Raw genomic sequence first — 144179 nt, 5'->3', positions numbered from 1 at the left:
CTATGCATAGCATAGAGGGACTCCGTGCAACGGTTGAGTTTTCAAAATTCTAACGGTCGATCCGAACCGTTCAACATGATATCCATATGAATATGTACTTGCAAATCAAATTTTACATTTTTTAGAATTTTTTTACTATTTTTTTTAGATAGGTAGAAAATCACTTGATTTGAATGGTACATAATTTTCAGATCAAGTGATTTTCCACCTATCTAAAAAAATAGTAAAAAAATTCTAAAAAATGTAAAATTTGGTTTGCAAGTACATATTCATATGGAGATCATGTTGAACGGTTCGGATCGACCGTTAGGATTTTCAAAACTCAAATATTGAGCCGTTGCATGGAGGCCCTCTATGCTACACGTAGCATATTAGCATTTTCCCAAGTTAGATTGTTAAAATGGTGTTATAAATTGTTCTACTGCGATAAGCAGAAGGTGCTGGGAGCTGGTTTGAACAAGACACGACGCAACAGCAACTGGGAACAGCGCCCTTTATCTCTCCAACAGGTCTCTCTCTCTCTCTCTCTAAAACATAGACACCAGCTGTATATACCATATCATTGCTAAAATTTTCAATATACACAAATATACATTAGTAAAATAATGTGTGGGACCGGAAAATATTAGTCTGATTTCAACAAGGTTTCCTGGGCCATCTTAGAAATAATTGTGTGCATACATACCCATCATAATTTCAGAATGTATTTTTTTCACTGTAGAAAGAATATGCAGCGCTTGATGCAGCTGTGTTAGTGCATATATTTCATCATGTCAGAGGCCAACCTCATTTCGTCTCCACTGAAGGATGCAAGGTTGAATGGAAATCTCACATTGTAAGTATTTTCAATTTTTAGTTTGGTCCAGACGTAAATAATGCGACCTTGAAATATTATTATTACTACTATTATGTAGGTATCTCGTATGAGTAACACGAAGAATGCAGAATGACATGTCGAATTTAAAGTTGGAACTCAGAATAGAAACAAAAACTCTTTGCTTTATTCTTTTTTTATAGCAATCAAGCTTTGTTTTGCATTGGCAAAGAAAAGACTGTGTATATATTTTCAATGTACATGTTTATAGTATTTACTATTTAGAGTTTAACCTTTGCTTAGGGTTTTCTCTCTCAAAAAAAAAAGATTTTGAGAGTGCTATCAGATTTGTTTAAATTGAAAAAAAAGAATTAAAATAGGAATTTTCAACTTGACAATTTTGCTTTGTTTCTCTGTGTATTTTGCATGTGTGTTTGTGGCTATGCTTCTTTTCTTGTTTTTACTTTTTGGAATTTTTAAATAGCATTTGAGATAAAAAATTCAATTGGATGTCAGGACTCAGGAGGCACATGACAGTATCAGTATTATTACCATAATTTGATGTTTTCTATTGCTGTTGAAATGGGTCTATTAAATGCTACTTTGACTGGTCAAAATGAAAGTCAACTATATCTTGACAATATTGTTTATTTGTTACAGTGACTGGTCATACTGGCATATGCTCAAATCTCCGAAATTTTTATTAATATCCAAAAAAAAAAAATAACAAAATTCCAATTCTACACACGATTTGGACAAAATTCCAAATCTTGCGAATCCGGTAAATAATTTACCGGAAACATGTCCTAGTAAATTATTTACCAGAAATAGGATATTCTAATATTTTTTATTTTAGTTAAGAGTTAATTTCTCATGTACCCTTAAAGAATTTTTCAATTTCTTATTTACTCCTTTACTATTTATTATATTAAATATGTCCTTTTAACTTTTTCTTCTCTTTCTTATTTGTCCATTACACAATAATTTTGAACTTAACCACAGTTAAAAGACAAAAATAACCTTTCAGAACTTGTTATTTAAAAATTTGATGATCTCCTTGTTTTATGTTATGAGCACAGCTCAATTTGAGAAAAGAAAGGAAAAGAGAAGAAGATATATAGGGGTGAGTGAGACCAGAAAATGAGGAGACTTGGGCAGTTCACGATAAGACGCTACCAGCAAATTAATGTGGATCTGCTCAAGAAATCACTGTTGTAGAAGCTCTGATCAAGGTCATAAGAGTAGGAAATGGAGCTCAAGAAGTTTGCTGCATATAACCTTAGTTTTTACTGTTATTCACCAAATTCAATGCATATATGACAAACTATTGATCAGTGTTGTAAAAATGTTCGTTTAGGCTGATTAGTCGTTGGCGGTGACCGTACCGTCATGAATTTTACTGATTAATCGGCTGATTATTTCCGATTATGATCGACTATTTCTGATTAATCTATTAATCGCTTGGCGGGACTCTGTCCGTCTGACGACCGCATACCATTATTTACATCGCTGGTATGGATGTTATATTTGATTTTTCAAATTCTGTGCCTAAACCCCCAGAGTAAACGTACCAGTAATCTCTGTATGCAGCGCTGCTCTTCATAATATATGTTCTGCATGCCTATATTGATTAAACTAAGATTCTTGAATTATCTTAAAAAAATACAAAAAAATAATACATAGCAGGCTAAAATCAGTTTGTGTGCAAAATTTGTGAGAGATCATATCAGCTCCTTCAAGTTAGCAAATTTCAAAATTTTGCAGTGATCTTGATAAAAATGGAGCAGTCAAGCTAAAAAAATAGTAAATTATAAATTTAAAAAAAAAAAAAAAAAGACGTTGATTAAGCTTGACAGCTTGAGTTTAACAAGATGTGCAAAGTTTAACAACATCATATATGATACCAAACAAGAATAAATTAACTGTACATTTTTAATTCTACAATTCAATCCAAATCAAAATGAACATTGAGAAGCTAGTACATCATGTATTGGCCAGAGAATGAGAAAAATGTGTGTAGACAGGGATAATTGGTACGACTTGAGTTTCTATTTTTGTGCTTGCTGCACAGTTGCTTACACACAAGTGGCGAGAACCAGCCTTTGGTTTAGTAATAAAGACAACACCCTTTAATAGATATTAAATAATAATATCTATTTGGGTGGCTTGACCTCCAACCTTTGTTCAAAAAAATTATTCTGAGCATTGTTTCCAATATAAAACCAACATCTCCTCTAAACATTGAATATTTCAAGACTCTGCATCAAACTCAACTAGCGGATGTGACGAAGCGGGTATGAATTTCCAACAAACTCGTGTTTTGGGAGATTCAACAAATTAAAGAGCCAATTCTGGATTTTCTTCATTAGTCTTTTCAGTGCCACTAGACCATTAATTTGAAGACATGAGGTGAGCTATCTTATGACCCAGGTTGCTCATTGGGTACTTTTTACAGTGAAAAATATCCATGGCAACTCTAACAGATTTGTGATGATTTGCAATATCCGTTTCAACAATTGGTGGACAATTTTGGTATTAAACATGTAATTTCATTAGCAAGTACAATCGATCAAGGAGAAAAGAAGATAATTAAATTATAAATAAATGATGGTGATGAATTGATAATGATGATTACATGTATAAAAAAAGAAATAAGTATAGTCCGGGAAACAAATTAATAAAATGGCTTACCAAAACCGAACTATAAAATTAGACATGATTGAGATTGTTGTCAGCTGATGAAACAATTAATCCAATATACTACCTACCAAATCACAAAATTCTTAATCATATAATGTTGTACTATTGTAAAAATCTTATCAGCTGGGAAAGAAATATATATATGTTATTCAACTTTACCCACCACCGAAACATACAAACAACACTGAAAATGAAATATAAAAACAATATACATAGAAATAAAAAAAAGGAAAGAATTAATAATGTTACCGTTAAGAGAGGGCGTCTTGCCACCAATGGACTGGAAGTGCGCTTGAGTATGTCTTTATTTTGAGAATGATTAATCCTTAATTGAGATTATAAAATTTGAGAAAAAGAATTTGATTGTGCTCTAGTTCTTGTTACTAAATATTTAGGGAAATATTTCTTACACAAATTCGTATGTAATTGATATATATTCATTTATGTATAAAGATGATCATTTTATTGTAGTTTGATATATATTCAGTGTTAAAGGAGAAGGACGGTGAGCGAAGGTAAGGGGACTGAGTCTCTTAGCGGATTCTTGATTGTTTGATGGGACATTTTTAAGGGCCCAAAAGAAATCACAAGCCCAATACTAAAGGCCCTACCCAATTCGGGTGCATTACCCTATCAGTAACACAGTAGTATATAAAGCTATGTCGTATTTTACATTTAAATTCAAGGCCCACTACTAATCTCACACCACAACCCACCCTTTTCATACGCACTGCTAATTGGACAGATTTAAATGTAAAATTTGCTCTGCATGAAATATGTTATATTTAATTTGTGAGATATATAGGGAAAGAGTTTTGTTACCGGGATAATTTCATTAATCATAGTGAAATATGTGTCAACTATATATAAAATTAAAAGTGAATTATGTATGAATTACGAGTGAGTCAATGCTATGTATACATTCGAGTTCATATAAATTTCGTACTTATTATGTGAAAATATGGTGCAATTATTTTGTTAAAGATAGGGGTGTTTATCGGTCCGGTTCGGTTGAAACCGAACCAAATTAGGCAAACCGAAGTTATAATTTGGTTTCAAAAAAGAACCAAATCGAACTAAAGTTTTATTTTGGTTTGTTCGGTTCAAACTGAAATATTTTTTTTTATTTAAAGCAATTGATTTATAATAAACCGGAGTATTAATAAATAAACCGAAGTATTTAAAGTAATTGATTAAAAAAATAAACCGGGAAATCGGGGCTGTCCGGACCAAATTCATAATATATAGAAGTTCAGTTGGTTCAGTTATTTCGATTTTGAAATTTCTAGATTAAACCAAACCAAAGTTATAATTTGGTTTTAAAAGGAAAACCAAACTGAATTTGTCACACCCCCGTTCCGGAGGCGCGACGATTATTACCGCGCCTATTTACCATTCAATATACGTAACATAAGGCATGGATATTTTTATGCATTGCCAATAGCATCCATTATTTTTGAAACATCCCAATTGATTTACAACAATTATCTGAGATATTTTATAGTGGATGATGCTAGAGATATATTCTCTGCACCCTGTCAGATACAATAAACCCAAATCCCATACCTTTAGGTGGCCCCGCTGTCAATTATAACCCAGAAGCGCTCTTTATCTTTGTATAATAAACCTGTAACCCACAAGGGGAAACGAGTGAGAAATAATAAATTATTTCTCAGTGCTGATTGCCACTCAGATTATTGGATTCGAAGGAAATCCATATTCAGAATGAAATCACCACACAAGAAACAACAAGTTTATTTCATAATGACGAATGCAAATGCTCAATAACAGTATCCAATTAAATAACAAATATTTCATAATTAAATCAGAACTCTAAGAATCTTATCAGAATAAATAGTTTGGGTCAAAATCTTTTAAACCATAAAGTCAGGTAATGTTTGGAACATAATCTTTAGAACCGTTAAGTCTGATAACGTATGGTTTCTTAACTTTACAATATCTAGTCTGGTAGCACTGAAAGATATCATACATGTATCTGTCGTGTCAGGACTTATACCATTCTAACTATCCCGACACCTGATTAACGAAAACAATACAGAATCAATATCACAATACTGTCATTATCGGAAAGAAAATCAATGATAAGACAGTTACCACAGTTCATTAGTCTTACAATCACAATTCACATTTATTCAATATCCCCTATCCAACTGGTACTGGATTCAGTTGGGGCCGTTCACCATATGCGCATAAGGGTCCTGGAGTAAAGTCTAGTAGCTAGCTAGACTTTACGATATATTAATCCTTTTTCTCCACTATATGGAGGTTCAAGGATTACAGTATTTCATATTCATTCAATTCAGTCACTGTAGTTTCAATCAATCATTTACAATAAGAATCAAGCAATCGATAAACAATATCAACATGACAGTCAACGGACTTACCTGTAATTCAGTTTCAGTTGTATTGGGCTATGCATATGATGCAACAGTTCAATCAATGCAGTCAATCAAATATTCAAAATGCACAGCGAGTTACGATTTAATTCCTAGTTATGAATCTCAGACTAATCCAATAACCTCGCACCTGATATCGTAGGGCAATAGGTGAGATCGCTAGCACTTTGTTCTTCCTGAACACTCTGTACCATCAGTCTCTTTCTCAATTATGCCTATATTATAATATATATATATATATAGATAGGCTAATGTGCATTCGAATGTATATGGTCCGAAGTGCTTACGGTCCAAATTTGAAATTTAAAAATCCAAACGGTCGATCCGAACCGTTCATCTTGTTCTCCATATTAATATGTGCTTGGAGACCAAATTTTACATTTTTCTGAATTTTTTTACTATTTATTAAGTATTTTACAAAATCGTTGATCCAACGGTGGCTGCACAAAACAGTAAAACCGTTGGATCAGCGATTTTCAAACTGGCTTAATAAATAGTAAAAAAATTCAGAAAAATGTAAAATTTGGTCTCCAAGCACATATTAATATGGAGAACAAGATGAACGGTTCGGATCGACCGTTTGGATTTTGAAATTTCAAATTTGGACCGTAAGCACTTCGGACCATATATATTCGAATACACATTAGCCTATCTCTCTCTCTATATATATATATATATATATATATATATATATTCTAATCAATACATATATCAATGAAATATTTCATTCATTTTCATTTCATTTCATTTTTTTTTATACGATGCTATATTAGTTATTCAATTAAACTGCAATCTATAATCATATATATCCAATAATTCAAGATCCAAATCATTTAAATCCTAAGCAATCCAAGTCCAAAATCAAGTTCAATTCGAATTAATTATCAGTTCTGAGATCAAAGCTCTGATTCTATTCTTCTATTTTAATAATTTCTTAAACAACTCAAAAATATGTTTACAAATTTCCTTTATAAAGTTTTCGGTTAGCAATTTATTATATATGTAACTTTGCACTAAGGCTCCACTAAAAGATATTAATTACCAATTCAACCTTATGCTTTACATTTCCTTTATAAATAAGCACATGCTAGGTCAAAATAAAGTGTCCCAGTAATCAGAGTTAACTGATACCGATTGGTATAGTTAGGGGTTTGATTTCTAAAGCCAAAGTCAATATTGAGCTTATATAATAATCTCTCAACATATCAAAACCATATTCAAACACGTACACATCGTGTAAGCAGAGAAGTGCCATATCAAACATAAATCAACATGTCAAAACCATTGATCAGCTAAGAAAGAAATTAAGTGAGAGAGAGAAATACTCAATACTTGCGCTAGATGCACTGAGAGGAAAAGAGCATATCCATCCAATATCTAATTCTTGTGATTAGACGAAAACTCCACTGTTTTTCTTTTCTTTTTCTTCTTCTTTACGGGAGAGAGAGGGACCACTATTTAGGGAATTAAGGTGAGTGCTTCAACTAGCATTGGCCACGTGTAATGGTGCCACCTCAACCTTGTTCTTTCATTTATGTTAACATATTTACATTGTTTACCTCTAACTTCTTCAAAATTGTAAATAAGTCCTAAATTAATATTAATTCTTGATTTTCAAGATCAGAAGTTTATTTAATTATATTGGTCACAACTTAATTAGTTTAATCCTTTTGCTAATTTAAAAAAAATATTTCCCTTATTCTTGGAATATTTCGTATATTTCTGAAAAGAATATACTCAAATTATTTTGTATATTATTTCCAATTACTAATTTCATATTACTGTTGCATAATGTTACAGAATTAAACCAAAAAAATTGAACTATTTGATTCAAACTAATTCAGTTCGGTTCGAAACCGACTAAACTGGACACAATGAACACCCCTAGTTAAAGGTACACGAAAAATTTCATACCTATAAGTGAATGCTATTAGCATCGTTTTTTGTCTTATACCTATAAGTGAATCTATAGCAGAGACACCTATAATTAATCATTATTTCATTAAGAGAGAAGTCAATGATAATTATAATATAATATCGATCAACCAATAAGGAGACTAAGTTTAGGTCTTTTCTTCTATGATGATTGTCAAATCTTCCCAAAAATGTGTAATACCTTTTCACTTATAGCCTTTGAAAAGCAACTTTTTTTTTTTTACCATTTTTGTTGTAGCAAGTAGGAAAATTAAAAATAAATTAGTTTCTTATCATGACTCCTATAATGAATAAGAACTATATATTATTCAAATTTATAGACAAATACGAAAGAGATATATCATATTTAACAATAAAATTTTAGCAATTATAAATAGTTATAATGAAACATATTTATAATTTTAATTTAAGTAAATTCTTAATAACTACGAGGGCTAATGACATATTATTTTTTTATAAAATGAAAGGAAATATATGTGAAACTTGCAATTATAAATATTTATAATTTGAATTAAGTAAATTCTTAATTAGTACGTACGAGAGCTAATGACATAAAATGAAAATGAAAGGAAATATATGTGAAAATTATAATCTTCGTTGCCAACCGCCTTAAAAACCGCCCCTCTTCGCACTGTTATATCTTATTCTATAGAAGAAATAGTTGCAAATTAAAATATTTTCATGGGTTTTTGTAGAAAAAGGTACCTAAAAGGCAGGCGAGAGACGACGGCTGTCGAAAGGCAAAATGAATATCCGTGAATCCTTTTGTTAGAATATTATATTCCTACAATTAAAAGAAAATAACGGACAAATGAAAATTCAACGAGCATAAAATACATTAAATTGCACAAAAACCCGTCAGTCAACAGCGAAGCCCTGATTTGAAAAGTCGTTCTTAGAATATTAAATCTTTGCGTAGGAGCGAATCCAAACGTAAATGAGATTAATTACTTTTCAATATTTCGAAAAAGAGAAGCGGGTCAGCCATGCAATACAAATACAAAATAGGGTAAATTAATAGACAATACAAAGTGAGAAGATATAGAGATACCATCATAAATCAAAAGAAAGAGAGAAAGAGAAAGAAGAAATAGTGCATTTGTTACACCCACGGACTTTTATTTTATACGAGTAGCTTAATATATATGTTTTAATGCTTCTTAATTTTAATAAAAGAAATCTATGTAATAGCTACTTTGTAAATCATTGAATCAATACAATTGCCAATGGGCTTTCAACCAAAAAAAATAAAAATGTTGCATGGACACAGATACGGGTATTATATTGGATACGCTACACATACAGTGATACGTCAATTTTTAAAAATCTTAGATACGATACATATATTATATATATTTTATTTTAATTATTTTTTTTATTATAACACTTGTATTATAAACTGAATATCAAAAATCAACGCTAAGTATAAGTTAAATGCAAAAGCTAGTAGTTTAAGACAACAAATTTGAGATAGGCAGTGGGTAAGTGATATATTGGTTATCCAATAGGTCCCTGGTATGATTCTTGGGTGTCACTAATTATTATTATTATTTTTTTTTTTTGTATTGTATTGTATTGTATTGTATTGTATTGTGCGGTTCACAGGATCCAATTCATGTGAGGTGCACTATGCTGTATTAGCTCGTTTCACCTGTATAGGAGCCCGTTTTAGTCCGTATCGGATAGTTAGAAATACGCACCCAATAGCCCGTATCGGATAGTAGCTGGCGTATACTATATATATCAGGTCTGTATTTTATCCGTATCTGTATCTGATATGCATCCGATACGGATACGGGATAGTATCCGAGTAATAAAGTATATATTTTCATGATTCATGAATTATTATGTAATGTTCGAAGTTTCTATCATGAGCATAATAAACAAATGTGGAGGCTGTATTTTTCTAGAATTAGCAATTTAGCACGTCAGAACTTTTCACCAACTGATATTCTTATTTCTATGAAAAATTGGTTATTTGCCCCTCCAAAATCTTTAAATTGTAAAAATGTCATTCTGAAATTTGAAATTGTAAAAATATTTTTATTTTTATTTTCAAAGTCAAAATTGTTGATCTGAACCGCTCAACATGATATATACACTAAAATATGGTTAGGGATGAAATTTTATAATATTTAACATTTTTTACTATTTTTTAAGATGGATAGAAAATCATTTTTTTAACGGTTAAAAAATAGTGATTTTGTACCTATCTTAAAAAATAGTAAAAAAATTTAAAAAAATATAAAATTTCATCTCCATGCATATTTTAGTATAAATATTATATTGAACGGTTCGGATCAACAAATTAGAATTTGAAAACGAATATATAAAGTATGAGGTATGACGAGGTATGAAAAATATGAGGCATTGGAACCCTCCTCAAAAAGAAGATACAAATTTAATATCAGTATATAATATGCTCCGAATTTATTCTGTTTTCATCCCTAATGAAATGGTGTATATAGTGTTTTCTCGTCTCCGAATTCGCTTCAAATCTGATTAAATAGTGTACATTGTTTTTTCGTCTCGTTCATGTGGGTGTGTTTGGATTGTGCAATGATTTGTGCAAAAATAGTGATTTGTAAGTTAATATATGGTTGAAAATAGTGTTTATCCGAGACTCAAGAGGTATATGAATATTGCAAATCCATTATTATTTAGGTTAATAAAAAAAATTATTTGAAATGTATATTTGAAATAATAATGAAGAAAATGAATAATGTAATGGTTTAAATTAATATAATATTTAAACTAATATTATATTATATTTAATACTAATATATTAGTTAAATTAATATTCTATTACATTTAATATTTAAACTAATATAATATTATATTTAATCAAATATTTTATTGAAAAAAATAAATATTTGAACTAATATTATATTACATTTAACACTAATATAATATTTAAATTAATACTATATTACTTTTAATATTTAAACTAATAAGTATAATAAAATATATCCTTCATATATAATTTAATATTTTATTTAAAACTAATTTAATATTTAAATTAACTCTAATATCGCAGTTGAGATAAATGAATAAAAGAGAGAGATTCTTGAGTTATTAATTTAATCTTATCTATTAATTTGCATTTAAATCGTCACTTTTTGAAAATAATGGAGCTAAAATCATTTACGTCACTGCACCGACTCTTCTGAGTTAAAATCGTACGGCTTCCAATAATATTATATTTTTTTTTATTTGAAAGTTTGATCGAAATCTTAATACAAGTTATCTCAAATATTAGTCGGCTTTTAGAAAAAAAATAGAAACAGATATTTGACGAAAAGTCTTAAAAGTCAAGATGTCGTCATGATGATGCTTGGTTATCAACTGTATAATAATATATTATTATATTATTATACAGACAATGGAAACCAAGAAACCAATTAGAAACAGACGAATAATTTCTTATTAAATTCATAAAAGTTAGACACGCCGCCTTTTAAATTCCTAATCGCTTTGTTCCACGTCGATCCCTTACATGTTTTTTTAATTATGTAATAACGGTAATTATCTAATAAATTGATAATAAATATAATTTAAATAAAGATATTGCATATACATATTATATATAAATGGAGTTTGGTTAATATGTTTTTAGTAGCATTTCAACCTATACGTCTTCAATCCAAAATCTTTCTGATTGTCAATTTATTCGATAGTTACTGTTAAATCCAAACCGTTGTCAAATATTATATATACATGATCTCCATATTAAATAATGCTGGAAGACCAAATTTTATATTTTTAGAATATTTTTATTATTTTTTAAGAATTTTTGAAACTCTCTATTTTTGACGGTTTAGATTTTCTGAAAAACAATCTAAAATTCTTAAATAACAGTAATAATTTTTTAAATTTTTTTAAATTTGGTCGCCAATCATATTTTATTATGGAGATCATGTTGAACGGTCCGAATCGAACTTTTAGAGTTCACAAACAATGATATGATTAGGCTATGCTTGGGTTTAAGCTTGATTTTTGCTTTGATTTGATTTGAATTTGGTTTTATTTGATTTTGGGTTGGTCTTGGATTTGACTTGGGCTTTGGTTTATTTCGGTTTGCTTTGAGTTTATTCAGCTTATTTGGTTTATTTGGTTAATTTGGATGTGTTTGGTTTATTTGGTACCGTTTTGTGTTTATGTAGATTTTTTGGGTATGGTTTGAGCCTTGTATTTTATATGGATTTGGTTTGAGTTGGAGTAGTCTTTGTGCTCAGATCTTCAATATGGATTTGCTTCGGGTTTATTGTAGGTACGGTTTCGGTTGGATGAATGCACTAGGTTGCGGTTCGTCATGTAGAGCCTGAATATATTGGAGGGTTTGAATTGTGATATAAGTATTCGTCAGAAGACCATGATCCCCTTTTCAAGTGGATTTGTACCTTGATATCTTTTGTCCATGTGTCGGAATACATCTCCTTTATATATACACCACCATAATATAATAGTGATGAGGACACTTTTATTTTGTATCATATGCTGCTGCTGTATAATGTTGTTTCATATATATCTTTTTTCATTTTGATAACTTATTCAATTTATATTTTTTTTTCTTGATCCCTTGTTTTAATTTGCACATGCTTTCCTAGTGACATTTTTTTGTCTCAACTCCACAGTCAACTTAGTAGTGCATTTCTTTAATTTCGTTTCTTTTTTATTTCATTTATTTTCCATGTTACAATGTAAGCTGCACTCCTTTGTACCTCTTTTGAAATTTCAGCAGCATCTCGGTCTTAATATAATATATTTGAATATATTATTTTATGTCTAATTAATCATTAGCATAATTATGGCATCCTACACGCACCGAGTGCTTCGGATCCTTTTTTTTGTTGGCGCCCTACACGCACTGAGTGCTTCGAGCCCATTGAACCGCCCCACCGGCACCCTACGCGCACAAAGTGCTTCGAGTCCGATGGTAGCGAGTGTTTGTGTAATGGTGTTGCTCAACCGGCACCCTACACGCACCGAGTGCTTCGAGTCCGGAAGTAGCGAGTGTTATTTAGAATATTGCCATTCTGTGATTATGTTTTGAGGTTCGTATGTGAAGTGGTGTCTGTGGTTGTAGTATTTGGGGTATAAGATTTTCGGTATTTTGTGGTGGAAGGTTTTAACGTTGGTTTTTTGATTGTTTGTGGAGTTTGCGGTTTCTGAAGGAATGTGCAACAATCACTGTTTTTTGCTATATTTTGCTGATGGTAATTTGGATTTGGGGGATTTTGGTTTCTATGGATTCATGATTCAGAGAACTATAACTTTCGTGTAGAACGTATTTTCAGATTTTGGATGTACGGTTTGCAGTCTTATGTGGAAATGGTGTGACCGGTTCAGTTCGGTTACAGTTTTGAGTACGGGCAGCAGTCACAGTTTTTGTCAGATCTCAGCGCTCGAAACTCCGATTTGGGTGATTTCGGTGGCTGTGGTTTCAAGACTCATAGAACTACAATTTTCATATAGAAAATTTCTCCAGATTCTGGACGTGAATTTCTGTATAAGGGTTTTAGTGAGAGGCACGAGTAATTGGAGCAGAATTTTGGTATAGTTTTTGAGGGGGGTTGTTGTCTTCTTCTTTTCATGCTCTAGGGATATTTTATAGATGAAGAAGGTGCCTTGGCTGCCAAGGGGTGCCTTGATGTAGCCTATCTGTCCAAGAGTAAGAGTAATGGCGTCGATGGATCTTAGCCATGAATCACGCCATATTAATTTCAGCCCTTAAAAGCAGCACATTAATTGAGAATCAGTCATTCATCAAATCTTTTGGACGATATAAATTCGTTTTCTGCAATTTTGTACAACATAAAGGTTGTAGATCTTGGTCCCACCTTTCCAACGCATATTCATATGCTCAAATCGGAGTTGATATGACTCAGCTGTGACCAATTTACTCCAGGCGGTCCAGATTTCCAGAGCAAGCTGTAACGGCAATATTTGTACCTCACTTTGTACGAACCTTATGATCATGATCCGTCCATATTTATGGTTTCATTCCTTCATAAATGTTGTAGGTATCGTCGTCTAGGTTTCATATAAATTTAGATCATCTAAATTGGAGTTAGGATGACCGATATATGGTTGAAACACTAACAGCTGTCGGTGGCTGTCCAAATCATAGAGATGCATATTTTGGGTTATGTTGGATTGCCATGGGCCCTTGATGCTAAGTTAGGTCCATCTTGGATATTTTATGGTATCTCAAGTAAATTTTAGCGCGCCATACTGCATGTTATATTTTATGTGTCACAATTTTAGGGTAAAACAGTAACGAGTACAAAATAATTCTTAGCCATACATTTTTGTAATAAATTAACGATTTTTTTTTCATACCGGCTTATATCAAATACGGTACGTATCAGTATCAGGTAAATTATTATAAGAATTTCATTTTCACTCTTAGATTCAACTCACTCTCTGATAGAGAGAAATGTATAAAAGAAGCTATTAATTATTAGGTGAAAAAAAAACTTATCTAGTACCCAATATGACAGAATAGCTATGAGGTCCTACAAAGCTCGATCTTTCTATTCGGCTGCAGTTAAAAATTAATTTTCCTGATGCTGTGTTTTGAATATTTTGCTGATGTTGGTTCTGCCTTTATTTTGACTTTTAAGTTTCAAATTTTTAGTTATTAAAGTTTTTTAAAATGGAGGTATAATGGAGGCATTTGAACCCTCCTCTTATTTGATATCATAGAAACATGCTTTGATACATTATTGTTCATTCATCACTAAATTAAATGCATAGTGTTGTGAAAACTGAAAAGGATATCTCCAGTATGAAGTAATGGAGAAAAGGAGCTTGTCTACCAAATGGCGACCGAGTGGACTTTTTGGAGTTAATTAATTAAGCCACGTTTGCAAGCATGGAGCCACCTAAACGCGGGCGATCTAGTGGATGTGTGGGCCTTCACGGACGAAGAAAAGAGATTATATATATGTCGCTATGCGCAAGCTCTAGCTAGCTGATTCTTCAAATTAAGCTAGCTCAGCCGCACCAGTCTATTAATTAATTAATTAATTATTGCTCTCTATGTCTAACTGATTCTTTTTTCTTTTTTCTTTTTTGATGGTTAGTGGCCAGCTGGGAAACCCACTAATTAACAGATATATTGATAGCTAGTAATAAAATTATGGAAGCGTCTAATTGTCCACAGCCTTTTGTCCACCATTTGTCCACAGCTTTGACTTGCACGAATACTGTAAAATTACTTCTACATGCTGTATAATTATACAATATATCACATAAAATATATCAGTTAATCACAAAACATCCAGCAACTATTTGAAGTGGTCCCATGATAGTTAGAAAAAGATTGCAACTTGCACAACAGGACAAAATAAATGTACTTTCAAACTGTACTTTCGGAAATTACAGTTATAGGAAGTTATTGGCAGTTAGAGTTAGTTATTAACGGTTATTAGCGGTTATTGGCAGTTAGAGTTAATTATTAGCGTCCGCACTGGGTTGAATCTTGTATACTGTAAAATTGAATCTTGTATAGAGTAAAATTTTCAATTGAATCTTGTATACTGTAAAATTGAATCTTCTACACAGTAAAATTTACAATTGAATCTTGTATACTGTAAAATTGAATCAGCAGAACTGTAAAATTGAATCTTGTATACAGTAGAATTTTCAATTGAATCTTGTATATTGTAAAAATTAAATCTTGTATACAGTAGAATTTTCAATTGAATCTTGCATACTGTAAAATTGAATCTTGTATACTGTAAAATTTTCACATAATACTGTAAATTTTCAATTGAATCTTATATACTGGAAAATTTCTCAAACTAAACCATAAAATAATATCATCTATACTGTAAGATAAAATGTACCAAATGCTACATTTCAGTTTAAACTACAACCTACAAAAAAATCATGTATACTATAAAATTGCAAAATATAAACCATAAAATAATACCATGTATACTCTAAAATTGCTAAATCTATGCATACATCCATCATCACACAAAAAATCTGTTCACCACAAAACAACATATGTTCACCACAAACAACATTTGTTCAACACAAGATAAAAATATTCACTGCAACATTCAGAATAGCATAATAGCAACAAAAAAAACTATGGACAAATAACTTTTACATTAAAAACCTCTTGTGTTCATTGTTCGGATGAGTAAGAAGCCTCTCTATCATATCTTTCCTCCATATTTTCACAAGATGAATACTGTAAAATTACAAGATGAATACTGTAAAATTAAAAATCTCATGTCGTCGTCACGGCCCTCGTTGCCATCGTCAGCCCTTGCTGCCGTCTCTTCAACCAGATCCACAAAGCGGGGATAAGGCATCATTTTGCGATCGTCGCGGCCGTCACTGCCGTTGCTACTATCGCGTTAATGCACAAGATTCGAATTCACAAACCTATTCAGATTTTGAAATCCTCTTCATAAAATTTTATAATCAAATCAACAAAGCGTGATTATCCTAAAAAGCGATCTATCTGTCAATCAATTAACAACAACTTTAAAAATCATCACAAAATAATTCAACTAATATGAAATTCTTCAATGATTTAGGGAGTATATCACAATCGCACTCAAAAAACAAAATACTTTTTAAATCGTTTGATAGGAAATTTTTTGGAGAAACAGTGAATAAGCCCAATCGAATCGCTGAATGGACTTTTTGGAGCATATCACCAGTTGTTGTTCGGTGAAGAATCGATCTTCAAAATACTTCAGCGAATAATGAGTAATTGGTTTCCGGGAAGGGAGATCTGAATATTCATGTTTTTGTAAAGAGAGATTGGAAATTATTTTCAAAACGGAGAGACACGTCGGAGAGACAGATTAAGAAAGTTTATAAAATGAAAGTTGTTACGGACCGTACGGTAGAGTTTGTTATAAAAGCGTTAGAAGACGTAATGGATAAGGTTGTGGACAGATGGTGGACAAAACTCAGTGGACAGAAACCTTTTCTCTAAAATTATTTAGTGTCATTGCTCAGCTAGTGAGGCATATCGATCGGTTGTGTGTAATTATTTTTTCAAATATTTAAATAAATCAATACTCCTAGCTCTGGAAATAAGAATCTCAGTCTTTCACGTTTATTTGATATATTAATAAACAAATACAAACAAAGAAAATCTAATATTAATGGTCAAATTAATTGTCAATAGTTCAAACAGTTGTTATATATGTACATAATTAGAATGGGGTGAAGGTGAACTGTAATTAAATAAATTAATTTAAGTAAAAATTAACAATTAAAGTAAATGATTGGATTAGTCATATTATTCTCCGGTCCGGGGCTCATGATATATTAATGAATAAAAATATATAGTATCTCAATTGTCATGTCGTGTGTAGAGGTGCTACTTTTACCCGATTACCCGGATCCGACCCGGAACCGACCCGGATCCGATTAATTTGGATAGGGTATGGTTTAAAAAATATAACCGATTAAATTATGGGTATGAGTACAAAATTAATAATTTAATATCCGACCCGGATCCGAACCGGAACCGATACTATAATGGGTAGGATATGGGTATCATTTAATTATCCGACCCATAACCGGACCGGACCCGATACCCGTATAAATACCCGATAAAATATATATTAATAACTCTGCATCAAGTTTTTGTGTTAGATAATATATTTCAGCTGAGCTATAATTTGATAAAACTTAACCAAATTTATGTTACTGTTTTACACTACCATTTAATTACATCCTTAACTAGCCCTTTAATTACGCCCTTTAATTTTTGTTCTATATTATACACATGTGACACATGACACATGATTGTCAAATTTATTCTTCCATAACCAGCTTATTTTATACCTTTTTTCTTCTATTACATTCAATTCATAGATTTTTTTGAATTATAGAAAAGGAAATCATCATCTTTAATATTTTACTTTCTAAAAATTATATCTCCTCTATCCTCCTGAATTCAAAAGCTATTAACAAAAAACTGAATTCAATATTTTTTATTACACCATGAGTACTCCAAACAACCAACAACCAACTAATAATTTAGAGTTATTATTTTTATTTTGCTATGTAGCATGATATATTTTATTATTTATAAACATGATTAATAGTATAATTTTTATTTTGCAGTAGTTTTTAATTTATATTGTAATGATTTATTATATGAGATGTTTAAGAAATTATAATTATATTTAAATGTAAATAATTTCTCGAATACTTTGGAGTTGTGACCTATATCCGCTCTGGATCCGGAATCGCCCCGTATCCGAACCGGACCCGATAATCCACAAACAAGTTACGGGTATCTATCTACCCGGAACCGAAAGATTGGACCCGAAATATCTACGGGTAGATAGGTATTCGGATCCGGACCCGACCCGATTTGAAACAAATAATAAGTATATGGATCGAAATTTGGACCCGAACACTTTTAGGGTCCGGATCCAAATATAATAGTACCCGGACCCGACCCGACCCGATAGCGTGTGTCATGTGTGGTCCTTCAAAGTCAATTAAAGGTCATTTTCCCTGATACTTTGTGGCACCGGCTGCAGTGGTCTTTGAAAGGTCAGTTTCAGTTTCAGTTTCCGTAGTTGTTTTGCCTTTGCCAATCCAACGTGGCAAATTTTATTCAAATTATTGCTTTCTTTGATGCGCTGGTCAAAAAAAAAAAAAAAAATACCCGTTTCTTTTCCTTGTCTTTCTTTCCCAAATTTTATTCAAACTGTTGCTTTTCTTTTCCTTGTCAAAATAAAATCTGTAGCTGTTATTTGATTTTAATTTAGGATTTCTAGAAGACCTTTGGACGGGTGAAGATTTTAACAAGCTACAGTTTAATTTCCACAGATCTGCGTTGAGAAAAAATATTTTGGACCAAACTGTCCTTCCATTCAAAAAGACAATTAAACAAACTTTCAATTCGGATACTTTAACATTGAGTGGTTTAGTTCGATATTGATTGCGTAATTCTATTATCTAATAAATCTTTTTTTTTTATTTCTTATTGTCTATCTTGTTTCTGACTGAAAAAAAATAACTTTTTTTTTTCTAAAAACGCATTCAGATACACCAAAAAATTGAATATTGAATATATTTGATTTTCTTATTTTCTTGTTTTTGACTGAAAGAATTTTAAAAAACTATACGTCAGTTTTTATTTTTATTTTTTTTATTTTAAGAATATACATCGCACATACACTAACAAATTGTATATTGAATATATTTGATTTTCTCTTATTCTCAACCACAATTAATTAAGCATCATAGTCAACGCAACTATTAAGCGTGCTTTTGAAAGTAAAATATATATTCACGTTGAAAAGATTCGCAAATAAAAGCCCACAAAACTGAACTAACTAATAATTCAAAATAAATTAAAAGTCTGAAAATTCAGATAAAATGATTTTTCATGAAATTCCAGACTGTTAAAAATTCAATTTTTTTGATATGTAGTGAAACATACTTTTTAATTGACATGATTTGTTGATAATATGGATCACCCTTATAATGTTAATTTGTAAGTTTAAACCGGATATTTAAAAAAATGTAAGGATGTTCAACATAAAAAATTGTCAAGTGATCCCTTCTCTTATAAAGTCAAAGCAAAAATTAAAATAATTTAAAAGTAAAAAAAATATGTTTTTGTCACAGTCAAAATTTTGCTATGAAAAATATTTAATATGGAGCATGTACTTAAGGTTTGATACCAAAATTAAGGTTTTTCTTTTTAAAATTTGAGTTCGAAATTTGATTCACTATTTGCGTTCTCTTAATGATTTTACAATGTTCCAAAATCACTTGTTACAGCTTGAACCCAAAAAACAAAACTTTTAAATTTGAATATGGTAAATGTAAAATAAATATAAATATATTTCTAGATAAGGAATAAACGTTTATATATACTTGAAGACATTTTCAATTTTTCATTTACCTTTCAACATTTAAATTTATCTGATTTATTTTTGAACTCTTGCTACCGTTTTCTATTCACCCATCACTTAATTAATTCTAAATTATTTATTTCTAGTTAAATTTAAAAAAAAAAACTTGTCCCAACTCTTGCTACCGTTTTACCGCCTCTTCTGATCTATCGTGTGTTTCTAATACTCTGATAATCCCAACTTGAAAAGCTCATTCAATTTTAATTTGTAAAAATCATTTATAAAAATCTCTTAAAATTAATCGGTGACAGACAATTTGGATGATGGTAATAATAATTACAATTACAATAGTGAATAGTCCCGTTCAATTTCAATTGACACAACTTGGACCTATTATATTCCCAAAACTTTCTTCTCCAACAAGCTAGCTAGGTGGAAGAATGAACAAAACTTTCTTCTCCAACAATAGTGAATAGTCGGTTCAATTACAAACATTAATCGCCATCGCCATCGCCATCGCCATCGCCATCAACAACAAATTCAATGAGTCACATCTAAATCTTTCATGAATTCAACAAATTGCTACTAAAAACTTAGTAAGTAAAAGACACAAACCCATGTTATTGTTTTCACCAGGAGGAGATCAAATGCCTCTGCCTTTTGTATTTCTATCATGCCTTTATTTTTCAAATATTAATAAATTAAATTTAAAAACTCATATTTTGCATAATTAGAAGGATAGTAAACCTTTTAACCTAATATCTTAATTGCAATTATCACCACCACCTCAAATTTTAAAAATCTGATAACATTGACTAGTAAAAATTGTTTAAAATCTAATATATTATCCCTATAGATCGGCACTCCAACATACTACACGGTAGGATCATACGTTTGTGATCTGAACGCAAGTAGAAATTAGATTTTATAGATATTTAAAAGTAATAGTACATTTTGGTCCATTACACGGGCACAATATTAGTATATATGTATATATATATATAGAGTATGACTAATGCGCTTCCTCCAGTATATCAACAATATGCTTCCGGTCTCTAAAATCTATTGAATTGACTTCAAATGACAAATCTAAACCGTTCAAACCAATGTCCTTAACGAGAGCTTCGTTTCCATATAAAAAAAATTTAAGTTTCGAATTTATTTACTATCAAGTCAAGTGGTCAAAAAAATGACCAAAATAGTGCATTAAAATGCGCATAAAATCCTTCATCTTTTGACCACTTGACTTGATAGTAAATAAATTCGAAACTTAAATTTTTTTTGTATGGAAACAAAGCTCTTGTTAAGGACATTGGTTTGAACGGTTTAGATTTATCATTTGAAGCCGATTCGATAGATTTTAGAGACCGGAAGCATATTGTTGATATACTAGAGGATGCGCGTTAGTCGTACTCTCTCTCTCTCTCTCTCTATATATATATATATATATATAGAGAGAGAGATAGGCTAATGTGCTCAATAGCATATGGGCCGAAATACACACGGTCCAAATTTTAAATTTCAAAATTCAAAAAGTCGATTTGAACCGTTCATCTTGTTCTCCATATTAATATGTGCTTGGATACCAAATTTTATATTTTTCTGATTTTTTTTACTATTTATTAAGTCACTTTGAAAATCGCTGATCCAACGGTTTTACTATTTTGTTAAGCCACCGTTGGATCAGCAATTTTCAAAGTGACTTAATAAATAGTAAAAAAATTCAGAAGAATATAAAATTTGGTATCCAAGCACATATTAATATGGAGAACAAAATGAACGGTTCAGATCGACTTTTTGGATTTTGAAATTTCAAATTTGGACCGTGTGTATTTCAGCCCATATGCTACCAAAAGCACATTAGCCTATATATATATAGAGAGAGAGAGAGAGAGAATGGCTAATATCAAAACGTTTGCACCACGCCTCCCGTGCAACCGATTCATTTTCTAATTTTTAAAGTCCAAATGATAAATCTAAACCGTTAGATGTGTTCTCCATATTAAAATGTGCTTGGAGACCAAATTTTACATTTTTTGGAATTTTTTTACTATTTATTAAGCCACTTTGAAAATCGCTGATCCAACGGTGGCTTCTGATTTTACTGTTCCAAACAGCCACCGTTGGATCAGCGATTTTCAAAGTGGCTTAATAAATAGTAAAAAAATTCCAAAAAATGTAAAATTTGGTCTCCAAGCACATTTTAATATGGAGAACACATCTAACGATTTAGATTTATCATTTGGACTTTAAAAATAAAAAAAATGAATCAGTTGCACGGGAGGCGTGGTGCAAACATTTTGATATTAGCCTATCTCTCTCTCTCTCTCTATATATATAGAGAGAGAGAGATGGGCTACGGTGAGTTGCGAAGTAAAACACATTTCTACTTCACGCCGTGTTTTTATTTTGAAAGTCCAAACGACCGATCCAAACCATTTAATCCATATTGAAATGTGCTTGGAGACCAAATTTTACATTTTTTGAAATTTTTTTACCATTTATTAAGCATTTTTGAAAATTGCTGTTTTGCTATGAACAGTAAAAAACAGTAAAATTTTCTGGACCATCAGATTAGCGACTTTTAAAATTGCTTAATAAATAGTAAAAAAATTCCAAAAAATGTAAAATTTGGTCTCCAAGCACATTTCAATATGGAGAACAAGATGAACGGTTTGGATCGATGTTTTGAACTTTAAAATCACAAAATATGAGCGTGAAGTAAAATGCGTTTCTACTTCACGCCGTATTTTCATTTTGAAAGTCCAAATAACCGATCCGAACCATTAGATGTTTAATCCATATTGAAATGTGCTTAGAGACCAAATTTTACATTTTTTGGAATTTTTTTACTATTTATTAAGCATTTTTAAAAATTGCTGTTTTTCTGTAAACAGTAAAAAACAGTAAAATTTTCTGGATCATCAGATCAGCGACTTTCAAAATTGCTTACTAAATAGTAAAAAAAATCCAAAAAATATAAAATTTGATCTCCAAGCACATTTCAATATGGAGAACAAGATGAATGGTTCGGATTGACGTTTTGAGCTTTAAAATTGCAAAATATGAGCGTGAAGTAAAATAGTCGCTTTACTTCGCAACTCACCGTAGCTCATCTCATATAAATATATATATTTTATTGTTTTTTACTGTTCACAGAAAAACAGCAATTTTCAAAAATGCTTAATAAATAGTAAAAAAATTCCAAAAAATATAAAATTTGGTCTCTAAGCACATTTCAATATGGATTAAACATCTAATGGTTCGGATCGGTCATTTGGACTTTCAAAATGAAAATACGGCGTGAAGTAGAAACGCATTTTACTTCGCAACTCACCGTAGTCCATCTCATATATATATATATATATATATATATATAGAGCTGGGCTACGGTGAGTTGCGAAGTAAAGCGACTATTTTACTTCACGCTCATATTTTGTGATTTTAAAGTTCAAAACGTAGATCCGAACCGTTCATCTTGTTCTCCATATTGAAATGTGGTTGGAGACCAAATTTTACATTTTTTGGAATTTTTTTACTATTTATTAAGCAATTTTGAATGCCGCTGATCTGAGGGTTCACAAAATTTTACTTTTTTTTACTGTTCATAGCAAAACAACAGTTTTCAAAAATGCTTAATAAATAGTAAAAAAATTCCAAAAAATATAAAATTTGGTCTCCAAGCACATTTCAATATGGATTAAACATCTAACGGTTCGGATCGGTCGTTTGGGCTTTCAAAATAAAAATACGGCGTGAAGTAGAAACGCGTTTTACTTCGCAACTCACCGTAGCCTATCTCTCTCTCTATATATATATATATATATATATATATAGAGAGAGAGAGAGAGAGAGAGAGAGAGAGAGATGGGCTATGGTGCATTGCAATGCATAGGCACCCTTGTGCATTGGACCATAAATTACCGATTCAAAGTCCAAATGACCGATCCAAACCGTTCATCTTGTTCTCCATATATATATAAATGTATTCAGTTCATTTGTTTTATTCATTATCATATTCAAGGTTTGAGATTTGAAGATATTGGCTTTAGTTTAAAGACTTCATGATCTATTGAGCTAGTTTAGAGACTTTGTGGTCTATATCTAGTTTAGGGACATTGCGATTCTCAAGGATTTGGAAGTTTGGAAACATTGGTTTAGTTTAAAGATTTTGCGGTCTTTTCTAGCTTAACGACATTGCGGTCCTATAGAATATAATTCAAGATGACTTGAAATTTATTAAAATTAAGCTTAATTTCATGAGAGTGCAATTTGGTCATTTCTAGATTTGGTTCAAATTTAAATAAGTTCTAAAATTAATCTAGAATATTATAGAATTTAATTTGGATTCATTTGAGTCAATTCAGGTTAAAAATGGAGAAGTTCTAGCAAAAAGGTGCTGGAAAGGACTTATTTATAAATATTTTATATTTTGAGAGACTTATTTGTAAATTCCTGAGGACCGGGACCTGCAATTTGGACATTTGACAGAGTTTAATAGGCAAAAAGAGAAGCCAAGAGTGAAGAGTCTATTTGTAAATTGCTGAAAGACTGCGCCTGTGATTCGAGAAGAAGAAAAGTTGTTTCATAACATATGGGGAAATTGGTTGTGGGCCACAAAATCACATGAGGAGCATTTGGTAAATATTCAGGGCTGACGGCCTCTATTTGTTAATCACTTAAGATTTTATGTCTAAATTGGCCTTTTAATCTAACTTGGCCCATTCAAGATTAGTGCCAGATCATCATATTTCAGCTAAATGCTTCAATTATCTTGCGGGTTCTTTAATCTTCGTACAGATCATGATATTCGGTATTGGTGCTTTAAAATTAGCGCAAATTTGATGAACTGAGAACCCGAAAATTCTCAATATGCATTAAAATTTGCACTAATTGATAAACTGAAAATTAGTTGCATGCTCAATATTCATTAAAATCTTAAACTTTATGTACCATAAGTATTGTAAATTATGCAGATAGTAAAAAAAACATACCTTTGTGGATTTATGTGCTTTTATTTGAATTGAAATCAAATTATCCAAAGCAGGTCAACTGTGAGTTGACTTTTCATATTTATTTTTCAGATGCAAGCTATTTTGTATTTTTCCATTAACTTGTGAGTCCAAAAATCATGTAACAATCATGATTAAATGCATCTTATTGCCCATTAACTACTGTACAAATTATGTAACAATCATGATTAAATGCATCTTTTTGTCATTTTTCAATCCATAGCACAAAGGGACTTTGTGCTTTAAGTTTGCTATAAGTTTGCTATTTCAATATTTAGACCCCAATTTATGTCTTTTGTATAAGAGATTATGTTTAAATCATAGGACATTGTTTATAACTTTTCTTTTACAGTGCGTTTGGATGAAGCGAGAATAGCACTATTCTTTTAAGCTATTCGACGTTTGAATGGAGTAAGAATAGCACTAACCCACTATTCTTTGTTTGTCTTATATGGGTTAGCTCACTATTCTACTAATCCAATAAAAAGTTAGGTTAGCTACTATTATGGAATTTAGGATTAGCCTTATTCTTACTCTATTCCTTATTTCATCCAAACGTAAAGACTTTTACACAATTTATTTCGTTGATTTGGCTTACAGATTCTAATTTTCAGCAATTTCAGAATCTGTACAAGGTACCACTTTTTGATTTGAATTTCTCTTTATTGGCTTATCATTTCAATCTAAAATTTGTCCAGTTCATTCCTTGCTGTCTGTTCTTTAGATCATAGAAATTTGAGGACTTAAGGAATAACATACAGAACTCCATCAATGTTTCAAAACAGCAAAATAATTCAGTTTTCTGGCAAATGGAGCAAACAACAGTTTTTTGCTTTTTTTTTTCTGAATTACTGAACTTTGAAGATCAATTCCCTCTAATTGGCTCCACCAAATTTTTTGTTCTTTGTATGAAAATATTCAGCAAGTCATGATCTATATGCTTGTGCAGCAGTTTTATTAAATTAAACTCAGAACTATCATTTTTCTTTCATTTAAGAGCTGTTTTGCGCTGAACAACACTAGTTTTGTTCATTTATGTTTTACTTGTGTTAAATCACTAGGACAGATGCTAGGCTATGCTCATAGGTCTGTTTAGAAGTTATGTACCATGTTTTGAGGTTTGAACTGAACCAGGTCTGGTTTCTAAAATTCCTAGGCCCCGGGTTTTCTCATGAAGAAAAGAAAGAAAAACAAAAGATGAAATTCAAATATCCATAACAAATAGCAGAAAAATCCAATTAATGTAAAATTTGGGTCTAAACTGTTTGGCAAGGAATTCTTTTTTAGTCTATGTACTTGGATTTGACAGAATCATGATCTATGTCTGATGTCTCCTGATTTATCAGTTCTTGACAAAAGGGCATTCTGGACTTTTTTGGAGTCACATAGGCATCAACTAGACTTATATCAATTCCTGGTGCTTACCTATGATTTTTTGATGTTCATACACTGTCTGAACAGTGCTTTAATCATGAGCAATCACCAGGACTGATTTTTCCTTACCAGTAAAGCTTGGTGCATACAACCTTAGTTTTTACTGTTATGCATCAAATTCAATGCATATATGACAAAGTATGGATGTTATATTTGATTTTTCAAATTCTGTGCCTAGACCCCAGAGTTAACCAGTAATCTCTTTATGCATGCCTATATTGATTAAACTAAGATTCTTGAATTATCTTTAAAAAGTACAAAAAGGTAATATATAGCAGGCTAAAACCAGTTTGTGTGCAAACATTGTGAGAGATCATATCAGCTCCTTCAAGTTAGCAAATTTCAAAATTTTGCAGTAATCTTGATAAAAATGGAGCAGTCAAGCTAAAAAATAGTAAATTATATATTTTGTTTTTTATTTTATTTAAAAAAAACGATGATTAAGCTTGACAGCTTGAGTTGCTTAAAATTAAAACATAATTACAAACGTACACAGACATTTTGTAAAATACATAAACAAAAACGTACACAGACATTTTGAACATATCCTATGGGAAGTCAACGACACTGACCTAAAACATAATTTCGTTCAGGCATTTTCTCAAACACTAAAACGTAATACCATTGGCGCCCCTCACATTCCTTTCAGCTTCCATAGCTCATGCACTAGCTCATCTAGATCCTTAGAAGAGCTTCCTCCTTCCCTCACTGCCTCAGCTGCTGTCATTTGCATCTCCCTCGACCGCTCCCTAATGGCATTCCCTCTCTCCCCCATTATTGCTTCTGCCATGACCGTTGCCAATGCATCCTCTTGTGGCGGTGCAAAACCTTCCCATGCATTCATTGCCACACCCGCCTCCTCTACCAGCAGTTTTGCATTCACGTACTGGTCGGCAGTCATCGGCCACGTCAGCATTGATACCCCGGCTGCTACAGATTCCAATATAGAGTTCCACCCGCAGTGCGTCAGGAACCATCCCACTGCCCCATGCATCAGGATCGCCACCTGAGGGGCCCACCCCCTTATGATCATACCTTTGTGATTGTAAGCCGTCCTCTCCGCAAAGCCCTCGGGTATAACCGTGCTTTCTAGCACGACCCATATGAATTGAACCCCACTTTTCTCCAGCGCAGCAGCAAGTGAGGTCGCTAGCTGTGGTGTGACCATTGCCTGGCTGCCAAAACAAATGTACAGTACCGATCCCTCTTGACATTTGTCAAGCCACGTGGTCACATCTGAAGAAGAGACTGTGTTGGCCCCCCCACGATCCTGTACTCCATCACTTTGTGCCAGGGGCCCCACTGCCCAGACCCGCTGATGCCCCAAATCCTCCAATGGATTTTCCATGTAGGCCCCCTCAAGCGCCTTAAAGGTGTTCGATATAATACCCCAGCTCTTTAAGTTCAACAAGAAATTTCGTTTCACCGATTCACTAACCTCATCTCCCTCTACATAGGTCCTGTACAACATGGAGAGCTTGTTCCATGCATACGATGGGGCTTTGGGTATGTCCGGAAACGAAACAGCATACTTATCATCAGTCGGGTCGGGTCGTTGTGGCATTCGACGGAAGAGAGAGTGCAGAACTGCTGTCCCGAGAACACCAGATGGAGCAAAAATGATTCGAGGGATGCCAAGTTTCTCGGCTAAGGTTTGCGTCCACCCATGAAAGAAATCTGAAATAATTGCTGTGACAGGATGATGTGATTGGGACTGAATCCATGCAAGAAGGGGGTCATAGAGGCCGGTAACAGTGTGCATTAAAGTAAAGGTGCTAGCAGGAGGCAGTCCCTTGGTGTTCTCGATGCTGGGAGAAATGGTAGGGTTGGAAGGAAAGGGAAGGGAGAGGGTTTGAATGGAAGGGGACTTAGAGAGAAGAGGGGCGAGAAGAGGGAGATTTGAAGGCGTTACAGCGATTGTGAGAGAGAGTTTTCGGAGGGAGAGGAGGTGCGCTAAGTCGAGAAGTGGAAGGATGTGGCCTTGTGCTGGGTAAGGGACTAGGAGGATATGTGCTTCCATTGCTGGGTTTGGTTTGGTTTGGTTTGTGTGTCTCGTTGCAAAATCAGTAACAGAGTTTGACAGGTCAAAAGAGTAAAATGAGGAATGAGACAGTGGGAAAATGTGATACGCTATTAGATATAAGGAGAAGAGACTTGGGAGCTGATCAACAAGGTAGGTAGCTTAATTTTTTTCTTATTCGACAAATGAATTATTCAACCAGTCACAATATTCACAAGTCACCAAAACAGAAAGATTGGAGAAGTAGGTACTGCATTATTTATGGCAAGATTCCAGGCATGAAGAGTTCACACTTCACATTATTTCATTGGTGCGCAACAGTCAACAGTCACGAATTGCTGAAGAGCAAAAATATAATAATAATAAGGCAAAGGCTTCTATGACAAAAGGACCTATTTGTAAAATGAACATATTTTTATTTTCAAAATTCAAAAAGTCGATCCGAACCGTTCAACTTGTTCTCCATATTAATATGTGCTTGGAGACCAAATTTTACATTTTTCTGAATTTTTTTACTATTTATTAAGATGGGTACAAAATTCAATGGTCTGAATTTGATATTTTTTGTACCCATCTTAATAAATAGTAAAAAAATTCAGAAAAATGTAAAATTTGGTCTCCAAGCACATATTAATATGGAGAACAAGATGAACGGTTCGGATCGACTGTTTGAACTTTGAAAATAAAAATATGTTCATTTTACAAATAGGTCCTTATGTCCATAGAAGCATCACTCTAATAATAATAAGAGATGAGTTCTGTTACTCCTCTAACACTAGGGTGAGAATCTGCTGCGATCCTACATGATCGCAGGGTCCTGCGATTCCAATTTCAACTCTTCATTTATTATAGTGTGAGAATCTTCAAAAGAAATAGTTTTGTGCATGAATCTCAAAAAATATAAACGGCTGAGATTAGAATCGCAGGAACCCTGCGATCCTGTAGGATCGCAACAGATTTATTTCCCTAACACTAAGGGGTGAAAACAGAGCGGATTCGGAGCGGATAATGCTAATATTATATCAATATCCGTCTTTTAATAAACGATACAAATATGAATATTAAAATTTTAAATTAAATCTGGCTTAAACGGATACAGACATGAAGCAAATAATTTACAAATACATATACAAAATGAATATTTATCGGATAATTGAGTTATACACTTTAAAATACAAATGGAAATATGATAAATAAAGTTTATAATAAACTAATAAAAATAATATAAAAGACAAAAGAGTGCCTTATTGTTGTTTTCTTGAAACAAGAACTAAAACCAATTTAATAGAGGCTAAAAGCATACTACAATCACGAGCTAAAATCTTAAATGGAGAATAATGAAGAGTGAAGAATGGAGAAAAAGGAAATAAAATAGCACTATTGTAGTGCCATCACTAACGAAAAATATATTATATTAAAAACCGGATTGTATTATTGTTCATCCCACAACCAAGAATGACATTAATATGGAATAATTATATAACTTCTTTCCAGAGCAGCAAAATCGAAGCCAGTTGGGAGCAATTTCGAATCTGGATACATTCGGATATCCGTTCCGTTTACACCTTCATAAAATTATCCGTATCCGTCTCTGCCATTATTTCACCATATGCAAAATATATCCGTATCCATATCCGCAATTATACGTATATGTTTAATAAGAATACGGAGCAGATTATCCATATCCACTTACACTCCCTAGTTCTGTTAGTTGAGGATCTATATATGGGCTGGAAGAAATGAAAATGAAATATAGGTCCACAACAGGCCCGGTCCAAGTAAAACAGGCCCACTCCTAGTTTCACCATTTTTGAAATTAAAGTTGAGACAAATTATCCTCCTTTTAAATTTTTTTTTGTCAAAAATGTCTATTTAGGTCCACAAACACAACTAATATGTTTGCTCCCTTACTTTCCTTCTTTTAATTACTTTTTGTACAAGTTAAAGGTGAAACTATCTTATAATTAGATGCAATCGTAATATTATGAAAAATATGAAAAATTCATAGTTTGACCATTTCATTTTGTACCTTTTAAATTCAGAAATTAGTATTAGCTTTAAGAGTTAATTTGTATAAAATTAATTGAAAAGAGAAGTAAAATTATGAAACATGAAAGCTGAATAACAAAAACATGAAAGCTAAAAGTACCATTCATTTACCACTCCAAATTTATTGTACATTTATAGGACATTAATTCAATTACAGACGAATTAGGCAATGCAGACAGAAGATAAACAAAACAAGAACACCACAGAAAAAAAATTAAAAATATATGAACTATTGATGAAAATAAATTAACCACCCATTAGATATATACTCGAGCTCTGAGTCATGTCACATTCTCTCGTTTCTCTCGTTTGTGCTTCGAGGTTGAGGTCAGGACCCACATGCAGTACATCTTGCACCCAAGGAGCGTGCGCGTCGTTGGATTATTAAACATACATCATTCAGAAAACGAGCGGAATAAATCACAATTATCAGCAAAATCCCCAACGCAAGCAGAATTACATAGATAGAAGTATTGAGACTCCTCGCACAACCCGCTGCATAGGCAATCATCAGGCTGACCAAGTCGAGCACCATGGCGATATTCAACAGTATGACCTTAGAATGATCAGTAGAGAACTTCTCATGCATGAGAAGTACTATTATAACCAACGATGCCATGAATGCGGTTGCATTGGCATAGAAAAAGGTTGTGTATCGATATGGAAGTTTGTCACGAAGAATTGCAGAACCGGCTTTGTGATTGCCATTGTCTTCTTGCCAAAATCCTCCAGGTGGGCTTAGACCAGATGTATATGTCACCGATGCGACTAGAACAGCGACAACCATTATCCATCCACGCATGTCTTCAAACCACTTTTTTCTCATGGCGTCTGGATCTACATGAGGTTGCACCAATTGTGCAGTGCTCGGATGCACTTGTGTTGTAGCAGATGGAGATGTCGGTTGTGGTGGAGACCGCGGTTGCGGCTCAAGGGATCCATTATTGTTGTTTGGTAGAACGGTGCTGATCTCATCTGACATGGTAGATTGAGCGCTGACTTGAGAATGGTGCTTAGCTCCTTCTTTCATAGATATGTTATACGTGGATAACATGGTGAATTTATTTTAAAATCATCAATGCCCGGTTGGAATAACAAATAACACAGACAGGAAATACCAACTAGATAGAATATATATATAAGCTCAAGACTGGCATTTCGTGCAAACCATGACATAATATCTAATGTTTGTGAGTTGTGATGAATGTGATTAGGATAATTGAAAGGACAAACCGACTATATTACATAATCCTTAATTTGTCAAATATTACTTGGTCTAATATATTGAGTAGGGTTAAAAAATGCACCACTAATTTTGTGCTCCAAACATATTCTACATCTCTATCTCTGTTTTCAAAATTTAAACAGTCGATCCGAGTCACTTAACATGATATCCATATTAAAATGTGCTTAGAGATCAACTTTTATATTTTTGAAAAAAAAAGTTACTATTTTTTAGATAGGTACAAAATCACTGTTTTTGGATAGTCCAGAAGCAGTGATTTTGTACATATTTAAAAAAGTAGTAAAAATATTTCAAAAAATATAAAATTTGGTCTCTAAGCACATTTTAATATGGAGATCATGTTGAGCCGTTCGGATTAACTATTTGAACTTTGAGAATAGAAATAAAGATGTGGGATATAGTTAGAGCACAAAACCAATGATGTATTTTAATCCTACTCATAATATATCATTATTTAATTTCATGATGATAATCATTGAAGACAAAAGGGAAGCACAGATGTGCAATTAGTTTGCTAGCTATAATCTTGGCATGTTATATATATGGCTGTCGTGCATATTGTCTGTGAAAGTCAAATTTTCTTCACTAATTTGAGCTGTGCGTGCATATCCGACTAATTAATTTGCTTTTCAGACAATATGCGCTGTTACAAATTAACAGCTCATATCTGATTTAAAAAGAATATGACTAATTTAAATCAGTCATATCTCTTTTCAGACTAATTTAACAGCTGATATCTGATTTAAATCAGTCAAAGCGTGTTCTAATAAATTGTCTAATAAAACATAATACCTAAGAAAATTAAGAAAATGTTGAATATGTATATATGTTGAATAGTATTGAGCCTAACAGATAAGAGAAGAAGAAGAAATTGATTTGAAAAGATTCTTTCTTATTATTCAGATGCTTACAATGCTGTGTATATATAGCCTTCTATACATGTAACTATAATTGGCTAACTATGGTAAAAGGCAATCTAACTACAGTAAAGATATTGTTATCACAACAGAAAAGGATGCTTCTAGTTCTTAGAATCATCAGCAGTTGTGCTTGCACTGGATGCCTCCAGTACTTCGCTAATACCCCCCCCACAAGCAGAAGGGGACTCTGTCACCTGAAGCTTGGTGCGCAAAAATTGAAAACGAGCAGTGGGCAGAGGCTTGGTCATAGAATCAGCTAGCTGATCTTGTGAGCATAGAAAACGAACGATCAGTTCTTTAGCAACAACCTTCTCACGCACAAAGTGGAAGTCAATTTCGACATGTTTTGTGCGCGAGTGAAACATTGGGTTAGAAGCAAGAAAGGTTGCGCCAATATTATCGCACCACAGTGTTGGAGGGCCAGCTAAAGGAACACGCAATTCAGTTAGGAGATATTGAAGCCAAAGTAATTCTGCACAAGTGAGCGCAAGGCTCCGATATTCTGCCTCAGTGCTGGAACGCGACACTGTAGGCTGCTTCTTAGCACTCCAGGAGACCAAGTTGTTGCCAAGAAAAATACAGTAACCCGAGGTGGAACGACGGTCATCAACTGAACCAGCCCAATCGGCGTCACTGTAGGCATCAATGGTCAGAGATCGAGATGACTGAAATGACAATCCATGAGAAAGAGTACCTCGAAGATAGCGAAGGATGCGCTTGGTGGCTGCCCAATGAGCAATAGTTGGTTGGTGCATGAACTGAGATACTTTATTGACAGCAAAAGAGATGTCGGGTCTCGTAATAGTAGCATACTGTAAAGCACCGACTATGCTGCGATACAAATGAGGGTCAGTGAAGAAAGGGCTGTCCAATTTAGAAAGAGGAGGAGAAGTAGCCATGGGAGAGTTACACGGCTTGCAAGACTGCATGTTAGAGCGAGTAAGAAGATCAGAAATGTACTTCGTCTGAGAGAGATGCAGACCAGTAGAGGTTGGAGACACTTGGACCCCCAAAAAATAATGCAAAGGTCCCAAATTTTTGATGGCAAAGCGCTGTTGAAGAAAGCTAAGACAGGAGTTTAGAAAACCAGAATTGCTGCCAGTAAGAAGAATATCATCAACATACACTAAGAGAATTGAGGTTTGGCCTTGAGAGTGATGCACAAACAGCGAAGGATCATAGCTTGAAGCGAGAAAACCGAACTCAATCAAAGCTAATGTCAATTTTTGAAACCAAGCCCTCGGGGACTGTTTCAGTCCATACAGTGACTTGGAGAGTAAGCACACGTGATTAGGTCGAGAAGAATCGACAAATCCAGGGGGTTGGCTCATATACACTGTCTCAGCAAGATCACCGTGCAAGAAAGCGTTTTGCACGTCCAATTGGTGAATCGGCCACTGAAAAGAGACAGCAATTGAGAGAATTACCCGGATAGAAGTCGGTCGAACCACAGGACTGAAATTATCGAGAAAGTCCACGCCTTCAATTTGATGGAACCCCTTTGCAACGAGGCGAGCTTTATGTCTCTCGATGGAACCATCTGAGCGGCGCTTTAACTTGAACACCCATTTGCACCCGACAATGTGCTGATCAGTGGGAGGTTCAACAAGTGTCCAGGTGTTGTTTCTGGCTAATGCATCAATTTCCACCGCCATGGCTTGTCGCCATTCAGGGACCTTGTCAGCGGCAGAAAAAGAAGTGGGCTCGGAATCCAAGGAGGCCAGGTAAGCTACATGATCAGGAAATTGCCGAGGTCGTCTGGTATGATCTTTAGTGCGAGTGACCATTGGATGGGTTGAGGTGGTCAGCTGAGGAGGTGAAGAAGTAGAGACAGGATTAGTAGGAGTAAGTGGAGAAGAGAGGGGAAGTGGATCGGGTCTGGAAGAACAGTGGTTAGGTGATGAATTAGGATGTAGATCGGGTCTGGTAGGAGAAAGAGAATTAGGTTGGGCTGGGGAGAGGAGTAAAGTAGATGGGCCATGAGAGGAAGAAGTGGGCTGAGGAGAGGGATTAATATCAGTAGAAGAGGAAACTTGGTTGTTGGGCCGAATAAGAGGTGGAGTAGAAGGAGGAGAGAGCCCAACGCAAATAGAAGAGGGTCCAGCAGGAGGTTGACAAGAGGTAGAGAGCGACTCACTGGTGGATGCAGATGTTTGTTGAAACGGGAAAGCAGCCTCATCAAAAATTACATTCCTGGAAATAAAAATTTTGTTAGATGGTAGATGTAAACAACGATAACCCTTTTGAGAAGTTGCATACCCAATGAAGACACATGGTAAAGCACGGGGTTGGAGTTTATGTTCACTATAGGGACGAGTGAGAGGAAAACATAAACATCCAAGTACCCGAAGAAAGGTGTAGTCGGGTGAGGCTCGAAAAAGAGAGGTGTATGGCACAGTAGCATCGTGGGAAGGGAGACGATTGATTGTAAAAACAATACTCGAGAAAATATCGTCCCAATAAATGGAAGGGATAGAAGCATAGGTCATTGAAGCAATAGCAAGTTCGACAATGTGGCGATGCTTGCGTTCGGATACCCCATTTTGTTGTGGGGTATAAGGACACGTGGTTTGGTGAACAAGATGAGGAAAGCGAGTGAGAATGGGTTTGTATTCGGTACCACCATCGGTACGCAATGTTTTAATGGTGGTAGATAAGAGGTTCTCAACTTGTGCTTTAAAACGAGTAAAAATAGATAGAACTTCGCCTTTGGTAGCCATGAAATAAATCCAAGTATATTTGCTAAAATCATCAACAAATACAATATAATAGCGATAGCCATTCCATGAAGTAACCGGGGAAGGACCCCAAACATCCGAATAAACTAACTCCAAAGGTGATGTGCTAGTAGTAGAAGAGTTAAGAAAGGGTAATTGATGTGCCTTAGCCATACAACATGAGTGACAAAAAGGCAATTTATTAGACAAACAAGGCAACTGTTTTGAGTTTAAAAGATGTAAAGTAGTAGCATGATTTGTATGGCAGAACCGAGCATGCCACACACTAGCAGGAACTCGGATGCTAACCAAAGCAAGAGCTGGAGATGTAGACGGCAAAGGAAGATGGAAAAGTCCTTTATTGCATGGAACCCGTAGGAGGGTAGCCGAAGTGCGGAGGTCCTTTATAATGCACAAAGAAGATGAAAACTCAATTAGTAAGTGAGGATTATCCAAGAGAAGTCTAGACAGACTTAATAAATTCTTTGTAAATTTTGGAACATGAAGAATATCTTTCAATAGAACAAAGGTAGAAGAGAGAGAGATAGAGGATGAACCAATATTATGTATCTCTAAACCGGCACCATTACCGATCTGTAGAACATCAGTCCCATCATAGTTGTAAAAGGATGACAAATTATTTATGTCATTTGTAACATGATTAGTAGCACCCGAGTCAAGAATCCACTCGGATGTAGACCCGACAACAGGAGAGGGCTGAGCAATGTAAGCTTGAGGTGTAGGGGCAGAGGCGGAAGGGATGGGATGAGGATAGGCCGGATCTGGGTCATACCGGTACCAGCAAAACCGGGCTACATGACCAATTTTGGTGCACACCTGACAAGTCGGTTTAGTACCAGTAGCTTGTTGAGGTCGAGGCCCTCTAGGTTGGTTCGGTCTAGACCCTCTGGGCTGAAACTGACCAGGTGCAGTAGAATAGGTTGGCCTAGGACCTGGAGTCGGTAAGATAGCCCTGGTTTGATCATAGTAAGGCCGAGAAGGCCGATACTGATTCTGTTTGGTGTTACCGGGTTGTGGATACCGGGCATAAAGAGCTGAGGGATTAGATAGCTGAGAAGAAGATATCTGAGGGAGCAGATTCTGATTGAGAAGAAGATTCTCGTGATTGAACAGCATACCTTGAAATTCAGCAAAAGAGATCGGATCATTTCGAGTAGTGATTACCACTGTGAAAGAGTTGAAGTCGGGTCCAAGCCCATTCAAGGTTGCCATCACTAGTTCTTCGTCAGAAATAGGGGAGCCGATAAACGACAGCTCATCGGCGATCTTCCTCAACCGATTGAGATACTCTTTGCAGGAGGATGCTCCTTTTGTGATTGTTTGCAGCTGATGCTTCAGATCTGAGAGTCGAGCTCGAGATGATGCTGAAAACATCTGTTGAACAGCTGACCATAGTTCACAAGCTGAGCCACACGACACCATCTGACCTTGTAAGGTATCGGTCAGTGAGGATCGAAGCCATCCCAATAGGAATTGGTCTTGGCGATTCCAATGTTCTCGATCAGCAGCTGTAGCATCTGTTGGAGGTGATGGAGATGAAATATACTTGGTGAGGTTGTACCCATTGATGAGAGGTAGAACCTGCGCCTTCCATGTGAGATAATTGATTTCAGTTAGCTTGGGAGAAATCGAATTGTTTAGATACACTATTGGATCTACTGTAGCTGGATTAGGAGGAGGAAGAGGTGGAATTTCTGTACCAGCCATTGAGGCTCTGATACCATAACAGATAAGAGAAGAAGAAGAAATTGATTTGAAAAGATTCTTTCTTATTATTCAGATGCTTACAATGCTGTGTATATATAGCCTTCTATACATGTAACTATAATTGGCTAACTATGGTAAAAGGCAATCTAACTACAGTAAAGATATTGTTATCACAACAGAAAAGGATGCTTCTAGTTCTTAGAATCATCAGCAGTTGTGCTTGCACTGGATGCCTCCAGTACTTCGCTAATAGAGCCACAAAATTCTTCCTATATATTACCATTCTAGATATGATCAAGATAAGAAAGTAGCATTGCAGCAAATCATCTGATGCCACGTCGCAAGAGTTGATTCTAAGCAATGACTATCGCTGTCTAATTTGTTGAACCAAAATTTTTTTCCTATTATTATTCTACAAATATATGAAGCAAAAAAAAAAAAAAACCATTCTACAAATATATGGTAAAGATAAGACTATAGCATTGCAGCAAGTCATCACATGCCACGTCTCAAGAGTTGAATCTTAGTAAAAATATTTAAACATAATGCAGAAAAAAAAGCATCATTAAGGATCTTTTTACAAGTTATTTTATAAATTCATTTTTCACTATTTTTTTAACCGCTTGATTTTGTACTAAATGAATTTTAAATTTTAAATTTTTTGCATGTATACGCATCACTAACAAAGTAGATTGGATTCAATGGTTTGAAGCTAATCTGTTAGATTTTAAATTTTTTGCATGTATACGCATCATGTGACGTGCCATGTGTTTACCAAATCCTCTTGATGAGCAGAAGACATGCTAACTTTGCTCTTTACTTGTATATATACTACTAAAGAAAGAAAACCTGGGATTAAAGGTTGCTAAAGATACTATTCAACATATATACATATTCAACATTTTTTTTTTTGAAGGGGGGGGAATTCCTTTTCTCACTACAGCAAAACGGAGCTTCAGCGACCGGTATCAGCGACCAGTAGTGACGCCGGTCGCTGATGTTCAATTTTTCATCAAATATAAAAATTTTCACTCAAATTTCGGCGACAATTGTATCAGCGACCGGCGCCAGTACCGGTCTCTGAAAGTTTTTTTTTTTTTTCGCTGAAATTTTGGGAGTAAATCGCGTGGGCGCCAGAACCTTCTCCTCCGCCCGCCAGAACCCAATCGAAACCCTTCAAATTTTGATCGAAACCCCAAACCCTTTTCCAAAATTGATCGCCTCTCTCTCGCCTCAGACCAATGGCCCTCAGCATCTCTCTCTCGCTTTCTCGCCTCTCTCGACGCACCATCTTTCTCTTGCTCTCTCGCCGGACCAGCCAAGACCGAGCCGTTTTCGCATGCGGCGGGTTCACTTCCGACTTGACCAGGTAACTCTTCTCTTCTTCTCTTCCCTCTGATCTAGAACTTGGCAAATCTCATCAATTGTAGTCATGGAAGAAGGAGACAGTCAAGATTCTCAATGCATTGATACAGGTAACTCTCCCTTATTCTCTCTCTGGATGGAAATGATGGAGGAGCTTGGATTGGATGCACACCAAAATCAGCCTCAATTGAACCAGAAGCGAATAATAGAAGTCGATGTGTGAGTTCTAGCTCCTCTCTCTGATTCTACCAATTTATTATTATCAGTACTAACATTATTAATATTGCAATGCTTATTAGTTCAAGGAAAAAATAAAAGAAACAAAACAAAAGGTCATGAGTTTTCTTTTTAATGTATCACAGTGTGGTATCAGCCGTGCTCAAGGAGATGACAAATGGCACCTTCTCATCTGAGGTAGCAATCATGCTTAACAAGGTGAGCTTCCTTTATTATTAAATTGTAAAATAAATAGGACAGATAGATAGAGAACATAAACTCTGATTCTGGTAAAATAAATAGGACAGATAGATAAAGGATTTAATTTCATGCAGTTTAGGCTTTAATTTTGATCAATTTGGATTTTTTTGCTATTTTTAATGAATTTTTGAAGTTCAGGCTTTTGAAATGGGAAAAAACAGCAAAAATGACAGCACTGTTCCCAGTTTACCCCTGTGTTTAGGCTACTGTTTGGTATAGTTAGGGAGCCCCAAAATTTATGAAAAATTACCAGCATATAGAACACCATGTCTTGAGAATTTTCATATAAAGAACATTAAATTTGGCTTAGTAAAACTCTTGGAATGAATTTCTAAAGTTGGCTACGATCTTTTCTTGACCTCCTGTGACAGATCAGCCAGTGCAGGCTGATCAAAAGTCTAAATCCAAAATCCACTTACACAGTTAGATAGAGGACAGAAAAACAAGTGGTTTAGAGCCAAAGTTTTCTCCATTTGGATTTTTCTGCTATTTTCTAACCATTTTCAAAGTTAAGACTTTTCAAAAATATGAAAACAGCATATTATACAGAATTTAGCATGATGTAACAGATATAATTGCATCTTTTTTCAGACAGACCACCTACAGCTTGTCAACAAGAACCTTCATGACCAGGTTATCAATTAATTCTAGGTCACAAGAAGATTTTAGTGTTTGTGGATTAGCTCATGTAATTAGTATTGTCAAAATGTGATATTATGTTTGATCGATTTTGTTTGATTTAGCATGATGTAATATACTCTTGCTTTGATCGATTTTGTTTGATTTGAATGTTGTTTATATTTTGTATGTTTAGATGTTGTTATTTATGTTTGATCGATGTGAATATTTGGTATGTGTGGTACCAATTAAATGGGGGAAAGTAAATAACTAAAAAAAAACCCAAAAAAATTGACAGAAGGTTATCAGCGACCGGTTTTTGACTATCAGCGACCGTTTATTTCGTCGCACATATGTTTTTCTGACGTCAGCAAAAATTAACAGCGACATAAAACAATTGGTCGCAGAAAAAGTATCAGCGACCGGCTGATGTCATTCAGCGACCGGTGACGTCAGCAGAAGAGTATCTGCGACAAGGCTTTCAGCGACCGGGGTATCAGCGACCGGTATTGACTTTCTGAGACCGGAATTACTATCAGCGACCGGCGACGTGACTATCAGAGACCGGAAAACCGGTCTCTGAAAGTCTTTGTTGCTGTAGTGTCTTCACTTTAAATTTTATAACAAAAATGTTTTCTGTTGTATTTGTAAATATTTCTTGAATTATATATGAATATTTATCTGAGTGGATATCTTGATTTATGTTATTTGAACAATTCAATATAGCTTTTATGTTCATTGTATACAGTTAGAAAACATATTGATAGAATCTTCAAAGAAATTCTTCCTATTTTTATAAAAAATTGTTCATCACGTACGGCATATCATAAATCCAGATATCTTCATGGCATATCATAAAACTTTGTGTTTAATTGACGTTTATCATTAATTGCACAATTACATAACATTTATGGAAATGTCAATTTATGAATGAGCTGTCAATCCATCAGTTGATGAGGTGTTTGCAGCGCTTCTCGACTTCTCGTGGCACATGCTAGATATGCAGCCGGCTCCAATTGGCTTGGTATATTTGCACACACCTCCTCACTGTTTAAGTATGACCGCTCTTGCAAGATCCAAGACGTAACGAAGCAACAGAGAACGCAAATTGAACATCAACAGTGAAGAAATCAAATCAATTTAATGAAATTCAAAGAATGGGATACAACGGCCTTAGGCCAGACCTTTGGTCAACCTCGACCCGGGTCGTGACAGTATATACCGATGATCTTATCGGATACGGGTATTCAGACAAAATTAACCCAAGAGAGCTTGGTGGAAGCTTCTATATATACATTTGAGACATGGGCTAATCAACTCAACAACTTTTGTTCTGACATGCTAAGACAAATACCTGTGATATTTTATTATTAGTTTCTTGAGAAATACCTTCCCTTTTGGAAGAAGCTCCTCAGAGAGAATTCCATCAGAGTAGCAAATGAACTTGAGAAACACAATAGCAGCACTTGGATCCAAACCTGGCTGTAGGATTGTCTGAACCAGCTCCTCTATCTGATACGATCGATGTGTCATATATGATAGCACTGGAACAACCAACAAAGAACAAACTGATTATGTAAAGAAACAGCATGGCACGTCACAACAAAATATATTCATGGATTTTTTGATGTACCTGACAAAGAATGCTTTAACATACTACATTGAAAAAAAGCTTCCCAAGAGTTCTGTTCTTGAGTTACATACAAAGGTTAAAATAGGTATTTTAAAAATTTTAAATGAGTTTTAATAGAAAAGACAATAAAATAGACAAATTTGTGAATTTTTGAAGTTTAGAAGGGCAAATGTTATATTATGAAGTTTAGAGGGAGAAATACGTAATTTTGATATTTTTGAGGGGTATACAAGAAATTCCCCTATTATTTTTTTGCTCTTCAGCAATTGGCGACTGTTGCGCACCAATAAAATAATGTGAAGTGTGAACACTTCATGCCTGGAATCTTGAGTTCACATCCTCTCCAATATCTGATAAGGGAATCTTTTACAATTGCTAGATCTGCACCGTTATTTTTTACTTGGCACGAATCTCAAGGCACAAAAATAATGGCCCCTACGGTGATCCAAATCTTAAACCAGATGAAATTTAATCTGAAATCGTAAAGTGAGGATGATCCTCTGCAATTAATACCTGAGAGGGAACGGATTCTGGAATCTTGCCATAAATAATGCAGTGCCTAGTTTTCCACGAATCTTCTGTTTTCGTGATTTGTGAGTCTTGTGACTGGTTGAATAATTCATTTGTGGAATAAGAAACAAAATAAAGCTACCTTCTTGATCACCTCCCGAGTCTCTTCTCCTTATTTCTAACATGCGTATCACATTTTACCACTCTCTCATTATATTCCTCATTTTACTCTTTTGACCTGTCAAACTCTATTACTGATTTTGCAACGAGAGACACAAACCAAACAAACCCAGCAATGGAAGCACATATCCTCCTAGTCCCCTTCCCGGCACAAGGCCACATCCCTCCATTTCTCGACTTAGCGCACCTCCTATCCCTTCGAAAACTCTCTCTCACTGACGTCGGGATAGTTTAAGAAGATAATAAGAGGAAGAAGAGAAACACTAGGAAGGAGAAAAGAAACACTCAAACACAATTTTAATTTCCAAAGTCTGCCTTTCTTACAACAAGAGGGAAGTATAAATAGTAAAACCTGGTTACATTTTCTAGGCTGCTATTAAAGCAAAACTAATTAAAGCATTTAAAATAAAGAGAAAACCAAAGCATCACAGTCAAAGATGGTTGAATTCACACCCTTTGACCATCTGATTTCACAAGAAACGAAACACCCATTTTAATTACCAAATCAATAAACGAAGCATCCAACTTAATTACATAATTCATTGAATTTTGTTCCGAATTCTGTACCGTTGTCATGCTCCCCTGGTTCGTTGAAGCTTGTCCCCAAGCTTGAATCATCACCATGATATTTATGAAGGTGATGCACATTAAAAATATTAGAGATATACATGTTGTCGGGAAGTTTGATGCGGTACGCGTTGTCTCCAAATTTTTCCAAGACTTTGTATGGACCAAATTTTTGCCGAGTAAGCTTGTTGTATTGCCCTTGGGGATACCGTTCTTTAGAGAGGTAAACCCAAACAAGTTCTCCAACCTCGAATGAAACAAAACGCCTCTTTGCATCTACGCTTTTCTTGTACTTGTCATAAGAGATTTTGATATTGGCGCGAACTTGTTGGTGAAGATCTTGAAGGTCTTTGACTCGCTCCTCGGCTGTTTTGGACTTTGCATTGGGACTTGCAATGGGAATTAAGTCCAGCAGACCTTTTGGTGTAGCGCCATACACGATGTAGAACGGTGAGAAACCGGTCGAACGGTTCACCGAACAGTTGTATTCAAACTCAATTTTCGGAAGTAAGACGTCCCATGTGCCAAAGGATGTCACTTGTGCACGAAGCATGTTAGCTAAGCTACGGTTGACCGCTTCGGTTTGTCCGTCAGTCTGCGGGTGGCAAGTAGTGCTAAACTTGAGCTCGGTACCAAGGCGATTCCACAACTCTTTCCAAAATATGCTCATGAATTTAACATCTCGGTCAGAAACTATGGAACTCGGTAGTCCCTGATGGCGCACCACTTCGATGAAAAACAATTCTGCCACTTTGCTAGCATCCAAGGTTGTTTTGCATGGTATAAAAGTTGCCATTTTACTGAAACGGTCGACAACTACATAGACACTATCATGCTTTTTGCGGGTCAGTGGTAGACCCACAACGAAGTCCATTGAAATGTCTTGCCATGGTTCGGTTGGAATGGGCAATGGCACATACAATCCTTGGTTGGTGTCGGTGCCTTTGGCGGCTTGACAGATTTGGCAACGCTTCACGAAATTCTTGATGTCCTTGTACATGCCCGGCCAATAAAAACGCTCCTTAACGAGTTGGAGGGTCTTGTCGAACCCGAAGTGACCCTGTGTGTGCAACTCACGGATAATTAGAAGTCGCAGTGATGTTTGCGAGATGCAAAGAGCCTTGTCTCGGAAAAGAAAACCATCACAAAGGATGTAATCATCTCGCTTCTGTTGTTCGACTTCATTAATGATGGTCCCGAAATCTGAATCTTGTCGAAGAGTTTGGGGTAGCTCCTCGAAACCAAGAGTTAATGCTTTCATTGAGGCGAGTAGAGAGTGACGGCGACTCAAGGCATCGGCTACTTTGTTGTTTGTGCCTGACTTGTGTACAATGGAGAAAGTGTACTCCTGTAAAGCCGAGACCCACTTGGCATGCCGGTCACTGAGTTTGCTTTGTTCATGCAAGAATTTAAGAGCTTGATGGTCGGTGTATAGTACAAACTCACGGTGAAGTAGGTAATGTCTCCAATGCTCGAGTGCTTTGACTACTGCATATAGCTCAAGGTCATACACCGGGTATTTGACTCGCGAACCTCCAAGTTTTTCGCTGAAGTAGGCCACAGGCTTCTTCTCTTGGGAAAGGACAGCTCCGATGCCCACTCGGGATACATCGCAATCAAGCTCAAACATCTTGTCAAAGTTGGGAAGAGCGAGCACGGGCGCTTGAGTAAGCAACACTTTTAACTTCTCAAAAGCTTGGTTGGCCTCTAGGTTCCATTCAAAAGAATTTTTCTTCAAGAGTTCAGTGATGGGAGCGGTGATGTTACTAAAATTCTTGATGAAACGTCGGTAAAAACCTGCGAGACCAAGGAAGGATCGGACTTCGGTCACGATTGTCGGTGTTGGCCATTCTTGGATTGCTTTTATTTTGTCGGTGTCGGGGCGGATACCGTTAGCAGCTATAACGAAGCCCAAAAAAACTAGCTTGTCTGTCATCCAAATGCACTTCTTGGGGTTGACGTAGAGGCTATTCTGGCGAAGTGTTTGAAGGACCTGTTGCACGTGATCCACATGTTCCTCTTTATTGCGACTATAGATGAGTATGTCGTCGAAATAGACAACCACAAACTTGTTAAGAAACGGCCGCAATACTTGGTTCATGATGCGCATGAAAGTGCTTGGCGCATTAGATAGTCCGAACGGCATGACAAGCCATTCAAACAGTCCTTCTTTTGTTTTGAATGCCGTCTTCCATTCATCACCCGGCTTGACTCGGATTTGATGATAACCGCTCTTCAAATCAACTTTTGAGAAAACAGTGGCACCGCTCAAGCTGTCAAGCATGTCTTCTAAGCGAGGGATCGGGAACCGATATTTGACGGTAATTCGGTTGACGGCCCGACTATCAACACACATCCGGAAAGACCCATCTTTCTTCGGGACGAGAAGGGCAGGTACGGCGCAAGGGCTTATACTTTCTCGCACAAAGCCTTTGTTCAGGAGTTCCTCGACTTGTCGCCTCAATTCTTCGTGATGCTGCGGTGTCATGCGATAATGAGCCTTGTTGGGGAGGCTAGCACCTGGCACCAAGTCGATTTGATGCTGGATATCTCGGAGAGGTGGCAGTCCTTCGGGAAGATCATCAGGTATTACGTCTTGGAACTCCGTGAGAACTGTTGTGATCGAACTGATTGGTTTTTCGGCTGTCTCAGTATGTGCAAAAGTCGTGGAGATCAAGGCATAGCACATGCCGAATTCCTTCATGTCAAACTCGAACTCATCTTGTGGCACACAAAGTTTCGTTGTGGCCTCTTTTGTCGCATTCTTTTGTATAGGTGTTAAAAGAACCTTCTTGTGGCCTTGTCGGATTGTGTAGGTGTGCTCTCTTCCGTCATATACGGCATGGTTGTTGAATTGCCAAGGTCGACCTAGAATGATATGTGATGCATCCATAGGCACGACGTCCGCTCGAATAGTTGTTGAGTAGTTAGGCCTGATAGAGAAAGCAAGTTGACACCTCTTGTCGACTCGGATTTCGACTTCTCGGCTGACCCATCCGAGTTTGTAGGGGTGCGGATGGGGCGTCGTGGTCAAGTTGAGTTTTTCGATCGTTTCTTCGGACACCATATTTTCCCAGCTTCCCGAGTCTATTATGATGTTGCACTTTTTATTGCCAACAGTGCAATTCGTCTTGAAAATAGCGTGTCGCTTCCAGTTTTCTTGTGTTGGTGGAGAGTAGCACAGACGCCTTGTTACAAAACTCTCGCCTTCAACATCTTCAGGGTCGGCTTGACAAAATGTCTCGTTGAAAGCCGCAATAAACTCATCATTTACTTCCTCATTCTCATCTTCTTCTTCTTTGCTAATCAAACTGGGTTTAGGTTTTGGACATTCACGAGCATAGTGACCCATGGCCCGACAATTATGGCATCGGATGTTTGCTTTGTTGAAATTGGAAATGGTGTTTGGTGGTGTCGGTAGAAGAGCAGGTTGTCGGGTAGGTTGCGAAGAAGAGGAGGAGGCGTGGTTGTTGGGTTTCGGGACTGTTTTTGGAATTTGCGAAGTAGTTTGGGATTGTAAGTTACCTCGGGGTGGTTGATAACTTCGAAAGCGTGATTGTTGTTGTTCCACAGCTTTGGCTTTGGCTTGTGCTTCTGACACATTATAGAATGTGTGAGCCACGAGAGCGTCTTGGATGGACAACTTGAGACCTGAAATATAGCGAGCAATCCTTTGATCCTCGGTCTCGTTGAGGTGGTTGCGTGCTCGAGCTTGTAAAAATCGTAGGTGTATTCATCCACACTACGGTTTCCTTGATTAAGTGCTTGTAACTGCTGATACATAGTTTGCCTATAGTTTAGCGGCAGAAACTCACGCGTCATCTCGCGCTTCAAATCATCCCACCGATTGATAGGCGGAATGTAGTCGTAGCAGCGTCGCATTTTAAAATTTTGCCACCATGCGGCAGCTCTCTCCTTGAAACGAATAGTTACCAAAGGTACTTGTTTGTCGGGAGGAACTTCCTTCAACTCGAAAATTTCTTCAACGGTGTTGCACCAATCCAAAAATTCATCGGGATTAAGGCTACCCGAAAATTCTGGGATGTCGACTCGCAAGCCTCCTTCCCATCGGTTTTCGCGAACGGAATTTGGGTTGGGTGGTGGAGGTTGATTGTTATGAGGTGGAGTGAATGGAGGGGGTGGCGGCGGCGGCTGAGGGTTTGGAGTGAGACGGTTGATGAGTTGGGTGAGTAGCTCCATGGTTTGCGTATGTTGCTGCTGTTGTTGCTCGAACATTTCGCGAAGGGTCGGTTCATCAGCCATTTGATTCGGAGTAGGGAGCTTCCGCAGACCTGGCTCTGATACCAATTGACGTCGGGATAGTTTAAGAAGATAATAAGAGGAAGAAGAGAAACACTAGGAAGGAGAAAAGAAACACTCAAACACAATTTTAATTTCCAAAGTCTGCCTTTCTTACAACAAGAGGGAAGTATAAATAGTAAAACCTGGTTACATTTTCTAGGCTGCTATTAAAGCAAAACTAATTAAAGCATTTAAAATAAAGAGAAAACCAAAGCATCACAGTCAAAGATGGTTGAATTCACACCCTTTGACCATCTGATTTCACAAGAAACGAAACACCCATTTTAATTACCAAATCAATAAACGAAGCATCCAACTTAATTACATAATTCATTGAATTCTGTTCCGAATTCTGTACCGTTGTCACTCACAATCGTTGTAACGCCTTCAAATCTCCCTCTTCTCGCCCCTCTCCTCTCTAAGTCCCCTTCCATTCAAACCCTCTCCCTTCCCTTTCCTTCCAACCCTACCATTTCTCTCGGCATCGAGAACATCAAGGGACTGCCTCCTGCCACCGTCCTTACATTTATGCACACTATTACCGGCCTCTATGAACCCCTTCTTGCATGGATTCAGTCCCAATCACATCATCCTGTCACAGCAATTATTTCAGATTTCTTCCATGGGTGGACGCAAAACTTAGCCGAGAAACTTGGCATCCCTCGCATCATTTTTACTCCATCTGGTGTTCTCGGTACATCAGTTCTGCACTCTCTCTTCCGTCGAATGCCACAACGACCCGACCCAACTGATGATAAGTATGTTGTTTCGTTTCCAGACATACCCAAAGCCCCATCGTATGAATGGAACAAGCTCTCCATGTTGTACAGGGCCTATGTAGAGGGAGATGAGGTTAGTGAATCGGTGAAGCGAAATTTCTTGTTGAACTTAAAGAGCTGGGGTATTATATCGAACACCTTTAAGGCCCTTGAGGGGGCCTACATGGAAAATCCATTGGAGGATTTAGGGTATCAGCGGGTCTGGGCAGTGGGGCCCCTGGCACCAAGTGATGGAGTACAGGACCGTGGGGGGACCAACACAGTCTCTTCTTCTAATGTGACCACGTGGCTTGACAAATGTCAAGAGGGATCGGTACTGTACATTTGTTTTGGCAGCCAGGCAATGATCACACCACAGCTAGCGACCTCACTTGCTGCTGCGCTGGAGAAAAGTGGGGTTCAATTTATATGGGTCTTGCTAGAAAGCACGGTTATACCCGAGGGCTTTGCGGAGAGGATGGCCCACAATCACAAAGGTATGATCATAAGGGGGTGGGCCCCCCAGGTGGCGATCTTGAGGCATGGGGCAGTGGGATGGTTCCTGACGCACTGCGGGTGGAACTCTATATCGGAATCTGTAGCAGCCGGGGTATCAATGCTGACGTGGCCGATGACTTCCGACCAGTACGTGAATGCAAAACTGCTGGTGGAGGAGGCGGGGGTGGCAATGAATGCATGGGAAGGTTTTGCGCCGCCACAAGAGGATGCATTGGCGACGGTCATGGCAGAAGCAATAATGGGGGAGAGAGGGAATGCCATCAGGGAGCGGTCGAGGGAGATGCAAATGACGGCAGCTGAGGCAGTGAGGGAAGGAGGAAGCTCTTCTAAGGATCTAGATGAGCTGGTGCATGAGCTATGGAAGCTGAAAGGAATGTGAGGGGCGCCAATTGTATTACGTTTTAGTGTATGTATTTTACAAAATCTGTGTGTACGTTTATAATTCTGTTTTAATTGAGAAGCAACTCAAGCTGTCAAGCTTAATCATCGTTTTTTTTTTAAATAAAAAATAAAATTTATAATTTACTATTTTTTAGCTTAATCATCGTTTTAATTAGCCTGCTATGTATTACTTTTTTTGTACTTTTTAAAGATAATTCAAGAATCTTAGTTTAATCAATATAGGCATGCAGAACATATATTATGAAGAGCAGCGCTGCATACTGAGATTGTTGGATTTAGAGACGTCTAATTACAATAATTAAGTTGGACATACGTGCATTATGATTATGATATCAAATACTGTCGCAAGATTATATTTATGTAATGATTAAAATATGCCAAACAATGTGATTAATTAAGTCATGGCATTATACGTATTTAAATAAGGTTTTGGATACAAATACATATAGAATAATGTTATTCAATTATAATTGTTAATGGACCGATTATAGTTGATTAAAATAATAGCAGTGATAAATTTAGGCTAAATAAGGAAATTGGAAACATTTATTTGGTTCTCGATTTAGCCCGAAATTTTCAGGAAAAGGTGTAAACTGACTTGCACACGTTTTCACATCTTTTGGCAAACTTGTTTCACAAGTTTTAGCTAGGCAAACTTGTTTCACAAGTTTTGCACTGCTATAAAAAGACTGGGTCTCCATGACCTTAAACTCATCATGATCATTCTCCACCGTCTTGCTCCATAAAAGACCAGATATTCTGCCTTCAATTTGTGAGATAGAAACAAGTAAGAGAGAGTTCAAGAGTTTTGGAAGGACTCGCTAGCCAAGTAATTTGTCGGTTGAGCGTGCGAGCAAGCCAATGAAGCCATCTTCACCGATTCCTTTGATATTGCTTGAGAGGCAATAGATGGAAGGCCATAAAGATAGAAAGTGAGTAGTTTCCGCTGTGCTTATTTAATTCTTACATTGATCTAGATTAAGGTTTTAAGTAAATTAGAAAAACCTGACCACGGGTTAACAGAGATTACTGGTTAACTCTGGGGGTTTAGCCACTGAATTTGAAAAATTAAATATAACATCCATACTTTGTCATATATTCATTGAATTTGATGCATAACAGTAAAAACTAAGGTTGTATGCAGCAAACTTCTTCAGCTCCATTTCCTACTCTTCATGAACTGCCCAAGTCTCCTTCTAATTTTCTCTTCTCACTCACCTCTATCTTCTTCTTTTTTCCTTTCTTTTCTCAAATTGAGCTGTGCTCATAACATAAAACAAGGAGATCATCAAATTTTTAAATGACAAGTTCCGAAAGGTTGTTTTTGTCTTTTAATTGTGGTTAAGTTCAAAATTATTGTGCAATGGACAAATAAGAAAGAGAAGAAAAAGTTAAATGACATATTTAATATAATAAATAGTAAAGGAGTAAATAAGAAATTGGAAAACTCTTTAAGGATACATGAGAAATTAATCCTTAATTAAAATAAAAAATAAAATATTATATTTCTGATAAATAATTTACTAGGACTTGTCTCCAGTAAATTATTTACCAGATTGGCAAGATTTAAAATTTTGTTCAAATTGTGTGTAGAATTGGAATTTTGTTATTTTTTTATATTAATAAAAAAATTCGGTGATTTGAGCATATGCCAGTATGACCAGTCACTGTAACAAATAAACAATATTGTCAAGATATAGTTGACTTTCATTTTGACAAGTCAAAGTAGCATTTAATAGACCCATTTCCACAGCAATAGAAAACATCAAATTATATGGTAATAATACTGATATTAGCATTTAATAACCCACCTTCTAAAATGTATCTATTGAACCGGGACCACATTTAAATTCAATAAGTGTATGCCTAAATTTTGTAAAAAAAAATAAAAAATAAAATTTTATTTTATTTTTATTATAGAAGATATCTATTGAACCGGAATCACATTTAAATTCTGTGAATATATGCCTAAATTCTGTAAACAAAAAAAAAATATTTTTATTTTTATTTGTAGAATTATGTAGGATGACCAGCAGTGTTGTAAACAACGGTATGCGGTCGTCGGACGGATAGAGTACCGCCAAGCGATTAATCATCCATAATCAGGAATAATCAGTCAATTAGTTAAAAAAATCCATAACGGTTTCGTCACTGCCAATAATTAATCGGCTGATTAATCGGCCTAAACGAACGTTTTTAGTTGACAAGTCGATTATTGGGAAAGCTTCTTCTTTTACTTTGCAATTAGTACAAGTTTGTAGCTGCTGTCTTCATTGACTAAAATAATTTTAATGTTTGGAAATATTACTCATTCGCTTTGTCCTTTTCAGTCGTGTTAAAATTATACTAAAATCAGCGGTCATGCTTTCATTTTTCCAGTAATAGAACAGATTTTTACTACCATTCAAAAAACCTCAGTAAAAAGAAAAAAAAAAAAACCTGAATTTGTCGTTAGTTTCATATTTTCTGATGTATTCTCCTTTTTTTACTAGCTGGGAGATGCTTCTGATTTGTATTTTTTTTTCTTCCCCTTCCTTTTTTTTTAATTAATAATCCCCTCAAATCAGCAGTCATGTATTTATGTTTGGACTAATGGAGTAATTAACTAATTTTAGGACAATATTAGTTTAGTTCGATATTGATTGCATAATTCTATCATCTAATAATATATTATTATTGTCTTTTCTTGTTTCTGACTAAAAAAAAAAAACTTTATTTCTAAAACCACATTCAGATACACCAACAAATTGAATATTGAATATTTTGATTTTCTCTTATTCCCAACCACAATTAATTAAGCATCATAGTCAACGCAAATATCAAGCGTGCTTTTGTCTAACAACCAGTTGCAAGTTGACAACTTAAGTTTAGTCTTGTTTAAAAGTAAAATATATATTCACGTTGAAAAGATCCGCAAATAAAAGCACACAAAATTGAACTAACTAATAATAAAAAAAAATAAAAGTCTGAAATTTCAAATAAAGTGATCTTTCATGAAAATTTCAGACTGTTAAAACTTCAAGTTATTAGATATACAGTGAAACATACTTTTTAATTGACATGATTTGTTAATAGAGAAATGTTCTGGTACCCAGAGCCATCAAATCCGAGCTCGTCCCCGAACTGGTTTAACTGGGTTTAACTGTCTGCTAATAACGAAAATTTGTTAATTTGCCATTAATTAACGCATCGATGTTTTAACGCATTGCTATTTTACATTGATTGCTTTAAATGTTAGCTTTGCACGGTTTTGTCTTGCGCTTTAATTTCGTGGACAGTCTGTTAGGAGGAGTTGTAATCACTAATCCCCGAGCTAGTCCCCCATCTTATTAACAGTCATGTAATCATTAATTAACTACTTACTTGAACGTACTTTAAAGTACAATTTAAACCCAGTTAGCTCGGGGACGCGATGGGGGATTGGTTCTAATTTTAATTATGCAAATTAACAGCTTTTGATATTTAATAACTAAAAATACAGTCTCCATTTTGAACAAGTAATCCATTAAATGAATATTTTTCAATGTTTGTAAACACAGGTTTATATACTTTAAAATGTGTTTGTAAACACAGGTTTATATGTTTGAAACACAGATTTTTTAATTTTTGTAAACACGGGTTTATATACTTTAAAATGTGTTTGTAAACACAAGTTTATATACTTTAAAATGTGTTTGTCAACACAGGTTTATATGTTTGTAACAAAATTTTCAATGTTTGTAAACACAGGTTTATATGTTTTAAAATGTGTTTGTAAACACAGGTTTATATGCACAAATTTTCATTGTTTTGTTTATGTTGTTTTCTTGCTAGTATATATTGGTTTACTTGTTTTATACATAGATTTATATGCTTTAAAATGTGTTTGTAAACACATGTTTATATGTTTGTAAACACAGATTTTTCAATGTTTGTAAACACATGTTTATATGCTTTAAAATGTATTTGTAAACACAAGTTTATATGCACAAATTTTCAATGCTTTGTTTATGTTGTTTGTTTACCAGTACATATTGGTTTACATGCTTTACTTGTTCACATGTACTGTTCCTGGCACATTCTGCACAAATGAAGAAAATTTGTGCTGGGGGACGCCCTCGGGGATTAGTACAAATTTAGATGTATAAATTTCGTGCTCAGGGACGCGCTTGGGGATTGGTTCTAGTTTAGATCTGTAAATTTTTGCTCGGGGACGAATTTGGGGATTCGTTTTTTTTTTTAAAATGAAAATTTAACTCATTTACAATGAAAGTTAAACACTTGAATGCAGTAGATTAAACGCTTTCCTTTATATGTTTAAATTATACGATTGTTTCGCCGCATTTGGCGGTGTTTTTATTAAATTTGTTTAACAGAGCGTTTTTCTCTTCATGCAGCGAAATTCTATATAATAAAGAAAGATTGGGACTGTTATTGCGTTGTATGAAGTAAAACCTGATCTTTTTGTCGTCGATATTCTAGAAGGTTGGGGGACGCGCACGGGTACTTTATTTGGGATACAATTGATTCCTTCTCTTATAAAATCAAAGTAAAAAATTAAAATAATTTAAAAGTTAAAATAATTAACTTTTGTCACAGTCAAAATTTGCTATGATCGAAAATATTTAGTATGGAGCATGTAAAACTGCTCTTAAGGTTTGATACAAAAAACATATGGTTTTTCTTTCTAAAATTTGTGTTCTAAATTTGATTCACTATTTGCGTTCTCTTAATGATCTTAAATTTGATTCCTTATCTCCACTGAGGCTCCAGTAAATGGAGAAACAATCAACAGCAATTTAGCAAAAATTTTGAAGTCTGATCAGATTGATCTGCATGGTTTTTAAAACAGATTCAAGGGAGTAGAATGGGAAGTAAAATGAGCCCTTTAATTTGCAAAGCAATTTAGCCCATATATATATATTTTACGTGCAGCTTTGAATGTGGTGCTTGATAAAAATGTTTTTATGTGGTGAATCATGCATTCATATATGGCACTTGAATGTAATAAAACATATTCATTTGTATTCGTATAAAATAAAGGCATATATCTCTTGTTTCGAATAATTAAAGAAATATGTACCATGTCTTTAAGGACTCCGTTTTTAATTAAGTTTATATATATAAATTGGACATCAATCGATCCAATTAAAGAAGTTATCATGTATATATAAGACCAATTAAACTCTAGTCAAATTTTAGGGCCCCTGAGTACATGGCAACCAGATCACCTGCCCCCTAGTGTAGGAAATTCTTGCTCCTAGAGCCACTGCCGAGTGGGACCAGAGTCACTTTTAGGAGCAGGAATTTCCTAATCCCAGGGATGCAGTAGATTCGGTCTCGAGTACATGACCCTTATTTCTTTTTATTTTAAAACAGCCGGAAATTCCTACTATAAGCATACATGCATGAGCAGTGGCGGAACCAGGAATGAAAACTAGGGAGGGCCTAACTAGTTTCTAATTAATAAATGTCTTCAGCTTGATCCCAGCCTCCCACCGGCTCAATCAAATGAAGAAGCGAAATAGGCAAATAGCAAATGAGGGTTTTTTTTTGTTTTGCTCTCTGACCCCAGCAGAAACAACCAAATGAAATGAAGCCTTTTTTGTTTTTGTTTTTGTTTTACTCCTTTGTCCCAGCGGCTCAACAAAAGGAAAGTATTTTTTAATTAGCTAAGATGGCAAGATGCGAACTGCAGTCGAAGATGCGGCAGCAAAATTTTTTCTCTCGAACGCAACGGGCTGAGGGTGCCAAGGGCCCATAAGTAAAAAAAAATTATGTATATTTTCTGGCCAAGGGGGGACCAGGGTCCAGGCTGGCCCAGGCCCTGGTTTTTCCCCTGTGCATGAGAGCAAGCTTCTTCAGCCCAAGACCACAACAACCTTAATTTTATAATCAATTAATTGTACATTGAACGACCAAAATTAAAGATCTTCATTCTTCAATACGTACATATGTTAAAAACAAAAGACACACAAGATAGAAGACTTAAATGAAAGACAAACAAGGAAGAAAGAAAAAAAATAAAAAGATATCTAACATGACACCTTGATAACATACATTGTAAAACCACTTATCTCTTGTTCAATTTAATTGGATGCTCCGAATAGTACGGATTGGGAAAGTTAAAGCATCATGAACTCGAGGGAACGTAGTAGGCATAAACTGCAAAGAAGGATTGTACACATGTAAGAACTAGAAGTACCAGAGCAGCAACGAAAGAAATTGCTGCCCATGGACTGCTAAAATAATCATGAATCAATGTTGCTCGCTGCCTGTTCCAGCTTGATTCACAGTATCTGTTCACTTCCGTATACAAATTAGCCAAAAAGTTTTCTTCATCCAATAAGGCCGAGGTGCCTTTGCTGACGTGGTTGAAGAAATTAGTTAACTCCTCTTCGCTGCTCAAAGAGTTCTGAAGGATACCGCACCGTTGTAGTATCCTCACATCCTTTTTGGTGTTGACAAGCAAATCCAAGAACACTGCAAACCATGTCAAATGTGCATGCAATTGACCACGATTGCTTTGTTCAAATGCAATGAGGTTGGCCAAATGTTTCTTAGTTGTACCTGATATTACTTGTCTAGGGATTTCTAAGACACCATTATCAAATGATATGTCGAGCATATGTCGCGGGTCACTCTTTTGTCTGAATTTTATGCCTGCATCTTGGAGATCAGAGGCACAAGGGATCGTGCACAAGCGATCGTGCAAGATATGATTCAGTAATGCCGGTGATGAACTTTGAGATGTAAAACGAGGAAATCTTCTTGGGAACACCCATAAAAGAAACCCAAGAAGCAAATATTTGATTCTACTGGGACTCAACATTCTGGTTAGATAAAAATAAAATGGTTTGGAACTCGATACAACTGGCTCGGGCACTAAATAGGGCACTGAATAGTGGTGAAAGAGATGGAGCAAATGATGAATTTCAGTCGGAGGGTTCGGAATATTTGTGTTGTAGTGTTTTGTTGGTTCAACGGTTATAATATCATGAAGGTCATTAACAAAATTTATTCTACCTTCTTGTTTTACACCAATCTCATACAACTTCTCAACAACAAAGAATGGAATTTGGTTCTCTAGAAGCAACAAATCAGAATTTATGAATGCATAATGCCAGCCAACCTCAAAAATAGAATTCAACCTTTCTTCTTTCGGTTTTAAGAAGTACTCGAGCACAAAGCATCCGTCAAGTAGCATCATCTCGACGAAGCCATCGCTATCAAGATCCACCGTGACATTATAACACCTCCGTGTTCTCTCTTCTAGAAGCTTCATCTCTGATATATAGAGATCCAAACTTATGTGGTTCCTACGGGACAGGAAATCCCGTAAGAACCACCATTTTTTCTCCTCCATGGCTCGGAGGCTCTTTCGACCATGGTGGAATGGACCGATGGAGATGACAGAGGGCTCGAAGAGATTCTCCTTGGTTTCGTAAACGTGAGGTGGTGTGTAAAAGATGGTGAAGTTAGTTGTCTCGTTTGGTTCGCCCCATAATGTGTTGAGTTTACGCTGCATTGATTTTGACAGGGGAGAAGCTTCAACATCTACAACTATCTCGGCTTCTTTCATTAATGTTTCTTTGTGAGTTTATGTAATAATGTTTCTTCGTGAATTAATGGAAGAGTTTTAATTGGTTCAACGTACTTCAACCAAACAACGATATTTATATATTGATCGTTAGTGTATGTGGCCCCATCACTTCACCATTCCCACAATACATGTTTTCTTTTGAATTCATATCACGTTCCAATATTCGGAGTTTCCGACATCAAGAAAAGTATTATAGTCCATTTGTTGATAAAGTAAATTCCTCTACTAATTCTATGTACCAACTTGTTAAAATTTATAAATGATGATTAAATTCTCTTCTTTATAATTGATAATATTTTCCTCAAAAAAGACAACTTACAATTTGATGTATATTTATAGCTAGATTTACAAATTAGAAGGCTAAAGATCCCGTTGATCATTTTTCTAACAATTCCTAATTACTAGCCGGTATTAATTTTCTATTTTTGTTAAGTATTAGAAAAGAGAAAAAAAAATGATGAAGGTATAATCTGAAAAATGGATGATTATTTTGTAAGAGAGGACCCCAGATATTGTATCTGCGCACGACATTTTCTTTCTAAGTTGATATCATATATATAAGTCGATAAAATCCAACTTGTACATAATAGTTATTTCAAAAGTAATTTTTTTCTCCAAAGCTTTTATATATGAAATATTTGTTGCTTACGTAAGGTATTTTTTTTTTTTTTAGTAAATGTTGGAGATCAAGTCATCAAACTATTTAATACCTTTGTAATATAAAAAAAGATTTCTTCCATCTGGATTTCGAATCAATAACCTCTTACGTAAGGTATTTTGATTTTGGATTTCCTTTGATTGAACTTTTTCTTTTACAAAGTGATGGTCCATCTATATATATGTCCTGAATCTGATCAGAAATACCCGCGTGCATTCTCTTTAAATATGTTGGAGTAAATTACATATAAATATTTATGCTACTTAATTTAATACTAGCTAGTATCTTGTCCGTAACATAAGTACAGGTTTAAAATTCAAACAAAAAAATACAACAAAAACAAATAGAAGCAAACCATGTCAAATATTTTTATCTTTAACAATATATATATTTTTTTTATAATTTCTCTTTCTTTTGAAATGAAATGAACTATTTTGTCTTTAATAACCTCTCCGTTAAATAAGAAGGTAATCAATATTTTAGTAAGTAAACATGCATGTTAATTATTATTTTTATTTTGTTATCATCAATATATAACATAAAAGAAAGAAAAAAAATATTATATCAATTAATTACTTTTATGACAACATTCATATGAAGAAATCGTAAGGAGGAAACTATTGTAGCGAGTGTTCAGAGAACTAAATTAATTCAGACTTCAACATAATAAATAGCAATATATTGCAACATAAAATCACAATTGCATAATTTTTTTTTATCTTAATCATTTAATATTCAGCGAATTAAAATACAGCCGTTTGCGGATCAGGGAACTGACGTACTTAACATATGAGAAGAGATAACTTATTACGGAGTTTTTTATTTGACATCGTTTTATTATTTTTTGTTGACCACGTATGTAGGATTACGAGTTAATTAATTAAGAAAAGGTGACAATATTGATTTATTAAAAAAAAATTGGGTGTGGTAAGAACTCTTATCGTTCGAAGTCTCTAAAGATGTTTTTTTTTTATAAAATTAAATTTGATATTCTATTAACTAAATATGATTCGTTCGGATATAAAAATTTGGAACATAATAATGATTTTGGTGTTCCAAAGTTATGACCGGTTCAGAAAATTCACGAACATATATATATATATGAGAAGATCAGACGGTTGTCTGAAGAGAGCTAGGTCAAGGCGATTGAGAAAGTGATAGAAAAAGCGATTCTCGTAAATTCTAGAAAAGATTCGGAAAAAGAAAAAAAGAAGGAAAAACCAGAAAAAAGAGAAATGAAGTCGAATAATCGCTCGTGGGCTATCTCTCGCAATCTAGCTCGTCTTCGTCAAGCCTTTCGCCAAATCGAGTTTGGGCTTTCTAGCCCAGATGCACACGCAGTCTCAACCATGGCGCCTGAGCGGCCTTCGTTCAAACAAGTGGTCCTCAAACCACCTGAACCGCCTCCGGATCCTGTGAAATCGTTAGATTCGATGCCATCTGCTAATGAGTCGCGCGCTACGCTGATTCAGCGTAGATTGGAAGAGATGAAGCGTAGATCAACTACAAAAAATCCCGTCTGTTTCAAATGCGGTTCTCGAGGGCATATTGCTGTTCAGTGTCGGAATTCTCGCCTGTGCCTAGTGTGTCAAAAGCATGGTCATTACTCCTTTAGCTGTAAGGAGAGAGGAGACGTTTTATCGTCTAGTACCAGTACAAAGCCGAGTGCAGCCTCTTCGTCTTCATCTCTTCCTTCCTCACTCCCAGATCCTCCGAAAATGGCGGGAATCCGCACTCCAATCCTTCTTTTTAACCCTACGCCTGAATTGGAGCAGCTACTGCAAAAATTTCAGAAAAGCTTTATCCTCTCCGACATAGCTGACTGGGGGATTGATCGGGTGGAAAACACGATCATGCGTCTTTTTGATAATCTCCAATGGCGGGTCACCATCTTTGATGACAAAAAATACCTAGTCGAGGCGCCGACCCTGGAGTGGCAACAGTCGATGACACGGCGCGGCGTTCTCCGACTTGACGGTGTAAAATTTGCAGTTGTTGCCTGGGAGCCACGCTTTAGTGAAGGTACCAAATTAACTTCTCTCTGGGTCAAAATCTATGGATATCTACATGTTCTTTGGCAATGGCACGAAGTAGATCGCATGCTCAATCCCTTGGGAGCAATCCTCTTGGATATGGACCCGGGAGCAGGGCAAAGATGTAATTGGCAGTTTGTTAGAGTACGTATGGGGATCTGTGACAGGGCATTACTGCCACAGCAACACTGGATGATGGCTAGGGATGCTACTGGATATGTGTCTGGTTACAACTTGCACTTTGACATTGAAACTGAACCAACTATTGCTGGTAAGCCTAAGAAGGTAGGCGGTAAGGGCAGAGAGAACAAAGGTGGACCTAAGCTTGCTCCTCCTCCCCCTCCCCCTCCCCCCCACAATACCTCTGACATGCAAGAAGATGGCCCTCCCATGGGGCCTACTGTACCAGATGCTAAGGGGAAAAAAGTGGACACTGGAACTGGATGTAATAGTACCAATGTCGATGATGGGTTTAGCTTCTTGGATTCTGATACCTCAGATGAAGATAACGGTCTACTGGCACACTTGAACAAATACTATGGGGGGGTTCAGCAGCCTACATCTGCCACTCAACCAATTCAGCAAGACAACCCCATGCCTCCTGCTCCAGCCCCGCTGAACAATCCTCCAAATGATAGTGAGGAAGAGCCACTGTTACAAAAGGCGCTCCGCCTGAACTGGCAAACTGCACCATATAACAGCCCTCGAACCCCAAGAAGTTTTCCCAGATACAAGGTGACTGCCCGTAAACGGTTTGGTCTCGGCAGCAAAAGTGTCGGTCACTCGCCTACACGAGGCAGAGGTCTGTTTAGACCTTCTAGTAATACCAAGATCGTTCGACGGACTACGGGAGGTAAAAGAGGTATAAGGAGTCTCAGTGCACCCAAGGGACATGAAATTGGGTCTGGTGAATACACGAGTGGTGCTCGTGATAGGGCTACAGCCGAGGATGGCTCTACTGTCAGACGACACTTTGGTCCCACTGGCAGTAGATGGGGGCTACGGAGCACCCGACCAGTCTGGCCTACCCCCACCCATCTCCCCAGTCCGACCGGGGCCACACCAGACAAACCTATTCTGATCTCTGAATCATCCCATGATCTTCCCTTGGTCAGCCATACCCCAGCCATTTCTCAAGAGCAGCAAAGCCGGCGCCGATTTCCCATTCCCAGACAAAGTCTAAGACTCCAAGCCAAAGGTGATCCAACATCTGTGATGACCAAGGCCAAAAAGAGAGCTCGTGAGAAAGGGGCCGGATGCTCTTCAGGTACTAGTAACTCTCTCTTGAAAGGCTTTCCATTCCGAAGGCTTACTATTTCTCAGGTGGTAGATCTCTTTAAAGTTTACCATATTCAATTAGGGCTCAATGAGATAGATAGAATTCAAATGATATCTGGTATTCAGGTTATGGATAGAAGTAAATTTGAGAAGGTTCTTCAAGACATTCTCAATAGAACCAAATCCATACCTCAGGACCAATTGTTATTAGTTGATAATCTAGATAGCCTGCCTCTAGACCCAGGTGTCAGTGTGCATTCCCGTTCTTTATGAATCTCAACCTATTGAACTGGAATATTAGGGGGCTGAATTCTAGTAAGAAAAAACAGATTTTACATGACTTGATAGACTTAGAACATATAGATTTGATTATGATACAGGAAACTAAGATGTCTGATTTTTCTACCAGACAACTTAGAAAAATTTCCCATAAATTAGATATCTGGCATTGGACCCCAGCTATAGGACGATCTGGAGGGATATTGTTTGGTGGTGATAGTAATAAGATTAAAGTGCTATATTGGGAGGCACATAGGTTCTGTTTAGACATTCATTTAGAAAATAAATTGGATTCTAGCATTTGGCAGGTAACTATTGTATATGGGCCTGTTGACAGGTCTCTTAAAACACTTCTCTGGGATGAATTAGATCTAGTTAGGAACCACACTTACCCTATGTGGGTTGTGTGTGGCGATTTCAATGTCATTCGAAATAGAACTGAAAGATCAGAGACTACTTTTGATGTGACCATTAGTAAGAAGTTCAATAGTTTTATCAGTAGACATAATTTACTTGAGATGAAATTAGACAATCGCAAATATACTTGGTCTAATGGTAGGACCTTTGCTTTATTGGATAGGATCTTTACTACATTACCATGGGATCATCAATATCCATCTAGTTTGGTTAAGGATGGTAGCAGCTTTGGATCAGATCACTGTCCACTCATTCTTAAAACATCCTCTGCTATTGTCACATGCCCTCATACCTTTAGAATAGATCCAGCTTGGTTTGAGCAGGAACAATTCCTTGCGCTAGTACAAAAATGGTGGGCTGAATTTCCGTTAGATCTCACAAATTTAGCATTTAGCTGGCAGGAAAAACTAAAATTTATGCGTAGGAAAATTACGGGGTGGGCTAGAAATCACTATGGACAAAAGAAGAGAGATAAAGTGCTTCTTTTAACTAGATTACATGAACTCGAACTCATTCAAGATGAACGAGTTTTTACGGATAGTGAATATCAAGATTGGTTCTCCTGTAAAACTCAATTAGATTACCTTTATAAGGAAGAGGAACAATATTGGGCTACTAGGGCAAAGCAGAAATGGCTAGAGGAAGGAGATGGTAATACCAAATTATTCCATACCATCGCCACCCATAGGAAGAAAACCAATAGGATCAATTCTTTAGTTATCAATGGACAAAATACATCTAATCCTAAAGATATCCGGCATCATATTAGGCAATATTACAAAGAAATTTTAGGAGAGTCAGGTCATAAATTTGGGTATATGGATAGCCAGTTCTGGGCATCTTTGGACAAAGTCACTGGCATTGAGAACTCCTTGCTGATCTCCCCTTTTTCGGCAGAGGAGATTAAAAAAGCCGTCTTTGAATCTGAACCCTCTGGGGCTCCTGGCCCAGATGGGTTCACTTTTCTATTCTATCAAAAATTCTGGCCTCTGGTGCATACCGATATTGAACAATTATGTCAGGGTTTTCATCAACAAACCTTAGATTTGCATAAGATCAACAAATCCATAATCTGTCTCATCCCTAAGGAACAGGACGCCCAGCTCATTAACAAGTTTCGACCTATTAGTCTAGTTAATTGTAGTTTTAAGATCATCTCCAAAGTCCTGACTAGCAGATTAGAGCATATTATGTCTCGACTCATTAACTCTAGTCAATCTACCTTCATAAAGGGTAGATATATATTAGATAATGTGTTAATTAGTCAAGAGATAATCCATCATAGCCATGTCCAAAAACAGCCTGGAGTTATCATTAAGGTTGATTTTGAGAAGGCATATGACAAAATTCATTGGGCATACATTTTAGACGTGCTACAACAGCGAGGTTTTAGTTCTCTTTGGATCCAATGGATACACAGTTGGTTAGTTAGCTCACAGTCATGCATCAATGTGAATTGAGAATTAACTCCATACTTTTACTGTAAACGAGGAGTGAGGCAGGGAGATCCCCTCTCACCTTTCCTTTTCATTCTGGCTACAGATACCCTTAGCCATATATTTGCTAAGGGGAGGGAAAACCATATCCTTACAGGTTTAGGGCCCCCTTGTCTTAATGGTTTAGCGATTACCAACTGTCATTATGCCGATGACACTATTTTATTCTTAGAACCTACTCCCCACAATGTCGAGGCAGCTTGGTGGGCCATGCTAGCCTTTGAGGCAGTTTCTGGCATCAAAATGAACCTTAAAAAAACTGAACTGTTTTCTGTCCAAACCGATTTAGGACCAGCTCTCTCTGAAGTGTTTAGATGTAAATTTGCTCAATTCCCTCTGCACTACTTAGGATTACCCCTACATAAATCTAAATTGACCAAACAAGATTGGGATTTTCTGATTTCTAAATTTGAGTCTAGATTACAAAACTGGAAAGGGCAAATGCTCTCTATAGGTGGTAGACTTACCCTTCTCAATTCAGTGTTGTCCTCTATGCCATTATACACCTTATCTATCTTCAAGGTACCCTTGTCTGTCATCAAACAGGTTGATAGTATTAGATGTAGATTCCTTTGGCAAGGTACAAATCGAAGTAGGAAAAAATATGCTCTAGTAAGTTGGCAGGTTGCTTGTTTTGCTAAAGATGTGGGAGGTTTAGGCATCTTAGATATCCAACAAATGAATACTGCTCTTCTTATGAAATGGTGGTGGAAATTCCATACTCAGGCCTATTCTAGTTTATGGAAAACTTTACTAATAGCTAAATATTACACAGGACATGCTGTTCCTTACTCCCATTTTTGGAAAACCATTGTGGGCTTAGATAATTTAGGTAGGGTCAGTGTTATTAACCATCCTGGCTCAAACTCTACTCTAAAATTCTGGACTGACACATGGCATAATCAGCTAGCGTTGCATGTTCAATACCCTTCCTTGTATGAGATTTGTTCTACTAAAAACATTACTCTTAGTGCAGTTGTACATTCACAAGGCAGGGCAATTAGTTTTAAAAGGCATTTTGATCAAGTAACCGTAGAGGAATGGTTATCTGTTTTACATCTTATTAGTACAATCTCCTTCACACATGCTCATGACAGCATGTCTTGGAAATGGGAACACACTGGATTATTTACTGTTAAATCTCTTTATAGAATCTTAAATTTTCGAGGGATCAGGTTTGCCAATGCTGAGATTTGGTGGAAACTGCCTATTCCCTACAAGATCCAAACTTTCATGTGGCTTGTGTTTCGAAACAGGATTCTTACCAAGGAAAACCTCAGCAACAGGGGATGGACTGGAACCACTACATGTCAATTCTGCCCAGCCGAGGAAACTACCAACCACCTGTTTCTTTTATGCCCTCTAGCTCAACAATTATGGTTTTGGATGGGATTAAGTCAACACTATTTTTCTAACTGGTCCTCTATTACGGATATCTTGCATTTTGCAAACTCTCTTTTAGGCATTTCCAAAACAGCATTTTTGATCATGTTTAGTGCCTTCTGTTGGACTATATGGAAATTGAGAAATGAATATTGTTTTAATCCAACTTCTAGTAAAACTTTTCGAACAATAGTATTGCTAATTGTTTCTCTTGTCACCTATTGGGCAGGTAAGTTCAAAAAACAGCTTAGAGACATTGTGCAAGCTAACTGGATGCCGGAAGACATTGAGATCATTCCCCTACAGATGTGGGCTCCACCTGGTGTGCAAGATGGGACCTCAGCACTCCAATTGGTCATCTACCAATCTCCTTCTTCTGGAGGAGTCGGGTCCACTGCAGGCTATGATAATTAGCTTCTCCAAGTTTATTTAGTCCCCTCGGGACGTTTGTAAATATATGCTCCTAATACTACTATGTTTTGGTTGTTCTCTCTAGTAGAGCTGATGTGCTTTGGTATCAAGGTCCAAATAGTATCATAGCATAGTCAGTAATTTTTGGTTTTGTAACAAACTATGCATGGTTTCTCTAATGAAACGGGCTCCAACGCCTTTTATCAAAAAAAAAAAATATAAAACCGGTAAGCAACCAACAATTTGGAGACATCAATAATAAAAAAAAAAGATGAAGCCTATTTTATACATCAAAAAAAGGAAAAAAAGAGAGAGAGAGAGAGACATGCATTATATCAAGAGCTGAATATCAATCAAATAGAAAATGGGCTAGATTGGAATCAGGCCCAACAGGCCTGGCTACAAACGTGACTGCACATATATTGTTGGAAGTAAATCTGTAGAATTAAGGACATGTAAATAAAAGCGAAAATCAGATAGATTGAAAGAGTTTGCGGTATATATCATTTGTATTGTCAATAAATGGCTGTTTTCGGTCCAGAAAATAATCTTGAATGAAAATTGTAAGGAAAAACAATGAAAAAGAAATCCAACGATATCGTGGAGAGTTTTTTTTTTTTTTTTTTATGGTCAGTGAAAAGTTGTCACTAACAAATATATTAATAAAAAAAGTTAAAGAGTATTTATAAAGTCCTAATTTGATTACTCCAATTGACACTAACAAATATATAGTGCAGAGTGTTGTAAAATAAAGATAAAGAAATCAAACAAAATATTAACAATGTATGAGATAATAGATATCTCTTATTCTTATTCTTTTCTTGTCTGTATATTGAATACAATCTTACATCCTCTACTTATAGGTAGATAATGTAAATAAAGTCATCTAATTTAATTTCATTGATAAATGTGAGGAGATGAAACATGCTTCATTCATAAGAGGTTTTGATATAATTACTGAAGACTTTCAAATAAACATCCATAACTTTATTTATTTATAACACAGGTTTTTTTTTTCTGGGAATCATTTTTAACATTTTTTACTTTTGCTTCTCTGTGTATTTTTCTTGTGTGTGTGTTTGTGTATGCTTCTTTTCTTTTCTTTTCTTTTCCTTTTTGGAAATTTTAAATATCATTTGTGGATTACTGTCGCCTGAGACAAAATTAAATTTTAGCCTTTAAACAAATTGGATGGTCAGGAGTGAGGAGGCACATGGCAGTATCAGTATTATTACCATAATTTGATGTTTCCTATACTGTTCTAATTAATGTGCCTATTAAATTCTACTTTGACTGGTCAATATAAAAGTCAATCTCCATATATTTGACCAGACCAGATCTTGACAATATTGTTTATTTCTTACAGTGACTGCTAATGGCATTTGCTCAAATCATCTACTGGGAATAGAGTGTGTGTGTGTGTGTGTACTTCTTTTAAAGTGTATTAATTTGATTTTTTTTTTTATTTGTGTGATCTTGAGAAACACAGATATCATATATGGTCCCATTGAAAATTTGAAAATATACAGCAAAATTGATAAACAGCAAATTAAAAAGATCACCAAACTCTGTTATAAAATTGGTAATTTTTCTCCTCTTTAATCATCTCAAATCACAACTTACCTTGTAGTGATGATAATTATCAGTGTTGTAAATCCTAGTATGCGTTAGTTGGACAAACAGAGTACTATCAAGCGATTAATTGAAAATAATTGACTATAATAGATAATAATTAATCGATTAATCAGAAAAATTTATGACGGTTTCATCACCGCTAGAGGCCAACCAATATCTAATTGGCCGATTAATCGGCCTAAACGGCCGTTTTTTACAACACTGATAATTATAGAGATTTTAGGGGGGTTTTGTCATTTTGCCTGGACAGCTGTCGATCAGCTGTGTTTTGTTTGGAGCTTATCAACTACCTTTTTAGTTGTGAATTTGTGTGGATAAATGTATCAGCTATACAGATAACACAGCACAATATTTACCCAAATATATAGGGATTTCAATTTTGTGATTTTATTACTTATTTAAAATTGAGTAGCATTCTTGTTTTTTTTTTCATACTCTTTTATTAAAAAAATATTTAAAATTGTGCATTTTCATCTTCAAAATACCGATGGGTGTACAACTTGTGCTGCTATAGCAGCACCGTTGTGATCAAAAATATTTTTTGAGCAATATTAAATTTAGTCGGCCTTTTAAAATAAAAAATCCCATAACAATATTAAATTTTGTCGTCTTTGCCGGAAACGCAAAAAATCCAATGATTGGGGAATCAGCTTTTTAAATTTTTAAATTTTTAGAGACGTGGATTCCACATTCAAATATTTGAATTGCATCATTCTGTGAACCTTTTGTTTATATAAAAAAAAATGATATTTGTAAAAATTGATCAAGTATAAAATGTTAAATTATATACAAGTTGAAGAGATTATAAATAGAATTTTAAATAGTTGAATACTGTTTTAATATTTCAACCACAGGTTTTTGATAACTGTACCAAACTGTCACGAGATTTTTTTTTATTTTTTATTTTCATTTTTTATTTATTTTTTTTTTTTTTGGATTCTTACACGACCCGTAGGTCTACACAATTTCATCAATGCTGAAAACATTCCAACTAGAACCTGATCTTTCCCACCCATAAATCCTACCTTGATTAGCTAACTTATGAGCAAAACTAAGCATTTCATCCTCTCTATTACAATGACACACTCTGCACATGCCTTTGGACTCAACTCTAAGCCTCCATGCTTGCCAAATTTCCGAGAAGGCCCTCCAATCTGTGATATTTAATGACGGTGCCTGTATAGCTGTGACAATATCAAGAGAGTCAGATAGAATTGTCCCTTCTCCATTTGCCAACTCATTCAGCAGCTTAATGCCTTCTAACACTGCCAACGCCTCTGCCTGTGCACTGTTTAATGCCCGTACCGCTTTTGAAAACCAGCGTACCAGTGACCCATTCTTAGTGAGATAAACTCCAATGCCCGCACTCCCATTCTGATCCCATGACCCGTCAACATAGATGTTGTAATTACTAACCTTCATTTGAGGGCCCAAGGCTGTGTCAGCGGCACAGGGATGGTTAGGTGAGGTTGTCAGAATGGCATTCCGGCATGATAGCTGCGCTGAGTTGAGGAAAGCCTTGCAATTCTGTATTGTTTGCTTCTTATGGTTGAACAGTGCTTCATTTCTTGATCTCCAGACGGCCCACATTAGACAAACCAGGTAACAGCTCTGATCACCAGAGAGGGATTCCCAAACTGATTCAAAGAAGACCGGAAATGAATCCGGAAGGTTATCAGTTCTTAGGCCCAGGTCTGATGTCAACCACACTGCTCTCGGAAAATCACACTTGAAAAGTGCATGCATGATAGTTTCCGGTTGATTCCCACAGAATGGACAGTTCGGGTCTATTTGACGGATTCTCCCTGCTAGTATTGCTCTTACTGGTAAGGCCGCCTGCATGCATCTCCATACAAAGACCCTCAGCTTGGGAATCAGAGGAGACTTCCTCCATAACCAACCCCAAAACTTCTTATCTCTGTCATCTCCCCGAACACCTCTGAGCAATTGGTACGCCATTTTGATAGAGAATTGCCCGTTCTTTGAAAAGGTAAAGAACATAACATCCGGGGCATTGCATTGGTTCGGTCTCAAGTCATCATCCGAAGATATCAGCAAGGCCATTGTGAAACCAAATCTGAGCAGCAAAGCTTGAAAGTCCCAATTCTTTGTAGTTGGGTCTATGAGGGATGCAACAGATGCCTCTCTTTGTTCTTTTGTGCAAGCTTTGAAAGAAAGCCAACTTGGAAACCACGGCTGAGAGAATATTTTGATGCATTCTCCCGACCCAACCTTCCACCGTATGTTAGGTTGCAAGATCGGTTTGAGTTGAATTAGATGCCGCCAGAATTTTGAAGCTCTATTCCTTCTTCCTACAGACCAGAAAGCACTTCTAGGATAGTACTTTGACTGCATGACTTTGACCCATTGTGAGTCAGCTCCAATTGACAGTTTCCAAAGTGCCTTCATAACAAACGCCATATTCATCTCTTTCAGACTCCTTAATCCCAGTCCCCCTAAGGACAGTGGTGTTGTCACTTTATCCCAAGCGACATAGGCGATGCTTTTCTTATCGTGGCTGCCACCCCAAAAGAAATTACGCGCAATAGCCGTCAATTTCTTTACCACCCTTGTTGGCAAAATGATTGTCCCCATGGCATAGATTGGTAGGCTACTCAGGACAGATTTAATCAGAATCAAACGCCCCGCATGAGAGAGACATTTTGATTTCCAATTATTCAATTTATTTTCAAACTTTTCCACTAGATAATCAAAGGCTTTGTTTCCCTCCACCGCGATTGGGCATCCCAAATACTTCTCCTCAGAAGATGCCTCTTTAACTTGCAAGAGGTTTAAGAGATCTGCTTTGTTTCCCCGGGTTGTACCTGAGCATACCCAAACTTTTGATTTATCATTGTTAATGGTCAAACCTGATAGTTTTGAGAATTTATCAAGTATTGCCACTATTTGCTGCACCTCCTGTGTGGTGGATTTGCCCATGAGCAACAAGTCATCTGCGAACATAGAGCATGTGAGTGGTTGCGCAGACCTTGCCACTTTGAGGCCGCGGATTACACCCTGTTTCCTTCCCATCTCAAGCATTCTAGCCAGCGGGTCCATTGCCAAAATAAAGAGATAGGGGGACATCGCGCAACCTTGGCGAAGCCCCCTAGTTGGCAGGAAGAACCCGTCCCCAGTACCATTAAAAAGGATAGTGTATTTTGCAGAGGAAACACAAGACTGAATCCAAGTACAAAATTTTGGGGGAAAACCGTACCTTGGAAGCACTGAAAACAGAAATTGCCAAGAAACCCTATCAAACGCCTTTGCTAGGTCAGCCTTTAGCACGAATTGTTGTTCTCCTCTCATTGGCTTCCTGAAAGAGTGAATGATTTCTCTTAGCAGGATCACATTTTCCGCTATCTCTCGGCCCGGGACAAAGGCTGTTTGTGCTTTAGAAATTACACCATCCATTAGAGGCTGCATCCTTTTGGCCAAAATTTTTTAGATCACTTTGTAGAGGAAGTTGCATACGCTAATAGGTCGAAAATCCATCACTTTTATTGGGTTTTCTGATTTGGGGATTAGGACCAGATTTGAGTGAGCCGTGTGTTGGTTGATTCTTCCAGTTTGAAAGAACTGCTTAACTTCTTGTATAATAATGGGCCCGAAAATATCCCATTTTTGTTGAATCAGACCAGCAGTGACTCCATCCGGCCCCGGGGCTTTTGACGGCCCTAGTGCTTGGACCGCCCACTTAATCTCCTCCAAATCTGGATCCCTTTCCAGTGATTGAGCCTGAGTTTCTGGAACTGATGTGATTTCACTTTCTATCTCTTGAAAGAGTTGATTAGTTTCTTCTTCGAAAGTTTCAGTCTCCGCCCTAAAAATCTGCTTGAAATGACGAACAAATTCATTTCTGATTTCAGCTTCGCAAACCAGCCAATCCCCACTGCTATTTTGAATTGATTCAATCCTATTCCTCCTTCGCCTGACCATGACCGTTGTGTGAAAGAACCGCGTGTTGCGATCCCCCATGAGGTCCCAATTCAGCCGGGATCGCTGCAGCCAGTAGGCTTCTTGAGCTGTGATAAAGAGCTGGTATTGTTGTTGCAGAACTGAAATTCTTTCTCTCACTTGGTCGGTTTGCTGTTCATTTATGAGACTATTCATCTCCTTTTCTATTTGTAATAATTCCCAATTGGGGTCCTTCTGCCCTAGGTCCCAACTTCCCACTTGTTTTTTGAGCTCCTTACAAGTATCTTCCCAGCTCTGCCCTTGTGATTGGGCAGCCCTTTGACACACTTCATGAAACTCAGTGTGTAGCGACCACCATTGCTTTATTCTGAAAGCTTTCGGTTTCCTCTTAGGTCTCAATTCCATTCTAACCAAGATAGGGAGATGATCGCTTGAGTAGTTTGGAAGTTGAAAAACCTTTGAGTTTGGGAAGCAGTTGATCCAATCAGCAGTCGCTACTCCTCTATCCAACCTCTGCATGATTAAAGTCCGCCCCCTTTGGTTGTTGGCCCACGTGTACGCAAGGCCGCTATGCCCCAGATCTACTAGTCCAGTCCGTTGCAAGAACGACCTAAACTTTTTATTCTTTGACTTGAGAACTGCGCTGCCACCCGCCTTCTCTTTGGAACCAGTGATGCAATTAAAGTCTCCCATTGCACACACTGGAAGATTTGAGCTATTTACATATCCGGAAAGCTTGCTCCAGATTTCGCCATTTTCTCTGTCATCACAATCACCGTAGATTGCAAACAGTATCCACTTCGGAGCCATAGGTCCAAATTGAACCTCAGCTGCAATAAAGAAAAAAGAAGACTCCAATACCTTAACCGTGATTTCTTTTGCCCAAAGCAACCACAGTCCCCCTCCCTTACCCCGGGAAGGGACAATCTCTGAATTTTGTAAACCTACACCTTCAATTCTTCTCACAGCCACATCTCGAGAACACTTTGTCTCTGAGATGAACGCAAGAATAGCACCCGTACTGCGGAGGTAACGCTTTAGGATTGGCACTGTCGAGAGCCCTTCGCTGCCTCGACAGTTCCATGATAAGATACTCATATTGGCGCCGGCGGCGAGACCCTCGCCGCTCTGGCTCTTTTGGAGGAGAGAATCTCCCCCTGTTCCTCATTCTCAGAGACAATCTCATCTGCGCCTGCTAGAGAAATTGAGTGTTCTACACACATCTTCTGCATCTGGGAGGAGCTTGGCTGAGAATTAAATAAATCCTCAAGGGCCCGTTTAAGGCCCGCTGCATTCCCCTGTTTTGGAGTTGATCTTGGGCCTGTATTCGCATTTTCCACTTGCCTTCCTTTTAGCGGGACCATGGCCTGGTTGTTAATCCATACACCTCTAGTTGGCTTAAGAATTCCCTCTAGCTCGGGCCTGTTTAAACCTTCCATCCTCTTCTTGATTTTAATCAAACGGGCCCTGTCAGCACATGATCCAATTTCATGACCCAAATCCCCACAATAAAAACAGATCCTCCCAAGTCTCTCAAAAACCAGATACACCTTAACAACACCGAGCATAGGATGCCTTACCATGACATGGTCTTCCAAGGGGCGGTTGAGCGGCACAAGCATCTTTACCCTTTGAAAGGGCTTGCCATTGTGATAGGCAATCTTTGGTTTCGAGAGAGCAGCACCTACCTCGTTGGTGATGATTGAGAACCCCTCCTCAGTTAAGGATTATGAGGGGACATTATGGAATTGTACCCAGACCTCGGCATGCTGCAGTAAAGAATCATTGAGATTTTCAGGGGAGGAGCACTCTGCCACCAGTACCAAGTCATCTCTGTATGTCCAAGGCCCGTCATTCGCCATCCTTTCAAATTCCTCTTTGGTTGAACATTCGATAAGATAGAAGCCCCTGTCCACCATTTTAATGGATGTGGCAGGATAGGAGCCCCACTGACGACGCATAGCCCTTTCAAATTGGGCATCAAAGACGGCCCGATCTGTGTGGACCTTGGCTACATGGCACAGGCTCCAATTCCTTACTGTAGTTGCTTGCAGCGGAATGGAGACTGCATTCTCTGTTTCAAGCTCCTTTGTGTGGAGTCCAGCGAACTTGCGGATCAAGGCTTCATCTGCAAGGTCCATGTTGGAGGCTGGTGCTAGAGAGATGGAAATGTTTGTTTTTTTTTAGCGGTGGAAAGGGAGGTTCTGGTTGAGGGATATGGATTTATAGTTTGGTTTAATAGGAGGTGGGCCAAGTATAGATGGGAGAAGTGAAATGGGCTTTTGAGTAAAAGTGTGGTTATTTTTTGTTTTGATCGATAGAGGCCCAGGCTTGGCAATTAATGGCGGGAATAAGGACTTTCCAAAATTAGGTGCCAGACCTGGGTTTGCAGGGCCTGCGTTTTCAGGGTCAGGGTCAGGGTCTGCTTCTGTGGTACTGGGTAACAGCCTGGAAGGGAGAGGTTTAGGGGAGGACCAAATTTTTTGTGAGTACCAAAGGGTGAGGCTGCACCACTTCTTATTCTGGAGCTTTGGACCCTTTCTTCCTCGCCACATACAATCCCTTGTTAACATCAAGACCAACGGACGTATTCTGAGGGTGTCTTTGTCATTATTCGGGGCAAATGGTCTTGCTCCACGTGGCATGTTCCTCCTGCATGAGTTTGAAAACCAACTAAATAGGTTTTCTGGACCCGGTGCATTACACGATCCTGCGGACCAGGTCTGTAATTGATGAGTTCCCGGTTGTGCGGCCGCCGCCGCCCGGAAGGAGTTTTGAGTCTCCATGAGTGACCGCCGTATACTGTTATCTTGGAGCTGGTTATGAACACTCTCATCCATTTCTCGCATTTCCCCATCATACAGAGGTCCTTGAAAACCTGGCCGCGGTTCTCCCTCATATGACCAACCTCTGATTACCACCTTACATCTGGTCCACTTCCCTTCATGATTAATAACCACCGTTTTTGAGATTTTGAGAGGGTCGTAGCATTGGATCATTAGTCTAAGGGAAGATCTATCATTCCCCTTAGCATTTTGATCTGCGATAAAGATAGTCGAGCCAAAGGAGGATGTGAGGTAGCGAAAATAGAGCGGGTTCCAGAACATGCGTGGGTATTTTAGGATTTTAATGTGGACTCTAAAGTGCGCCGGTGATAGAGCCCAGTGCCGATTAGGGTCAGGGACATCAATGTACACATAGCGCTCCACTGCCCAGAACATCAACTCCTGGAATGGCTGGTCTCTGCCCAGGTACTCCGGCAGTCGGAAAATGTATTTTCTTGGGGCACACCGCAAGACAGGGTAATCAATGGGTCTACCGCCGTAGAGCTCAATTAGTTTCAATTGAACAATAGTCGGGTCATTAAGGGCCTGGGGGAGAAAAACGACCAGGAGAGAGGAGTTCTCATCACGGCGCATGAGTTCCGACTGGTAGGTTTGGGGAAAATGAACATGGGCCTCTCGGACAGGGGAGTCTGAGTAGGGGTATGGTGCTGCCATTGACAACGGTGAGATAGAGGAGATAGATAGAGAGAGGGAAAGGGAGAGGAGAGGTAAGAGTGAGAGTGGTAGGAGAGGAGGGGGCAATTAGAGGGAGAAGGTAGAGGGGGGAGAATGGCTTGCCGCCATTAGAGCGCACAGCAACCTATAACTAGAAGGTTATTGAATAACCTTTGATACTTTAAACCTTGTTTAGAAAAAAAAAGTATCACGAGATTTGACTATTTGAAAAAAACAAAGATGTTATTGAATGTATAACTAGAAGCATCTATCACATTTGAGATAAGAGGTGCTTTATGCAACAAATAAATCAAAATATAACAAGTACATTTCAAGTACAATATAAATTCTTACAAATTGCTTATATATATATATATTTTTTTTAATGTTTTATATTAATGTGATCGGATTATTATTTTATATTATTGAGGTTTTCTGAATTCAAATGAGAATACTTTATAAATATTTTTATTGTAAATTTGTAATACACATTTATTATTTTCATCCCTTATAATAAATGCATTTCCGTGAAAAAAAAATTAAACAAATAAATAAAAAGGAAGCTCCCTCTTAATCGTTTGGTACACGTGATGACGTGGCATTCCGAGTGCATGCGCCAGCAGACAATCAACTATATCTAACTAAATATTATTATTCCATAAAATAGAATCCAAATTCCAAATGGAAAGCTATGAATGAATGAATAAGCTTATTCCATTAAGCCCATATTATATGTATATATTACAACTTCCAACAACCAAATCAACCTCCATTTCTCTCTCTCCACCATTCAATTCTCTCATCGCCACCACTTCTCTCAACTTCTCCTAAAATAAGTAAAAAAAAAACAAATAACCCTCTCTCTCTCTCTCCACCATCCTCTCCTCCCTAGCTCTCTTTCTCATGGCGGACGTCGACCGGAGGTACCCGTACACAAATGGCTATGATGGTCGCTATGAGAAAGAGTACCGCTACGGTAACGGTTTTGGGACCGAGTATTATCACGGCGGCACCAATGGAAAAAGTGTCGTCAGTTACAATAACCGAACCGACTACGACCAAAGCGACCGTAGTGCGGTGGTACCATACAACCCCGGTGTGTACCGCACGTACAATCTACGTAGCCAATACGGGAGCGGCGAACCCAAGAGGCTTGAGGTGGTGAAAGGAAATGTATTTAGTGTTAATCAAATTTTTGTAACGCCACCACGGGAGACTCCTTACCGGCCTCCTCTTGCTTTACCGGGACCGAAGGATGAGTCGTCAAAGACACGGTCGACATGGTTTAGCGATCCGGAAATGAAAAGAAAGAGAAGAGTTGCAAGTTACAAGGCATATTCTGTGGAGGGGAAGGTGAAAGCATCTCTCAAGAAAAGCTTCAGGTGGATCAGGTACAAATGCTCTGAGTTAATCCATGGTTGGTAAATTAAAGGAAAGGGTATTTGTGTAATTTATGAGTTTTTGAGGGGGGTTTTTGGAGGGTCATTTAATTATCGGAAAATTATTTATATGTATTGTATGGTAATGTTATGTATGAATCGTATAGTATGATTTTTCTTAATTTTCTGTGGAATTAATTAATTAGCATTTTGAGCTTGAAATTAAGAAAGATTATCTAGAAATATTTTCACACATACATTATTCCAAATTAATTCGTTATATCATGATTTGTTTACATTTTTTTTCTGCTTGAATATCATAAAATGAAAAAAATAATGCTAACCAATATTTCTCCTTTGCTTTTCTATTTTGTTCCTCATATGCAATCAATAGATGAAACTTAAAGAGTAGACAATATTATCGCCTATTTTTGGGCCTAGTAATAATGTTTTTTTTGTCATGAATAAAATTGTTGTTGTTTATCTATATATTTTGTAAGTCTTAATATTAATTATCTCACTTCATTTCTTTATTTATTATTAAAATTTATTTTTTATTTATTATTATAATTAATTTAGATGACTTTGGATTTACAATTCGTAATATATAAATAGATATTTTGTAATCTTGTATTTATACATGCAAAAGACATGAAAAAGATATGATTAAAGAGATAATCATCTTTAAATCTTTATACATTCTTTATTTTGTTTGTGTTTTTTTTTTATCTTTATTTAATATCACTTTTTGGGTAATGATTGTTTTTCTCAATTTTCAAGTTCTCACTTTTTGGGTAATGATTGTTTTGTTTATGATTTTTTTTTATCTTTATTAATATTTTGTTTAATCGACCAATGAAATTTTGTCGCATATGCTGTCGCAAATGCACAACAATTCAGGTGATAAATTAATTAATTAATTTGTTCATTAGCCTTCCCTTTTTCCCAGCTAAAGATTCCATTTACGCACTGATTTTGATGCGCTATACAATGTATATATTAATGTACGAATTTTAACTAGTGTTATAAATAATGGTATATGCTCTCATTGGATAAACAAGGCACCGTTAAGTGATTAATTGAAAATAATTGATCATAATTGAGAATAATTGAACAATTAGTCAAAAAAAATTTGTAATAGTTTGATCACCGCTAACGACTAAACGATCTAAACAGTGGCTTTTACAACACTGATTTTACCGAATTTTTTATTAATATCCAAATTTAATATTAAATTTCAAAAAATAACCGGGTCAGTAACGTTTTTCGAAATCTATCCTTTCCGAAAATTTTTTTTCCGGAAACGGTAGCTACTTCCGGAAATTTTTTTTCCGGAAATAGGCTAAATCCGGAAAAAAAATTTCCGGAAATAGGATTTTTTTTTTTTTTCCGGAAAAATTTTATCCGGAAATAGGATTTTTTTTTTTTTTTTTTTTTAGAAAATTTTTTTTTCCGAAAATTTTTTTAATAGGAATTTTTTTTTTATTTTTCAGTTTTTATTTATAATTTATTTATTTTATTTTTTGTATTTAAGTATTACAAATATTTAATATAGTTTTTTAAAAAATAGATGGAATACTATATAATTTGATTTATTCGAAGGACTACTACAAATAATCCGGATCAACATTTTTCATGCCGGATTTTTTACGGCCGTAAAAAAAAATAATATAATATAATATATGCATATGTATATGTATATATAATATAATATATGTATATATAATATAATATATGTATATATAATATAATATATGTATATATAATATAATATATATGAAAATGAAGATATAAAATATGAGGTATGATGAGGTATAAAAAATATGAGGTATTGGAACCCTCGTTTAGTGCCTCAAAAATTCAGTTGAAGTTTTCGTTCAACGGTAGGCATTCAACGATCGGTATTTTCAAAGTTTTCAAAGTCCAAACAGTCGATCCAAACTGTTCAACATGATGGATATTTTAAAATGTGCTTGCAGATCAAATTTTACATTTTTCTAATATTTTTTACTATTTATTAAGATGGGTACAAAAATTCAAGGATTTTTTTTTTAAATAGAATTACTCTAAAATAATTAAACAGAACCAGCCTCGTAGAACTTGATTTTCGAAAAATAGCCTCCACCGATCCTACGGATCGGTGTAGAAAAAAAAATCCATTCTACACCGGTCCTAAGGACCGGTGGAGCATCTTTTTACCTTTTTTTGCACCCGGTAGAACATTGCCACAGAAAATCTGAATTTTTTCTACACCGATCCTACGGATCGGTGGAGGGTTGTTTTGCAAAAATAGGACCAACGGGGTCCTTCCTTCTCCTTCCTCCTTCCTCCTTCCTCCTTCCTCTTCTTCCTTCCAGCACCATTTGAACTCTTTTTTTTTTTTTATCCTCTCAGTATATTCTTTGAAGTGATACAACAGATATTGAAGTAATTACCAGAAAGAGCAACCATGTCTTTGGAAGAGAGGCCTTGAGCAGCAAATTTAGAGATGAGATTGCTGAGGCTAGATGTTGGAGGAGGAATGTCATTGTTTGCCTTCGTAAGGCTTGCGGTTTTCGCGTCTCTCCTTCCTAGTTTTGACATCCCAATTTGGACCTTCCAACTATGAAATTGAAAGAAATTAAATCAAAATTTGAATTTGAATTATTATTGAGGCCCTGCTATAATTTTGTAATTTCAGTTTTTTACTACAAATTAATAATAATCAGCAAAACTATTATAACATTCTCTCCTGCATTTTTCTTTAGAGGGAAATGATGACCAGTCATTTTTTATCACATAATCATAAAATTAATTTTGGAATTGTTGACGGAGCTTAATTCGTAGATTAAACTTACAGTAACAACACTATCTCTTGCGGTAATTGCCAGCATATCAGCACGTGAAACGATACCAGGGCACGCCTTCTCAACTGCAGATTTTATCAGATCAATTACTTCAAATCCTACGGAGGAGAAGGAAGAAGAGGAAGGAGGAAGGAGAAGGAAGGACCCGTCGGTCCCATTTTTGCAAAACAACCCTCCACCGATCCTACGGATCGGTGTAGAAAAAATTCAGATTTTCTATGGCAATGTTCTACCGGGCGCAAAAAAAGGTAAAAAGATGCTCCACCGGTCCCTAGGACCGGTGTAGAATGGATTTTTTTTTCTACACCGATCCGTAGGATCGGTGGAGGCTATTTTTCGAAAATCAAGTTCTACGAGGCTGGTTCTGTTTAATTATTTTAACGTAATTCTATTTTAAAAAAAAAATCAAAATTCAATGGTCTGAATATAGATAGCGATTTTGTTAAATACTTAATAAATAGTAAAAAAATTCAAAAAAAAATAAAATTTGATATGCAAGCACATTTTAACATATATATTATATTATATATACCTATACATATACATATACATATGCTTATATTATATTATATTATTTTTTTTTACGGTCATAAAAAATCCGGCATGAAAAATGTTGATCCGGATTATTTGTAGCAGTCCTTCGAATAAATCAAATTATATAGTATTCCATCTATTTTTTAAAAAACTATATTAAATATTTGTAATACTTAAATACAAAAAATAAATAAATTATAAATAAAAACTGAAAAAAAAAAATTCCTATAAAAAAAATTTCCTAAAAAAAAAAAAAAAAAAAAATCCTATTTCCGGAAATTTTTTTTCCGAAAACAGAGGCTGTTTCCGGAAAAAAATTTTCCGGAAAGGGTAGATTTCGAAAAACGTTACTGACCCGGTTATTTTTTGAAATTTAATATTAAATTTGGATATTAATAAAAAATTCGGCTGATTTTAGCACAAAATAAAAGTGTGAATTTTTAATTTTTATATACTGATTTTAATACAAATTTAAAGTATTATATATTATTTATCTCATATGAATATGAATATGAAATTGTGAAAGAAAATCGAACTCTCAATATTTGAATAACCACAGTTGTATACCATTTTCTTCTAACAAACTGTATCACCACTCATCTCCATCTGAATAGTATTAGTTAGTGTGTGGATTTTTATCTTAGAGGAATCTCATCTTTTGTAACCATATCCTACAAAAATAAAGATTTGTTAACAACTCCTCATGCGGTTCAATCTATAATTAATCTTCAGTAAACTTTTAAAAAAAAAAAAAAAATGAGAATCAAGCTCTATAATTATTTTATTGTTCAAACATTGGCGGTGTTTAAAATTTGTACAAGTTTGAAAAAGTAAACAAAAAGTTATATAATTACATTAAATATGATCAAAAGGAAAAACCAAAACCTCTTATAAACATGATTTCAAATTAGTAGGAATTTTAATTATTGCACCATTAAACCCAAAAATTTTATTTATACCCTAATAAAAAATAAATAAACCAAAACACCCTCGTTTGGTGAGAATTCAAAAACTACTTGTGCCGCTAAATCAAATAGCGACTCTAAAGACTGGGGACAGCCAATTGTCCCTGCAACCTTAGTCTAGGGGCCTCCAAATGAATTGGCGGTCTCATATTTTTTTATAGAAAATTTATGACTTCCTTGAAATATGTGCCACACTGATTGAAATTGTATTTTATTTTATTTTTAAATCCAACATAAGCAATCATGCTTAGAGATCTGTACTAAAAAAAAAAAAAATATGAGGCTGCCAATTCATTTGGAAACCTCTAGACTAGAGCTGCATGATCAATTGGTGGCTCTAGTCTTTGAGACTGCTAAATGAATTGACAGTCTGAGTGAATTTCAAATTTCCACTAATTAAATTGGAATGTTTTGATTTTTTTTTCCGTGAATATGGTACAAATAAAAATTTGGGCCGCTAAACATGTAACACATGAATATATATGAACAAGCCTAGTACATTAATTGATTTTCTAAATGTCTTCTATTTATGTTCATTGATTTTCTAGTTTCTATTTTTTTTTAATAAAATATCAGGAGTTCAATAATCTAGAGAGACTTTTTTTTTTTTACTAATCTTTCTATTAAAAGATGAAGACAGAGTTGTTTAATTGTCAACAATTTTTTATACGTTTTGCATAATTTACGAGTTAATTATGTCAAAATTAAAAACATGAAGAATAGCTCATGTTTCCATGGAAACCAAATAATAATTTTTTATTTCCCTTTTTTCATTTATAAAGATAATTCAGTTAAAAATTCATGTGATTTAGCATGAAATATTTGTAGAATTGTCACTTTTGCCCTTGTTTTTAGAATAGATAATCAATTGTAATAATTATCAGATTAATTTATAGTAAACAAACGAATATTTCAAGCGACATATATCCCATTTTCTATAGTTTGCTATTGGAATTCATTAATTTTTGGTTTATAAATTCCATAGTTCAAAGGAATTAATTTTTTGGCATAACATCTATTTGTTGCATTAATTTTCTCATAAATTTGCAATAAATTTGGAACTCATCATGATCTTATATGAAAAAATGAGAAAATTCATGGAGAGTTGGTTGTCAATTCTAACAAAGAAAAAAGATAGAAATAAAATAAATGGTGGTTGATAATTATGCATTGATCACAATATGACAGTTGTCGCTTCATGAATAGTCGGCGAATGACATGTCGACCCCACCGAACTCGACCTTTGCATCCGGATTTGATCATAGAAATTTCTGATGAACTCTTCAAATCGATCATCATCGGTTGCTTGATCATCAATGTTTTGAGAAGTAGAATTATCTACGGAAACCACCGGAGGAGGAGGAGGCGGCGGTTGTTGGAGTTTGCGGTTCTCGTGGTGGTGCAATTTTTTCAATCCACAAACAAGCAATTGCCATAAATCCTTTGAACTGCGTAGCTTCAATAGAAAGAGAGCGGTACGAAGGAGGCGCACCACCCTGCTACGTTTCTTCTTATTCGTCGACGGTTTGTCGGGGATGGATAGCAATTCTCTTATACTTTTGTTTTTGTTTTTCACCTCCATCTCCTTCTCCATTTTTACCTCCATCTATATATATATTTATGATTTTGGAGAGAAAACAGAGGGAGGGGCTCTCTGTTCTGAGAGAGAAAAAGGTACATTCTTTCCTATATATGTGTGTTTGTAGAGAGAGAGAGAGAGAGAGAATTGGAGAAACTAATAAAACCGTTTGCCAGAGTTTCTCTCTCTAATACTGAATAATCCAGCCTCAAATTTTTTTTCTTTTCAAGTAAGATCCAGCCTTACCTTAACCGGGTAAATATTTTAACAGATCTATTTTGACTTCATACAGGGCATGGACCATGTGCAGTACAGTTTTGATTCTATTGTTAGTACGCTTCATGAAGCTAAAACTGCTCTGTTAAACATTTTACCCTTCATTTTATAGTGCTTTAATTATTTATTTACTGGCAGTTCTGGAAACCTTTCTATATCCCAACCAACTGATTTCTAGAATCAAATCAAATAAAATCAATGTTTTTAATTTCTCTCTATTTCTTATTATATGTCATAATATAAAAAATATTCAGAAATTTTGTAATTATGTTATATTAGGACTTTCCATAAATTATGTTTCCGTAAAGACGTATTCTAACAAAATTTTATGATTTCTTCGACTAATTTTGTATAAGATCAAAAAGTTGAAAAATAAATACATTTAATTGTTTTCTTAAGTTGTAAATCTCTCATAAAAAAAGATAAGATAAATAGTTTGGAATTTTTGTTGTGGTGCACAATTTATTCACTAAAGCATGTGTGAATGATATATTTACAATTAATTTTATTTTGACTATAGATGCCTGACTCAATAATTTTTTTTAATCACAATTAAACTTTTAAAAAAATATATATATGTTTTAATCAAGGTTCTAAATAGCGTTTATCGTGTCATAGCGGGGAGCCTTCAAAAAAAGCTATAGCGAATAGCGATGCTATAGCGAAAGCTATTCCAAATAGCGTTTTTTATTTTTATAAAAATTATATTATATATTTGTACTAAATATCAACATTATTTAGTCTCATATAACAATAAATAATATCAAATTGATTAAAAAATTATAATATTCATATTGAACCAATACAAAGTCCAAATTGCGACTCAAAATATCTATAGTAATACTAATATCATAAACTATCGATCTTTTTCTATTTAAAATATCTTCAACATCATAACATAATTTATTTTTTTTCTATTTAAATTTCAAAATAACCTAGAAATTGAAAAGAAAAAAAATCATACTTCTAGTAAAATAAACAGATGATCCTTGAAGAAATTCTTGTTAGTCCCTAAAATTTTCATAATTTAGCAATTATTTATTTGATTTATCATCAGCTAAAAAAAACCAAGAGCAAAATGAAAAAATTATTATAGCAGACTTAAATTTGATATAATGTAATATTCATCAAAATTAAACAATATATTCACCATTTATTTATTTTAAAGCTCATATAAATTGAAAAAAAAAACAGCAAATGTTGCATAGCGCGCGCTATTTGCGCTATACGCTATACGCTATAGCGGACCGCTATTACCGCTATTACCACTATAGCGTCTGTAGCGCAAATAGCGTGTTTTAATGCCATAGCATAGCGTTTGGTCTCCAAAAACGCTATAGCGCGCTATTTAGAACACTGGTTTTAATAATTTGGATACATCTATCTGTCAAGTGAATGTTGATAAATTTTAATCGTTAATTTTTTTTTTTGAAGGACAGCACGAATCAATTCCATTGATGATTAAAAAAAGTATTTACAAATTTTAATAGTTAATTTTAAAATCGTAAATGAAAGACCAATCAAATTGTCCCAAATTTAACATTATTTAAACTATAGATAATTTATCTAAATTTTTTATAATTATTGAATTAATTGTAAATATTGTAAAAAAAAATATTGTCGAATTGGATGATACATCAGACGGTCGAGATGGGATCTAATTAACCCTTCATAATAAAATTTAAACAGAGAAAAGAATGGAAAAAATTTGAAGGACAGTTTGGTAAATTCACCTCTTCGATCTACTCGCCACTCGAGGGATACCGTTGGATAAATTATTTAACAGATAAAATTAGCTATATGCCGCGCACAAACCATATGAAACGCTGTTTTGATTCAATAGTAGGTGCGCTGCATTAAGCTAAAATAGCTCTGTTAAAAGTTTTACCCCTCCCATTCGTCGTATCTGACAGACCGCTTAATTGAACGAAAGGATGGGTCCGGATCCCCTAAAGTAACCCCAATTACGATTTCAAATTGTGACCGTCCGATCATAATTCGAATGCACAGAGTTCCTTTAATATTCGTGCCAGAGAAGATCAAATGATCCATCTAAACTCAAAATTTGAGTTACTTTAGGAGATCCGAATTTAAGAAGGGAAGCCCGAAGCCCTTCCCATTGGAAGTTACCGTTGCCACAGAATTCAAATTCAAACCCCAATCTCATTATCTCAATAGAAGAAGAGAAAGACAAAGAGAGAGATTGGGAAGAGAGAGAGAGAGAGAAATGGAGAGAGCAAAAGAGAGCAGCTTTGGTTTCTCATGGGCAGATGAGGTGGAGAGAGAAGAGGAACGAGAAAAGGAAAACCAAATTCGAATTCAAAGAGAGAAACACATCGGGGAAAAAGAAAACATCAAGAAATCTGATCCCTTTGGTGCAGCGAGGCCTCGTGAAGTGGTTTTGGAAGAGAAGGGGGTGGATTGGAAAATTCTCGATCAGGAATTTAATTTTGATTCCTCCATCAGGTTCTTTCTTTCTTTTTCTTTTCGTTTCTTTTCCCTTTTTTGTGAAATGTTTTGGTTAACCCTCAAAATTTGGGGTAAAGATTTTAACAAAACAGGTTAGCTTCATGCAGCACACGAATCATACGAGGGTTTATTGGATTCTATAGTCTCTGTGCTGCATGAAGCCAAAACTGCTCTGTTAAAAATTTAAAATATTTCTTTTTCTTTTCTTTGTCATTTTTTGTGAAATGTTTTGGTTAACCCTCAAAATTTGGGGTAAACCAAATGAACAGAAGAATTTTGGCTTCATTCTGCGCACGAATCATATCAGAGTTTTTTTGATTATATAGTGTGTGCGCTGCATGAAGCCAAATCTGCTCTGTGTAAATCTTTACTGCAAATATTTATAGGAACCAGAATTTTGTTTAGACCATCTCCTGACCTTTTTCTTGCTATTTCAGGGAATGTAAAACAAAGAAAAAACCAAACAAGAAACCTTTGCATATCCAAAATTCTCGAACTAATTTGCCGTGTCAGCAAACTGTTTCCTGTGAAGAGCTTGTCCCCCCTTTAAAATACCCCCCCAAAAATATCAATTCTGTTTTTGAAGAAATCCACCGGGCCCGCAAACCAAAACCCGATACCTGCCCGAACGTAATGGGTTCAAATGCAAAACGGGTTTCGACGGACTCCAGTAACGGGTTGTTGGCCTGTGGTGGGGCACCACCACATCAGCCTCACAATGAACATCGGGTTTCAAAGTGTTCCAGAAATCAAAATACCTTGTCGAATCTGAACAGGGTATTAGTGAATTGTAATAGCAAAAAGGAGAAGACGGGATCTAATTTTGAAGCAAAATCAGGTAAAGAAAATGAAATGAAAGAAGAAGCACAAGTTCAGAGGAGAGTTCTAGTTGAATTAAATAATTCCAGTTGCCAGAAAGTACCTTGCAGCAACAGCTACTTTGGTGTACTGGAACTGTTAGAACCGAGTTCACCGGAGAAATCCAATTCAAAGAAAAGAAATGCTGTATCATCAGCAAATGAAGAATTTGAAGATAATTTTGTAGCTGAATTGGAACCGGGAAAGAAGAACCGAGATAAGCCAATGATCAGGAAAACAAAAAGGGGGAAGAGATCAAACAAATAGTTGATCCCGGTGTTGTTGTTTTACCAGTTGGTATTTAATATTTTGCTGCTAAATTTAGGAAATTGGGACTTAATTTCCTGCTTTATTTTAGGTACTAGTGATTTTGTTGGAATCAGAACTTATGAAACATCTTATTGAAGTACCTTTTAGAGTTTGATAATTTTAGTATATTATGATTTTGCCAGATCTGAGCCACCAGGCTGTGTATTAATTTATGAAATAACTGGTTTGCACAAGTCAGAGCTTCTATAGAACCGTGGCACCTTGATCCAGTACAGTAATAATGTATTGACAATATTTTTTTTTCATTACAAGTGTAGATAATGGAGTGCGTATCCAAATCTGAGATATCTCATATTTTGCGTGACTGACGCATCCAGTGCCTATTCGGGGATAGTGCATATTTTGAGATTCATGCAGAACGTATTTGAGCGGATGAGATTTTCCAAAAAGTCAGGCAAAATATGAGAAAAATTTAAAAGTAGAGTCTAAACATGATTCAAGTTGCAAAGAGTAAATATATTATTTTATTTGATGCTGCCCAAAAACAGAATAATTTTCTCTGTGAAAGCCAAACGAATCAATCTCCTAATTAAAGAGCAACTATATATATTGTACACAAAGTATAATAAAAATATTTAGAATATATGACACCTCTCTTCTACATACAGCATCCAACAGCTAGATTAAGGAGCGCAATTAACTCCTGGATTACAGTTGGATACCTTGTTAGTACCTGCCTGGGGACTTGGTGGATTATTTGAGCTTGAAATTGGTCTGTCTTCTTCTCCCACATCAATCCCTATATATATATCCATCATTTAAGAAAGGAATTCAGACTCTAATTGATTGATTGCTTCATAAACTTGATTTCATCTGAAAAGATCGATTGATAGCTAGAGAAAGTACGTACCAGTTGCCTTGTTCTGTGTGAGGATTAATCGGGCGGCGTTAGTAGAAGGTAAGACATGAGAGGTGGTTAAAAGTAAGAAGAGCATGCAAATGCAGAGACCAGAATTAAGAGCCATATCAATTTATCTTGTTTTTCTTTGTGCTACTGATTACTGATACATATATACCAATCCCTATATATATATATATAGAGAGAGAGAGAGACGGATGTGGGAGTTTGGAATCCAAAAGTCCAAGTCACATTTTGATATTCTTCAATGAGTCAGTCTATGGTACTATGCATATCATGGGTTGTTACCGTGCTACGACTCTATATTCGAGTTTTCAAATCCTAACGGTCGATCTGAACCGTTCATCTTGTTCTCCATATTAATATGTGTTTGGAGACTAAATTTTACATTTTTTGAAATTTTTTACTATTTTTTTAGATATTTAGAAAATCACTTGATCTAAAAATTCTGAACCATCCAAAAACAGTGGTTTTTCAATAAATCTAAAAAAATAGTAAAAAAATTTTAAAAAATGTAAAATTTGGTCTCCAAACACATATTAATATGGAGAACAAGATGAACGGTTCGGATCAACTGTTAGGATTTGAAAACTCGAATATAGAACCGTAGCACGGTGCCAAATCGTAATATGCATAGTACCATAGACTCACTCTTCTTCAATTCTTAGCAACATATAAAAATAAGACTGTCAAATGAATACCTGAAAATTAGTTCATGCATGCATGCTTGCACTTGTCAATATATAAGATGTATTAGCTATTCCCACGAGTTCTAAATTCTAATAGGAAAAATGACTTTATGCAGACTTCTTTAGCTTCAATTCCCACGAGTTTTAATAGGAAAAATTGTGAAGTTTCAACTACTTTCGAAGCTATTCAAACTTGACAACTCAAAACATTCTTGCTTCTAATACTCCAAAGTCCAAATAATAATTACAATGACTGACATCATAATCGTCAAACAAAACAAAATTTAATATAAAATATGAGTGTTTTGTTTCCCAATAATTATATAATGCACCATTAGTTACTTTTTCGTTTTGTTTCCAATTAAATTCCTAATAGCTTTTAAATAATTAATATCAAACTAATTGTTGAAACAAAACAAAAAATAACTAGGTGTTCAAATATGCATACGGGCATGATGAATCATGTAAATATAAAAATAATAAAGTAAAAATAATTCAATAAAATAAGAATTAATATAAAAATTGAAACACAAGACTAGAAATAACTTCAAATATAATTTTAACAATGCAATAATTGTTCAAATAACTAATATAATCTTGCTATATAAGTTCAGTAATGAAATATGATATATGTATAATTTTATTTATCTAAATCAGTGATTAGTATCAATGCACTTAATATAAATTGATTTTAGCATTATATATCTACAAAAAAAAAGGTAAAAAGGAAAAAAAAAACATCCATCCTAACAAAATTCTAAAAAATTTCATAAGTTAAATGACTTTGGCATTCACAAATTGTCCCAATCCCATTTTCAAAAGTTCCTATTCCCATAAAAATTCCCATTACTGAACATGCCTATAAGGATATTTCTGTTTAATAATAAATTTGTACTACTTTTCTTTCTCCTAATTAACTTTTCTATCATACGCGTCTTTCTTCACAAAGAGTTGATCCCTATTTCATCACATTTGAAATTTTCGCATCCTCTGTTAATTTGTTTTATCCGTTGAATATATAGTATGTATTCCTCTGTTGACCTGGTCATAAGTCTTCAGTTTCGCACAATTTGAGAAGCTCAACGATACTCTTTGCGATAAAAGGGTATCAATGAATGGAATAATAGGTATCAATGATACTCTTTCTTACTTTTTTATTTTTTAGTGTCGTATTTAATAATATAAATACAAAATAATATTTCTTTTATTAAAATGGTAGTTCGGGAGTCTTGGTGCCACCCCAACCTTTCAAACTTCAAAGGCGATTTTTTTGTGTGGTCAAGAAACTTCATTGTTGAGTTAGCTTAAAACTTCAATATCCAATCAACAACTTCAAATCTACTTCACTTATCTTGATATAGATTAGATTAGAGTGCTTAGATCTTAAGTGTTCTTTGTGAGAGCCATTTGAATAATCGATTTATTATACCCGTGTGACTTCACGATTATTGTTCAAAGAGCTCACCAGTTGGAGCGTTTGTGCTCATCAATTGTTATAGCTAGGTGACTTACCGCTTGTAGGGCTAAAGGGCTCACTGGTTAGAGTGTTTGTGCTCGCATATATGTTATAAATTTTCTTTCTTTGAGATCTTTCATGATTAATTATAAACAATTCAATTAATAGCCCAAAGATCACCAATACCGAATATTTCACAAACAAAGCTTAATATGATCTATTGTTTAAGATGACATACCTTGATTAACAGCGGAAGATGTAATGGCTGCCATCTTCTTTCTTCTGACTCCTGACGGTTACTCTTCTTCTTAGAATTCGGTTTCTCTCTCTAACCCTATTTCTTTATGCGTTTCTTGATGGAGAAGAATGCGACTCTTGGTAGGGAGAGAGAGGACCCAATCCTTTATATAACATTTAACTTTAAATCTGGTACGTCCATCATATACCAATTCAACGCTTAAGATTAATCACAGATCTAATGCTCTATTTATGACTTAATTAATCGGGTCACATTAAGATTAGAAACTGCATAACGTTAAAAGTAAATGAGCCATTTGCAGTTTCTAATAGCAGATTTCTAACAATATACTCATAGTTAACTCAAGCTTCTAGCCTCAAACACTACACGAGTTGGTCGGTGACTTTCTGCGTGTGTTGGGCTCACCGGATCACGAGTTGTAACATTTCTTATTGGATAATAGAAAGGTGCATCGACGAGGTTGCGTTGCCTCGGAGATGTGGGCATTTTAAGCCGCGAACTCCGTACGTAATCATATCGCGTGTCAATTTGTTTAACACTTCTATTTAAATTTGATTATGATTTATTTTCATTTTTTAATACTTATCCAAAAACAGTTTAGAATTTCAAAAGACACCGTATATACCTCTCTCTAGGTGCTATTAGAGACAACAAAGTGGTATCATAGTAAGTTAACTTGAATTAAGATAAACTTAATTTGAGCTTTTCTAGATCCAAGATGGCACCAAATGGCCGGGTTTGTGAAAGAACCCCCCGGTTTTCAGCCAAATCACAAATATCTTTAGCTATTTGAAAAGGCTAATGATCAATTATTTTAATATTCTTGAGATTTAGGACATTGTAGAAAAGGGATATGTACCAATATATAACAAAATCACCAACCAATGACCACCTAATCCAAATATGAAAAGAAAGAGAACCATTATGTGGTAAATGCTATACTTAGTTCGGTTACTAATCGGTTGCTTTATTATTCGGTAACATGACTAATGCCCATGATATGTGAGAGGTTCTAACAAATCAATTTGAAGAAAAATACTTAAATCAAAGGACAAAGATGATGATGGTTGAACAAGAGATCAATCTTGTGTTGGTGGCCAAGTTCAGTGGTGATGGATGTAGACTTAATTATAGTAAGGACATCACCGACGAGAGGATCATCGAAATTGTATAGAGCATTGCCCTTTCCAAGAACAAGGACTCAGATGATTTATGTGAAATCTCAACAAACTCTGCTAGTGAGATATATCTATAACTTGACCTAAATGGTAATAAAATCAAAATTAACTTGACTAACAATTGCAAATTAACCAATGAGACAAGTATTTCTTTTAAAGAGGGCCAATCACAAAGAGGAAATTAAATTGAGATCTCTCTTTGATTAATCCAATAAGACATTACTTAGAAAGGAAGATACAATACAAAATTTGAGATTCAAAATTCTCGAACTAATTTGCCTTGTCAGCAAACTGTTTCCTGTGAAGAGCTTGTCCCCCCCTTAATATACCCCCCAAAAAAAAATATCAATTCAGTTTTCGAAGAAATCCATCGCAAGCTGAAAATCAAATATGACAAATACATAATTTTCACAGGTTCAAATGTGAAACGGGTTTCAACGAACTCCAGTAACGCATTGACTTATTGAATCTGAACAGGGTTTTAGTGAATTGTAATAGCAAAAAGGAGAAGATGGGATCTAATTTTGAAGCAAACTCAGGTAAAGAAAATGAAATGAAAGAAGAAGCACAATTTCAGAGGAGAGTTCTAGATGAATTAAAGAATTCCAGTTGCCAGAAAGTTCCTTACAGCAACAGCTACTTTGGTGTACTGGAACTGTTGGAACTGAGTTCACCAGAGAAATCCAATTCAAAGAAAAGAAGTGCTGTATCATCAGCAAATGAAGAACTTGAAGATAATTTTGTAGCCGAATTGGAAGCGGGAAAAGAAGAACCGAAATAAGCTAATGATAAGGAAAGCGAAAAGGGAGAAGAGATCAAACAAATAATTGATACCGGCCGGTGTTGTTATTGTACCAGTTGGTATTTAATATTTTGCTGCTAAATTTAGGAAATTGGAACTTAATTTCCTGGTTTCTTTTAGGTACTAGTAATTGTTTTGTATCGGAATCATAACTAATGAAAACATTTTATTCAAGTACCTTTTGGAGTTTGATAATTTTAGTATCTTTTGATTTTGCGAATCTGAACCACCAGGCTGTGTTAATCTATGAAAGAACTGGTTTGCACAAGTCAAAGCTTCTATAGAACAGTGGCACCTTGATCCAGTACAGTAATAATGTATTGACAATATTTATTTTTCATTACAAGTGTAGATAATGGAGTGCGTATCCTCTGAGATATCTCATATTTTGCGTGACTGACGTGTCCGGTGCATATTCGGGGATAGCGCAGGGGGGCAGTATTATTTGAGCTTTGAGATTCGTGCATAACGTATTTGAACGGTTGAGATTTTCCAAAAAGTCAGGCAAAATATGACAAAAATTTAAAAAGTAGAGTCTAAATTAACATGATTCATTGTTGCAAAGAGCAAATATATTATTTTCTTTGATGTTGCCCAAAATCATAATAATTTTATTTGTGAAAGCCAAAGGAATGTATGTCCTAAAGAGCAACTATATTGTACACAAATAAGAATAATAAAATATTTATAATACATGGCCTCTCTTGTACAGCATCAAACATATGAAGTAGGAGGGCTGGGTGGGCACTGGCCACACCTGGTTCCTGGGTGAGGATTTGGATCTGGACTTGGAATATTTGATCGCTCTTCTCCGTCAATCCCTATATATATATATATATATATATATATATCCATCATTTAATTTAAGAAAGGAATTCAGATTCTAATCAATTGATTGCTTCATAAACTTTATTTCATCTGAGCTAAATTAGCTTTTCAGAAAGAGAAGAGAGAGAGAGAGAGAGAGAGAGAGTACGTACCGGTTGCCTTGTTCTGTGTGAGGATTAATCGGGCGGCGTTAGTAGAAGATAAGACATGAGAGGAGGTTACAAGTAAGAAGAGCATGCAAATGCAGAGACCAGAATTAAGAGCCATATCAATTTATCTTGATTTTCTTTGTGCTACTGAATACTGATACATATATAACAATCCCTATATATATATATATATATATACGGATGTGGGAGTTTGGAATCCAATTATCCAAAAGTCCAAGTCACATGCATATGTATATAAGACTGTGAAATCAAATACCAGAAAATTAGTTCATGCATGCATGCTTGACTTGACAATATATAAGACTATTAGAGCATCTACATCCCTGAAATTCTTGGAGTTTCTAAATAACTGTTAACTAATTTTTAGAAATTTTATCTCTAAAAGTTTATAAACCCTCACATCCCTGAAACTCAAAATTAGAGTTTCTTAATTGCCACATCAGCAAATAAATTACAAGAGAAAAGAATTTCAGCGAATTATTTGGCCACGTCAGAGTTTATAAACGGTTTCTTATTAAGAAACTTTGGAGCAAAGATGCTAAATAAGAAATCCATCTGCATCCTTGAAAATGGTTTAGAAACTGCCACATCACATTAGAAACTCAAAGAGTTTCAGAGATGTAGATGCTCTTATAGCCCTGTTGGGTTCCCATGTGTTCTAACAGGAAAAATGACTTTATATTATGACTTCTTTTGCCTTGCATTCACATGAGTTCTAATAGGAAAAATGTTAAGCTTCAATTACTTTCACTTTCGAAGCTATTCAATCCTGACAATCCAAAACATGATTCTTGCTTCTAATACACCAAAGTCCAAATAATAAATACAATAACTGAAATCATAATCGTCAAACAAAACACAATTTAATACCAAATATGAGTGTATTGTTTCCCAATAATTATGCCGAATTTTTTATAAATATTAAAAAAACTAACCAAAGTTGGACTGCATTTTGAAATCTACTCAAACCACAAAAAACTTTTGCGGAAATTCAGTCTAAAACCGCAAAAAAAAATTGCGGTTTTGCCAAAACCAACAGTTAAGAAAAAAACCCGCAAAATTTTTTTGCGGTTCCAACTTTTTTTCTATTTTTTATTTAAATAGAAATATTTATAATTTATTTATTTTTTGTATTGAAATATTAGAAATATTTAATATATTTCTTTGAAAATATATAGAATACTATATAATTTAATTTATTAGAAATACTGCTACAAATAACCCGCATCAACATTTTTTATGCCGGATTTTTTGTAGCTGTAAGAAAAATTAATATATTTCTTTATGTGTTATTGAAAAAAATTAAAAATGTTTGGATTCTCAGTTATTGATCCCGGTTCAAAAGTCACTTCTAAGTAAATATATAAAATATTGTTATCCTTCTAGTACATTTAAATTCTAAAAAATTGTATTTATTTTTGAAAAAAAAAGAAAATTTTTATGTTATTTAATGATTGTTATTACTTATTAAAAAATTATCAAAATAGATACAACTTTTTATAAATTAAATGTACTAGAAGAATCATAATATTTTCTGTATTACCTAGAAGTGACTTTTAAACAGGGATCAATAACTCAGAACCCAAGCATTTTTTTTTAATAACTCATAAAGAAATATATTAATTTTTCTTACAACCGCAAAAAATCCGGCTTGAAAAATGTTGATCTGAGTTATTTGTAGCAATCTTTCTAATAAATCAAATTATATAGTATTCCATCTATTTGAAAACAAATATATAATTTTTCTAATATTTCAATAAAAAAAAAAAATAAATTATAAATATTTCTATTTAAATAAAAAAATCTGAAAAAATGAAAAAAAAGTTGGAACCCCAAAATTATTTTTTGCTTGTTTTTTTTAATACCTGGTTTTGGTAAAAACGCAATTTTGGACTGAATTTATGCAAAATTTTTTGCGGTTTGGACAAATTTCGAAAACCAGTCCAACTTTGGTTAGTTTTTAAATTTAATTATTTTTTTGGATATTTGTAAAAAAATCGGATAATTATCTAATGCACAATTAGTTACTTTTTGTTTTGTTCCCAATTAAATTCCTAATAGTTTATAAATAATTAATATCAAATTGAGTGTTGAAACAAAACATAAAATAACTAGGTCTTCAAATATGCATACGGGCATGATGAATCATGTAAATAGAAAAATAATAAAGTAAAAATAATTCAACAAAATAAGAATTAATATAAAAAGCGAAACACAAGACTAAAAATAACTTTAAATATAATTTTAACAATACAATAATTGTTCAAATACAAAACTAAAAATTATTAAAAAAATATAATTTCAAAGTACAAGAAATTTAAATTCTAAAAAAAATACAAGACTAGTTTTTAAGTTTCTATTCTGACAACTAATATAATCTTGCCATATAAGCTCAGTAGCTTTTTGTGAAATATGATATATGTATAATTATATTAATCTGAATTAGTGATTAGTATCAATGCATTTAATATAAATTGATTTTAGCATTATCTCTACAAAAAAAAAAAAACCATCCTAACAAAATTCCCATGTATTTGCTGAATATCTATATTCTAAATTTTTTCATAGGTCAGATTCACAAATTGAAATTCTCAATCCCATTTTCAAAAGTTCTTATTCTCATAAAATTCCCACATTACCCTATAAGGATATTTCTGTTTAATAATAAATTTGTACTATTCTTTCTCCTAATCAACTTTTCTATCATACGCGTCTTTCTTCACTAATAGTTGATCCCTATTTCATTACATTTGTTTTTATCCGTTGAATATATAGTATGTATTCCTCTGTTGACCTGGTCATAAGTCTTTCAGTTCACACATGCAATTTGAGAAGCTCAATTTTCGTTGGCTTAATTTAGTAAATAAATTGACCTCTCCAGTCTCCATACGATATAAGGGTGGCAATCCGTGATTTTTATATATAAGAAAATTGAAAAACAAAATATTAAAAACGAGAATGGTTCTGTGAAAATTTTAAAAACAAGAAAGGTTCCACGACTCATGGCGTCCCTGAGGGACGCCATACCAAATTCAAGTTCGACGAAAAAAAAAAAAAAATTGAAAAACCAGGGACGCCATGGCATACCCCAGCCCAAAAAAAAAAAAAAAATAAATAAATAAATTCCAGGGACGCCATGGCATATCTAGTCCCATATACAAATCGCTCTTTTTCAGCTAAAAACGCTAAGTAAAGTTTCATTTTCAGCTTTTGTATATGGGACGGGATATGCCATGGCGTCCCTGGAATTTTTTTAATTTTTTTTTTTTTTTTTTTTTTTTTTTTTTCTGAAATTCTTGGGCTGGAATATGCCATGGCGTCCCTGGTTTTTCAAAATTTTTTTTTTTTTTTCATCGGACTTGAATTTGGTATGGCGTCCCTCAGGGACGCCATGAGTCGTGTACCCCTTCTTGTTTTTAAAATTTTCACAGAACCATTCTCGTTTTTAATATTTTGTTTTTCAATTTTCTTATATATAAAAATTGCGGGGTGGCAATGAATGCAATAATAACGGCCATTTTTATTAAAACCCTAATTGATAGGAAGATACTTTTCGGCCCATATTAGAAAAGTAAATGTATTTTCTAGCCCATGCTAGATTTCACAAATATTTATGGCCCATATTAGAAAACAGAAAAATACTTTCCCCATCCTTGCTTCTTCTTTTTTTTTGTCCGTTGCATGTTTTGTAACTGTAAACCAAAGAAGGTTGGGATGTAATTTTGTAGATAATGGAGTGCGTATCCTCTGAGATATCTCATATTTTGTGTCCGGTGCATATTTGGGGATAGCGCGCGAGGGGGGGGGAGAGTATTATTTGAGCTTTGAGATTTGTGCAGAACGTATTTGAACGGTTGAGATTTAAAAAAAAGTCAGGCAAAATATGACAAAAATTTAAAAAGTAGAGTCTAAATTAACATGATTCATGGTTGCAAAGGAATGTCTGTCCTAAAGAGCAACTTTATTAATTGTACACAAAATAAGAATAATAAAATATTTATAATACATGCATGGCCTCTCTTCTATATGAAGCTAGCATCCAACAGCTAGATTAAGGAGGGCAATTACCTCCTGGATTACTTGGATCACATCTACGGACTACGGTGCAATCCCTTGTGATTAGCTGCCCGGGGACTTGCTGGTTTTGTGTTTGGAATTTATCTGTCTTCTTCTCTGATGTCAATCTCTATATATTCAGACTATAATTAATTGATTGCTTTATAAACTTAATTTCTTCTGAAAAGATCGATAGAGTACGTACCAGTTGCCTTGTTCGATCTGTGTGAGGATACGGGCGGCGTTAGTAGAAGGTAAGACATGAGAGGCGGTTACAAGTAAGAAGAGGATGCGCGCAAATGCAGAGGACAGAAAGAGGCCTCGTTGCCATAGTAGTCTTAATTATCTTGTTTTTGTTTGGGCTATTGATACATGTATACCAATCCTATATTAGCTATATATAGACGGTTTCAAAGTTTCCACAATCATTTTCTACATTTTCAAAGTTTAAATCGTCGATCCAAACCGTTCAACATGATCTCCACAATAAAATAAACTTCTCAGTGAAGAACATATATATCTTGCTAATTAAATGAAGAAATGGACCTTATAAAAATACATGACCAATATTGACTTAATTTCAATTAATTATACATGCACATTGACAGCATCATTAAACCAGGTACAATTAATTGTCTTCTTAAATACGATGAAATGAAATCAAATCGTCTGCCCCCAGAGTCTCTGCGCAATGGGACCGGGGTGGGATCGGTTACTGTTTAAGGGTTTAATTATTGTTACTGTTTTTAAATGAGTACCACCCTTGCTTCTTCTTTTTTTTGTCCGTTGCATGTTTTGCAACTGTAAACCAAAGAAGGTTGGGATGTAATATTTTATTCTCACCGTACCTATATATTCTTCAAAAAATTACTGTTGAGTTCTTACACATTTAATATGGAAATAAAATTATGTGTTATGTAATATGCATAGCATCAATCGTCTGTGCTCCGGTTACAAATCTTGATTTTTGTGGTTCAAACCATCAATCCTAAAACAGTTAAATTTAATCTTCATCTCAAAATTTTCTAAAAAAAAAAAATCAGATACTTTTTAGGATTGTTTGCCTAAAAAATTTAGATAGTGAGAAAATCAATCCTACCAGACGGTCTGCATTTTTTTTCAAAGCATTGAATTTAGTATCTTTTGATTTTGCGAGATCTGAACCACCAGGCTGTGTGTTAATTTATGAAAGAACTGGTTTGCACAAGTCAGAGCTTCTGAGATATCTCATTACAAGTGTAGATAATGGAGTGCGTATCCTCTGAGATATCTCATATTTTGTGTGACTGACGTGTCCGGTGCATATTTGGGGATAGCGGGGGGGGGGGGGGGGGGGGGCAGTATTATTTGAGCTTTGAGATTCGTGCAGAACGTATTTGAACGGTTGAGATTTTCCAAAAAGTAAGGCAAAATATGACAAAAATTTAAAAAGTAGAGTCTAAATTAACATGATTCATGGCTGCAAAGAGCAAATAAATTATTTTCTTTGATGTTGCCTAAAAACAGAATAATTTTCTGTGTGAAAGCCAAAGGAATATCTGTCCTAAAGAGCAACTATATTAATTGTACACAAAATAAGAAGAGTGAGTCTATGGTACTATGCATATTACGATTTGTTACCGTGCTACGACTCTATATTCGAGTTTTCAAATCCTAATGGTCGATCCGAACCGTTCATCTTGTTCTCCATATTAATATGTGTTTGGAGACCAAATTTTATATTTTTTGAAATATTTTTACTATTTTTTTAGATTTATTGAAAATCACTGTTTTTGGATGGTCCAGAACTTTCAGATCAAGTGATTTTCAATAAATCTAAAAAAATAGTAAAAAAATTTCAAAAAATGTAAAATTTGGTCTCCAAACACATATTAATATGGAGAACAAGATGAACGGTTCGGATCGAATGTTAGGATTTGAAAACTCAAATATAGAGCCGTAGCACGGTAACAACCCGTGATATGCATAGTACCATAGCCTCACTCAAATAAGAATAATAAAATATTTATAATACATGACCTCTCTTCTACTTGCAATGTCCTCCTGAATTATTTGGATTTCCTGTACAGCCGGAATTGATGGAACCATGTGCCTGGGGACTTGGTGGATTTGAGCTTGAACTTGATCTGTCTTCTCCCACAATCCCTATATATATAACCGTCATTTAATTTAAGAAAGGAATTCAGATTCTAATTGATTGATTGCTTCATAAACTTAATTTTATCTGAAAAGATCGGGAGAGAGAAGCTATACGTACCAGTTGCCTTGTTCTGTTTAAGGATTCGGGCGGCGTTAGTAGAAGGTAAGACATGAGAGGAGGTTACAAGTAAGAAGAGCATGCAAATGCAGAGGCCAGAATTAAGAGCCATATTGGGGAATTAATGGGAATTATCTTGTTTTTCTTTGTGCTACTGCATACTGATACATACCAATCATATATATAGACCTCAAATAAGTGTCTATTAATCGGGTGACCTCAAAAGTCCAAGTCACATTTTGATATTCTTCGATTCTTAGCAATATATGCATGAACTACTTTTCAATATATATATAAGACAGTCAAATCAATACTTGAAAATTATTTGTACTACTTTTCTTTCTTCACTAAGATTTTCATGCACAAAGAGTTGATCCCTATTTTATCCCATTACATTTGAAATTTCCGCATCCTATATATCAAATCTCATCCTCTTAATTCTCTTTTTTATCAGTTGAATAGTATCTATTCCTCTGTTGGTAAGTCTTCAGTCCACACAATATGAGGAGCTCAATTTTCGTTGGCTTAATTGAGTAAACAACTTGAGCTCTCCTTACGATATAAGGGTGGCAATGAATGAAATAATAGGTATCAATGATACTCTTTTTTCCTTTTTATTTTGTATCTGTCGTACTTAATAATATAAATACAAAATATTTTTTTTTATTAAAATGGTAGTTTTGCAAGTCTTGATGTTACCAATTTAGTTTTGCAATTTTCAAAGTCCCAACACAACAATTGATGATCCGAACTGTTAGTTGTAATATTTATATTAAATGTGCTTGGAGATAAAATTTTACATTTTTTAGAAACTTTTTACTATTATTAAGATGGTTTGGGAATCGTTGATTTTAATAACAGTAAAAAAAACTTTTGCACCATTGAAAACAACGATTTACAACTATCTTAATAAATATTAAATAAATTCCACAAAATGTAAAAACTAGTTTAATGTAGATATCATGTTGAAAGGTTTGGGTATACCAATTTTTTTTACTATTTTTTATGATTTATGAAAGATGACAAAAAATGATCTAAAAGTAAAAGAAAATTATCAATGTTTTCGGTCATTTTTCTTTCATAAATCATAAAAAATAGTAAAAGAATTTCCAAAAATAGTAAAAATTGGCATTCTATGAGTTATATAACCAATTTACTGAGCTATTTAGTTCGAAGTTTCAAATACAATTTTTTAAAATTTGGATTGGTAGCACTTCGGCCGAAGTGCTACCGAAAGCATATTAGTTAATATATAGAGAGAGAGAGAGAGAGAGAGATAGAGAGGCTCACTTTTTCCTTTACTAGCCAAGCCATATGGGTTTAAGCTAATTCCGATTTATCCTAAATCCTATTTCACAATTGAACTTAAATATGTAAAATAACTATGTATTGTATACAATGTAAATTTTATAGTTAATTAAAATAATCATTGGTGTTTATAATAAGTTGATCATGAATGTGTCATGTGAGGTGTGGGTCTTTAGTGTGTAGTAATTGAGATGTAATTAATTTTAGAGCTTACTACTTTGTCCATGGGTTCTCAACTAAGGTTAAGATTAAGATTAAGATAGCAATACAATATCCATTCAGAAAGATAATGATAACATAATAGCCTCCATTTAGGCAATTAAGCTTATATTGCATACATTATGTCACATAGTTAAATGTCAGACAGAGTCCCCAATAAAGGTTCAAATAATTGAAAAAAAAAAAGCCCATTGGTTATGCACTCAAGTGGTATATGACTTGTTTAAAGGAAGATTTAACTGCTATACTTAGCTAACTTGTTTAAAGGAAGGTTTAAAGGAAGGTCACATAGTTACATGACTAGAGCCCATGATATGTGGGAGGTTCTAACAAATCAATTTGAAGGATATACTCAAATCAAAAGGGCAAAGATGAGGATGGATGAACAAGAGATCAACTTTGAGTTTGTGACAATTTGCAGACTCTAGTCAGGGGCCACATATTGGCTCTGTTGACTCTAGTCAGGAGCCGCTGAATGACTGTGCGGACCTATGTATTTGAGTTTGCAGAGCCAATTTAAAATTTGAGTTAAAACTCGAATTCTCTCAGAACAAAAGTCTTATGGTTTATTTTTTTGTTTGTTTGTGCTATACATAAAAATTTATTGCACAAACAAAAACAGGGACTGGGGCTCTCTAAATTGTATGTTTTTACAATGAGATGTTTTAAGGGTATTTTTTTCTCCTGATGTAATGCACTTTGGGCATTAATAAAAAAAAGAGGTCGGTGGCAAGTACAAGTATTAAAGTATCACACATATAGGGGTAGGGATCAAACGTAAATAGGGATCAATTATATTAAATTTTTATACAAAAAATGTGGGTAGAGTTTACAATATCACAACATTTTACTCTAAATTACATATAAAATCATACATAAATACAAAAAAATTAGAAAAAAAAAGAGCAATTGACCCCATTCATCCTATATATCTCTGCCTTTGCACACACCAAAGTTTTTACCGCCTTTTGATTTAAAATTATTAATTCAAAAGGTAAATATTATAAAGTCCAGAGTCTTATTTGGTAAAATACATAGGAGGGGAAATTTGTTTTTCCGGTGACAGCAACGGATAAAAAAAAATATATATATATTTCGACAGAAAAATATATTGTGGTCTATGCTAGAGCGAGAATATTTTTCGATCCATACTAAAGAATAAAGATATTAAAAGAATATATTTTTCGGTTAATTTTAGAGATGGGAAATACTTTTCGGCCCGTATTAGAAAAGTAAATCTATTTTCTAGGCCATGCTAGATTTCACAAATATTTATGGCCCATATTAGAGAACAGAAAAATATTTTCCCCATCCTTGCTTTTTTTTTTTTTGTCCGTTGCATGTTTTGCAACTGTAAATTGTAAACCAAAGCAGGTTGGGATGTAATATTTTATTCTCACCCTACCTATTCTTCAACAAAAGACTGTTGAGTTCTTAAACATTTAATATGGAAATAAAATTATTATTATTATTATTTTTTTTTTTTTGAAAAACTGATAGCAGTGAATATGGAAATAAAATTATGAGTTTGGTTAGGGTGTTATGTAATATGCATAGCATCAATCGTCTGTGCTCCGGTTACAAATCTTGATTTTTGTGGTTCAAACCATCAATCCTAAAACAGTTAAATTTAATCTTCATCTCAAAATTTTGTAAAAAGAAAAAAAAAACACAAAACACATACTTTTTAGAATTGTTTGCCAAAAAAATTTAGATAGTGATAAAATCAATCCTACCAGACGGTCTGCATTTTTTTCAAAGCATTGAATTTAGTATCTTTTGATTTTGCCAGATCTGAGCCACCAGGCCGGCTGTGTATTAATTTATGAAAGAACTGGTTTGCACAAGTCAGAGCTTCTGAGATATCTCATTACAAGTGTAGATAATGGAGTGCGTATCCTCTGAGATATCTCATATTTTGCGTGACTGACGTGTCTAAAAATATGACAAAAATCTAAAAAGTAGAGTCTAAATTAACATGATTCATGGTTGCAAAGAGCAAATAAATTATTTTCTTTGATGTTGCCTAAAAACAGAATAATTTTCTATGTGAAAGCCAAAGGAATGTCTGTCCTAAAGAGCAACTTTATTAATTGTACACAAAATAAGAATAATAAAATATTTATAATACATGGATGGCCTCTCTTCTACATGCAGCATCCAACAACTAGATTAAGGAGCTGCCTGGGGACTTGGTGGTTTTGAGTTTGGAATTGATCTGTCTTCTTCTCCGAAGTCAATCCCTATATATTCAGAGTTTCAGACTATAATTAATTGATTGCTTTATAAACTTAATTTCTTCTGAAAAGATCGATAGAGTACGTACCAGTTGCCTTGTTCGATCTGTGTGAGAATACGGGCAGCGTTAGTAGAAGGTAAGACATGAGAGGCGGTTACAAGTAAGAAGAGGATGCGCGCAAATGCAGAGGACAGAAAGAGGCCTCGTTGCCATAGTAGTCTTAATTATCTTGTTTTTGTTTGGGCTATTGATACATGTATACCAATCCTATATTAGCTATATATAGACGGTTGGGGCCATTTAGGAGTTTGGAATCCAAATAAGCGTTGATTATTAATCGGATGACCTCAAAAGTCACATTTACTTGTCAATATATATAATTGAGGAGGGATCTCATTACCATAATTTTGAGTTACCACAGTTTCCACAATCATTTTCTACATTTTCAAAGTTCAAATTGTCGATCCAAACCATTCAACATAATCTCCACAATAAAATAAGCTTCTCAGTGAAGAACATATATATCTTGCTAATTAAATGAAGAAATGGACCTTATAAAAAATATATGACCAATATTGACCTTCAATTAATTATACATGCACATTGACAGCATCATTAAACCAGGTACGATTAATTGTCTTTTTAAATATATACGATGAAATGACGTTTATATATATGTAATATTGTTTGTCAAGTTTAAATTTTTTTTAAGCATGAATCTCAAAGCCTTATGTTCTAAAGAAGTTGGTTCAACTGTTATGCTTACTACATATATATCACAGGCCCAAATGTGAAAATTATGGTCTGTCCGTAAAAGATGCCTTCATTTTCATTCTGTTGCAACCCCATGATTAAATTTAGAAGTTCTGAGCCCAATTAACACAAGACAGAGACGAAAACGTTTTGACATGCTGACCAGGAAACCATGCTATATATCTAGTAAAATTATTGTATTACCTCAGGTATCTATAGAGCTATCTATTAGTGTATACCATGCTTTCAATGAATGAATTAGAAAATTTCGTTTTCGCTCCTGGAATGTGCATGGATTAAATGACAAAGCTAAAAGGTGATTATAAATCAGGAATTAAAGCAATTCTAATTAACAGACTTGAGAAGTATACAACAGTGACCCAGGAGAAACCAACTCGAAAACCAAAGATGTTAAAATTACCAGAAAGTCACAAATTTACCCCATGTTGATGAAAATCATTGAGTGGTGGAAATTAAAAGAAGGATAATTTCGTTATCGTAGTTACACATTTTGTGGCATTATAGGTTAGTATTTGATATATATTTCGGTGGAGGGAAGAGAGACAATATTATGAAATTTCTCTATTTAATCTATATTTTCTCTATTTATCTCTTACATTCTTACAACAGAATACAAGTCTATTTATATCCTTAGACATGACTCTTAAAATTCGTGCAGTAATTAAAACAAAACAAAATTCAAAACAACTCAAAACAGAAAACAGTGCAGCACAGTAAATTCTAACCCTTCGGTACTAAAACTGCCATAAATTTTTATAGGGAACTCCAAACGACTTGAGACTTGAACCATCAGAAACTAGACTCCAAGACACATGGAATAGACTCCTCATTTGTCCAGAATGGTGTAGAATTACCCTTTTAAATTCGCTCATTAATCAGCCTAAAAATCTGTCCACCGCAGAATTCAATGGGATCCTAACTTTAATAACATGATTAAGTTTATATTTTCAACATTATAATCCTGAAATCATCTTCAATGCTCATAAGAACTGCTAAACTATGTATAATTCGATACCTTGTCATTCCAAATATTAATCACAGTCAAATTGCATGTGGAATAACACAGTAGAACTACGTTAAGGATTAATTGGTTATTAGCATCTACTATACTGATCATCTCATCGTATATTCCAACACAAGCTGCGAAAACAAAGACGACTTGTCTTCCAACAATTTTGCCGGTGTATTATGTTCCACAACAACACCTGTTTAAAAGTAAAAGAATAAATAATTTTGTTTAGAATTCACACAATGTATCCAAAAAAGATAATGCACCGCATCTTCGTAAATATACCAATACAAAACAAAATGGCACAACAAATTATTTTGATCAAGAACCACCTCTAGCTAAAAATAATATAACTTAAAAGTTAAAACCCATATTCAAAGAAACATTATTTTCAAAGAAATTGGTCCAACAAAAACCAAAATGTAATTGAGGGAACACTAACCATTATCAAGTAGGAGCACCATATCACTATCGAGCACTGAGGTGATTCGATGTGCAATAGTTATCACAGTCGAATCTGAGAACTGTTGCCTCAAAGTCTTTTGAATCAAGCTGTCTGTTGCTGTATCGACCGAAGCCGTTGCTTCATCAAGAACCAAAATCTTGCTCTTTTTCAGAATCACACGCCCAAGGCACACCAGCTGACGCTGGCCCACACTCCAGTTCTCTCCGCTCTCTGTCACTGCAAGTAGAGGGTTGCTAAGATTGTAGGAAAACTAAGACATGCTGAATAATTCGGTTTAGGCCCCTCATTAATTTGGTTGAATTGTTATGAGAATATGCTATGTTGAGTTTACAATCAAGGGAAATTATTTTCCAGGCTTTATGAAGGCCTCAAATATTGGATGTTGTTACCAGTATTTGGATAATGTTGAAGCTGGTTGCAAAAGATTAATTAATAAGATTATAAAAAATAAAAAGTTAGTATAACAAAAACAGCAACAAGCAAATATGATGGAAACCTGGAGAGTCGAGCTTCAATTCCTTCTTCCTGATTTCATCTCCTAGCTGGCAACTATCCAAAGCCTACACCAAAGATATAAAAGACTAAAGTCAATCATCAAATTATTGTGTGTCACTAAATTCGTATATATTATTGTTCAAATTTTATACATATTTTACTTTGCAAAATAGATACGAAAAAGAATAAAAAGGGTCAAGGTTGTGAAAATTTTGAAAAGTATGCTTTCATGAATTGAAAGCTATTGAAATTATTTACCTCCCATATCTGAGCATCAGTGTACTCCTCAAGAGGGTCAAGGTTGTTTCTAATTGTTCCTTCAAACATGGTGGGGTCTTGCGGTATGATGCTTAATCTGGACCGTAGTTCATGCAAACCGATTGTACAGATGTCAACATTATCTATCAGTATCCGACCTACAGTGGGATCAACTATACGAAATAGAGCCTGGATCAAAGTTGACTTGCCGCTTCCTGTTCTCCCAACGATACCTGTTTTCTTGCCACCAGGAAAGGTGCATGTGAGACCTCGGAGTACAAATGGAAGTTGTGGTCCGTATCGAACCTGTTAAAAAAAAAACAATATGAGAAGGATCCTTAGAATTGCCTCATGTATGCTAAGAAAGCTAGATGTACACTTTCAGACTTCTTAGGTCAAATTACTGACTTTGGAATCTCTAATACAGAAGCTACATCAACTTTTCTTTAGAAAAAAAGTTCCTTGGGAAGTTTCTTGGCCTAAGGATTTATTGAGCCACAACACATGCAAGCCTTACAAAACTTATATTTTCTTAAGCATTATGTTCAGGTTTAATCACATCCAATGAAATTATAAGCATGGGAAAAGGAATTAAGTGTACCTGTAGATTTTTAAGCATAATGTCTCCTTGTGCTGGCCAGGAATTATCTAATGACAAATCTTTTGGAGTGGAAAGGGGGGGTTCGCTAGGGATATTTGTATATTGCAATATTCTCTCAACAGATATTATCTCAGTTTCTAGATTGCACAAATTCCAAACAACCAAAGTTTGTAGCATGTTCAAACTAAGCCCGTAAGTCACCGCAAGACCCGCGAGCCCTGTATTCAAGAAGAAAAATAAAAAGCAATATGTAAATTTCAAATAATAAATCTGCTGCAATTTTAAATTAGACCAATGAACCATCTTTACTTTTAAGTATTATGGGAAGGAAAGGAGGAATGTAAGGACTAACGGAAAGGAAGAGCATCATTAAATATTTTAATTATGTGAAAATGCAGAGGGGTCTGATATTATTAAAAATTATTGGACTAATTAAAAATTCTAATCACAAATCTTCATCAATCCTAAATTGCAACTACACTTTGTGCATGTATTTATAAAATGGCCTACCTGGATCAATCACTCCAGCTGGTATAGTCACTAAGAACACCAAAGAAAAAGCGAAGGTGAGAGACGAGATTATGTCAAGACGAAAACAGAGCCACCCCATGGCGCCTTCATTGTAGAATTTGGGCTGGGAATAATCATCCACCAATTTCCCATTTCTCCACTTGAAACCTGATTCTTTGCCAAAACTTCTAATCGTGGTAGAACCTGTCAGAGACTCGGAAAAATGTTGTATAATTGGAGCCTCGCACACACCTACTAGCCTTGCCAATTCTCTTGCCGTCTCTATGTAATATCTCTGTTTAAACAACAAATTGTATGAGCAATGAATTGCAAGAACAACAATGAAATTCAAAATCCCTCTCCTACCGGCAATTTGCAGAACACTCCAACAACACTATTCATCATATGCAAGTCAGTTTTTTTTATTAAGGAATTTACATTAATCCCGTGTTGTGTCTTTTACCCCGTTTGTATTGAACAACTGTATAGTCTACCTAAATAACAAAACCCTCCAATTTTCTGAAATTGCGTACTCACAAAGCATATTTAAAAGCTAAGCTTGCTTTTAGAACAGCAGTTTTGGTCATGTACTAATAATGAGGTCACAAGAAGGAAATTTTATATATTGAATGGTTAGAATTTTAAAAATTCCCATGAGAAAAATAAAGGTACCTGGTACCAAAGGCACAAGGCAATCATAGGAATGAACACAACAAACACTTGCCATACAACTTGTGACATGACGGCTATGATACCAAAAAGTTGTATCAATGCAAAGGCATAACTACCGATTTGCCATGGTATGATTATATCAACCTCAATCTGATCTGTTGAAGCCTGAAAGAATTAATTAAAAGAAAATTTTATATTATGCCACTCTTATGACACACTAATGAGATTTTATAGGATATCAAAAATGAAGACATAAGAATAAGAGAGACCCCTGTATTTTGGATTCTGATTATTTGGTGTCTCTTTTTTACTTTCATTTAATTTTTTTTATATAACTAACTAATCGCAAAAAAAAAAAAAAAAATAATCCATGACTAACCCGATTGAGGATCCGACCACTTGGAGTAGAATCGAGAAATGACATAGGCGCACGAAATATACTCAAGTGCATCTTGTCAAATAAAATGGTTGCAGTTTTGTAGCCTGCCGTGACAAGAAGCAAAGCCCTTGCTAGTATGAGCAGAGAGCTGCCAAGTGCCAGTGCCACAAATACATATATAAGCGTCAAACTACTGACAGGTGGGGTCACGTCCTCTGACACAGGGGCAGCCCAAGCCATCCAGTAATTACTTGCTATTTGAAGGACTTGGAAGGAAATTTGTGCGAGGAGGACTAATGGTACCAGTGCCCCTTTGTATGCCAATGTGATGTATTTCCAATAGACCCAAAACCCAACCTTCCCTTTCTCTCTTTCTTCTTCTGTTACAAGTTGTCCCTTTGGTATGTTAGGGTTTGCTTCTTCTGACGACGTGTCAATCTGGGTCTTCTTGTTCTCAATTTCCAGATTGGAACTGGAGGAATCTTCCATGCGGGAAAAGGAGTCAAGTGCTGACAAGGCGTCCTTGTGTGCAGAGACAAGTTCCATAAACTCCTTGCCAGATTCAAGTATTTCCTGGTATTTGCCTGCTTGTGCTATTTTTCCCTCTTTCATTACCTTTAAAGAAAAATTAAAACTGGTCAATGCACATTGAAGGAATGTGACAAAGAAGGAAAATAGAACCAAAAACTTACCAAGATGAGATCAGCAGCCGGCAGGAACTCGACTTGATGTGTGACATAAATCACGGTCTTAGACGCTAGAAGCCTCAATAAGCATTCCTATAAAAGTATCTATTAGTTAAGTTCAAAGAACAGTTATAAATGAAGAAGAAAGTCAAGAAATTAACCCAACCAAAAGTTGCCATAAACCAACTCTAGCATTCTACACTAATTATTTGTGTACTGTTTGGTTGATTGTTGGGTCAGCTTTGAACTTCTTGCAAATTCAAACTAGGGGGGAAAAAAAAAGGAAATTCAACCAAAAAGATTACCTTAAAGAGGTGTGACCCAGTATGTGCGTCAACAGCACTAAAGGGATCGTCGAAAAGGAAAATATCAGCATCCTGATACAGTGCCCGAGCTATCTGAATTCTTTGTTTCTGGCCACCGCTTAAATTAATACCTCTCTCTCCTATCATCGTCTGATCTCCATGTGGTAGAATTTCCAAATCCTTCTTCAAGCTACATGCCTCAAGTACCTTATCATACCGGTCCATATCCATCTCCGTACCAAACAAAATATTGTCCTGAATCTTGGCACTCTGTATCCATGTCAACTGGCTGACATATGCAACTGAACCACATAACTTCACCTCCCCAGATAATTTTGGCATTTCACCGAGTATGCATGACAGCAAACTCGACTTACCTGACCCCACTGTACCACACACTGCAACCCTCATGCCTTGCATCACCCTAAAGTTCAAATCTTTTAATGTTGGTTCCTCACTCCCCGAATCCCATGAAAATGTACCACTCTGAACTTCAACTGCCACGTTAGTACTCCCTTTGGGAGCTCTATGTACCACATTATCTGGCAAATCCTCTAAACACAAGAATGAGCTTATCCGATTTAAGGAAACTTTAGTTTGAATTATCATGGAAACAGTGTCAGAAAGGTTGTATATCGGCTCTTGCAACACCCTAAATGTAGCCAAGGCCGAAAGCACCTTACCGCTAGAAAGTGGTATACCCAAAAGAATGCACGTACCGAAAGTGACGACAGCCACAAAAGTCGGTGTTCCCGAGAAGAGAAACGTGATACCAGCATTAACGTACATGAATTTTTTGATCCAGCTAGCCTCGTTTTTCCTTTGATTGATAATTTTTTGAAGAAATTTCATCTCCCAACCCTGGAGTTTTAGAATTCGCATGTTGCGCAGCACTTCTGACATAGCCTTCATGCGGACGTCTTTAGCCTCCATCATTTTCTCTTCAAATTTCTCTAGCATACGGCTGAGTGGTAAATTGGCCAGCATTATCACAATTGTTGCAGCTAGAGCTGATACTGAGGCGAGACCGACACAGGAGTATAGTATGATCAAAGCAAGGGAGATTTGTATCGGTACCAACCAGAGGTCATGCATGTACCAGCTGAAGCAGCTGACTCGGTTGGCATCTACACTCATTATGTTTATCATCTCACCACTGGTACGGCTCTGTCTCGACCGGCTAGAGAGAGTGAGCCCCTTTTCATATATCGTACCCACTAGAGCCGCTTGTACCCGCACCCCAGCTTGTTGCAACCGAAAGGACGAATGCCTCATGGAGAGGCATTCGAAAATTTTGCCAACGATAAATGCCAGTACAAGCAAGTAACCTTTTTTTGGAGATCGTTGGGTACCATTTAGGTATTGCACAAAGTAGTCAATCAGGTATGGCCCAACATAGGTCGAGAGATTGTACACTAATGCATATATAGCTGTTAAAACAACTTGTCCCCAACATGTGAAAACCAAAGCTTTTGCGAGTTTAAAGGGTGTCACTCTACCATTAGCACCAATTTGTGATTCTAGCTTGGTTTTGAAGATAGGTAAGACCCCATTGATTGAATCGCTCTCATCTACTGTTGGAATGTCTTCCAGGTCCAATGTTTTTTTGTGGCCGACAGAGAGCAAGGGACTAATCCATGAGAATGTAAAAATGCTAAAGAACCCAGCATTGGTGAACAGAGAGGTATTTTTGGAATCACTGCTAGTACTGTTACCAGTACCAATGCTGTTACAAGAACCATTTAGGAGGGGTTCCTGGAGAAGGGAATCATCACCTTCATTTCTTCGCTTACCAAAGAAACCAGCATAGCTAAGCAACAGACCAGCTAAAAGTGACCCAAAATCAAAGACCCACAAATGTGAGTCGACAGTTAAATGATTTTGTAATGAGAGGAGACGTAGAAGAAGAGAATAAAGAGAAATTATTAGGAAGACAGGGAACCATACTCTAAGTAAAACAGGGAACTTTTCTTCTCTCAATCTTCCAAATTCAAATTGCATGTAGCAGAAGAAAAGAAACCAAGAAATGGTTCGGACCCCTAAATCCAATTGAATTAGGAAACCCGAATAGGAAAAGAAGTAAGTGAAAACAGAGAAGAAAAGATAGAACAAACCAAGACTGAGAGAGCTTAGATGGGTCAATTTGTAATACAAGAAATTGTTGTTCTCTACTTTCTCCTTGGACCTACCCTCATTACACCTTGTAGAAAGCCAAACTATAGAGAGAAAGAGGAAGAGAGCTACATGGCATGAAACAGAGCAGTAGTAGAAATAATCTTGGGGTTGTAGCAAGAACCCAAAATCAATGGAGTGGTGAATAGCCATTATTTATTTAGTAAGAGGAGAGGAGAGGAAGAGATAGGAGAGCTGAGACCTCTTTAATTTCTGTGCTTAATTCCTGGTTTTTCTATTTTCTTCTCTCCCCTTAATTTATTGTGGGTTTATACTTTATAGTTTATATTCCTTGGTGAGCAAGGTTCTCCTAGATGGCATCACAGTCACGTTGACGTTGGTGAAGAAAATAAAATGCAAATGCAATATTAAACATATCTAAAAGGTTCTCCTCCAGTCCTCCGTCAAATTGTTTTGTATTTTTCTTTTGTCTTTATTGTTGTTTTTGCCTCGGTGTAGGTGGTACTGGTACAGGTACAGGTATAATCAAACATATCAAGATTTTAGTTACCATTATTTATGTTGATCTTTTTGGTCCACCTTTTTTATTGTTTTTTTTTTTAATTAAGTCAGGGTTAAGGGACCGGGCAATATCTGATACGAATCTGTATTAAAAACTTAAATACGTATATTTGATATGTAAATATCTGTGCTCATACGGATATTTATATAGTATTAAATTTTAATTATTTATATTCAAATAATAAATATGGGACTGTCTAATTTGCTGCCGGCAGCACTTCGACGAGGTGCTTACTGGGTCATATTAGCGTATTTGATGTTCAAATAACAAATACAAACCGTTAGATGTTTAATCTATATTAAAATCTACTTGGAGATCAAATTTTACATTTTTTGAAATTTTTTTACTATTTATTAAGCTGGTTTGAAAACCGTTGTTTTCAATAAATTTCTACAGCATTGAAAACAGCGGTTCTCAAACCAGCTTAATAAATAATAAAAAAATTCCAACAAATGTAAAATTTGGTCTCCAAGTAGATTTTAATATAGATTAAACATCTAACAGTTTGGATTGTTGTTTGAACATCACATAATAAAATATAGCTGTTACAATCCGAAATTTTAAAACAGGATTAAATTATTAAATCGATCATTTGGCTTAAATAAATAAGTAATTGAATTCCAAATAAGAATATAATTATATAAAAGGAAAATCAAATTATTCGAATCTTAAATTTAGAAATAAATATACGAATTTTATGGATAAATATAGTTACAAAAATATTATGAACTTTCGGTTCGAAATTATAGGAGAAATAGATTTAAACCAATTAAAATGAGACCATAATAAAATGCTGAATTATTAGGACCATCCGATTCAATTTAACACGAATCTTAAATATTATAATTTAAATGCTGGAATTATATCAACCTCTCATCTTGATCCAGCACGAATCTTAAAGCAACCCAAAGTTAATAACTCTTCTCTCCTTCCTCTCCTCTCCCTCCACGGGACAGAACCCCAACCCAAATCAGCGCCCCCCCCCCCCCTTCCCCTGTCTACGCCAAACCAGAGGGAGGGCTCCGCCCCCTCCCCTCTCCCGTCGCCGGCGAACCCCACCGAAACCGTCCCCTTGCTCTCCTCCCTTCTCTGGCCGTGAGAGCTGCAGCCCCCGCCCCCTCTCCTCCCTTCTCCGCCAAAAACAGGGCCCTGCCCCTTCCCTTCCTCCGCTGCCACGGCCAGCAGCCCGCTGCCCCCACTCTCTCCTCTCTTTCCTTCTCGGTCTGACCCAGCAGACCCGCCCGAAGCCCTGCCCCTCCTCCTCTTTTCCCGCCTCCCCTCCTCTCTCGTGAAACCCTAGAAACTAGGGTTTAGGCGTGGTGCTGCCCCGGGGTTGGCTTGGTGCCGTGATGGTGATGGCTTGGTGCTGCCTTGGTGCCCGCTTGTGCTCGAGTGAGGTGGCCGCAAGGCGAGACGAAACCCTCGGACCCGATCAATTTCTTCCGACATTTTTCTCCTTCGGTTAATTTCTAAAATTCGTGAATTATGTATTGATGAATTGATTAATGTCGTAGGATGTGAATTGACTAATTATCGAAGTACGGGTTGTTGATTTTCCCGACTCGATCGAATTGCTAGAATAAATTAAGTATAAGGGACTATGTTGCAAATGATTTTTATTAAGGGTCGGAATTGTAAAATGTATGACCATGGTGATTTGTATGAATTAAAGGGGCTAAAATATTGAAATGAATATGACATGATGTGTATGTGTAAATAGAATTGGGTTTCGGCTTTGAGAATTAAAATAATGGAATTGGAGTAAATTGTGAATTGTTAATTAGAGGTTTAAACCTTTGCTAAAATTTGGTCCTTTAATTAAAGTAAGTAGATGTGATGATTTTAAAAACTACTAGGATCGAATTGCAAATGTTTAAAGTAAAGCGGTATAATTGCAAAGTAGACACCAATGTGTGAAATTATATTAATTGAGGACCAATATGAAAAAGATGTGAATTTATATGAATGATAGCCGTGACTTTGCGGTTGGGATATACTTGAATCGAATTGAAAGGATTGATTGTTTTGGGCCTTAGTAAATTGGACTTGAATTGAAATAATTATAAATGAGCTGAAAGGTATAAAAGAATTGACGAATTAAATGACGGCTTTTGAAATTACTTTTAATGATGTAACCGAATTAAACCAAGTAATCGTATAATATAGGTGTAGGCTCAGTCGAGTCAGATTTCGCGAGGCAATTCGAGACGCCTGATCTTTAAATTAAGCGGTACGCTCGTCATAATAAGGTGCGGGATTCTTGGACTTGTTTGATACTTTATTTTCAGGAATTAAACTGTTTATTCGTTTGTCATGTTGAATGATTAATTGTTGCATATTTTGGAATTCATGCTGTAGATTGATTCTTGCATAACTGAGAATGATTTGAATTGTTTGGTTAAGATTACTTGGCATGTTGGTATGGTTATTATTTGATTAGTTCTATTAATTGTCCTTGATGTGAATGAATCTGTCAGACCGACCTGTTTAGGTGGCTGGATAAGGTGACGGTGACCTATCTGTTGACCTGTGTTTACGAATTTGCCAGGCCGACCTGTTTAGGTGGCTGGATAAGGTGACGCTGCTGACTTATGCGTTGACCTGTTCGAATTTGCCAGACCGACCTGTTTAGGTGGCTGGATGAGGTGACGCTGCTGACTTATGCGTTGACCTGTGAGAATTTGCCAGACCGACCTGTTTAGGCGGCTGGATGAGGTGACGCTGCTGACTTATGCGTTGACCTGTGATGATTTTGCGAGGCTGACCTATATGTGTGGCTTTGATATATTTGCTTGAGATTTAGCAAAGTTGACCTGTATTGGTAACTTTGATTCCATGTGATTGCATTTGTCAAGTTGACTTGTATTGGTGACTTGTAACCGGACCTTAGGAAATGGTTAAGCCAAACAGCAATTGCAGATGGGTGTCTGATAAAGGGTCCAGCTTGGTTGGCCATCTGTAGGCGCCTGTAACCCTACAGATGTGGGTTTGATAACGGTCCAGCTCGAAAGAACATCTGTAATTGCTACAAGCCCTTATGAACTGAATTATGAATCGAGTTAAGCCAAAATATATGTTGTGTTTGAAATTCATCTTGGAAATTCCGTAAACTGTGTTGCAGGTTGAATTAACTGTTGTCGTGCATTGGCATTCTATTATTTATGTTTTCTTATGTATCTGTTTGCATTGTTTATTGTTTGGGTTTCATTGTTGAATATAGAGTTTGATTGCAAGTCCAATAATCTAAACTGTGGCAAATTTCGCACTGAGAATTTATTCTCACCCCCCCCTCTCCCGATTATTTTCAGGTTCATTACACGGACGCAGCAAGTGAGGATATTGGCAATGCATATAAAAAGATCCACTGCCTTGCGTGTATATGTGACGCTTGATTTATACACGCGGCAGGCTGTCAGACCCCGGTGGATTTGGGGTGTGACAATAGCCCTGTAAGCACCTCGGTCGAAGTGCTTCCGGTAGCAAATTAGCCAGACTCTAATAAATATATACACTATATAGTTTATTATATTTATAAAAAAATATTATTTACTGTTATAATTATTTTACTATTACAAAAAGCGTGTGCAGTTCCAAACTACCAATGTGCTACAATATCAGTTATGACTGAATCAACAGAAAAGAAGCATTTTTTTTCATTGCAAAAACACTAATAAAGTTTTATTTTGACGAGCATGAGATAAAGAAATGAAACACTTTAAACAAAGTATTTTCTAAGTTAAAATTTCTAGTCTCTCTCAAATTTGTTCTGAGGTACTGAAAAGAGTATAAACATTTCTCGTCTCAAAACGAATTCACATATATGTATTATCACATAATTAAATTTAATTATGATAGCTTCGTGGCGGAGAATCAGATGAAGGCATTTGCTTCTCCTCTAATTATGTACTGTCACATAATTAAGAACTAGTCTTTGATCTAGTGGTAAACACACATGGTTTCTATGTGAGAGATGATGAATTCGAAATTCAGATGGAAAAAATTATTTATTGTAATAACAAGAGTATTAAATAGTTGAGGGTGACTTGACATCCAAAATTTACTCAAAAATAAAAAATATAATACATCAAAATTATGTTTTTATTTTAAAATCTTTTTCAGGAAAAATATAAGGCGCCAGTATTTCATATTAACTACCTCAAGGTCGTCTAAATTTAAGGACGAAACGACATTGTCACTAGAAAAATTAAAAATGATATTTAATTTTTTTTTTTTCAGAAAATCTTTATAAAAATATAGTTGAGATTTAATATAATTATAAATTTGAATTTCATTCTATTTATTTGTTCCACTCTATTAAATATATTTTGACTTGCCTTTGCGACATATTGCTTGCTTATTTGGCATGATTATCATTAATGAAGATATTGCATTGCATTGCATTTGGAATATTGGTTGGCCTTATGTCTTAATTTAATTAAGCTTTATCTAATATCTCAATGTCACTCTCTTTGTTGTACGATTTTTTACTTATCGTAGCCCTGCCATGTTAACTCTTGTCTTCAACGGATATTACTATGACACGTCACTATTAAGTAAATAGTCGTTAAAAGATGTGTGCACACCGACATTGAATGAAGTCTGAATCGGAAAGGGGAAGACTAATTAAGAAATTAATGTCCAAATTGGAGTCTAAACGAGTAAAGAGGTCATCAATTTATAATTAAACACATTTGCATGAGTAGACAGCTCAAAACAAGTTTGTAAAACCACTCTAAAAACTGATTTATTGTTGATTAATAGGATGATATATATATATATATATATATATATATATATATATATATATATATATATATATATATATATAATTATTTTAAATTTGAACTATATGTTTTTTTATAATTTTGTAAGAAAAAAATATAAATAAAATAATATTTTTGAAAAATATTGAGTCAGGGTGACACATGTGACTCTACTCTTTTGTAATAGTGTTTTTAATAATAAATCATCATTATATATTGGATGTTTTGTAATTTCTAGATAATGGATTGTATATTTAATCTAAAACAAAATAATATAAAAAATATAAAATTCAATCTTCTATAAGATTTTAAATGTAGATTATACTTATCAGTTCCAATTAATCGTTAAAATTTCAAAATTAAGATTTTTAATGCAAAGAACTGATGTAGTTTTATTTTACAAAAAATGTACCACGATTTGTACTAGAAATGACAAAAACAATATAATAAATCAGATCAATCTGTTGATGGAACGTACGGTTGGATTGCCTCTAGGACATTGAATTCTCTGCTTCCAAATAATTAATATCCAAATTAGATGCATATATAGATGCTAAATAACATATATATAAGACAACACCGGGAGGAAGCAAATTAACAATTTAATTGGATCCTCTACCTGCCTCAAAGCTAATTAATTTTTATTAATAAGATTAGACAGTTATCAAAAATTAATTAATACGTGTGCGGTCCTCTAGAATTAATATAATGGTATCTCACACTAAAAGAAAAAGAGTTGTTTAATTATATAAATTATATATATACGGTATCTCACTAAACGTCAACAAATTTTGATTTTAATTCTAGGAGCTAGCCATGCATCTCTTATATCTCTGTTGGCTCGCAACAAGACAAATCACCAGCCTTATCATAAAACTAATAAGACTGATAGTTCTTTTTCCCTTATTACTTTTTTTCTTCTAATTATTAAAAAAAACTAATGTGATTTTTATAGCTGCTAAAAGAGTGGCACGGTAAACAATTGCACCAAATATATGATTGTTTAAGAACTTGCGTAAGAAAGTGCATGCGTATATATATATATATTTGCTATCAGCAAACCGTTGTCGTCTTTTCACTTCTTTGAAAAATATTTATACCTTTTCCAAAAATAAAAAAGTGCGCTTTAGAAATGGGCATCGAAATGTTTTTATTTTTAAAGTTTAAACAGTCCACTCTAACTCCTTAACATCATCTTCATATAAAAATATACTTAGATTCAAAATTTTATAATTTTTTAGAATCTTTAAATATTTTGGAAAGACGAATCTGTGGCCAAAACGATATTTCTAAGTCCAACATGTGATGGACCCTTCACATCATGTCATGGAATGTTATGAAATATGTAGTAAACTCATTTTAGAATATATATGCATAAATCAAACATCATAATCTGAGAAAAGATTTAGAGAATTGGCAAAAAGGAGAAGAACCAGAACTCATAGCACAGCCTACACTGTGCTATGCATCTAATTTTATTCAAGTACCTTTTGTAGTTTGATAATTTTAGTATCTTTTGATTTTGCCGGATCTGAACCACCAGCTGTGTGTTAATTTATGAAAGAACAGTGGCACCTTGATCAAAAAATTTCAAAGTAAAGTCATAAATTAACATGATTCGTGGTTGCAAAGAGCAAATATATTGAAAAGAAAGGATATTATTTTTCTTTAATTGATGTTGACCAAAAACAGTGATGGTACAAAATTTCTCTTCTTATATATACTTGTCAGAATAATTTTGTCTGTGAAAGCCAAAGGAATCTGTGTCCTAAAGAGCAATAAAATATTTATAATACATGGATGGCCTCTCTTCTACAGCATCCAACAGATTAACTAGGAGGGTTGGGTGGGCACACACACACACACACACACCCCCCCCCCCCCCCCCCAAAACCTATATGGGTACACCCGGATGGGCCGGATCTCGGGCAACGATTTGCTTGGCGACTTGGTGGATTTGAAGTTGGAATTGATCTGTCTTCTCCGTCAATCCCTATATAAATATATATATATATATAGAGAGAGAGAGAGAGATGGGCTATGGTGCATTGCAATGCATGAACCCCCTTATGCATTGCACTATAAATCACGGATTTAAAGTCCAAACGACCGATCCGAACCGTTCATCTTGTTCTTCATATTAATATGTGCTTGGGGACCAAATTTTACATTTTTTGAAATTTGTTTACTATTTATTAAGCAATTTTGAAAGTCGCTGATCTGATGGTCCAGAAAATTTTACTGTTTACAGCAAAACAACAATTTTCAAAAGTACTTAATAAATAGTAAAAAAATTCCAAAAAATATAAAATTTGGTCTCCAAGTACATTTCAATATGAATTAAACATCTAACAGTTCAGATCGGTCATTTGGACTTTAAATCCGTGATTTATAGTGCAATGCATAAGGGGTCATGCATTGCAATGCACCATAGCCCATCTCTCTCTCTCTATATATATATCCATCATTTAATTTAAGAAAGGAATTCATCTGAAAAGATAGAGAGAGAGAGAAGAAGCTACATATACGTACCAGTTGCCTTGTTCTGTGTGAGCATTCTGGCGGCGTTAGTAGAAGGTACTAAGGTAGGTTAAAAGTAAGAAGAGGATGCAAATGCAGAGACCAGAATTAAGAGGCATCGTTGCCATATTGGGGAATTAATCATCTTGTTTTTCTTTGTGCTACTGAGACACATATATATATACCAATCCTATATATATATATATATATAGCCAGATGGCATGAGGGCCACAGAAACTAATTGAGTCTTCAGTCCACATAAAGGCGGCATAAGGGGGTAAAGATTTTAACAGAGCAGTTTTGACTTATTAAATTAGTAATTTATTACAAGCTAGATTGATCTATACAATATTAAATTAATTTTATTTATATAGTAATCTGGGTTAATTTAAAATAATGGCACCAAAAATTATAATTTTTATATATTATGAAAGGGTTCAAATGCCTCCATGTTTTTGTGCCTCCATCATGCCTCCATCTTTCTCCATCATTTTCAAAGTTCAAACAGTCGATCCGAACCGCTCAACTTAACCTCCATACTAAAATATGTTTGGAGACCAAATTTTATATTTTTAGAAATTTTTTTACTATTTTTTTAGATAGGTACAAAAATACTGTTTTTAGATGGTTCAGATTTACTGATTTTGTACCTATCTAAAAAAATAGTAAACTAATTCCTAAAAATATAAAATTTGATCTCCAAACATATTTTAGTATGGAGGTTAGGTTGAGCGGTTCGGATCGACTGTTTGAACTTTGAAAATGATGGAGAGAGATGGAGGCATGATGGAGGCACAAAAACATGGAGGCATTTGAACCCTCCTCATTAGAAATTAAGATGATATTTTTAATGTGTATTTTTTATATTATTTGATACAATAAGAATAACACTAATACTTAATAGATAAAGATAAAATATTTTTGAGTAAAGGTTGGATATCAAGAGATCAAACTATTTAATATTTACAAGAGATTCTTTTATGTAATTTTTAAATCTGCAACATCCCATATAAATAGCACTATTTTTTTTTTTTGAAATAGCCGATAGTGGCTATCAGTTTTCTTACAATAGTTCAAAGAACAACCACACTCACTACTAGCTGTATGAAAAAAAATCATAGAAACCAGTAACCCAAAAACCAGCACAAAACAACCAAAAAAAAAAACCAACCAGTAACAGCTAGACTATATTCCCTTGAACAGTACCAGCCTACTCAACAGTATTTCAACCATAATTTTGCTTCTCTTATGGCATGTTGTGCTATCCTAATCGGGTCGGGTTCAATATCTTCAAATATTTTCTTGTGTCTTGCTCTCCACAAGAACCAGCAGACAGCAAAGAAGTAAGGTCCCCATTCATTCCTTGACATTCTTCTCTTACAAGCTTTCCAAGACTTGATCACCGTTGCCTGCACAGTATCTCCGGTACTTACAATGTTACATCCAAGCATTGCATTCAAACTTGCCCAGCATCTTCTTGCCTTATAGCATTGGAAAAATAGATGTGTTGCGGTTTCTAAAGAACAGCGTTGGCAGACTTCACATCTTAGATTGCACTGCAACCCTCGATGCATCATAACATCATGTGTTAAGAGCCTACCGTGTAAGAGGAGATAACCAAAGACACGTACAGTTGGAGGTATCTTGAGCTTCCAAAGAAACCGATAGGCCCATACTGTTTTTCCTGCAGCAATTACCAACCTATAGAATGAATTAGCAGTATATTCATTATTTTTTTACCATAACCACAATATTCGATCCTCAGCATGTTCCTGTACCAGTTGAAGCTGACAAATACCATTGTCAATCGCCATTTTCAGAGAGTAATTTCTGTTTGAAGGAGCAGGGGTATATTGGGAATTCATTGTCGGATATGTCCAGGAATCGAACCAATAGGAAATAAATGATCCCTGAGATATATTCCATGTGACACTCCAATCAAAAGAAGGTCTGATTTTTAGTAACTGTACCCAAAAAAAAAAACCTTGTCTCATCCAAATTTGATGAGTATGGCACTGTTTTGCCAAATTGTATAGTTGTAGCATAGTCTGAGTCCAGAGTGATTGAGGATCCCTGTATAGCCTCCACCACCATCTCAATAACAAGGATCGATTACGCATACTTAGATTAGCTCCTCCCATTCCTCCATATTCTTTTGGATAGCAGATCAAAACAGATAAACACACACTGTGAATGTTTTGAAAATTTTATGATTTATGATTTAGTCAGACACATATACATACTTATATTGTGAATCATTCGAGAACAACTAGTATGCTTGTATTTCGGTTTTCTATGATATCCATTTAGAAGCCCAATCACCAATTTTATGAAACTTATTTATCAGATGCAAACAATAATTGGATTTTATAACTGGTCAAGTGGGCAGACCCAACCCGGTCCGTTTCTTTCACGAGTGTTTTATAGATAAGATGCAAAACATTAGCAATTGTGCGGTACGAAAATACTAGTGTTTCGTAGGCAATGAGTAATTGGCTCGTTACGAATGAGTTTGGGAAACTTATTTGAACTCGTCATGAGTGAGTTCATTTTAAGAGTCCGCGTTAAAAAAGTTTACAATTGTAACGAGGTCAACTGAGTTAGCTTGTGAGCTAGTATGCTAGTTTGTTGAGTTCAGCTGGATCTTGTTTTAACAAAAAAGAAAAATGAAATTTATAAATTTTTTAGACCGAGCTGTTTTACAATTAAAAATTTTAATATCTAGAGTGGGAGAAAAATTTGGACCATAATATTTTATTTATTTTTAATATATACAAATTTTCCTTTGTAAAATATGCAAACTATTTTTTTTTTTGGTCCTCTTGAATGAGATTCGACTTGTACTGTAGGAACCCAAAAAAGGAAAAAAGAAAAAAAAAAATAGGAAAAAAGAATACGATCATATTGGCAATACATCATCATCAATATCATTATATTATAATTATTATAATTATTATTTTCGTAATAATGTTTTACAATAATGCATGATAGACACATCAAATTATGTTCATTTCGCAATACATGATTGATTTACATTAAAATTTTCTATACTGCAAGATGATTCTACCCCATTCAAAATAATTTTCCTCTTAAGAAGTGCAAATTTTCCTATTAATTTTTTTTCTCGTTTCCCATCACCTAAAAAGTATACAAAAAATTTCATTGTACTTATTTATTTTTAGCTGTTTTCAAGTTATATTATATTTTGTACTTACAGTTTTCATTTTTTTTTCACACATTTTATATCTAAAAAATAATGAAAATGTGATACAAACATGTATCTGGAATAATCGAAATCTTATCAAGTGATTTGCTTTGTATCTGGAATGATCGATGAAATATGAAATATATCTCTCTCATTACTTTTTTAATTAATATTTTTTCTTTGTTTGATTTTCTCTAATTTCTAAAAAATTTAATAAATAATATTCTATGTATAAAGAGTCTTTTCATTGTTTTTGAATTTGTATATCTTTTTATGTTTGACTAGACAATTATGACCTCTGTTATTGGGAGAATTTTTTCTACTGATTTTAAAAGATGAGTTCAAGTTTCCAAAGTTGTTATTATATAGTTATAGTCTTTTTTTTTTGTCACACCTTTTGTATCTAAGAAATAATGAAAACGTGATCAAAACATTTATCTCGGATGATAAAAAATATAATAAAAATATGTATCTCGAATGATAAAGTTGTAATCATTCATTAGCAATGATTTAAAAATTATTTTTTTCCATCCATTAGCAAAGAATTTTGAATTAACCTTAGCGAGGAATTTTTAATTATGAGCCGACTCTTTTTTCTTATTTTTTTTTCTTTAATTTAGGATGATAATTAAACTTCCACTTATGGGAAAGCAAATATTTCTTTATTATTGCAATATATTTTGTACAGAAGAGCATTTTATCTTAGTTTTGACTTCAAAATTTTTAAAAACTAAAGTACTTTGACTATGTTTTAAAGGCCTCTGACTCCTGTCTATTTATAATATTCCTAACAATAAAATAAAATAAAATTATCATATGCCGACAACTCTTCCCCTGTTTTATATTTACCCACAAAACTAAATAAACATATTAATTCTAATTAATATACATAAAAATTATCATAAATTATCTTTCTCCCTTTATACAAATTTAAATTTCTCTAGTTATTAATTATTTCATAAAAATACTTTTCAATAAAGAAGTAATTAGGCAAAATACTTCTCTAGTTATATTTTTTAGAATTTTTTTTACTATTTATTAAATATTTTTGAAAATTGTTGTTTTGCTGTGAACAGTAAAAACAGTAAAATTTTCTGGACCATTAGATCAGCAATTTTCAAAAATGCTTAATAAATAGTAAAAAAATTCCAAAAAATATAAAATTTGGTCTCCAAGCACATTTCAATATGGAGAACAAGATGAACGGTTCAGATCAGTTGTTTGAGTTTTCAAAATGGCTAAAATGAGCCATGGCTCACCAACGTGCTATGAGCCATGGCTCATTTTAGCCCAACTCTATATATATATAAACAGTAACCGCTAAGTAACAAATAATAATAATAATAATAATAATAATATAATAATAATAATAATTAGTTTTATTATATTTTATAAAAAGAACATCAAAACTCATTCATTTCACATATATGCAATCACATTACTAATAATAATAAAAAAAACAAATGTACAATTAATTTCAACTAAATTATTTTTTATAAATCAAGTGTGTTCGAAAACATAAATCTCTTCAAATAAATTCAATTATTTAACTACATAACAAGACATGCAAATAAAAAAGTAATATGTTTACCATTTTTCTTATAGTAAATAATATACACTAAATAACAAAAGACATCACTAATTATTGCTCAAACATTATTGTACGGAATATCACATAAATAATTTTCAATATCACTAATTATTGCACAATCCTTATCGTATAATTTTATTTTGTATATTTACCCTTCAGAGAAACAAGTACAAAAAAGTACCTTTTTTCATTTACCTAATGAAAAAAATTCTCATTCATATTAATACCCGCTTTATCAAATGCGGTACAAGTAGAATAAACAGTTAAAAGTGTATCATCGACACCCCTGCGGATCAGAACAATTTGATGGCCCATTATTTGCATGGGGACTTGGTGGATTTGAGCTTGGACTTGATCTGTCTTCTCCGTCAATCCCTATATATATATATATATATATATATATATCCATCATTTAATTTAATAAAGGAATTCAGATTCTAATTGATTGATTGCTTCATAAACTTAATTTCATCAGAAAAGATCGATGGAGAAAGCACGTACCAGTTGTCTTGTTCTGTTTGAGGATTCGGGCGGCGTTAGCAGAAGGTAAGAGATGAGAGGTGGTTAGAAGTAAGAAGAGGATGCAGAGACCAGAAAAAGCCCTCGTTGCCATATTGGGTAATTAATGGAAATAATTGTCTTAAGCAATTATCTTGCATGTTTCTTCTATATATATATAGACGTATGTGGGAGTTTGGTATCCAAATAAGCGTCTAGTAATGGAGAACAAAATATAGGTTCGATGGGCATCGGATCTACTTTGGATCTAATGAGTTTCAACACTGTCCGATTCACATTAAAATCTGTGTGCACAGAAATTGAAACAAACATGCACGGGTTTTAAAATGGAGCACATGCATCTTAATGCATATCGAATGGTGATTGAGCCCATTGAACTAAAGTAGGATCTATGGGCACCAGAGATCTACTCTAAACACTTATTAAGATCTGTGCATAGAAAAATTGAAACAAATATACACATATTTTAAAGCAAAGCACACACATCTTAATGTGTATCAAATGGTGATTGAGCCTAATCAAACCAAAGTAATATATAACACTATATATATAAGAATATTTATTTTGACTATCTATTCCTCTGTTAATTTGGTCCAATTAAGTGACTTTTGACTTTTGAGATTGTTTTTATTATCATATTTCTTCATTCTCGGCCACAGAAAATAAGTCCTCAGTCCACACAATCTGAGAAGCGCAATTTTTGTTGACTTGACTAAACTAATTGAGCTCTCCTCACGATATAAGGGCGGCAATGAATGAAATTTAAAAAGTCGAATTTGAACCGTATGTATTTCTTATATACATTCAAATGCACATTACTCTATATATATATACATATATATATATATATATATATATAGGAATATGCTAGCATGCTATGCATAGCATAGAGCCCCTCCATGCAACGCTTTGGATTTCGACTTTTCAAAATCCTAACGGTCGATCCGAACCATTCATCTTGTTCTCCATATTAATATTTATTTGGAGACCGAATTTTACATTTTTTGGAATTTTTTTACTATTTCTTTAGATTTATTGAAAATCGCTGTTTTTTTATGGTCCAGATTTGCTGAAAACAGCGATTTTCAATAAATCTAAAGAAATAGTAAACAAATTCCAAAAAATATAAAATTTGGTCCCCAAACACATATTAATATAGAGAACAAGATGAACGGTTCGGATCGACCGTTAGGATTTTGAAAAGTCAAAATCCAAGACGTTGCATAGAGGGGCTCTATGCTATGCATAGCATGCTAGCATATTCCTATATATATATATATATATATATATATATATATATATATATAGAGAGAGAGAGTTGGGCTACGGTGAGTTGCGAAGTAAAGTGACTATTTTACTTCATGCTCATATTTTGCAATTTTAAAGTTCAAAATGTCGATCCGAACCGCTCAACATGATCTCCATATTGAAATGTGCTTGGAGACCAAATTTTACATTTTTTTGAATTTGTTTACTATTTATTAAGCCAGTTTGAAAATCGCCGATCCAGCGGTCCAGAAGTTTTTACTGTTTTTACTGTTCATCCGAATTTTCAGATTTTCAAAGTGGCTTAATAAATAGTAAAAAAATTTCAAAAAATGTAAAATTTAGTTTCCAAACATATTTTAATATAGATTAAACATCTAACGGTTTGGATCGGCTATTTGAACTTTGAAAATGAAGATATTGAGTGAAGTAAAAACGTGTTTTACTTCGCAACTCACCGTAGCCTTACTCTATATATATATATATATATATATATATATGTATGTAGAGTAGAATTAGGGTGCTCTTAAGCTCACCAAAATTTTGGTGAGCTTAACTCTAAAACTCATAAAATCAATTTCAAATAATGAATTCAAACCGTTGAAATCTACCTATCTTACGTGTGATGCATCTACATATGTGAAATTTTTAAACATTCGAATTAATTTAGTATAAAGTCAAGCGGTCTATAGGACAATATGAATTAGTCAGACATATACATATATTGTGAATCATACGAGCTGTCTATAGGACAAGTATGCTTGTATTTAGGTTTTTAATGATATCCTTTTAGAAGCCCAATCACCAATTTTATGAAATTTATTTATCAGATGCAAACAATAATTGGATTTTATAAGTGGGTCGAGTGGGCAGACCCAATCCGATCCGTTTCTTTCACGAGTATTTTATAATATTTTAAATAGATTTGAGCCTGACAATACTATAATAATATTTTAAATGGATTTCATGAGGGAGAGGGGGGTTTCCGATGGGCATCGGACACAAATAGGGTTCGATGAGGGGTTTAAACCGTCGGATCTGCTTTAGGATTCGTGTGTACGGATTTTAAAGCAGACGCGAAATTGCGAGTGCGAATCTTAAAGCAGATCCGACGGTTTAAACCCCTCATCGAACCCTATTTGGTCCGATGCCCATCGGACACCCCCCTCACTCATTTCATGAGTGTTTTATAGATAAGATGCAAAACATTAGCAATGTATTTCGATATAATATTGTATTTTAGATTTTACTTGGACCCTTTAGAAGATTAATTAGAAGGTTAATTAACCAAATCACATTGCAGCTTGAAAATTAATTGAACCCAAAAAGGAGAGGATTCGCATTGATAATTCCTTTTAAATTTTAAATTTTAAATATCAAGTGACAATTTCATTTGTAATTTTAGAGATGCATGTATGTATAATGATTTTATAAATAGAAAGATATTTTTATTGAATTGCTTTCAAAACATCATGTTGGCAATTAAAGATATTAATTCGCATTCGTTCATCCATTTTAGAAATGAATTTTTCATGTTGTAGAAAGTTTTTTTTTTATTATTTTGGAACATTAAAAGCAATCAAAATTTTATTTTATATAAGTTAAGTTACTTTTATTCTAATTTTAGTCTAGTTTCATGATTATATGATTGTAGGTGTGAAACAAAACAATCTTAATGAGACTTGTAATATTGCTTGTAAAAACAATGGCGCTACATTTAATTTGCCTGGAAATGTTCATTTTGATCACAAATCCTAAACATGCAGTTATTCACCCTTTTGGTCCTCACAAGCACACAAATAATTAAATTACACATGGATGACATTGGGACCGATTTTGAAAATTTTGAAACCCGGAGCGAAAGAAAAAATTGAAGTCTTTATATATACAAAGTTTAGACTTTAATATTTTATATATTTTTAGAGGGATCAAGTTACAACATTTTTTGAGTTACAACAAGTTTCAACAAACATTATTTACATTTTCAAAGTCCAAATCGTCGATCCAAACCGTTAGATGTGATCTCTACAATAAAATGTGCTTGGAGACCAAATTTTATATTTTTTGGAATTTTTTTACTATTTATTAAGATGGGTACAAAATTCAATGGTATGAATTTGACTAGTTTTTGTACCCACCTTAATAAATAGTAAAAAAATTCCAAAAAATGTAAAATTTGGTCTCCAAGCACATTTTATTGTAGAGATCACATCTAACGGTTTGGATCGACGATTTAGACTTTAAAAATGTAAATAATGCTTGTTGTAACTTGTTGTAACTCAAAAAATGTTGTAACTTGATCCCTCCTCATATTTTTAATACATATATACAAACTAATTTTTTTTTTAGTCTCTTGAATCTCGCTCTAGTGCCCTGCACCAGGGCCAGACCTGGATGAGATTCGACTTGTATTGTAAGAACCCAAAAAAAAAAAGACGAAAACAAAAGAAAAATAGCAAAAAGAAATACGATCATATTGGCAATACATCATCATCATAAATATCATCATATTATAATTATTTTTTTCACAATAATATTTTACAATAATGGTCGATAGACACATATATAAAATGTTCTTTTGGCAATGCATGATTGATTTACATTAAAATTTTCTATACTGCAAGATGATTCTATCCAGTCATTTTCCTTGTAAAAAGTGCAAAGTATAAATGTAATAGTATATATATACCAAGTTAATTGTAATATACCAACTGTTCTCTGTATAACCAAATTCATTAAAAAAGAATTTTGTTCCCCATCACCTAAAAATTATAGAAAAATGTCGCTGTACTTTTTATTTTTAGCTGTTTCAAACTAGATTATATTTTATACTTACAGTTTTCGTTTTTCTCACAACTTTTATATCTAGAAAATAATGAAAACGTGATAAAAACATGTATCTTGGATAATCAATGATAATAAAATCATGAAACACCTTTTCTATCTATATATGATATGAAAAATATATAATAAAAACATGTATCTCGAATGATAAAAGTTGTAGTCATCCATTAGCAATGATTTGTATTTTTTTTTCATCAATTAACAATGATTTAAAAGTTCTATTTTCTCATCCATTAGTTTAAGAAAGAATTTTACATTAACATTAACGAGGAATTTTTAATTTAGTTAAATTGAGAGAATTTCTTATAAATAAAAAAAGCAATGCTAATTCAGTTAATTTTTATTTGAGATATAAAACATTTGTTAAATTTGGAGCGATAAATAAACTTTCTTGGATATATCAAAGACTGTGAGGAACAATCAAAATTCTGATGGAAATCTTCAAATCATCAAGTCATAATTCAAATGTTTTTGCCCACTTCTTTCTCTGTACTCTCTTAATTTATTGAACAGAAGCGCTCGGATATGAAATATCTCTACTTAATTTATTTATTTCTCTATATTTGATTTTCTCTAATCTCTAAAAAAACAAAAAATTATATTAATAGATAAAATTCTATGTTTAAAGATTTTTTTTTCATTGTTTTTTCAATTAAAATATTAAATTATTTTTGAAAATTTTGATGTAACAGAGGCACTGGATTCTTACAACGAGTCAAAATTTAAACCTCCATTTCCTTATAAGTACTTATAATTTGAGTGCATCACGCATAAGGGAATGGATGGCATATCATGTGCATGCATTCAGGGCCGGCCCTGGTGCTGGGCAGCCAAGGCGACCGCCTCGAGCCTCAAAATTTATGAGGCCCAAAAGAAACAAAAATATTTTGCATATATTAAAAAAAAATTAATCTGTATATATTAAAAATAAATAAAATATTAGGGCCCAAACTTTGAATATTCAAAGGGTTCAAACTTTTCTATAAATAGGTATGATCTATTGACATATCAATAAAAAATTGTGTATATCAGTATTGTAAATAACGGTATGCGCTTGTCGAACGAACGAGATACTGTCAAGCAATTAATCGGTATGCGGCCGATTAATCAGAATTATGCGGACAATTTTATATTTTCATTAAAATTATGTGTATATATTCATAATTTATTAAAAAACAATTTATTTAACTCATCAAACTTATCAAATAAACTTAATTTAACTTAGTTCTATTATTATAACATGAAACTATGCTTAACAATACACATGCACTTTACATATGTAAGTAACACATTTATTTAATTAAAAAATAAATTCGAGAATTAAGCATTTTCAAACACTAACAATATATTATTTGAAAGACATGAAACATTCCAACATAAAATCACTAAAATTAGTTTGTAATAACAACTTAATTTAATATATGAATATGATGTACTAATTGAAAAAATTACATCAGTAAGTAAGAAAAATATATGGTATATATATAATAGAGGAATTAATCAATTAATTCAAAATAAGTAAGAAGAAAAAACATATATAAAAAAATTGAATGTATAGCCAAGTACAAATAAAATTGCAATACATGTTTATGAAACTTATTATCACACAGTTACAGAAAAACAAATGTAAAAATAAATAATCACTGGAATAAACGAAAATAAATTGGAATAAACGGAAAAAACGGACGATCAAACGAGAATAAACGAAATAATTGGGAATAATTGAGAATAATCGGCCAATTAATCGGAAAAATTCACTAATAGACTTCCGATAAGTGTATTCATAAATGTTTGACAGCCATTAACAATTAAACAGGAATATAATAGGCCGTTAAACCCTTTTTTACAACACGGCCAATTAATCTTTGTACTTTTTATTTTTAGCTGTTTCAAGCTAGATTATATTTTATACTTACAGTTTTCGTTTTTCTCACAACTTTAAATTATATCTAGAAAATAATGAAAACGTGATGAAAACATGTATCTTGAATAATCAATGATAATAAAATTATGAAACACCTTTTCACTACAGCAGAAATACCCTTCTGCGACCCATCAAATGGGTCGCAGAAGGGTATGGCGCCGGTCGCAGAAGGTGGGCGCCGGTCCCAGATGATCAAAATGGGTTGCAGATGATCCGGTCGCAGTTGCTCCGCCACTGATGACTGCCTTGCTGACGTCACCGGTCTCTGAAGGGTATGGAGCCGGTCGCAGATGACCCCTTCAGCGACCCACTAGATCCGTCACGGATGCGACACGCTGACGTGGCTAGAGACCTATCAGAGACCGACTAGACGGTCACAGAAGGGTTCCAAATCGGTCACAGAAGGGTTCCAAATCGGTCGCAGAAGATTATTTTTTTTGTTATTTTTTCTTTTTCCCAATTGATACGAAATGTACCAGACAAATATAATATTAAACTCATTATATTCATATATTTTTCTCCAGCCCTAATTGATACGAAACGTAATATTCACAAGCATTTAATATCAAATATCATACGATTCACAAGCAATTTAATTAATACGTACCAAACATTTAACATCAAATATCAAACAATTCACAAGCAATGTAATTGATATGTACCAAGAATTTAACATCAACTATCAAATAATTTACAAGCAATTTAATTGATACGTACCAAACAATTCACAAATAAAAATACAAGACTACAAGTACACAGTGCACAAACCAAAATCGATCAACAAAATGTTCAAAAATGTCAACAGATGGTATCGTTTTATTGAGATGCAACAGAAAAAAATTCTAAAGGAATGCTCTAGATTTGGTCTAAGCATTTGACCCAAACTTAAAACTCTGAAGCCAAGTCCCACGATACCTTGATATTAAGCAAAAGTGCAAACTGTTACAGGTGCCTCTTCGGTACTCTTTTTCACCGAACTGTATTTCTTGGTTATGAACCTGTATTAAATGAGTAATTTAAAACACAAAATAAACAAAGCAACTTGAGTTGCACACATGCACTACAGTATAGGACTTGCAAAATATAGCCAATTTTTTGTATGAAATTCAACGATGCAACATTTGTAGCAATGACTAGACTTAAATTGGTTGCCTGATAGAACTTGCATGGATTACCTATTAATTTTAAATTCATAGTAAGAAAGAAAACAATTTGATTTATCAGAATGTTTGAATACCTCAACTTAATATATCAAGGCAAAGATATGACCTTAGGCTTAAGGAATAATAAATAAAATAACATATATAATATAATGAAAAGCATGAAAAATGACATACACATATGTCATCAGGATTTCATTTTCAGTTCTTATACTTTCCCACCTACTAGTTACAAGTATGAATTCTATATGGCTTAATGGTTCCTGATTTGAACCAGTATAGCAATGTTGGTCAATAGCAATTCTGGTTAGGTTGTGTAGTACTGAAAATGAAGCATAATTTAAAACTGGAAAATTTAAACCATACCTTTGCCTTCCTGAAATTATAAAGTGCAAGAAACAAAAATGAACAAAACAAAATATGCGTTTAGAATCAGCAAGCTAGGGCACGACAATATGAAATAACTCAAGTTAAAGTACCTCTTTACTATGGATAGTTCCAAGAGCTTTCAACTGTGCACGCCTAAAGAGTGAAGAGTCATTATGGCCAAGCGCCCAGCCTATTATTGCATTGAGAGTAAATGGCAAAACTACAACTAAAAATTCACATCACACACATCTATATACATTCTGACAATTTTAGAGACATTGAGAAATCAGTAAAAGTCTGAATGAACAAAGTGAAACAAGTAAGACATTGAACATTTAATTTTGTTTTAATTAGCAGCAAGTCATTGTTCAATACGTTAATAGAGCAAATCTGATTCTCTCCGTGGTCACATATTTGAAACTCAAATTGAAAATTCATTGTAGATATTAAAAAAGATAGGAAACTGATAACAATCTATAGTAGTATGGATCACCATAGCCTTATTTAAAAGAGTACACTGAGAGGAACAGTTACCGGTAAAAAAATATGAAGGGAAAATTACAAGTACATCCTCCATATTTCTATTATTTAAGAATGGAACAGTTGTGTCAACTTAAAAATCTGTCATAGGAAAAGACTACCAAAACAAAACAAAAACTACGAACCATAATTATATGATTTTTAATAGAAGACACCTAATTAAAAAAATTGCTATTGAACACCCACATGTACCACTACTGATTACCTAAAAAATATATTGGAAATGAGTGCAATCGGTGTGATGCTAATAACAACTACTACAATTTTTGAATTTACTACTACTCATTATTATTTTTTGCAAAATCAGTACCAGATCCATTTGAACGGTTCTGTAAAAACCGAGAAATTTGTAAATTTTACCAATTTTAACTTCTAAAAAAAATTGAGATGTTTGCAAAATCAATGTTTGATCATCATTAATATAAAGAAAAACTGGAACTCTTTGGAACAAATGTATACTAAATCAAGCACCACAGAAGCATGACAGTTCAACTTATTACAAATTTGTACTAACAGAATACGTCAATACATGTGCCGTGCAGTAATGTCCATGGGAATGTACCGATGCAGACCAGAAAATACTCAAATTTGCAATACTGGTATGCAGCACCAGTATACCACTGGAGGGTATCGTACAAGCATCAACAGATAAATAAAAACCTAGCATATTACATGACCAAAAAAAAAAAGAAAGGCAGCTGAAACTTACTGAGTCAAAAGACGGAGACGCTGAGAGACGAGCAGGAGAGACACTGAGGGGAGGAAGGCCCCTTCTCGATCTCGATCTCCAGATCCCCTTCTCGATTCTCCTAATTTCTCGATCGCCGATCATCGCCAGCAGGAGAGACCCGATCGCTCGCGTCGATTTCACGGCGGCGTGCGCCGATTTCTTTCTTTCATTTTTTTTTTCTAACAAAACGCGCCAATTTCAGGGGATTTTTGTGGCGTGTATTTCAGGTGATCCCTTCTGGGACCGGGCCAAATGGGTCCCAGAAGGCTGGGGCGCCGGTCCCAGAAGGCTATGGACCAAATCCGTCCCCACTGCGTTTTGTTTTTTGTTTTTTTGAGATCTTCTGCGACCGGCGATCGAACCCGTCCCAAAATCCGGTCCCAGATAAATAATTTTGCTGTAGTGTTTCTATCTATGATATGGAAAATATATAATAAAAAACATGTATTTCGAATGATAAAAGTTGTAATCATCCATTAGCAATGATTTGTACTTTTTTTTTCATGAATTAACAATGATTTAGAAGTTCTATTTTCTCATCCATTAGCTTAAGAAATAATTTTTAATGAACATTAGCGAGGAATTTTTAATTTAGTTGAATTGAGAAAATTTCTTATAAATAAAAAAGACAATGCTAATTCAGTTAATTTTTATTTGACATATAAAACATTTGTTACTTTGAAATTTGAACAGTTAAATTTGGAGCGAGAAATAAATTTGGTGGATATCATAGACTGAGGAAAAAATAAAAATTCTGATGGAAATCTTCAAGACATCAAGTTATAATTCAAATGCTTTTGCCCACTTTTCTCTCTCTACTCTCTTAATTGCTTGAACAGAAGCGCTCAGATATGAAATATCTCTACTTAATTTATTTTTCTCTATATTTGATTTTCTCTAATCTCTCAAAAAAAAAAATATATATATATATTAATAGATAAAATTCTATGTTTAAAGATTTTTTTCATTGTTTTTTCAATTAAAATATTAAATTATTTTTGAAAATTTTGATGTAACAGAGGCACCGGATTCTTAATTACAACGAGTCAAAATTTAAACCTCCATTTCTATGCGTACTTATAATTTAAGTGCTTACGGGTCAAATTTTAGTATTTGATGTTCAAACAATAAATTCAAACCGTTAGATGTCAATCTATATTAAAATGTGCTTGGAGACCAAATTTTACATTTTTTGGAACTTTTTACTATTTATTAGTTGGTTTGAAAACTGTTGTTTTTCAATACTGCAGAAGTTTAATAAAAACAACGGTTTTCAAACCAGCTTAATAAATAATAAAAATTCCAAAAAATATAAAATTTGTCTCCAACCACATTTTAATATATATTGAGCATCTAACATTTAGATTTGCAATTTGAACATCAAATATTAAAATTTGACCCTGTAAGCACTTAGGTCGAAGTACTACCGGTAGCAATTTAGCCATACTTTCTCTCTCTCTCTCACTATATATATATATATAGAGGTTGGCTAAGATCAAAGTGGTAGTTCCTGAGCTTTGGTACTACCAATTCATTTTTCAATTTTCAAAGTTTAAAACGTCGATCCGAACCATTCAAGTTGTTCTCCATATTAAATTGTGCTTGGAGACCAAATTTTACATTTTTCTGAATTTTTTTACTATTTATTATGCCACTTTGAAAATCGCTAAGCCAACGGTGGCTTAACAAAACAGTAAAATCAGAAGCCACCGTTGGATCAGCTGTTTTCAAAGTGGCTTAATAAATAGTAAAAAAATTCAGAAAAATATAAAATTAGGTCTCCAAGCACAATTTAATATGGAGAACAACTTGAACGGTTCGGATCGACGTTTTGAACTTTGAAAATTGGAAAACGAATTAGTAGCATCAAAGCTCAGGAACTACCACTTTGATCTTAGCCAACCTCTATATATGTATACTAGTATCGTACCCGTGCGTTGCAACGGAGATATATTATAAGATTGAATAGAATATGAAAAAACCATTTTAGTTATATTAATTTGTTTAAGTTTTGTGATATTTGACCATAGCTTTCTTCAATATTGACGAATCAGATGTACAATAGCTTTGGAGGGTAGAATTGTAGTACACAATTAAATTCTTATATTTGATGTTTTTATTTGGGGAGTATAGCCTTGTATTCTGATGATTTGTTGTTTTCAACTGCATATTTACATAATGCTCTCTTTCTGTTGCATGTTGAAGCGTATATATACGTAATATGAAGAATTAAAAAATTTGACACTACAACCACAATTATCACACAAATGAAAACTGAATCTTCATTATGTAGGTCCTAATAGTCCAAATTACTTAAAAATTATATACACGGAGTAAAATCTGATAATAATTAAAGATGCATTTTTTAAGAAGTCTTCGCCAACTTTGAATGAATTGGTGTAGTAAATAATACGTACTAAATATCATGAGAAAACACCCTCTTTTACACATATAACTCTGACAATACAGAAACACAAAAGAAAAAAAAAAAAGGAAAAGAAGATCTGCCATATTGCTTTTCCACCCCTGGAAGATCTGCCATGCCAAGTGCAGTAAGATTAGAACAATTTCATAGGACTATGCATGATATTTCTCATCTTCAAGGGAAATATAGTTTTCTCAACAATTTACTACCAATATAAAAATAATTAAAGAAAGGTACCTGGTCATCAATAAGGGTAGCAATATCTGTCGGATGAATGCCTTCAACATTAAATGAACAAAGAGATGCCCGAGGATCAGCTACTGACGGAGCTGGCCCATAGATTCGAACATTTGGCACTGCCAGTAAGCTTTCATATAGATAGTTCGCCAACTCTTTCTACAAAAGATAAAAAGGTATTTATATGTCAACAAGAGAGAACATTCAATTTTATTTATCAGAATAGAAACATGCTTTTACTTCAAAAAAGAAATGTCAAGTTAAATCTGGAACTGTTACATATAACCAACAAAGATGGTAAATCTATCACTCACAAAACCAATGTACATTACATGAAATGTTACCAAGAAGGCTATAAACCCTGCCCCTCTGCAACATTATCAAGTACCAACACTACCCCCTCTCACTTCATCAATATGCAGAGAAATACATAAAGGTTAGTTTGGGCATCTTCAAAAGAACGAAGGGAAAATGAATAAATCAAGTGATTTTTGGAGTTGAGTCAACCTAAAATTTTATGATTTTTGGAGTTTATTTTATATTAAATCAAGTGGTTGAAAATGAATAAATCTAATTAACTATGATAGATTAAATATAAAATAAACTCATTTTAATCTAATTAAGTTTCTTTCAATAGAAATTAGGGCACAAGGAGGGGTGATCATGCCATAAAAAATAAATCAAGAAAGGAGACATCAAAGAGAAGATGCTTTTGTTGTGTTATAGAAGCATAAAACTTCTCATTATTTAGGGCACTGACAATATTATAATTATTTTTACAGTATAGCTTGAGTTATTGCCTAATAGCAATTAAAAAAAGGAATAAAGAACTAATTTTACCTAGAACATTTGATACATGGTGTACAACTACAATTTTGGTCTTGTCAGACAACATTTGCTTCAATTCTTCCATATCTGGTACCTCATCCTTTGTTAGACCAACATACTTCAACTTTGCACCTGTCCTCTGACCTATAATTTGCCAAGGTACAATATTACTATGGTGCTCTTCCACCGTCAATAGTACCTGAAAGAAAAGAAAGATGCCAAATTTCCCAAACAATTACAAAATTTAACAAAAATGATAACCATTGGCAATCACTATCCATATACATAGTTAGTTTTCAACTGTTCTCCTATGTACCAAGCAGGGTTGACAACTGGTACTGAAATCCTTTAGGCATGCTACTGCACGAAGAAGTAAATTTCAGAAAGTAAGGATTAAAAAAAAATAGAGACAGTACCCCATCAAGCGCCTGGCAGTGACTCGTTGCTTTCCCACCTACAGGAAGCTGTACCTCTTTACGTGGTTCCTGCAAAATTTCGTAATAAATTGAAATAAAATCCAGAATAAACTATAACTCTGTCATATAGATACAAATTAAGAAGTATAAGAACTTAGTAATAATATACCTCATCTGAGCCTGTCAATATGATGGACATCGGCCATGCAGTGAAACTGCAGAGGACCGATGCAAGGGTTAATTGCTCACCATTTGGTAGAGGTAAGGGGATGTCTAGGAAGTCTGCATCTTGAATAGCATCCACCGTTACTCTTGCATGGTCGTGTGGCATCGGTCTGTTGTGAATTGTTCTACCAGGTACAACTGGAACATGAATTGTCCCCTTGGCCACCACAAGAGTATTCTCACCTACTTTCACCAGGAGTTTGCAGCCTAGTTTTGCCTCCTATACAAGTATATGTATTTACTCGAATAAAATCTGAATATATATGAAACTAAGGCATAGGCTAACTGATTTAAATCTGAATTTGCATTACCTCAGTAAACCCAGAAAGATCGGCATATGGTTTGACTGACTGGCAGCTGCTCTGTAGGACCGTTGGGGTAAACGTCTTTTCTTGTTGGCCCATCATCTGCCGAATCAAAATTGCAAGTTCAGATTTCATTTCTTGCCGTAATCTCTCCTCTATTCCTCTTACTCTCTCCTCCACTCTTTGATCCACTCTCGCGTTAATTACTTCTTCAGATGTCTTCGAGGTGTGTGTCCTCCTTATCCGGCCCTTCCCGAATGTTTTTGACTGTGGAATCAGACCTCCCACTCCTCTCACCCTCCCAGGATGTTCCAGATTTGGCAGAGATTTTCCCATAACATTGTTGTATCGTACGACGGCCAACTGGCCTTGTTTGAAAGCCGCTTCTTGTTTTTCCTGAAATGACAACATGCATGTTACAACATAATAATTTAAAGTTGAATTTCAATGAATAATAATATCTAAATCCTCACAATTATGTTGATGACCGGTATGTATGTTTCTGGATAAAAGCATTCCTTGGTCTCGTCTGAGAGCTTCTGTCTGGCTAGTTTCCATGTGACGTGCCTATGCTCAACCAACAAATCAACAAACTCCTCTGGTGTCAATGCAGTACTAGTTGACCCTTGGGAAGACGGATCACTAGATGCTTTCTCGTTTGCAATCGCCTGCATAGCATCTTTAAGTTTGTTCTGGAAACCCTCACCATTGTAACCTTTGGATCCCAAGAAATGCGGATACATGTTGTGGGCCTGATTCTCTGTCCCAATCTGGCTAGCAGCCTTCAATTTCAACAAATAAATAATTGGCCTTAATTATAAAAAAATTTGAATTCTAGATTAGAGATAAGGTAGGTGGTTCCTAGAAATAAACATACATCAAATTCCTCTAAAAAAATTGACAATAATCAAAGAGTGAGTCTATGGTACTATGCATATTACGATTTGGCACCGTGCTACGGCTCTATATTTGAGTTTTCAAATACTAACGGTCGATCCGAACCGTTCATCTTGTTCTCCATATTAATATGTGTTTGGAGACCAAATTTTACATTTTTTGAAATTTTTTTACTATTTTTTTAGATTTATTGAAAATCACTGTTTTTGGATGGTCCAGAATTTTCAGATCAAGTGATTTTCTAAATATCTAAAAAAATAGTAAAAATATTTCAAAAAATGTAAAATTTGGTCTCCAAACACATATTAATATGGAGAACAAGATGAACGGTTCGGATCGACCGTTAGAATTTGAAAACTCGAATATAGAGTCGTAGCACAGTAACAACCTGTGATATGCATAGTACCATAGACTCACTCATAATCAAATAATCCAATTATTCTCTAAATTTTTTTTTTTGACATCATTGAGCCAATCTAACTATATTTCCTTGTGTATATTTGAATAAAATAAATTATTAAGAATCAATGCCAAGTCCTTAATTAGTGTTATAACTTGTGATATCCAACTGACAAATCAAATCAAACTTATAAAAAGTTATGACATAATTGCATAAATATATAAAATGTCTTATTTTTTTGGCATACACTCTAAACAAGAAAATTATTTAAATCAAAATATTAAGATCTCTCTTAAAAAAAAAAAGAGGACCGCCTAGACCACAGGCGATCTGGTCCCTAGTGGACCGCCCCTGGCCCGGGCGGTCTGCTATGCACAGTGAACCGCCCGTGGGGGGCCGGTCTGCTAGTGGTGGCCAGCCTATGTAAGGGGCGGTTTGGTTGGAGTTTTGGGCCGCCCGTGGGCCCAGCGGTCGGGGCAGTTTTGAAAAAAAAATCAAACACGAAAGTATTTTTAAAATTTTCTTCTTTTTGGAGGTATTAATAAAAATGACCGTCTTTGTTATCACTCTAATGACTTGGATTCAAGCTTATCGGTAGAAATGCCTCATTGTCATAAATGAGAATAGTGTCTACTATGCATCTGTAAAAGGATTTAGTCTAATTTTGAGTTTTAACCTGGTTTCTGTTATGATTTATGAGTGTGTACTGACTCGAGTGTTTAACTTGATGTATGACTGTTGTACCCTAAAAAAATTGTCAATTAAATAAATGGAGAATTGGTAATAATTTAAAACACTCGAAGAATGCTAAATGTGCATGAAATCTTCCCAAGATGAAAGGAAATGGCATATTAGAATTCATGACAATATTCTATATGCAAAATCATGAATTTTGATATTTTATACATATTCTAACTCAAAATGATTGAAGAGTTATGAATTTTTAAAGATTTTGATGACATGGCAGCCTCTGATTGGTGCCACCTCATCCTGGGTACCCCTAGCAATTACCCTAAGCATTTGGGTAAAAATTGGGAGTGCGCAAGCCTAAACCGAACCCCTGGGGCCCATTGACAGCCTCTCATGATAAAATTCGCTGAAACCTAGAGATAGGTGGACTTGGAGCACAGAAATTGATCTTTGTGCACCAATGTGACAATGTATAGGTCCATCATGCACCAAGAGCGACCAAGATGAAGGGTTTTACTTAAACCCAGGCGCTCAGCGCCTTTGATCCCTTCGGCTCGCATGCATCTGGAGCACCATACGCCATGCCACTGCCCACTACATGGCCTATGATGCGCCAAGCGCAGGCAGAGTAAAGAATAGAGTAAAGAGAGAGGAGAGAGAGCGTCAGGGCCACTGATGAGTGGGCCCTTGCCCCTGACAACTCCTTGTCCCTCCATAGCTTCTTGAGCTTCAATTGAGGCTTGAAATTCATGGAAACTGAAAGGGAATTGAGCAGATGCTCACCTAAACTTGAAAGAGACTCACTTCCTCTACTCCTTGCTGTATTCTCTCAAGCCTAAGCGGTTACTACCCTCTCTAAATGAGGCCGAGAAGGAAGGAAGGTGAGAAAATGGGATAGTCGATTGGAGTCATCTCAAGCTTTGAGACTTGGCAGGGTAATGCCAAGTGCCAACATGATGACCTTACAGGTGTCAATTTGGTCTAACCAAGTCCAATTTTATAAGAATTATGAATCGGTACTGTAAGGAATCTGAGTAATGGCTAAGGCACCAACCAGCTGTCTAAACGATAAATTGGGCTTTAGCACATGATAAACAAGTGAAGGCGATGCCATGTGTCCATGCTTTGCATCCTGAAGCGCAATAATCAAGGCAGGCACAAGTTAAGCTTAAAATCAGCTCGGTACAGCACACCATATGCATTAACGGCTAATGAACAGCTCATAGGTCCCCTGGACACGTGTCAAATGGGCCTGAGGTCATGCCAAAATAGGAGAATATTCTCCTGGAGGCTGGGAGCATGCATTCCCTCATACCTCTTCTATATGTCAGGAAATCAAGGGCTATTGATGCCCAAAACTGTTTTCAGTGCAATCAAAGGGTTTGAATTGATCCAGCACATAATTGATGATATGTTAAAGTGTGATTGGGTGATCCCCTGCACAGATACACATGGAATGAAGCCAGTCAAGCATAGGCATTTGATCAAGCACCTCTGGTCAAGATGAGACCACCTCAGCCAATGCAGTTCTGAACCCTAGCTCATAGCCTATATAAGGGCACCTATAGATGAAGAAATAGAGGGATCCAGAGAGACACATATTCATACACAGAGATAGATAGGCTAGATTATATACAATAGCCATAGTTAAAGCTTGAAGCTTTCCTTCCTCTCATCTCTACAAAAGCATAGGTAGATCTTTGTTTGAAGCAATGTAGATGCCACATATGGCCTGTCTCATGTATATATATTATGCAATGAATGAAGCATAAGCTTACTTGGAGCTTGTTTTAAATTGAAATGCTCATTCTTCTTCCTTCTTTTCTTTATTTGATTTTGATTTGATCTGTGCTTTTGTTCTTTCTCTTTTTTTGTAAATCTGATTTTGAAACCCTTCTTTAATCCAAGATAAAGCAAATGGAAAGTAAGAATGCAAGTGTTGAGCTTTATAGTTCCATTAGCATTGGAGCTTTCTAAATGTTTTATTTTTGGATTAGGCAGGATAACTAGCCCTTTTAATTCCTTAAAAATAACTTTAATTGAGAAGATGTGGCTGTTGAGCTTTACAATTCCCTTCACATCCAATCAAATAAAGTTATTTTGCAAAATAAGGGGTTAAAAGGTCAAAAGAACATATAATAAACAGGTACAGTTAGGTTGAGCCTTATGGTTTCCCTACTGTCACCTTTGAATGGACCTATATGCACTTTGGAACCTAATCTCAGAGTTAAATACATGCTGTGATGCATGAAATATGAGTTTTAGGGGATATTTGTGTAAATAGTGAAGAGAGGAGGGTTTAGTTGCATATAAGCATCAGTTATGCTGATCCTAGCTGTATGTATACTTACTCAATGATCCTCTAATGATTTGTCCCTTTAAAAATGAGATATAGCACATATAAAAGTGATTTTCTAAAAGACAGGGACCTATTTGCAAAATTACAGGCTCTGACAGTCTACATCCATGTTAAAATAATGTTTCTCATAACTTGAAGCTTTGATTCTTGATCTCTTTCTCTAACTGGTACCAACACAGTGGCCTTAGGCCTTGAAAACCTGTTATGGACTCAAACCAGAACTTATGTCATGATTAAAAGACCTTGTACCAGTCTCTGGTACCATACTAAGCATGGACTCAGCATTTAATTGGTTTAAAAGTGCCACTGGTACAAAGAAATTCATTGAAAAGCACTGTTTTGACCCCTGCTGACAGATTAGCCAATTCAGATCAGTAGAAGGACCAAATTGAAAAATGGACTTTACAGTCAGATAAAGCACATTAAAACACACAAAATTGATATAAAGTTTGTATCATTTGGACCTCCCTACAGAAAGTTATGGATCCTCAAAGTTCAACTTTAAAAAAATAAAATTCTGTCATTAAAATGGTAAAATTACCATGGATACCTGTGACACTGATCAAGCCATTTGAGTGAGCTACACTGCTCAGAATAATCTCAAATTTGGAATAAAAATCCTTGATATATTCATCTTTGAATATGTGAAATAAAAATCATACATCTTGTATAAAATTTAAAAGAAAATGATTTAAAAAATGATGAAAATATGTGTTCTTGATGCTAATTTGATCAAGAATCTAATCCAGAACAAATCAAAGCTTCTAAGCTCTTCTGAAACACTCCAAATGACATGAGTGATCCTTCTGGATACCCAATTTGACTTAAAATCCTCTGTACCAACCTTTGGTACCTACTTGAAATTGAAATTGAAACCATAAAACTCAAATCATGCTTAAAACTTCTTTAAATGTAAAATTGATGCTTCTAATGTCTTCTATAGCCTCACACGATCTCAAATGACCAATTAATTGAAAGAAATCACAAAAGAATCAATCAGAATCGATCTGAGACTCAATCGGTACCGATAAGTACTGGAGATGCCTATTTCGCCGCCTCCGATGGCTGCCGACGGCCAATAATGGGACCAATCGACTCCTGACAGCCCCACGATCACAACCATGCCCTTGGCCGGTGCCGCCGTGGCCTAGATCGGCCGGACTGAGTTTGTCAGAGAAGAACCCTATCTAGAAAACTCCTCTGCACAGATATCAAAGCAAGAAACACGGATCTTAAAGCAATCTACTTAATCCAATGAACCAAATTCAAAATCAAATCCAACGGCTCTCTGACAGCATGGGACCCACTTGTCAATTTGAATAAACTCCTTTGCACTAATCTCAAAGCCCAAATGAGTGGTATCTGTGCCTTGTGCATTAATTGATAGCCCAGTACACATCTCAAAGGCCCAAAAGCCTAAATCTCAAAGCCCATCCAATTAAATCATCTATGCACCAATCTTAAAGCCCAATAACTCTAATCCAATGGCTTGTGCACATCTCAAAGGCCCAAAAGCCCAAATCTTAAACCCTGCACCAATCTTAAAGTCCACATGTGACCAGAAGATCCTTTTTTGCATATAAACCCCTCTGTTTATTTAAAATATGCAGAGAAGTCCCTGTAAATTTACAAAAAGACCCCTGTCAGCATAAAACCTTCTCAAACAAGCCCTTAAAGGCCCAATTTGCATCCCAGACCCTGTCAAAAGCCCAAATCATAGCCTCAAGTCCTCCATAAATTACAAACAAGTCCCTGGAAACATAAAATCTTTACAAATAAGTCCTTTCAAGTCCTTTTTGACCATACGTTTTCATACTAAGTCTAAATCAACTCAAATCAGTCCCAAATAAACCCAAATTCAATCTTCTGTAATTCCAAACAATATTTGAACATATCCATGTCTCAGCCATAATCTGAAATGACCAAAATGCCCCTCTCTGTACATATTTTTATAAATGAAATACAAAAAATGCTATTTAAATGCTCCTTCCAAATTGAAAACACATAAATAATATCTCTCATGTACATTCTCATGTTTTAAATATGAAATCCATATTTTCATGCATATATCATGGTAACTGACCAAAAAGAAAAATCCAAAGTCAAATGAGAACCAACCACATGACCAAAATAAATAATACATGAGCCCCTTTTAGCCCCATTATTCAGTTCACAACCCATAGGCATAAATCCTGGAATGCATGAGGTGTTCAGTCTGACCCGGAAGGTCTTTCTGATGTAATTAACGGCGGGGGCTTGCGCCCGTCGAGAGTTTAAACGTCCCCACAATCGAAAATAATAAAACCTCCGACAACTGATCATGAACGTAGGTTGTCATAAGGGATGAACCAGAGGAATGCAGAAAGAAGTACCCAGTGGATGCCTTCCCCTGAGTTCGGTGACCTGCTCATGAACCAGAGCATTAAACTTAGCTGGGAGCATTACCACTCACCCACACATAAAATCCGCACCGTTAGCTAACCTGACGCTGTGCAACTTTCTGCGCCCTACAATGACCTATAACCTATGTATGATGCATGCAAGACACAACATAAAATATCAAGAGAATCAACCACAAACAAATGCTATTGATGTTGCTAATGAGGAAGAAGTATCTACTCAAGCCCCAGCAACAATTCTCGCTCCGACCCACCAACTATCAAACTTGACACTTGCCCCGACCATTCAGCAAGTACACTTGGCACTTGCCTCTGACCATAGCAATGGAGATGAAATCACAATTCTCCATCACAAGGTGAATTTCTTCAACTTTTAGTAATTATGAAAAAGATTCTCATCATGTAAATAAGGTAATTCTTTTTCATCCCTGGTAAACCAGTTTTGCATTGCATTATTGTTAATTCTTACCTGAAAATGATTGGACTAATTTAAGTTTTGATTATTAATTATTGAAATCAACTTTATTAAGTTCGGGTACATTGGCCATGATAACCTTAGAGGTGAAAAGTTTATTTTTGATTGTTATTCATATTTATTCATACTTGCATTTTGACCTTTTATTTAGACAATGAATCAACACAAAAACTAGAGTTTGAAGAACCGAAGATTTGTATGGAATTTCCAAGTGAGGATGCAACCTACAAATTCTACAATGTCTATGAATATCATGTTGGTTTTAGTATTCAAAGAAATCTTATTCGAAATAATACATCGGGTGTACTTACCATGAGAACTTTTACTTGTAGTAAAGAGAGTTATTATAGAGAAAGATCCAATCAGGAACAACCAAAGAAAGAGCACTTAGATGTCCGTACAGGTTGTAATGCACACATGAGAATAAATCTCTCTGAAAAGGGTGTTTATATTGTGAAATCTTGAGACCGAGCATAACCATTGTACAACCACTTCATCAAAAAGAAAGCTTCTAAGGTCACAAAGAGAGATGAGTGAGGCAGAAAAGGCCTATGCAGAGATAGCCGATTCGGCAGGATTGAAACCAAAGCAAACATATGACCTTTTGGCAAAGCAAGCTGGTGGTAGAAAACATCTTTGCTTTTTACCAACCGACTACAAGAACTACTTAAGGTCAAAGCGCATGTATGATATAGCACTTGGAGATGCTGGAGCGCTAATGCAATATCTTCAAAGGCGGGTTAAGGAAGACCCAGCATTTTATTATGCCGTGCAACTTGATGAAGATGATCAAATTACAAACATTTTCTGGGCTGATGGAAGGTCATTGTTAGATTATGATTGCTTTGGAAATGTTGTGTGCTTTGATACTACTTATAAGACAAATGGATATGGTCGACCCTTTGCTCCTTTTTTTGGCGTTAATCACCACAAGCAAACGGTAGTATTTGCTGGAGCATTATTATATGATGAGAAGGTGGAATCATTTGAATGGTTATTTCATACTTTTACACACGTTGTCGGAGGGAAAGCTCCTAAAGTAATATTAATAGATCAGGATGCAGCCATGAGTAAAGCTATTGAAATTGTATGGCCGAATACAACTCATCGGTTGTGTGTTTGGCATATGTATCAGAATGCAGCCAAACATCTGAGCCACGTATTTAATCGCTCAAAATCCTTTGAGAGAGACTTTAGTTACTGTGTTTATGATTGTGAGGATGAAAAATAATTTTTAGGAGCTTGGGATGATATGCTTAAAAAGTATAACCTTTATGAAAATACCTGGTTGAAAGATTTATTTGGAAACCATACTAAATGGGCTTTAGTGTACGGGCGTCGAGTTTTCTGTGCTGATATGAAAAGCACACAAAGAAGTGAGAGCATGAATAGTGTAATTAAACGGTTCTTGGACCCCAAACAACGGTTGCTGGATTTTTTTAATCACTATGAAAGTCTTTTGGAAGAGCGTTGCCAAGCTGAGTTGATATCTGATTTTTATGCTAATCAAAGCACTCCAAGAGTAGAATTTTCAGACATGCTCAAGCAAGCTGCTAGCTTCCTCACACCAAGTGTCTACAAAATTTTTCGAGCAGAATATGGATGCTTCTTGAATTGTGCGATATATGATTGTGGTGCGAATGAGACACTGAACACGTATATTGTCACTAGCGGGGACAATGAGAAGAAAAGAGAGTGTACTGTACGATGTGATCTTTCTAATGACAATATAACATGTTCTTGTTTAAAATTTGAATTTGTTGGTGTTCAATGTTGCCATGTCATAAAGGTTTTGGATACCATGAACATCAAGCAGCTTCCGGAAAAGTACTATTTGAAAAGATGGCGAAAAGATGCCAAAACTGGTAGGGCGGTTCCAGTGGAAAAAGAGAATGAATTCAATCCTAAGGTGGAT

At 34.8% G+C, this 144179-nt stretch overlaps 8 protein-coding genes, 2 long non-coding RNA genes and 1 pseudogene across 16 annotated transcripts in view; 5 read left to right on the top strand and 6 right to left on the bottom strand.

Annotated features, from left to right (window-relative positions):
* Positions 1-2078, top strand: part of LOC144554594 (Polynucleotidyl transferase, ribonuclease H-like superfamily protein) — a 5648-nt gene extending 3570 nt beyond the window's left edge. For 2 of the 4 annotated variants that reach the window (XM_078302903.1, XM_078302906.1), the window contains 3 exons: positions 435-509; positions 722-835; positions 915-1225. In XM_078302903.1, the coding sequence (XP_078159029.1) occupies positions 435-509; positions 722-835; positions 915-950 (225 nt within the window). In that variant the 3' untranslated portion in view covers positions 951-1225. Of the gene's footprint in view, positions 1-434; positions 510-721; positions 836-914; positions 1226-1893 lie in introns of those variants that run through there. The other 2 variants (XM_078302902.1, XM_078302905.1) reach the window with 2 other exon arrangements.
* Positions 2079-26607: 24529 nt separating this feature from the next.
* Positions 26608-28246, bottom strand: LOC144554796 (flavonol 3-O-glucosyltransferase UGT89B1 pseudogene; annotated as a pseudogene). Its single transcript, XR_013511755.1, has one exon. The product of XR_013511755.1 is annotated as a flavonol 3-O-glucosyltransferase UGT89B1 pseudogene (transcript).
* Positions 28247-41646: 13400 nt separating this feature from the next.
* LOC144554464 (flavonol 3-O-glucosyltransferase UGT89B1-like) lies at positions 41647-48269 on the top strand. The gene is made up of 6 exons (XM_078302781.1): positions 41647-41862; positions 43699-43867; positions 44165-44314; positions 44460-44521; positions 44641-44786; positions 46862-48269. Exons 1-6 carry the CDS (start codon positions 41749-41751, stop codon positions 48156-48158), a joined length of 1938 nt encoding a protein of 645 aa, XP_078158907.1. The 5' UTR covers positions 41647-41748; the 3' UTR covers positions 48159-48269.
* Positions 48270-54293: 6024 nt separating this feature from the next.
* Positions 54294-55742, bottom strand: LOC144554463 (UPF0481 protein At3g47200-like). The gene has a single exon (XM_078302780.1). It carries the CDS (start codon positions 55740-55742, stop codon positions 54294-54296), a length of 1449 nt encoding a protein of 482 aa, XP_078158906.1.
* Positions 55743-73507: 17765 nt separating this feature from the next.
* Positions 73508-74337, top strand: LOC144554536 (uncharacterized). The gene has a single exon (XM_078302853.1). The coding sequence runs from the start codon at positions 73675-73677 to the stop codon at positions 74194-74196; it is 522 nt and encodes a 173-aa protein (XP_078158979.1). The 5' UTR covers positions 73508-73674; the 3' UTR covers positions 74197-74337.
* Positions 74338-82530: 8193 nt separating this feature from the next.
* On the top strand, positions 82531-84086 carry LOC144554453 (uncharacterized). The gene is made up of 2 exons (XM_078302771.1): positions 82531-82816; positions 83257-84086. The coding sequence occupies exons 1-2, from the start codon at positions 82578-82580 to the stop codon at positions 83942-83944; spliced, it is 927 nt and encodes a 308-aa protein (XP_078158897.1). The 5' UTR covers positions 82531-82577; the 3' UTR covers positions 83945-84086.
* An 11674-nt stretch (positions 84087-95760) lies between these two features.
* LOC144554709 (uncharacterized) lies at positions 95761-96753 on the bottom strand. Its single transcript, XR_013511714.1, has 2 exons — positions 96562-96753; positions 95761-96449 (listed from the first exon to the last, which is right to left on the bottom strand). It is a non-coding gene; the product is annotated as an uncharacterized LOC144554709 (long non-coding RNA).
* Positions 96754-102117: 5364 nt separating this feature from the next.
* Positions 102118-108851, bottom strand: LOC144554252 (ABC transporter C family member 3-like). 2 transcript variants are annotated; one of them, XM_078302572.1, is made up of 10 exons: positions 106483-108851; positions 106184-106270; positions 105492-106106; positions 105113-105277; positions 104441-104735; positions 103931-104148; positions 103330-103635; positions 103073-103136; positions 102553-102792; positions 102118-102306 (listed from the first exon to the last, which is right to left on the bottom strand). In XM_078302572.1, exons 1-10 carry the CDS (start codon positions 108805-108807, stop codon positions 102215-102217), a joined length of 4407 nt encoding a protein of 1468 aa, XP_078158698.1. In that variant the 5' UTR covers positions 108808-108851; the 3' UTR covers positions 102118-102214. The 2 variants fall into 2 exon arrangements, with proteins under 2 accessions (XP_078158698.1, XP_078158699.1); XM_078302573.1 differs by lacking the exon at positions 102118-102306 and having other exon boundaries at positions 102652-102836.
* An 8823-nt stretch (positions 108852-117674) lies between these two features.
* On the bottom strand, positions 117675-118554 carry LOC144554459 (uncharacterized). Its single transcript, XM_078302777.1, has 2 exons — positions 118445-118554; positions 117675-118161 (listed from the first exon to the last, which is right to left on the bottom strand). Exons 1-2 carry the CDS (start codon positions 118552-118554, stop codon positions 117675-117677), a joined length of 597 nt encoding a protein of 198 aa, XP_078158903.1.
* Positions 118555-128489: 9935 nt separating this feature from the next.
* On the bottom strand, positions 128490-130791 carry LOC144554587 (uncharacterized). 2 transcript variants are annotated; one of them, XR_013511657.1, is made up of 3 exons: positions 130588-130791; positions 129449-129528; positions 128490-128807 (listed from the first exon to the last, which is right to left on the bottom strand). It is a non-coding gene; the product is annotated as an uncharacterized LOC144554587 (long non-coding RNA). The 2 variants fall into 2 exon arrangements; XR_013511656.1 differs by having other exon boundaries at positions 129449-130791.
* A 12002-nt stretch (positions 130792-142793) lies between these two features.
* Positions 142794-144179, top strand: part of LOC144554458 (protein FAR1-RELATED SEQUENCE 5-like) — a 2164-nt gene continuing 778 nt past the window's right edge. Inside the window, exons 1-2 of the mRNA XM_078302776.1 lie at positions 142794-143334; positions 143503-144179. The exon at positions 143503-144179 is cut by the window's right edge and continues 166 nt beyond it. Of these exons, the coding sequence (XP_078158902.1) occupies positions 142794-143334; positions 143503-144179 (1218 nt within the window). The remainder of the gene's footprint in view (positions 143335-143502) is intronic.

The sequence above is a fragment of the Carex rostrata genome, chromosome 5 (assembly GCF_964058835.1).
Source record: "Carex rostrata chromosome 5, lpCarRost1.2, whole genome shotgun sequence".
NCBI lineage: Eukaryota > Viridiplantae > Streptophyta > Magnoliopsida > Poales > Cyperaceae > Carex > Carex rostrata.
Note: the sequence above shows the minus strand (reverse complement) of the source record. Positions and strands in the feature narration are given on the sequence as shown.

Coding starts and splice junctions, on each gene's coding strand:
- LOC144554463 (XM_078302780.1), bottom strand. CDS start 55,742: ATGAAAGAAGCCGAGATAGTTGTAGATGTTGAAGCTTCTCCCCTGTCA.
- LOC144554459 (XM_078302777.1), bottom strand. CDS start 118,554: ATGGTGGTGGAGGCTATACAGGGATCCTCAATCACTCTGGACTCAGAC. Junction 118,162..118,444: donor TCAAATTTGGATGAGACAAG/GTTTTTTTTTTT, acceptor TTCATTCTATAG/GTTGGTAATTGCTGCAGGAA.
- LOC144554252 (XM_078302572.1), bottom strand. CDS start 108,807: ATGGCTATTCACCACTCCATTGATTTTGGGTTCTTGCTACAACCCCAA. Junction 106,107..106,183: donor CGGCTGCTGATCTCATCTTG/GTAAGTTTTTGG, acceptor TTTTCTTTAAAG/GTAATGAAAGAGGGAAAAAT. Junction 103,636..103,930: donor TTATGCTTAAAAATCTACAG/GTACACTTAATT, acceptor TTTTTTTAACAG/GTTCGATACGGACCACAACT.
- LOC144554453 (XM_078302771.1), top strand. CDS start 82,578: ATGGAGAGAGCAAAAGAGAGCAGCTTTGGTTTCTCATGGGCAGATGAG. Junction 82,817..83,256: donor AATTTTGATTCCTCCATCAG/GTTCTTTCTTTC, acceptor TTGCTATTTCAG/GGAATGTAAAACAAAGAAAA.
- LOC144554536 (XM_078302853.1), top strand. CDS start 73,675: ATGGCGGACGTCGACCGGAGGTACCCGTACACAAATGGCTATGATGGT.
- LOC144554464 (XM_078302781.1), top strand. CDS start 41,749: ATGGAAGCACATATCCTCCTAGTCCCCTTCCCGGCACAAGGCCACATC. Junction 43,868..44,164: donor GAGCGAGCACGGGCGCTTGA/GTAAGCAACACT, acceptor GGGTTGACGTAG/AGGCTATTCTGGCGAAGTGT. Junction 44,787..46,861: donor TCCTTCGGGAAGATCATCAG/GTATTACGTCTT, acceptor GAATTCTGTACC/GTTGTCACTCACAATCGTTG.